General features: G+C 34.0%; 14 protein-coding genes, 1 long non-coding RNA gene and 6 pseudogenes across 17 annotated transcripts; 16 read left to right on the forward strand and 5 right to left on the reverse strand.

Annotated features, from left to right (window-relative positions):
- The first annotated feature begins 5,521 nt into the window (after positions 1-5,521).
- Positions 5,522-6,718, forward strand: LOC120205064. The gene is made up of 2 exons (XM_039205007.1): positions 5,522-5,764; positions 6,185-6,718. Exons 1-2 carry the CDS (start codon positions 5,522-5,524, stop codon positions 6,716-6,718), a joined length of 777 nt encoding a protein of 258 aa, XP_039060938.1.
- A 7-nt stretch (positions 6,719-6,725) lies between these two features.
- On the forward strand, positions 6,726-10,901 carry LOC120205065. Its single transcript, XM_039205008.1, has 3 exons — positions 6,726-7,506; positions 9,958-10,001; positions 10,725-10,901. The coding sequence occupies exons 1-3, from the start codon at positions 6,726-6,728 to the stop codon at positions 10,899-10,901; spliced, it is 1,002 nt and encodes a 333-aa protein (XP_039060939.1).
- A 10,676-nt stretch (positions 10,902-21,577) lies between these two features.
- On the forward strand, positions 21,578-22,160 carry LOC120205111. The gene is made up of 3 exons (XR_005524005.1): positions 21,578-21,587; positions 21,714-21,880; positions 22,095-22,160. It is a non-coding gene; the product is annotated as an uncharacterized LOC120205111 (long non-coding RNA).
- Positions 22,161-30,464: 8,304 nt separating this feature from the next.
- LOC120205104 lies at positions 30,465-31,737 on the forward strand. The gene is made up of 3 exons (XM_039205041.1): positions 30,465-30,677; positions 31,159-31,443; positions 31,603-31,737. Exons 1-2 carry the CDS (start codon positions 30,468-30,470, stop codon positions 31,393-31,395), a joined length of 447 nt encoding a protein of 148 aa, XP_039060972.1. The 5' UTR covers positions 30,465-30,467; the 3' UTR covers positions 31,396-31,443; positions 31,603-31,737.
- An 817-nt stretch (positions 31,738-32,554) lies between these two features.
- On the forward strand, positions 32,555-34,348 carry LOC120205067. The gene is made up of 2 exons (XM_039205009.1): positions 32,555-32,818; positions 33,284-34,348. The coding sequence occupies exons 1-2, from the start codon at positions 32,555-32,557 to the stop codon at positions 34,346-34,348; spliced, it is 1,329 nt and encodes a 442-aa protein (XP_039060940.1).
- A 24,664-nt stretch (positions 34,349-59,012) lies between these two features.
- Positions 59,013-61,043, forward strand: LOC120205068. The gene is made up of 2 exons (XM_039205010.1): positions 59,013-59,314; positions 59,855-61,043. The coding sequence occupies exons 1-2, from the start codon at positions 59,013-59,015 to the stop codon at positions 61,041-61,043; spliced, it is 1,491 nt and encodes a 496-aa protein (XP_039060941.1).
- Positions 61,044-66,911: 5,868 nt separating this feature from the next.
- On the forward strand, positions 66,912-69,245 carry LOC120205039 (annotated as a pseudogene).
- A 4,498-nt stretch (positions 69,246-73,743) lies between these two features.
- Positions 73,744-74,964, forward strand: LOC120205113 (probable carboxylesterase 15). Its single transcript, XM_039205043.1, has one exon. It carries the CDS (start codon positions 73,836-73,838, stop codon positions 74,847-74,849), a length of 1,014 nt encoding a protein of 337 aa, XP_039060974.1. The 5' UTR covers positions 73,744-73,835; the 3' UTR covers positions 74,850-74,964.
- A 6,737-nt stretch (positions 74,965-81,701) lies between these two features.
- On the forward strand, positions 81,702-85,664 carry LOC120205112 (cytochrome P450 709B1-like). The gene is made up of 7 exons (XM_039205042.1): positions 81,702-82,078; positions 82,318-82,517; positions 82,953-83,477; positions 83,681-83,831; positions 84,221-84,400; positions 84,680-84,849; positions 85,092-85,664. Exons 1-7 carry the CDS (start codon positions 81,811-81,813, stop codon positions 85,194-85,196), a joined length of 1,599 nt encoding a protein of 532 aa, XP_039060973.1. The 5' UTR covers positions 81,702-81,810; the 3' UTR covers positions 85,197-85,664.
- A 622-nt stretch (positions 85,665-86,286) lies between these two features.
- Positions 86,287-89,675, reverse strand: LOC120205040 (dr1-associated corepressor-like). Of its 2 annotated transcripts, none has more exons than XM_039204988.1 (6): positions 89,543-89,675; positions 88,271-88,343; positions 88,090-88,183; positions 87,416-87,541; positions 87,265-87,322; positions 86,287-86,877 (listed from the first exon to the last, which is right to left on the reverse strand). In XM_039204988.1, the coding sequence occupies exons 1-6, from the start codon at positions 89,573-89,575 to the stop codon at positions 86,362-86,364; spliced, it is 900 nt and encodes a 299-aa protein (XP_039060919.1). In that variant the 5' UTR covers positions 89,576-89,675; the 3' UTR covers positions 86,287-86,361. The 2 variants fall into 2 exon arrangements, with proteins under 2 accessions (XP_039060919.1, XP_039060918.1); XM_039204987.1 differs by having other exon boundaries at positions 86,287-86,880; positions 89,543-89,673.
- A 2,818-nt stretch (positions 89,676-92,493) lies between these two features.
- Positions 92,494-94,073, forward strand: LOC120205114 (protein ELC-like). The gene has a single exon (XM_039205044.1). It carries the CDS (start codon positions 92,581-92,583, stop codon positions 93,838-93,840), a length of 1,260 nt encoding a protein of 419 aa, XP_039060975.1. The 5' UTR covers positions 92,494-92,580; the 3' UTR covers positions 93,841-94,073.
- Positions 94,074-96,651: 2,578 nt separating this feature from the next.
- Positions 96,652-98,670, forward strand: LOC120205069. Its single transcript, XM_039205011.1, has one exon. The coding sequence runs from the start codon at positions 96,652-96,654 to the stop codon at positions 98,668-98,670; it is 2,019 nt and encodes a 672-aa protein (XP_039060942.1).
- A 4,477-nt stretch (positions 98,671-103,147) lies between these two features.
- On the forward strand, positions 103,148-104,815 carry LOC120205115 (annotated as a pseudogene).
- A 310-nt stretch (positions 104,816-105,125) lies between these two features.
- Positions 105,126-107,432, reverse strand: LOC120205070 (annotated as a pseudogene).
- Positions 107,433-113,233: 5,801 nt separating this feature from the next.
- On the forward strand, positions 113,234-115,519 carry LOC120205041 (metacaspase-9-like). Its single transcript, XM_039204989.1, has 2 exons — positions 113,234-113,652; positions 114,848-115,519. The coding sequence occupies exons 1-2, from the start codon at positions 113,292-113,294 to the stop codon at positions 115,381-115,383; spliced, it is 897 nt and encodes a 298-aa protein (XP_039060920.1). The 5' UTR covers positions 113,234-113,291; the 3' UTR covers positions 115,384-115,519.
- Positions 115,520-119,953: 4,434 nt separating this feature from the next.
- LOC120205116 (dnaJ homolog subfamily C member 2-like) lies at positions 119,954-123,838 on the forward strand. Of its 2 annotated transcripts, XM_039205046.1 has the most exons (3): positions 119,954-120,023; positions 121,503-122,887; positions 122,918-123,838. In XM_039205046.1, the coding sequence occupies exons 2-3, from the start codon at positions 121,610-121,612 to the stop codon at positions 123,575-123,577; spliced, it is 1,938 nt and encodes a 645-aa protein (XP_039060977.1). In that variant the 5' UTR covers positions 119,954-120,023; positions 121,503-121,609; the 3' UTR covers positions 123,578-123,838. The 2 variants fall into 2 exon arrangements, with proteins under 2 accessions (XP_039060977.1, XP_039060976.1); XM_039205045.1 differs by having other exon boundaries at positions 121,503-123,838.
- An 854-nt stretch (positions 123,839-124,692) lies between these two features.
- LOC120205117 lies at positions 124,693-128,347 on the reverse strand (annotated as a pseudogene).
- Positions 128,348-129,452: 1,105 nt separating this feature from the next.
- LOC120205071 lies at positions 129,453-130,274 on the forward strand. The gene is made up of 3 exons (XM_039205012.1): positions 129,453-129,817; positions 129,922-130,018; positions 130,194-130,274. The coding sequence occupies exons 1-3, from the start codon at positions 129,453-129,455 to the stop codon at positions 130,272-130,274; spliced, it is 543 nt and encodes a 180-aa protein (XP_039060943.1).
- A 1,978-nt stretch (positions 130,275-132,252) lies between these two features.
- LOC120205042 lies at positions 132,253-135,419 on the forward strand. Its single transcript, XM_039204990.1, has 8 exons — positions 132,253-132,336; positions 133,225-133,347; positions 133,452-133,531; positions 133,618-133,688; positions 134,334-134,404; positions 134,495-134,576; positions 134,855-134,904; positions 135,291-135,419. Exons 2-8 carry the CDS (start codon positions 133,237-133,239, stop codon positions 135,354-135,356), a joined length of 531 nt encoding a protein of 176 aa, XP_039060921.1. The 5' UTR covers positions 132,253-132,336; positions 133,225-133,236; the 3' UTR covers positions 135,357-135,419.
- Positions 135,420-135,668: 249 nt separating this feature from the next.
- On the reverse strand, positions 135,669-139,533 carry LOC120205072 (annotated as a pseudogene).
- A 2,838-nt stretch (positions 139,534-142,371) lies between these two features.
- LOC120205118 overlaps positions 142,372-143,721 on the reverse strand; it is a 3,130-nt pseudogene continuing 1,780 nt past the window's right edge.

Genomic DNA, 143,721 nt, shown 5'->3' on the forward strand with positions numbered 1-143,721 from the left:
TTCATTTTCATCCCTAAATTGTGATATTCATTCCAAATTAGTCCCCAACCTTTTTGAATATTTCAATTTTATCCTCAATTATATATATACTAATCACATCTCTTGTTAATAAAATCATTAAACCAAGTTATATTATTATATGATTGGGGGGGAAATTAGGTTAAACTATGGTTTAAATGGATTACATATTTGGATGAATTTGGGGATGAAATTGTAATATCTAAAAGTCTAGGGACCAATTTAGAATGAGATTCATATTTTGGGGATGAAATTGGAATGTTCAAAATTTTAAGGACTAATTTAAAATGAGAGTCATAGTTTGAGGACTTAATTGGAATTTTAAAAGTTTAAGGACTAATTTCAAATGATGGTCATAGTTTGGGGATACATGATGCAATTAGCTCTTAAAAGTTTTAATAATCCAGTGCCTAAAATGAAAGGGTCCCTATACTTCAACGACTAATGTGTAGTTTAACCTATATAAAAATATATGTTACATATTTTGCAGATTCTATAATTAATTAAGTACAAAAATAAATAAATAAATTTGATTATTTATCACTTTAGACACTCCTGGTTCTCGTCGCCATTAACGAAGCAACGATGAGTTCATCTTCTTCACTAACGATTCTCAATCCTTTTCCTCCTAAATCCTCCAAGATTCATTCAAACACGTCGTTATCTCCGCCGTCTTACCGCCGTCTCGTCCGCCGTGGTCGATCCTTTCCGGGCGCTGCTGCTGCTTCCACCGATTTCGACTTCGCCTTGCAAGATGCCCTTGAATCTTCTGGAATCGATACCTCTCACGCTAGAGTACTCCTCCTCCTCCTTTTCTACTGTAAAGAGGAAACTATTGTATGCATTTCGGAATGTAGTTGGATAAATGCTAGAATTAGTTTAATCTAATGGATTTTGAGTAGTTTTCCATGGAAATTTCTTTTTAAAACTCAGTTGATTGCTTCTAATCAATGTTACATGAACTTTATTCATCCTCTATGTCATTGTTTTGGTTTTTTTTATCATCTGCCAAGAGTTGATAAAGTTATGGCTGACTCTCAATTTGATTAGGAATGGAAACTCTCGATTTGAATGTTATAGTTTTAATTCTTGTGGAGGATAGAGGTTTTGATTTAGGTCTTTATGCCCCACTTAGTCACACATATACGAGAACGAACAACATGATAGGTTAAGCTCAATGATGTTTGAATGATATATCAAGTTTGATATAGTTAGTTGTTTAAAGTTTATATCTAAAATGTTTTCTTCTGAATGATCTTTGAGCAGGAGGCCACGAAGGGTTTCGTTTCACAAATTAAAGAATTATCCAATATGGAGAGGGAAACAAGTATTAGTATAAATAGAGGCGTTGATCTCTGGAAAACTGCTCTTTACATAGCAGCGGAGGATGATTCTCTCGTTTCGCATTCTTCCGTTCCTTTGCCGGTGGATGCTTTTCTTGAAAGATTGGACGATCTTTCCATGGGCTACTGCTTTCACTATAATTTGTCATGCAGGTCGTAATGGGAGAATATTTTTGGAGAGCATAGAGAAATATTTGTACGTCAGAAAGGTGTTTGTAAGATTTTTTTATTTGCTCATAACTTAATGTCTTACCAAATGGTAAATGCCATTTTCAAGTCTATTGAGCATATAAAGTTGTTTATTTCTTAACTGTTCATGTGACCGTCTGTTTTTCTAACTGGTTAATCCAAACTTCTTCGCAGGGCTTTTGGAGATCTATGACCAAGAACCAAGCAGAGCCACGAGCCCTCTATCTTCACTCTGTATGAAGGACAGCCTTTCTATCTTATCATTTTTTATTTACTTCTGAATGACATACCCTTTTATGGGGAATTTTTTCTGTTAGTTAATCTTTACGGTTTGAGAAGATTTTGATGCATCGTTCAGGTTCTGCTTTAATGCTATCGCTCATACACAGTGAGATCCTGAAAATGTTTCAAATGTGGGGCCTTTTGGATTTTGATGTAGAGATTTTCTTTCCTCGTGATCATGATGGTCTTCCGAGAGCCTATGATAAGCAAAAGAGCAAAGATCTGATCAGCCCCACATATTGACAGTACAAATGTTATTGGAAGAGGTGATTTTTATACTCTTGCCCTTTGATTTCTTACATTTTTATACATTAAATCTTATCTAAGTGAAGTTAAAGAAAAACTTACACTTGATGCTTACAATAACTTATGACCATTTCTCTGTTTTTCGTTCTTTTTGCTTTTTTTAATTTACTCTCATGCTGGGACAAGTGGAACATGAGTTGAAAACAAGAAACTGATCACCTAAAATGACTGCTAATTGTTTGATTAATTATAACCTCTCTTTTGCTGTTCGTTTTCTCCTGTCTCATGAGAAGCTAATGATGATATTTTAGATTCCAACTACATTCAAGTGATGCCATAAAGGTTTTAAGTTTTGCCATGTTGCTTCGAGTTTTCATGTTCCATAAAATATCCGTGTCCAATACTTGTATCCACACATTTGCATATGGATATGATGATATGTTTCCCCAAATATTGTTTTTATCTGTACTTTTGAAGTCTTTGGTTGTATTTTCACATTCGATTTCTTGTAGTGCCTATCAGCTTGCATCCGCAAAGGCTGCTCAACATAGGCTAGAGTGGGATGTTTGGACCAGAGTACGTTTTGGGGATATGAGACGTGCTTTGTCTGGTAATATACATTAAAGCATGATTGTCTAGAGGTGGGAAAAGTTAACCTGATTTTGATCCGAAGGAAATGAGAGATTACAGCATTCTCCTCTACCATTGTGGATTGTATGATCAATCTCTGAAATACCTCAAGTTGTACCAAGACGCAAAGGTAAGTTTCAGAGTGTGATGTAAATATCCGTCTTTGATTCGAACTTTTACAGACTATGATAGAGAAGTTTTATAAACTATTGCAGAGCTCTTCCCCGCAAAGACGGTCCACAAACTCAATTAGCATCCTGGAAGAGGAGGCCGTTCAGAAATTACTCGTGCGTCTGAATCTCATTACAATGGAGAATGGTTGGTCCCAACGTCATGTCCGGAATTTTCTTGGCAACAGCTCCGAGCCATGGTAACGCATTAATACTTGCTTTTCCGTTTGTGTCCGAAAGTTTAACTTATATCTTGTACGAGTTGAATGAGGGACACTATGTTCACCAATCCAGAAAGGAGTGTGATAGATCTCTAAACCGATCCTATCACAAGGCTAAACTCAGGGATTTAAATAACGGCCGTAGTTATGTGACATTATCGACTTTCTCGGTCTTGGATAGTCACCGCAATTGACCACGATTTGTTACATCTATATGATGAATCTGGTATTACAGAATTAACATATGTATGCCATTGGAAAAAATTAGTTTGAGAGTATTGTATTACCTTATTTGTTTTTTTAGCAAGAATATAAAATTACAATATTTGGTTAGAGGAATATAAAGATTACTTGAATGCATATTTTTCTTAATTATCTTTGTGATATATGTTTTTTTATAAAAAAAAAGTTAAATTTTAATATTAAATTGTAAATATTTGAATGAAAATTTATAGAAATATTTTAATCATTACATTATTTGAGAAAAAAGCCTTTAATATATAATTAGTATATTAAACTTATATTTTTAAATAATTTTTATAAATATCATATTTATTTATGTAAAATATAAAATAATATGAAAATGAATAAATTTTCAATTTATAAGATCTACTTTTTAGTAACTTAAAGTAAGATATTATTTTAAATAATTACATTTTTACAATAATATTATTTTCTTCTCATAAAATTAAAAATGATTAATATATTGAATAATAAAAATAAAATAATTCTAAATAATCAAATTTATTAATATTTTACTAATTAAACTCTTAGTATATTATTATTATGTTTATAATTTTTCGTAAATTACAAAAAATAAGAATCGAGTATGATCACTATAAAAAGAATTTATTATAGGGGTGTTATTGTCCAAAGTTGTTGGAATTGTCTAATATCTAAGAATTTTGAGGTAATGACATCCCCACCATTTTAAATAATTTTTTTATTGAATCATTAGTTAACACACGATTAACGCTCCAAAATATAAGTTTTTTAACCTAAAATGGTCATTTTGATCTATTTTTTCATTTTGACCCTCAACATTTCTCTTTGGGACAAAAATAAATGAAAATCATTAGTTAACACATGATTAACGGTCCAAAATATGAGATTTTTTAACCTAAAATTAAATGATGAGGTCGAAAATGCCTCGAAAAAAAGAATAAGTAACAAAATGATTATTCTATCAAATGTTAGGAGCCTTTTTATTCTAAAATGAAACGTTGAGAGCAAAAAAGGCTAAAAAATGACCATTTTGATAAATGTTGGGGGCTAATTTTGATACTAATAAAAAAGGCTAATTTTATTTATTTATTTAAACATGCATTGTATTTTATCTTTATTTTTTTATTATTTTATTATTTATTTTTTTTTACTGCCGGAGGTCTTCCACGGAAGCTGCTCTCAACTTGGCGTTGGGGGACAGCCTACTACCCTACCTCCCCCTTACCTCATTGCATATGGGAATAGGGTTTTGTTGTTGTTGTTGTGATTTGTACCTATACTACATGAGATTTGAGGATAAAATCCCACATTCTTTTGTCTATTTGTTGTTTGTTTGTGTTTGCTTATCATTTTAGCGAACGACACGAACAACTACATTTTTTAACAAATGAACACGAACAATAAATTTGTTCATTTAGTACTTTGTGCTCGTCGATTAAAGTTAAAGGAATGAACATGAATATATACCCGTTCGTGTTTGTTTACAGACCTACTTAGTTTTCTCATCGGTTAATCTTTAAAATATTTATAATAATTATTCATATATAAAAAATATATTTTATAAATTTTAAAAATAATAAAAGGGAGTTCACTCCTTCAAAAATCTTAGCAAAAGCAAAAGTAAGAATAAAAGTGATTAATTACTTTACCCTTACATTTTAGGAAAGCACAATACTTCAATAAAGAAATTATTTTTTAATAATTTATCATATCAAGATTTTAATTTTTTATTTTAATTTTTGCATATATACCTTATTTTCCAGGAATTTTGGTAAGATAGCTTCCTCTTAATCTTGTCATTTTTCACTTAAATATTATAACCTTGTAATTTATTTTCTAAAATCATATAATTGTGATTATATTTATTACTATTTTTTTGTTAATTACTCATCAAGATATTCGTAATTATAATTTATATGTATAAAATTATGGAGAAGCCATTGAATTTTTTTAAAAGTGTTATGAATTCTAGCAAAAGGTTTTAGGGTTGTTCTTGCAAATAAGCAAAGCACAATGCTTTAACCAAAGAGAAGAGTGAATCTTTAGGATACTTTAGCTTTCAATTCAAGTCACTCTTGTTTGTACCTTACTTGCCAAGATTAATGTTAAAATACTTTTTTTTAAAGAAATTCCTATTTATTGTTTGAAAAACTAGTCATCATTCACTGCCATCTTATTCATTACTCAGCGAACACAAATGGAGATGCATCTTTTTCACGAGCATCCCTTGGTGTTTGTGGAAGATCAAAGCAATGAAGGTGAGAAAGCTTACTGCTCAGCCTGTGGGGATGTGATTTCAGATCCATGCTTTAGTTGTGCATTCTACAATTATCACCTTCATAACAACTGTGCCCTCGCACCCCATACAATTTCCAGTCACCCTCTCCATCCCCAGCACTCTGGCTTTTTCCTTCGAGAAAGGCCACGTCCTGGTAATCGGGTATATGGTTGTGCATTATGCAAGGAGAAACGCAACATGTTCTTTTATGAATGTAATGGTTGTTACTTTTCCCTTGACATCAAATGTGCTAATTTGTCTTCTTCATTTAGTAAGGTCAACCAAGAGCCCAAACATGACTTCCACCCACATCCATTGACCTTCATTCAAAGTCCCAAAGATAAACTCAAAAGCTTGTATTGCTCTTGCTGCCATGAACCCTTAGTTGGTCCATTATATAGTTGTGATTATTGTCCTCTCATCTTTCATAAGACATGCATTGATGGATCCAATAAATTTAAACACCCTTCCCATCGCATACACCCTCTTTTTCTCGAGTCTAAAGAGGGTTTTCTCTTTTGCAAACTATGCCGAAACGAACATTTTGGATTCTTTTATTGTTGTTCTCTTTGCGATTTTAAGATCAATATTTTTTGTGCTCGGCCTAAGCTCATTGTTGAAGATAAAAGCCGCCATCAGCACCCATTTACCTTATATTGGAGACAAGGCTCATTCATTTGTGATGCATGTGACACTGAGGGGAACTATATGTCTTATATATGTTCGACATGCAGCATAACAGTCCATAAAGATTGCATTTCACTCCCACGCATTATCAAATTTTCACGACATGATCACTGCCTTTTTCACAAATATTTTCTTGAAATTCAAGAGCTTACAAGAAAAGATTGTAAGATTTGTTTCAATGAAGTGAATCTTGAGCGTGGGAGTTACTCTTGTATGAAGTCCGGTTGCAATTACATTGTTCACGTGAATTGTGCCTTGGAGGATGAAAGATTTTACGTGGTGGTTGAGCGAGAAAGCCAATGCGAGGAGCTCTATGGAAGTTCAGCTGAGTCTACGCAGTCTTCCATCACTCGCGTTGTTGAGGTGAGTGAAGATGGGAAGCCACAAAGATTGAACATTTCAGCCATGAAGGTCATTGCTTGGTGTTAGCAGACAGATGGAGGAGGAAACTGATAGAAGATGTGATGGGTGCATGCTACCTGTCTCAACTCTGTTTTATTATTGCTCTGAATCAGAATGCCATTTCTATCTCCACAAACACTGTGCTGAGCTGCCAAGAGTAAAGCGTCATTGGTTTCGTCAATCTCCTGCCAATCTCGACTCCAGAAGCTTCACGTACTGTGACTTGTGCCTTCGATATTGTAGCGGTTTCTTCTACGAAATTAGAGGACTGGACGTTTGCTTAAGGTGTGCTGAAGTACGTGACGTGATTGAATTTCAAGGACACGAGCACTTGCTGTTTTATGATTTCAAATGCAGGGAGCGATGCAATGGTTGTGGCGCTGACCCAGGTCCATATGGTGCATTCAGATGTGGAAAGTGCAGTTTTACTTTGGATTTCAAATGCTTATCATTACCACAATCAGTTGTTCACAAAATTGATCAACATCAGCTAAACCTCACCTATCACGATGATAATGATTATTCAAAGCATCTTCATTGTGATATATGTGAAGTAAAAAGAGACCGGAGCCTCTGGTATTATTGTTGTTCGATCTGTGATACCTCTGCTCATCCCGATTGTATTCTTGGAGAATTTCCGTTTCTCAAGTATGGGATCACATTGTCTCCTCGTTATTGGCACACACATCGTCATGATGTTCAGTTTCATAGGAAGGCTGAGGGCTACCCTAACTGCTTGTTTTGCGGTCAGCGTTGCCGAAGAGAAATTGTCAAGTGTGCGGAGTCTACGTGCAACTATATTGCTCACTTCGAATGTTGGTGGCATAGACTCTAAAATGTTGGGAGCGTAAGTTGTTCAGGTAATCATAGAGCCATTGTTATGGTTGATTGCTGAGATGGCGTTATCTTATTTGCATCCATTGACATTAACTTCAATGGTGTTTATGATTGTAGATGTGTCAAAGGATTTCGCATTGGAAAACTTTGAGTGAGCTTTATCTACGAGTGTTATTAGTGTGTGATTAATGGATTTGTGTGATTATGTTTGAATGTAATGATTCCCAGTGTTATTATTGTGTGATTATGTTTCAATGTAATGATTCCCAATGTTATTATTGTGTGATTATGTTTGAATGTCAATTTAAGAATATTTCTTACACAGTTTTTATTACACTTTCAACCAACAAAGTAATTTATAAATGAATGTTAATGATGGGCACAACATACTAAAGGGTAAATTACACATTTAGTACTATACTAAAGGATAAATTACACATTTAGTACTTAAACTATCAATTTTAGTTTGTTTTAGGATATAAACTTATTTTTTTAAAATTATACCTAACGTTTAATTTTTGTTTCATTTTAGTATCCCACTGTTAAAAACTTAACTCGTTTAGTACCCAAACTATCAAATTTACTCCGTTTTAGTACCTAAACTATTAATTTTTTTTTCAAAAGTTAACGTTAAATTTTAAATGTGATATTAAAATGAAACAAAAACCTAAACTTTAGGTATGGTTTCAAGAAATTAAAATTTTAGGTACTTAAAAAAACTAAAATTGATCTTTTAAATACTAAACGTGTAATCTACACATATTTAAAATATATGGATCAAATAATAAACATATATGTATATATCTATAACTCGAATAGAAAGTAGGGTTGAGCAAAACTTGACTCGACTCAAAAAATCAAATTTCTTTTTTTAATTTTGAGTTATTCAAGTCAACTCGAATTATCAATTCGGTTTTCGAGTTCAAGTTGATTTGAAATTTTGAAATTCCGATTTATTCAAAAACTTGAATTAGTATTTTGACTGTTTTACGATTTAGTCCTTGATATCATTATTCATTCAATTCCTCATTCATTTTAAGTTCATTTTTTGTCAAATTTGAACCACGTGCTCCTAAATCATCTCATAATACATATGCATTTTCAATGTTTTTCTTTAAAAATTGTACAGATACCATGTGATAACGTTGTATCATGACACCATGTATTGTAAATAAAAAAAATCATTAATACTGAACAATCAAATAATCAAAATAATACTTAATTAGCATTTTTAATTGAAAACAATTGAATTTTCTAAACTAATTTGAAGACTTATTGTACCTTGTGGCTTCTACCTTAGAAAAAACTCATAATAAGGTGGGTAATATTTTTAATTTTAATGCTAATGGGAAGAATCTTGTAAAGCAAAATTTCCATTCAAAAGGAAATGAATATTGTACTTTGAATTGAACTTAATTTCCAATAGATTCACTTTATTCTTTTCTTTTTCGATTAAACTTAGGGTAAATTACAAATTTGATATCTAAATTTTACTGTCTCTCTTATTTCACTTATTGTACTTTAATTTATTTTTAATTTCTTCACTGAACTTAATATATTGGGTTTCTTTGGCCACTTACTCACTCAGTCATTTTATTACTAACGACGTTATAAATAGGTTTTTATGTAGATACAAAACGATGTCATTTTTGTGAAAATTTTATTTTCTTAAAAAAGTATCGTTTTGACGCTGTTAACTGTTTAATGATGGATGACTAAAAAATTCAATATATTAAGTTTAGTGAAAAATTAAAACTTTTAAAATTCAGTGAGTAAAATAAACGATAGTATGAAATTTGTAAGTTATCCTCAAAGTTAAACCCTACCATTGACATTGACTAGCTCCTCCATTAATTATAAATTTAAAACCCAAGTTTCAGGCACAGAGACTTCAATCAATCCCACCCTTTACTGCTGTAAGTTTCTCTCTCTAAGCAGCATATGGTGTAATTAAAAACTTGGGGTTTTTTTTTAAGTTTTCCCCCCATGTTTTATGGCTTATGCCATGCAAATGTCATTAAAGTATGAGCATGGGGTTTTCGAGCTCATAAGCTTTAAAATACTGCATATTCACTTCCCAAGTTGTTATCTTAAATCTGGGCTTTTCTTATTTACCCTGTTTGTGTGTTGAAAATCATTGCCTTGTTGTCAAAGTTTGACTTTTTCTCTATTTTCAATCAGAATTCTTGAAAATTTCATTTTTTTAATCGTTTGAATCGTGCTTAGTAGGCCCTTTAAATTGTAATCACTAGTGGCAAGCCTTTGTCTATTTTTTATTCACTTGTTTTCTGACAAAGTTGCCTGTAAGTGGGCTCTTTCAGCTCAATTTTGCCTGTTGTGTCCTATTTTTGACTTTCTGGTTTGGTTCTTGTTTGATCCTGGTATGTCTCCGACGGTTGCTTGATCTCATGTTTCGATTTCTTTTTCAGGTTCGATCCTTGTAGAAACAGTGCTTAATTTGCCAATTGCATTGGTCTTTTTTGACTGATTTTGATGAATTTGAATGATTTTTGTTTGTTTGTATGGAAATAAGGATCCCCTTTTGTTGTTTTTCGATTTACATTTCGACTAGTCCTGAATTCGATCTTGAATTTTGTTATGCCTGTGAGCCTTTGATTCAGTTTTTCATCTCAGTAATTGATGTCAAAGTAGTAGTTCATATTCTTATTGATTGAAACTTCTTGCTTGATTTTGATTTCTGGTGCATTAGTTATCGGGTTTTCTTTCGAGTGTGAGTACATTTTGTCTCTGTAAGTTTTTCAGCTTTTTATCTTATGATTCGATTTGTTTTTCCGATTAAATTCCGTTTCTGACGTAATTTCTATTGCATTGTATCCGAGATATTTTGGGGCGTCGAATTTATGTTCGAGAGCGATCGAAAGGAGTCTAAATGGTCGATCGGTGTTTGATCGGTGATAGATATTATTTTAAATAATCATATTTTTACAATAATATTATTTTTTCACCTCATAAAATCATAAATAATTAATATATTGAATATTAAAAATATAAAATAATTTTAAATACTCAAACTTATTAATATTTTACTAAATTAAACTCTTTGTATGTTATTATCATGTTTATAATTTTGAGTAAAGTATAAAATATAAGAATAAAAAATGATCATTATAAAAAGAATTCATTAGTTTAAGGGTATTATTGTTCAAAGTGGTGAGAATTATTGTCATGGTGGAAGGAGAAGGGGAGAGAACGCGAGGAAGAATTGGGGGAAGAATTGGGGGAAGAATTGCGAATGTTAGGGATTGAGCAAGAGAAATTAAGGATTAAAGCACGTGAGAAAGGGGCTAAGGATTTACCTGAAGTGGAGCAGGCTGATTCATATCAGATGATGGAGCCGACCCAAGAAGAATGAAGACAGCCCAAGTCAGCTAGTCCAGTATCTGCAGAAGAAGACAAAGCATTAGGGGTTGTTATATTTTGTTAGAAAGGACAGCCAGCTGGCAATCCTTCTGTTAGCATTGTAACTAAATAAATTGGCTGAGTGAATATTTTCCGGAATGTCATGAATGAACAATCATTTTCTTCTCTGAATTCTCTCTAATTTCTCTATTCCTATTACCTATTTCTCACTTTCTCTTCTAAATCATCTAAAACCATAACAATTGGTATCGAGAGCCTCGATTCTGGCAAGTAAATCAGGAGCATGACAAAGAAAAATCAGAGTATGGAAGCTGATTTATCTGGGTTGCAGAAGCAGATGGAGGAACTAACAGCCTTGGTGAAACAAGGCCGCGATGAGACTAATCCACCGAAATGGTGGGAGACTCAGGAAAACAGGATTGCTGCACTAGAAGCAAGAATGTCCACTAATCAAGGTTATGTGGAGGAACTGTTGAAGATTTTAACGGGCAGAAATGGTGAGCAAGAGCAGTCTTCAGGTGATCAGGTAAACTCTCCTAATAACTCTAAAGATGGAGAAAAAAATCCTGTTTTGATCACTGTAGTGAAGGATAAATCAAGATTCACCTATAAAACTGATGAACCATGGATATTGAAAGATAAGCCTGATGCTTGTTTAGCCCTTAAGAACGATTCTAGGCATGAAAATCAAATGGGTGAAAACAGTAACAGTAGACCTATTATGCTGGGATGGGAAGCTGAAAACAGGGGACCAGGGGGTTCTTTGTGGCATAGACCTAAAGTTGAGCTGCCATTTTTTGAAGGGATAAATCCTAGGGGGTGGCTTCAGAAGTGTTTGAAGTATTTTTCTTTATGCAATGTTCATAGGGATCAAAGGGTGGAAGTGGCTACTATGTATCTTCAAGGAAAAGCAGAAATATGGTTTGATGGCTATATTATGCAGAAGCATCATGTAACTTGGCATGAGTTTGAAGCTGACTTGTGTCATAGATTTAGTGATAGGTCTTTTTCTGACATTGTGGAGGAATTCACTAAGCTTACTCAGAAAGGATCTGTTGAAGACTATCAAGAAAGGTTTGAGGAGCTACAACCACACATGTTATTACAGAATCCTACTTTGAGTGAGGATTTCTTTGTGTCACTTTTTATAAGTGGACTTAGGGAAGACATCAAACATAGAGTAAAAGCTTTAGATCCTAAAAATTTGTTTGAGGCATGCAAACAAGCTAAGCTCTATGAGTTATCAGTGGAGTTTGAAAACAGAAGGTTGAGACCTTCCTTTAAGGTCCCACCCTACCCAAACCCCATTACTAATTCCAAGACAAATTCAATGCCATTACCTATTAAATACACACCAATTTCTAATCCTAAACAGAATCTCATTGATTACAGAAGGCAAAATAACCTTTGTTTTAAGTGTGGTGACAAATTTCAGCCTGGCCATCAGTGTAAGACAAGAAATTTGAATATGATTATTGAAGAGGAGAATATTATTCCTACAGATTCTGTTCCTACTGACTCAGAACAGCAGACAATGCAAGAAGAGGAAAGTTTAGAAATATCAATGAATGCAATTACTGGTTGTATTAGCCATAATACATTGAGAATTCAAGGAACAATTCAGGGCAGACCTTTGAACATTCTGATTGACAGTGGGAGTACACACAGTTTTTTGACACCTGAATGGGCTGATGCTGGAATTCAAGTTCTAACTCCCTACCCTTTAGCTATCACAGTAGCTAATGGCCAACAGCTCTATAGTTCAGCTAGATGCAACAAAGTGCAGTGGCAGATGCAAGGACACTCATTCATACATGACTTTAGACTCCTTAAATTAGGAGGAAGTGATATGGTTTTAGGGGTGGATTGGATGAGATTATATAGTCCAATTTTGATGGATTTCAATAAAATGACAATGAGTTTTGACCATCAAGGTGCAAATATTGTTATACAAGGACAGCAACCTTCACTACTGTTGCAGCAGATTTCAGGTGCTACTTTATTAAAAATGACAGCATCTAATGCTGCTATATTGGGGCATGTGATTCTGTTGAGTATGAATGAAACTCCTAAATAAATTCCTGCAGCTCTCAAACCTCTTTTAAAGAGGTATACCTCTGTTTTTGCTGAACTTACAGGGTTACCTCCTACAAGGACTCATGATCATGTTATTCCTCTCAAACCTGGTTCTAGTCCTATTAATCTCAGACCCTACAGATTTCCTCATAACCAGAAGACAGAAGTAGAACAGCAGATTGCTAAAATGTTAGACTCCTCTATTATTCAACCTAGCAAGAGTCCCTTTGCTTCACCATGCCTCTTAATTAAGAAAAAGGATGGGACTTGGAGGTTTTGTGTTGATTACAGACAATTAAACAATCTGACAGTAAAGGACAAGTTTCCTATTCCTGTGGTGGAAGATCTATTAGATGAGTTATATGGTGCAGTTTATTTTTCCAAAATTGACTTAAGGTCAGGCTATTGGCAAATCAGAATTAAAGAGGAGGATATCTACAAAACAGCATTTAGAACTCATCAAGGGCATTATGAATTCAAGGTAATGCCATTTGGTCTTACTAATGCCCCTGCTACATTTCAAGCATTAATGAATGATTTGTTTAAATCATTTATTAGAAAGTTTGTTTTGGTGTTTTTTGATGATATATTAGTCTACAGTAATTCCATGGCAGAACATATTACTCATTTGCAATTGGTTTTGGAGGTTTTGAAAGCAAATCAGTTATTTGCAAAACTGTCCAAGTGTTTTTTTGGACAGACCCAAGTGGAGTACTTGGGGCATATTATTTCAGCAGCAGGTGTGGCAACAGATCCTACTAAGATAGAAGCTATGAAGAATTGGCCTCTTCCTAAATCTTTAAAGTCTCTGCGTGGATTTTTGGGTTTGACTGGTTACTATAGGAGGTTTATTAAACATTATGGTTCCATAAGTAAGCCCTTGACTCAGATGCTTACTAAGGACAGTTTTCAATGGTCTTCTGCAGCTTTGACTGCTTTTGAAAACTTAAAACAGGCCATGTGTATTGCTCCTGTGTTAGCTTTACCTGATTTCACTAAGAGTTTCTATTTAGAAACTGATGCTAGTTCAGGGGGTATTGGTGCTGTGTTATCTCAGGAAGGCAGACCTATTGCTTATCTAAGTAAGGCTCTCAGTCCTAGACATGTTGATCTCTCCATTTATGAAAAGGAGTATCTTGCTATATTATTAGCAGTTTCTAAATGGAGGCATTATTTGGAGAGTAAGCCATTTATTATTAAAACTGATCATGAGCCTCTAAAGTATTTATTGGAGCAGAAATTGACCACCACAATTCAGAAGAAGGGGCTGACTAAATTATTGGGGCTTGATTACTCTATTCAATACAGAAAGGGTAAGTCAAATATTGTGGCAGATGCTTTGTCTAGGCAATGGGAAGATCATAGTCAACTGTGGGCTATGGGGACTACTCTGATCATTCCTAGTTGGGTGACAGAAGTTGAAGGCAGTTATAAGGATGACAAATTGGCTGCTGATTGGATCAATATATTAATTGTGAATGCTACTGCTGATCCTAATTGGAAATTTTCCAAAGGAATACTACGATTTAAAGGCAGAGTTTATATTGGTCCTACTGGGTCTTTGAGGCTTCAAATTCTGCAAACATTACATGATTCCCCTCATGGGGGCCATTCAGGAATTCAAGCTACTTACCAGAGGATAAGATCATATTTTTATTGGCCTGGACTTAAAACTATGGTAGCCACTTATGTCAGATGTTGTAAAGTTTGTCAACAAACTAAGGTAGAACATGTGCCTAAACCAGGTTTGCTACAGCCTTTACCTATTCCTCACCAGGCTTGGGAGGTGGTTACTATGGATTTTATTGATGGCTTACCTACTTCATTGAAGAAAAACTGTATATTGGTGGTGGTGGATAAGTTTACAAAATACAGTCATTTTATGGCATTGTCCCACCCTTACACTGTGGTTGAGGTAGCTAAGTTGTACTTAAATAATGTCTACAAGCTACATGGTCAGCCTAAACTAGCTATTTCAGATAGGGACAAGACATTCACTAGCCTCTTTTGGAGAGAACTAATGAAGCAGCTTGGCACTACTACACTATTCAGCACAGCTTACCATCCTGAGACTAATGGTCAAACAGAAAGGGTGAATCAATGCCTTGAACAGTATTTAAGAGGGCTATGTTTTTTTTCGACCAAAGCAATGGGCTAAATGGTTGCCACATGCTGAATGGTGGTACAATACTACTTATCATACAGCACTAAACCTAACACCCTTTCAAGCTCTATATGGCTATAAACCTCCTACAATGGTTTGGCAGACTGAAACAACGATACAATCTGTTAGGGAACTAATGAGGAGCAGGGAAGAGATCAGGCAAATTGTGAAACAACAACTAGAAAATGCTGCAAACAGAATGAAACAGCAGGCAGATAAAAAGCGTTCTGAACGAAATTTTGCAATAGGGGATTGGGTTTACCTCAAACTGCAGCCGTATCGTCAAACATCCCTTGCACTGAGGAGGAATCTGAAATTAGCAGCCACATTTTACGGGCCTTACAAAATCTTAGAGAAAATTGGAGAAGTGGCATATAAACTTGACTTACCAGAAGCGTCTCGATTACACCCTGTCTTCCATGTCAGTTTGTTGAAGAAGCATATTGGCTCTACAGTAACAGCCTTGACAGATCCTCCTGTGATAGATGAAGAGGGTCAGTTTCGCATAGAGCCAAGTAAAATCTTGGGAAGAAGAATCGTCAATCGTAATAATCGACCAGTTACTCAGTTGTTAGTGAGATGGACTAACCTCGACGAGTCGATCGATACTTGGGAGGATTACTCTGTTCTCCGCGGACAGTTTCCTTCTTTTGATCCTTGGGGACAAGGATCATCTCGAGGGGTGGGTATTGTCATGGTGGAAGGAGAAGGGAGAGAACGCGAGGAAGAATTGGGGGAAGAATTGGGGGAAGAATTGCGAATGTTAGGGATTGAGCAAGAGAAATTAAGGATTAAAGCACGTGAGAAAGGGGCTAAGGATTTACCTGAAGTGGAGCAGGCTGATTCATATCAGATGATGGAGCCGGCCCAAGAAGAATGAAGACAGCCCAAGTCAGCTAGTCCAGTATCTGCAGAAGAAGACAAAGCATTAGGGGTTGTTATATTTTGTTAGAAAGGACAGCCAGCTGGCAATCCTTCTGTTAGCATTGTAACTAAATAAATTGGCTGAGTGAATATTTTCCAGAATGTCATGAATGAACAATCATTTTCTTCTCTGAATTCTCTCTAATTTCTCTATTCCTATTACCTATTTCTCACTTTCTCTTCTACATCATCTAAAACCATAACAATTATCTAATACCTAAGCATTTGAAAGTAGACATTCCCACCATTTTAAACCAAAAAGTGCAACTATTGGGAATAGATTGTTTCATGATAATAATCTTTTTCATGAATCAAACGTGAGAATGCAATTCCGTAAAAAGATTATTTCCCTTAGTAATGATCTTTTCCTTGAATCAAATGCCCCTTAAGGTATAGTTGATTTGTGCCTATATTGCATGAGATTTGAGGATTAAATCCTGCTTTTTTTTTTACATTTTCTAATAAATATTTAATAAATATTTAATTTAATGTGAAGTGTCAACATTTTATTGGTCGAAAAATATTTTTTTGAAAATAATAGGACTTTAAATGATTAAATATAATAGTTTAAAGACCTAGTTTGACCAAAAAATAGTTTAAGTACTTAAGCAAAAAGAATGCATAGTTTGAGTACTTATTTTTTTATTTTAGGATTAATACAAAAATAAATGTCTAAACTATAACCTATATTAACTTTTGGCGTCTAAAATTTTTTTCGTTAAAAATAGATATCTAGCGTTTCCAATATTACACTTTTAGATGTATGATCTCGCCGACCATCGTGAAAATCACCGCAAAGGGTTGTCGGTTTTTTGGGTTCCCTTTTTTTTGGCAATTACGAAGGCTCTAGTTTTCATGCTTTACATGACCGCACCATTGAGTTCCTCACCCTGCTTCGATCAAAACCCAACAGGTGGTAACCTTTCGCCATCAAAGGTGGGGGAATGGGAGAGAGGGGGATGACGCGGGAGGTTCGATTTTTTAAATTTTTTTTAGCAAAATCAAATTTTTATTTAAAAAATAATAAATAAATATAACGGTAAGCTTCTAAAAGGGTAACAAAGAAAACATTATACATCTATTTTTAACGAAAAAAATTTTAGACACTAAAAGTCAATTTGGGATATAATTTAGGCACTTATTTTTGTATCAAAAGGACTAACTTTTGATAGGTGAATGGTTCAACAAACAACACTATATAGTGTGAAGACCTTTTTGTAACTTCTAATAGTCGAGAGATATAATAAAGTAGTACCCTATAATCAAAGACATTTGTAAAGTACAAATGGTCAAAAACAGTGTGGGATTCTATCCTCAAATCTCATGCAGTATGCCAATTGAAGGCTTAACCCAACTATACCAGAGGGAGATTCGTTTCTGCTTTAAAAGAGTAATGTCACCTTCTGTGCTTCAAGATTGTCACAACGATATGAATGATGTGTGCAGGCCAGTGCCACCTCTCCAGCGCCAAGTTTTGTTTCCTCTACCCAATACTATCAATTCTGCCCACAATGTCACTTGGGGATCTTTGGCTTCTGCCCAGTGGGGATGGAGTAATTGCCAATTAGTATGGCAACGGATAAGGAAATAATCGTGTAGTTTTAATCAGCGATTTAAATTATAGTTGCGATTGTATTTTCGATCGGGTTGCTTTTTGTAAGCATTTCTGGTACTAGTCTTCTCTCTAGTGGGTTTGTGCCTAGTGCGAGTCGAAAATTAATACGATAACGAATAAACAAGTCCTCATTAACTTGAAATGTTCGCGTTATGTGAACAGGCTTTCCAAAGCATTGTATGGAATGAAAGTCTGTGGAAGTTCTTGATCCAAATGGGGTTCATGAGGGTAATGGTGACAAAATCTTATTTACTATCAGTGACAGATGCGGAATTTTATATTAACGGGCGAATTTAAACTTTTAAAATTTAGGGGACGAAATTGGATTTTAAAAATAAGGGGACTAGTACGAGAAAAACATATATAATCTTTTATTCAACGTGTTAATGTTTTGACCTTTGTGTCGATATTGCTTATATTTATAAACTTATCTTTGTCGTGCCAAAAAATTCTTTCATTCAACGTGCTAAAAACTACACGATTACGACACATGATAATACATAATACAGATCATGGAATATCGGATGTTGTCGAAAATATTCCCTTATTCAAAACATTACTAAAGGTGAATATTCGATTGAGTGCAATCGAGTCGAGTCAATATATATTTAAGTTAGTCGAGTTGACAAATCTTATTTTGTGATTCAAACTTTATTTGAATATTTTTTCCGAGTCAAATTTAGTTTATAAAATTCGAGTCGAGTCAAGTTATTCGATTTTTTATTTAAATTTAATTGTAAATATTTATATTGTTATGATACTAATTGATTTAAATTTAAACGGCTTTAAATAACCATATATGATATATGATATATATATATATATATATTCCTTCATATTTTTTTCATATGTGATATATATATATAACCTGCAAAATCAAGAGACTCGAAAGATATTCTTTTTATTTTTTTATTATAGAGTTTTTAAACCCTTTTTTCCCTCATCAGACGCTCCTCAAATATTTATAATAATTATTTATTTATTAAAATATGTTTTATATATTTTGAAGGGAAAAACAAGAGAATGGTTATTTAAAGATCTTCGGTCATAGCAAAAGCAAAAGCAAAAGCTAAAGAGATTACCTTACCCTTACAATTAAGTAAAGCACATGACTTTAACAAAGAAAATATTCTTCAAGTAATTTAGCATACCAACCTTTCAATTTTCCTTTTCTTATAGTCCTTACTTGTTATGAAATTTGGTGAGACTTATTAACCACATATCAAATCTTATAACTAATCACTTACATCCCATCAAAAAAAGTTAACTGTATTATGTGTCTCCAAAACTATAACTTTCATTTTAAATTGATCCTTAAACTTTAAAATATTCTAATTTCATCCCTAAACTATGACTCTCATTCTAAATTAGTCCTTACACTTTTGAACGTTCTAATTTCATCTATTATTCTCCTTCTAAATTAAGTTTGAGGACTAATTTAGAACGATAATCATAGTTTAGTGATAAAATTAGAACATTTAAAATTTTAGGGACGAGTTTAAAATATGATCCTTTGAGTATATGCGATGCAATTAACTCAAAAAATATTCAATCACTTCTACGTTACAATCTCGTAATTTATTTTAAAACAAACATTTTTATTTTAAAATTTTAATTTTTTAACTTCTTAAATCTCTAATTATATTTCAAAAAAAGTCTTAATACTAAAATAAGTGTTTAAACTATACCGCTTTTCAAGAATAGGTGCCTAGACTATTTTTCGATACATCCAGATGTTTAACTTTATAAATGCTACTATTTTAGGCCCGCCGACTATAACGGCCGTTCTAAAACCCCATTAAGTGACACATGTCACAATTTTAAAATTTTATTTTTCTTAAAAAATAAAAATAATGTTAAAAATTAAAAAAAAAACCCGCGTGCGATCCCCTTGCTGGTTGGAGTAAATGGGACTAAAATAACAAATTTTAAGAGTTTGAGTTTTTTTTGCTATTTTAGGAAAAATTTGAGGCTTTTTCAGAAATTAAATATTTTTTAATATTTTTTAATTTTTTTTAAAATTACTAGATTGTGACAATTGTCACTTAACGAGCTTTTTTAACGGCTTTTAGAACCGATACACCTAAGGTGGCAACGTTTGTAATGTTAGACACTTGGATAAGTCGAAAAATAAATTAACCACCTATTCGGGAGAAGCGCATATGAAGACTGCATATGAGAACTGTTTAACTATGTATTTATTTATTTATTTATACATGCATTGCATTGCATTTCATCTTTATTTTTAATTTTCTAAATGCCGGAAGTCTTCCACGGAAGCTGCTCTCAACCTGACGTTGAGGGCAGCCTACTACCCTACCTCCCCCTAACCCCCATTGCATATGGGAATAGGGTTTTGTTGTTGTTGTTGTAATTTTTTTTTATATATAATTTTTTTTAAAAAAACTTAATATCAATTGTTTTTTTTTGGTATAATACCTTCAAAAAAATGGAGTAAATAAATTAAATAGATATTTTTATTTTTTTACTAAGGGTTTTTAAACCCTTAAACCTTGCAAATAAGCAAAGAACAATGCTTTAACCAAAGAGAGGAGTGAACTTTTAAGATGCTTTAACCAATGTTTATCTTTCAGTTCAAGTCACTCTGGTTTGTACCTTACTTGCTAGCATTAATGTTAAAATGCTTTATTCTTTCTTTCTTTTCTTTAATTGCTTTTTTGCAAGAAATTCTTAGTTTTAATGTTAAAATGATTGCTAATTGTTTGATTTATTAAAACCTTTCTCTTTTGCTATCCTTTTTATCCTATGTCTCATGAGAAGCTAATGATGATATTTTAGATCCCAACTACATTCATGTGATGCCATAACTGTCATAAGTTTTGCCATTTTGCTTCATGTTCCATGCAATATCATTGTCCAATACTTTTCCAACACATAGATCCCTGTATGAGCTACCCTCTTTTAACCCAAACATTACCATTTTAACCCAAACATTACCATTAGACTATTTGATTTCTCGAAGTCTCCGTGTCATATACCTTTGTTCGACATATCTAGACATGATCTTAAGCCATGTCACGTCTCAATTATTTCAGAATCGGTTCGAATAATCTGTCTTCTCTATTTACGAGATTCGAAACCGAGACCTTGCTTAATTAGCACAAAGTTTCTTACTAAACTATGCTTAATGGATGGTATGGCTTGTAAAATGGAATCATAACATTAGTGGCGTTATTAAGGGATTATTCTTATAATTATTCCTTTTTATTTTGGGAAAATTAAAGTAAAACAAAACAAAAATAAAAAAAACAATATTATTTCATGAATTTGATTTATATTTGAATTAAGAATTATTAATAAAAAATATATTTTATACAGTACTAAAATTATCACTTTTGTTCTATTTTAGTACCTAAACTTTCAATTTTTTCAAAATCATACCTAACGTTTACTTTTTGTTTTATTTTAGTACCCCGCCGTTAAAAATTTAGGTACTAAAATGAAACAAAAAAAGTAACAGCGGGGTATTAAAATGAAACAAAACGTTAACGACGGGTACTAAAATAAAACAAAAAGTAAACATTAGGTATGGTTTTGAAAAAGTTGAAAGTTTAGGTACTAAACCGGAATAAAAGTGATAGTTTAGGTACTAAACATGTAGTTTACCCTAAAAAATTGATAGCCTGCCCATATAAAACTTGGGTTGGGAAAAGTCAACTAAAAGGGTAATATTGCCATTTTCTTCCACATCCCAACTCCCATGCAAGCAACAAACGGTAAACGTGTTATCTATCTGTACGCCCATATTTAAATGACATCACCAAACAGAGCAAAAACCGGTGAAAAACAAAGAAGAAGCATGAATCTTCCCATTGTCATTTCAGCTTCGATTGCCATTCTCCTTTCCATCGTCTTCTTCCCTCTGCCAAGCTCCAATTGTAACTAAAAACCCAACCTTTTTCCCTTCTTTTTTCTGATTCTTCTCATTTCCCACTTCCTTTTTTACCATTCATCAACGGGTTACTCCTTAAAATCCTGATGCATAACCTTCTTTTTTCCCGCAGATTGGCTGCAATGGAGAGCTTCTCTGATTCCATCGACTAAACTAGGTGCTGATTTGATAGTTAAAAAAGGGGTCATTTTCACCAGCGACCCTTCTTTTCCTTTTGCCGATTCCATGGCCATTCGTGACGGTAGAATCCTTCGTGTTGGAAACTATTCCTCACTTCAGGTTGTTTATCTTTCTTTTTCCTTTTTCCCATTTAAACCCCATTTATGTATTTGTGTTTTGGATGTGGTTTTTTCTTTGGCTACTGCGGTTATGCTTTCTTCTTTAACAAAATGAGAATTCATTGTATTATTCTTTGCCGTTATGGCGACTTGAATTCTATTAATGGAGTTTTATTTTGTTTTATTTTATTTCACGTATTAAGCTTTGAATGCAGGATTTGTCAGGATATGGCACTAAAGAGCTGAATCTTAAAGGAAAGAACGTGGTGCCCGGATTTATTGATTCTCACGTGCACTTGATCTCTGCAGGACTTCAGATTTTGAAATTTCACCTACTGATATTCTTTTCTTTGTGCCATTTCTTTTTCAAATGGCTTCACCTTCACTGAGCTGATATTGTGCACAGTAGAGACTAGAGATCATTCTTGACTGTTTTTAAATCCCGGTTGTAAATGAAGCACGGACACTTGGTATTGGGGGTTGTCCAAGTGTTGGACATGTGCTCACACAGGCACTTCTCCGGCACGGCATTTGCGACGGCTGTCGAAAACTAAATGATTGTGGGTGAATTCCTTATCCTTATAGCCAGCATGCAAGCTCGTAGTCGTGCATCACTTTTTTGTAGCCAGTTGCTACTAGATAGAACAGATATCCTGGACAGAAACTTTGCTCGATCTTCATACATGGTAGGGTATGGCAACATGGGATGATAATCAGTCAGTTGAGAACCCTTTAGTTTTATCATAGGTGTCGTTATTACTTATTAGCATGCTGGTGTTAAAACTATGGCAGACTAAGATTTCAGTATTCTTACATGGCATTCCCTATAAGTTTCTTTATGAATGCCTATCTTTCACAAGCATTAACCATAGATAAAAGAAAAGGAATCTCATGCGATATCCCTTTCGTTGTCAAACATATCAATCATCTAGAAGTTTTCCCAAAACATGCCTATATTTTTTACTTTTGAGAGGTAGTTTTTTTGCTTTCAACGTCCTACACTACAGCAAAATTGGCTTGTTGCGGCGTTTTTTTTACCTATAGCGGCATTTTTACGCGTCGCTAAAAACACATGCGGCGTTTTTACAAACGCCGCTAAAAGCGCCACTGAAAATAGCGTCGCTAAAGTTTGCGGCGTTTTTCAAGAAAAAACGCCGCAATAGGTGTTGTTATTTAGCGGCGTTTGATAGACAAATGCCACAATAGATGTTGATATTTAGCGGCGTTTGGAAGACAAACGCCGCAATAGATGTTGATATTTAGCGGCATTTGGAAGACAAACGCCACAGTAGGTTTCGATTTATAGCCAATGACTAACAACATATCCCTCTTATTGTCGCCAAGTAAGGATCATAATCCATGAATCGTAATCCAACCCTATCATAAGCTCAAATGGACTCTATGTCATGCCAATTTATCCAAACTAACTTAACATCCAAGGACATATTCTTTTTAAACTTGTCACATACGAATTTTATCTTGGCGTACCAAGTAACATAGTTGAGCCTTAGCTCTTTATCATTCACATGGTTTCTTATCTTGGCTTACCTAGTAACATAGTTGAGCATTAACTCCTTATCATTCACATAGTTTTTATTCATGGATTTTCAGCACAATTTACCTTATTTTCAAAGAACATGTCATAAAATGTATTTTCACCACTGAAATTAACACATATTATGTTATTTTCATTCTTACGACTAACATAACATTAAAGCTTCACATAATGCATGCTTGCGTAGTACACATTATGAACACATAGAATTTATTATAACATATTTTATTTCATACTACATACGAAATTTATTTATTTCAAGATTTCATATCACACACATCATAGTCACATACTCATGAAACATAATATAATGTTCTATGGCGATAAAGAAGACCATCAGTTTCCTTTTCACCCCAGTGTTCACTTGATTTAAAGGATAAAGAGGAACGAAGGCAAGTAAGTACCTTAGCTGCTCTTCCAAGGTTTAAGGACTCCAACAACTATAACAGCAACTATGATTAGGAGAATCAAAATGGCGATGCACATCCTCTTTCGTGTACTCTTCTGTCGATTCTTTGCTTTTTGAAGGACAACCGTCCCTGACTGGACATTACTGACTGTAGTTGAAACCTGAACAAGATTTCATTAACGCACAATGCCAAGCAAAAACACACCACTCGACCTAATATGCATACTAATAATACTTGGTAAACCACCCATTCTAAGAGATTTGAGAATATGAACAAACCTGACTATCGATGTTGTCTAAAATTTCTCCTTCTGCTTCAACAAGAACTGCAAAATCAAGGTAAATCTGACAATAGCAACCCCATTAGAAAAGTTAACTCGGTTTAGTCCATAATACATGCTAATGCGCATCTCACGTTGAATCAACTACTAAGAGAAAGAAAGCCTAACCTGGGTATCGCGAAAAGCTTCTCATTTTCGTCGCGTAATTTTTGTTCCGAGTCTGAAATCAGAGAGAAATCGAAGGGAAACAAGGGAAGAAGGGTTAAGAAATGCTGGGTTGGATTTGGGATTTTACTTATCGACCGAAGAATGGTGTACTACTTGCGACGACGTTGGAGGCGAAGGAAGCTGGGCGCAGTGAAGGAGATGGCTTCTGTAATTGGCGTGAGGAACGGATAATAGTGATGGAAAGAGGGCTAGGGCTAGAGGAGAATTAAAACGGACTTTGCGGCGTTTAAATATACAAACGCCACTGAAGGGTAACCAATTGCGGCGTTTTTAATTAAAAACGCAACTAAAGTACGCATCATTTGCGGCGTTTGTTAGAAAAACGCTGCTAAATTACTAATACTTTGCGGCGTTTCTACGAAAACGCCACTAAAGTACGAGGCTATAGCGGCGTTTTCATACGAACGCCACTAAAGTAGGAAAGGACGTAGCGGCGTTTTCATACAAACGCCACTAAAATATAAATATTTTGCGGCGTTTTTTTATAAAAACGCCACTATATAATACACCTATTGCAGCGTTTGTAAAAAGCCGCCGCTATTGTAATAATCATTAGCGGCGTTTATATCTAAAAACGCCGCAAAATGTTTAATATATAGCGGCGGTTTTGGATACAAACGCCGCTAAATACCTTTATTTATATTAGATTAACATATTTTAAATATTTCATTTCTTCTATACATAACCTAAAGTTACAACCATACATTTTAATTAAAACAGAAGTACTTATGCATAAAACTACTTAACAACAAAATACATTATAATTTAGAAACATTAAAGTACTTATGCATAAAACTACTTAACAACAAAATACATTATAATTTAGAAACATTAAAGTACTTATGCATAAAACTACTTAAAAACAAAATACATTATAATTTAGAAACATTAAAGTACTTATGCATAAACAGTCTTCACCATATTGTTCAGTACAATTTAGTCTTCATTGCTCTTTCGTGGGAAAAGGACGTAGGAAAGCTGTTTTCCTTGTTTGACGACGCATCGTTAAGTTTTTCCTCCGTGTAAATTCTATATGGAGAAACTCTTCATCCATTTCACCAAATAAATCTCCTACCTCCGGTTCACCAAGAAGACTCCTTGCGCGCTTCAGTGCTTCACTTGAAACAGATAACGACCCTCCACCTACAGTATAAAACTTGATTGGAGGTGCTTGGGAATTGAATCAAACATTAAAATATATTTAAATAGATGATATAAATGTTTACTTGGAGTAACAGTAGAGGCAACATCGTCTTCATTGAGGATCGATACTGCTTTTGCAATTGAAGATTCTTTCAACGCCACAGAGTTACCAAATTCGGTTCTAAACATAGGGTATTTTTCCATTTCTCTATCATCATTCTCAATACCCTTCGAAGATCCTACATGCGTACGATCTATGAAATTTGAGTGACCGTACAAAAAAGGAAATATAGCGGCATAAAGATTCATAGAATTTTACCTTCAAGTAGGAGATCGGCCATGGAAGGGTATGGAGCAATATGAGTTCTTGTCGAGTCATCATCGAGTTTCGACGGCGAAACCGGACCGATAGCCTCCCAGCGATAATTTGATCCATCGTCAGAGCAAAGACGCCACGTAGACATTCCGACGATAATTTCTCTTACTCAAGGCAAGACCTGCTCTTTTTTTCTCAAATATGTTAGCTTTCTGGGTTTTCCCCATTTTTAGAATACCAACCAAAACAAAATTGAAAAAGATCAGGAGCTAAGATAAGAGGGATCAAACCGTGGAATTGTGTTATAGTTCGTCGGTGAGAGGGCCGATTTGGTCGCCGGGATAGACAAAAGACGACGTCGCTTGGAATCGTGTGAGGGTTGTTGTTGTACCAGAGAAGAAACTGTGAGGGAAGAAGAGTTGAAATGATTTTAGGGTTTGGGTGGGAGAAAATGGAGGATAATATATTTAACATTTTGCGGCGTTTTTACAAAACGCCACTATATCACATATTTTTGCGGCGTTTATACAATAAGCGTCGCTATATTACACTATATTGCGGCATTTTTAGCTAAAACGCCGCTAAATGTCTACTATATTGCGGCGTTTTACTATAAACGCCATTATTGTTTAACCTTTCTGTGGCGTTTGTCTAAAAACGACGTAAAAACTATTATTAATTGCGGCGTTTGTTGAAAAAACGCCACTATATACCATCCTATGGCGGCGTTTTTCACAAAAACCCGTTATATTTATACTATTTTGCAGCGTTTTCACAAAAAACGCCGCTAAAGTCTCAATTTGTGGCGTTTGAAATGAAAACGCTGCTATATGTAATACTTTTGTGGCGTTTTATCATAATACTTAGTTTATAGGTGCGGAGGGTTAGGTGTTGTCCCTATTTGTTCATTGCTATCCATGACCATGGTCTATGTTGCAACTCTATGTTTTTGTTGAAGTGTCGTGTCTGAAACTCATGTCCAATACATGAAAATAGGGATATGACCACCAAAGATCAGAGGTGAAATTATGCACACAGTCCCTTTAAAAATTAGAAGTTAGTGGTCAAAAACATTTTGCCCCCCCTTAAAATGATAAAATTATGATTTAGTCCAAAAAGTTGTAAAGGTAGAAGCCAATACAGTGGTAAAATCTGACGATGCCGGTGTAGTTATGTAATTGAATAAAGTTACTTCCCGTGTTTTTGCTTCTTACATGCTTTTGTCAATATCGTGTAACTTTCTCAATTGCCTTGTTCTTCTGAATAAGTGTAGATGCCAAAAGGGGTTCATGGATACTGGGTGGTTGATGGAACAATGATCTTTGGGGAGGGGAACTGCCAGTGGCATCTTGGATAGACGAGGTCACAGCTGATAATCCTATAAGAAGCTGGAATTTGACTGAGAATATCTATTTATGTCAACATGAGGGTAATTTATATCGAGCATGGTAATGATATCTTATTTTGCAGGTTTGGCTGACAAGGATGGATGGTCATATGGGCTTGGCTAATTCGGTGGCGCTAAAGTTGGCTGGAGTCACTAATTTATCAAAAGATCCGAATGGTGGTACAATTATGAGTACAGCTAATGGAGGTATGTGTATTTAGTTGCTTCTGGTTTCAGGGTTGATATTTCTTGGTGGAAGAAATACAACCGTTCCATAGCTAAACAAAAATTGAAAATATAGTCTAAATCTATGTTGCTCTTACTCTTCAATTTTCTCTAAATAAATGAGCTTGACCGGGTTTTCTCCTTTTTGATTATGATTTCAGAATGAGCATGCCCAGCATTTGACCCCGGGCACAGCGGCTAGATTGTTGCATCAGTACAGGTTTTAATTCTTTTTGGCACTCCGTTTATATTTTCGTGATTCATGCTAAGACACTGCTAATAAAATGTGAACGTATCTTTGTCCGGATTTTTAACTCCAGGGGTGAATTCATGTCTGAACCATGAATTCGGAATTCCATCTCCTCTTTTGCATTCTGTTCTATCGTTTACTAAAAACTTGAAATTATCGTTGCATCCAATGTGATGGTGATCTTAGTTACTTAGATACTCTTATATTATTCTACTGGAAATGATTTCAGTTTGATGATACTTGGATGTTGTTATTGCCAACAGCCCGATCACTTGCTCGATGATGAAGATGCGGCGATCAGAAAGCTTGGGGTGGATAGGGCTCAAAAGGGATCTTATCGTTTCCGCTCACTTCTATCAAGCAATGCATTGTTGGCTCTAGGTTCTGACTGGCCTGTGAGCATCATCTTCTGGTTAATATTTGTTTCTCGTCTTTACTTGTGTTACTTGGACTCTTCATTTCCCTAAAGTCTCTGGTTAACTTAACATCTATGTCCGAAACATATTCGGACATGTGTAAAGCGGATGAGATTCTTTAAACATATGGAAAAACCTCAAAACAATCGAGCAGGCCCATGTCGGACACATATATCGACAATCATCCAAACTCCGAGTAACATATTTTTCTACGCCTTCTCGAGACCTCATTTATTGTTGTTACTCCAGGTTACAAGTGCTTATCCTTTGCGTGCCATAAGAACAGCAATGAAAAGAATTCCTCCTGGCTGGGGAAATGCTTGGATTCCGTCCGAACGCCTTTCACTGAACGACGCCTTAATCGGGTAAGCAACATTGGAACTACATTTTCTCCGAGTCTTCGATGCGTACTTATTCGTTCTCGACATATAAACGCTTGCTGCATGCTGCTTGTACCATAATCTCTAGGAAGTAACCATACATTCCTTGATAAAAAAAATCATTTGAGCTTTCGAATTGAACTGTTAAAAACTTAAAATCATTGTTCTCAATAGCATTCCTATGCTTCTCTTCGGATTTTGCATCGGCTTTTCATCGAAGCACGTTTACTTTATCATGATTTGCTTCTATCTGCACTGGCTTTAAATTTCTATACCTGGAATTGGTGTTGGATATATATGGATATATGATTGTCACAAGTATGCTTGATTTTTTTCCTATATTTGAGGATCATACCTCCATATCCATGTCCGAAATGTACCGAACACTGACGTGGGTATCGGACATGGGTGCTTTTGAGAAAACGAAATCCCCCGGTCTTCGTTCCAATGCTTTTAGCAGATGCTTTTCCTGGTTTCATCCTAACAGGCACCTGATTTCAGCTGCTCGAGCATGCTTTCTCGAGAACGAAATGGGATCTCTATCGACCGGAAAATTCTCTGATTTCGTCGTACTGTCAACCGATTCGTGGGACGACTTTGCTACCGAAGGATCTGCATCGGTTAATGCAACATATCTTGGTGGTGTCCAAGCCTATCCATGAAAGCTTTTGATCTTAAAACTGTCGGGCTATTTCCCAGACGGTTCATGTTGTGGACTCTTGGAATAGAAGTTATGTTTGCTTTTCTAATAAAAAGTTTTGGGTAAATTATACGTTTAGTACTATCAGTTTTGGCCCGTTTTAGTGCATAAACTTTTATTTTTGTCAAAATCATATATAACTTTTAGTTTTTATTTTATTTTAGTATCCTACTGTTAAAAACTTAATGCGTGTAGTATCTAAACTATCAATTTTGATCCGTTTTAGTACTTAAACTTTTAATTTTTTTCAAAACTTACGTTAAATCTTGAACATGAGTACTAAAATGAAACAAAAACTTTTAACAAAAACTATTAACGGTATGGTATTAAAATAAAACAAAAACTAATCTTAGGTATGATTTTGAAAAAATTGAAAGTTTAAGTATTAAAATAGACTAAAAATAATAGTTTAGGTACTCAACGAGTAATTTACCCAAAAGTTTTTTTATTACAAATAAAGGCTTAATGCCTAAAATGACCCCTATAGTTTAGTGAAATTCTTTGATAAAAAAGATAAGATGAAAAAAATGTTACGTTAAATAAAAAAAATAAAAAATACTTTTTGATTTTGAAATCAATAATATATATATATATATATATATATATATAATGATTAATACATTTACAAAAGACGAAATTAAAAAAATGATCAAATTAAAATTTGAATTAATTGCATTATACTCCTCAATCTATGACCCTTATTTTAAATTGGTCTCTAAACTTTTAAACATTTCAATTTCATCGTTAAAATATGGCTATCATTTTAAATTAGTTCTTAAACTTTTAAACATTTCATTTTCATCCCCAAATTGTGATCTTCATTCTAAATTAGTCCTCAAGCTTTTTGAATATTTCAATTTTATCCTAAATTATATGTATATACTAATCACATCTTTTGTTAATAAAATCATTAGACCAAGTTATATTATTATATGCTTGGAAAAAATTTAGTTTAAACTATGATTGAAATGGATTATATATTTGGATGAATTTGGGGATGAAATTGGAAGATCTAAAAGTATAGGGACTAATTTAGAATGATTCATAGTTTGGGGATAAAATTGGAATGTTAAAAAATTTAAGGACTAATTTAGAATGAGAGTCATAGTTTAAGGATGTAATTGGAATGTTTAAAAGTTTAAGGACTAATTTGAAATGAGAGTCATAGTTTGGGGATATATGATGCAATTAACTCTTACATGTTTTAATAATCAAGTGCCTAAAATGAAAGGGTCCCTATATCTTTTAATTAAGTACAAAAAATAAATAAATAAGTTTGATTCACTAACGAAGCATCGATGAGTTCATCTTCTTCACTAACGATTCTCAATCCTTTTCCTCCTAAATCCTCCAAGATTCATTCAAACACGTCGTTATCTCCGCCGTCTTACCTCTGTCTCGTCCGCTGTGGTCGATCCTTTCCGGGCGCTGCTTCTGCTTCCACCGATTTCGACTTCGCCTTGCAAGATGCCCTTGAATCTTCTGGAATCGATACCTCTCACGCTAGAGTACTCCTCCTCCTCCCCCTTCTCCTTTTCTACTGTAAAGAGGAAACTATTTTATGCATTTCGGAATGTAGTTGGAGAAATGTTAGAATTAGTTTAATCTAATGGATTTTGAGTAGTTTTCCATGGAAATTTCTTTCTAAAACTCAGTTGATTGCTTCTAATCAATGTTAAACGAACTTTATTCATCTTCTATGTCATTGTTTTGGTTTTTTTATCATCTGCCAAGAATTGATAAAGTTATGGCTGACTCTCAATTTGATTGGGAATGGAAACTCTCGATTTGAATGTTATAGTTTTGATTCTTGTGGAGGATAGAGGTTTTGACTTAGGTCTTTATGCCCCACTTAGAGTCACATATATACGAGAACGAACAACATGATAGGTTAAGCTCAATGATGTTTGAATGATATATCAAGTTTGATATAGTTAGTTGTTTAAAGTTTATATCTAAAATGTTTTCTTCTGCATGATCTTTGAGCAGGAGGCCAGGAAGGGTTTCGTTTCACAAATTAAAGAATTATCCAATATCAAGAGGGAAACAAGTATTAGTATAAATAGAGGCGTTGATCTCTGGAAAACTGCTCTTTACATAGCAGCAGAGGATGACTCTCTCGTTTCGCATTCTTCCTTTCCTTTGCCGGTGGATGCTTTTCTCGAAAGATTGGACGATCTTTCCATGGGCTACTGCTCTCACTATAATTCGTCATGCAGGTCGTAACGGGAGAATTTTTTGGAGAGCATAGAGAAGTATTTGTATGTCAGAAAGGTATTTGTAAGATTTTTTTGTTTGCTCATAACTTAATGTCTTACCAAATGGTAAATGCCATTTTCAAGTCTATTGAGCATATAAAGAAGTTGTTTATTTCTTAACTGTTAATGTGACCATCTGTTTTTCTAGCTGGTTAATCCAATAACTTCTTCGTAGGGCTTTCGGAGATCTATGACCAAGAACCAAGCAGAGCCACGAGCCCTCTATCTTCACTCTGTATGAAAGGAAGCCTTTCTATCTTATCATTTTGTATGTACTTCTGAATGACATACCCTTTTATGCGGGATTTTTTCTGTTAGTTAATCTTTACGGTTTGAGCAGGTTTTGACGCATCGTTCAGGTTCTGCTTTAATGCTTTCGCTCATACACAGTGAGATCCTGAAAATTTAAACAAGGCTTAAACCAAAAAATTACTTAAATTATGTCATTTTTTTTTGCTTTAACTACCTAAACTTTTTTTTGGTCAAACTAAGTCTTTAATTATTATGGGGGTGCTTGGTCCATGAAATATAAGATTATCTTTGGAAATAACATTACGTAAAATTAGTATGAGAATATTGTATTACCTTGTTTGCTTTGTTTAGCATATTAAACTTTAATATTAAATTGTAAATATTTGAATGAAAATTCATAGAAATATTTTAATCATTATACTATTTGAGGAAAAAAAACAGTTTGATGCAAAGCTTTTAATTTTAGCATATCAAGCTTTTAATTTTTTTAATTTTTATTTTTGCATATATACCTTATTTTCACTTATATATTATTGTAATTTATTACTAAATTTTTTGTTAATTACTCTTCAAGATATTCGTAATTATAATTTATACGTATAAAATTATGGAGAAGCTATTGAAAATTTTTAATTGTTATGAGTTCTAGCAAAAGGAAAAGGGTTGTTCTTGCAAATAAGCAAAGCACAATGCTTTGACCAAAGAGAAGAGTGAGTCTTTAGGATACTTTAGCTTTCAATTCAAGTCACTCTTGTTTGTACCTTACTTGCCAAGATTAATGTTAGAAATACTTTTTTTTTTAAGAAATTCCTATTTATTGTTAGAACAAGAAGTCATCATTCACTGCCATCTCATTCATTACTCACAGAACACAAATGGAGATGGAGAAGAAGAGAGATATTAAGCATCCTTTTCATGAGCATCCCTTGGTGTTTGTGGAAGATCAAAGCACTGAAGGTGAGAAAGCTTACTGCTCAGCCTGTGGGGATGTGATTTCAGATCCATACTTTAGTTGTCCACCCTGCAATTATCACCTTCATCACAACTGTGCCCTCGCACCCGAGAGAATTTCCAGTCACCCTCTCCATCCCAAGCACTCTGATTTTTTTCTTCGAGAAAGGCCATATCCTGGTGATGAGGTATATGGTTGTGAATTATGCAAGGAGAAACGCAACATGTTCTTTTATGAATGTCGTAATTGTTACTTTTCCCTTGACATCAAATGCTCTGATTTGTCTTCTTCATTTAGTAAAGTCAACCAAGAGTCCAAACATGACTTCCACCCACATCCATTGACCTTCATTCCAAGTCCCATGGATGAATTCAAAAGATTCAACTGCTTTTGGTGTCATCAACCATTAATAGATGCTTTTTACTTTTGTTTTCAATGCCCATCGTTTGTTTTCCATAAAAATGCTTTGATGAGTTACCTGCTAAAATTCATCACCCTTCCCATCTAATACACTCTCTTTTTCTTGACTCTAATGTGACTGATTCCTTTTGCAAGCTATGCCAAAAGCAACATCCTGGATATTTTTATTATTGTTCTCTTTGTAATTTTAATATCAATATTATATGTGTTTGGCCGAGATCCATTGTTGAAGTTAAAAGCCACCATCAACACTCATTCACATTATTGGAGAAGAAGTCCATTCATTTGTGATGCATGTAGTACTGAGGGGAACTATATGTCTTATACATGTTCTACATGCAGCATCACAGTCCACAAAGATTGCATTTCACTCCCACGTATTATCAAATTTTCACGACATGATCATTGTCTTTCTCACAAATATTTTCTTGAAACACAAGATCTTACAAAGCAAGATTGTAAGATTTGCTTCAATGAAGTGAAGCTTGACCGTGGGAGTTACTCTTGTGTGAAGTCTGGTTGCAAGTACATTGTTCACGTTAATTGTGCCTTGGAGGATGACAGATTTTACGAGGTGGTTGAGCGAGAAAGCCAATGCGAGGAGCTCTATGGAAGTTCAGCTGAGTCTACGCAGTCTTCCATCACTCGCGTTGTTGAGGTGAGCGAAGATGGGGAAGCCACAAAGATTGAACATTTCAGCCATGAAGGTCATTGCTTGGTGTTAGCAGAGAAGATGGAGGAGGAAACTGATAGAAGATGTGATGGGTGCATGCTACCTGTCTCAACTCTGTTTTATTATTGTTCTGAATCAGAATGCCATTTCTATCTCCACAAAAACTGTGCCGAGCTGCCAAGAGTAAAGCGTCATTGGTTTCGTCGATCTTCTGCCACTCTCGACTCCACAAGCTTCGGGCGGTGTGACTTGTGCAAACGACCTTGTAGCGGTTTCTTCTACGTTATCAGAGGATTCTACATTTGTTTAAGGTGTGCTGAAGTACCTGACGTGATTGAATTTCAAGGACACGAGCACTTGTTGTTTTATGATTTCAAATGCAGGGAGCGATGCAATGGTTGTGGCGCTGACCCAGGTGAAGAAGGTGCATTCAGATGTGGAAAGTGCAGTTTTGCTTTGGATTTCAAATGCTTATCATTACCACAATCAGCTGTTCACAAAATTGATCAACACCAGCTGAACCTCACCTATCACGATGATAATGATTATTCAAAGCATCTTCATTGTGATATATGTGAAGTAAAAAGAGACCCGAGCCTGGTATTATTGTTGTTCCATCTGTGATACTTCTGCTCATCCCGATTGTATTCTTGGAGAATTTCCATTTCTCAAGGATGGGATCACATTGCCTTATTCTTTTCACGGACATCATCATGATGTTCAGTTTCATAGGAAGGCTGAGGACTACCCTAACTGCTCCTCATGCGGTCAGCGTTGCCGAAGAGAAATTCTCAAGTGTACTGAGTCTACGTGCAACTATATTGCTCACTTCGAATTTCATTGGCCTATACTCATCTAAAATGTTCGGGTAAGTTGTTCAGGTAATCATAGAGCCATTGTTATGGTTGATTGCTGAGATGGCATTGTCTTATTTGCATCCATTGACATTAACTTCAATGGTGTTGATGATTGTAGATGTGTTTGGCTCAAAATGGAAGGTTTAGAGGAATTCAAAGGATTTCGCATTTCGTTCCTACTGCTTCGAGGGCTGGAAAACTTTGAGTGAGCTTTATCTATGAGTGTTATTAGTGTGTGATTAATGGATTTGTGTGATTATGTTTCAATATCAATTTATTTGGATTTGTATGATTTGATTTGAATGCCAATTTAAGAATATTTCTTACACAGTTTTTATTACACATTCAACCCGCAAAGTAATTTATAAATGAATGTTAATGTTGGGCACAACATACTTAAGGGTAAATTATGTATTTAATACCTAAACTATCAATTTTAGTTTGTTTTAGTATCTAAACTTATTTGTTTTAAATCATACCTAACGTTGAATTTTTGTTTCATTTTAGTATCTCACTGTTAAAAACTTAACGTGTTTAGTACCCAAATTATAAAATTTACTCCGTTTAGTATTTAAACTTTTAATTTTTATAAAATATATGGATCAAATAATAAACATATATGTATATATCTATAACTCGAATAGAAAGTAGGGGTGAGCAAAACTTGACTCGACTCAAAAATCAAATTTCTTTTTATAATTTTGAGTTATTCGAGTCAACTCGAATTATCAATTCAGTTTTCGAGTTCAAGTTGATTTGAAATTTTGAAATTCCGATTTATTCAAAAACTTGAATTAGTATTTTGACTGTTTTACGATTTAGTCCTTGATATCATTATTCATTCAATTCCTCATTAATTTTAAGTTCATTTTTTGTCAAATTTGAACCACGTGCTCCTAAATCATCTCATAATACATATGCATTTTCAATGTTTTTCTTTAAAAATTGTACAGATACCATGTGATAACGTTGTATCATGACACCATGTATTGTAAATAAAAAAAATCATTAATACTGAACAATCAAATAATCAAAATAATACTTAATTAGCATTTTTAATTGAAAACAATTGATATTTCTAAACTAATTTGAAGACTTATTGTACCTTGTGGCTTCTACCTTAGAAAAAACTCATAATAAGGTGGGTAATATTTTTAATTTTAATGCTAATGGGAAGAATCTTGTAAAGCAAAATTTCCATTCAAAAAAGGAAAATGAATATTGTACTTTAAATTGAACTTAATTTCCAATAGATTCACTTTATTCTTTTCTTTTTCGATTAAACTTAGGGTAAATTACAAATTTGATATCTAAATTTTACTGTCTCTCCTATTTCACGTATTGTACTTTAAATTTTTTTAATTTCTTCACTGAATTTAATATATTGGGTTTCTTTGGCCACTTACTCACTAAGTCATTTTCTTACTAACGACGTTATAAATAAGTTTTTATGTAGATACAAAACGATGCCACTTTTGTGAAAATTTTATTTTCTTAAAAAAATATCGTTTTGACGCTGTTAACTGTTTAATGATGGGTGACTAAAAAATTCAGTATATTAAGTTTAGTAAAAAATTAAAACTTTTAAAGTTCAGTGAGTAAAATAAGATATAGTAAAATTTAGTGATGAAATTTGTAAGTTATCCTCAAAGTTAAACCCCACCATTGACATTGACTAGCTCCTCCATTAATTATAAATTTAAAACCCAAGTTTCAGGCACAGAGACTTCAATCAATCCCACCCTTTACTGCTGTAAGTTTCTCTCTCTAAGCAGCATATGGTGTAATTAAAAACTTGGGGTTTTTTTTAAGTTTTTCCCCCATGTTTTATGGCTTATGCCATGCAAATGTCATTAAAGTATGAGCATGGGGTTTTCGAGCTCATAAGCTTTAAAATACTGCATATTCACTTCCCAAGTTGTTATCTTAAATCTGGGCTTTTCTTATTTACCCTGTTTGTGTGTTGAAAATCATTGCTTTGCTGTCAAAGTTTGACTTTTTCTGTATTTTTAATCAGAATTCTTGAAATTTTCATTTTTTTTGAATCGTTTGAATCGTGCTTAGTAAGCCCTTTAAATTGTAATCACTAGTGGCAAGCCTTTTGTCTATTTTTTATTCACTTGTTTTCTGACAAAGTTGCCTGTAAGTGGGCTCTTTCAGCTCAATTTTGCCTGTTGTGTCCTGTTTTTGACTTTCTGGTTTGGTTCTTGTTTGATCCTGGTATGTCTCCGACGTTTGCTTGATCTCAGGTTTCGATTCCTTTTTTCAGGTTCGATCCTTGTAGAAACAGTGCTTAATTTGCCAATTGCATTGGTCTTTTTTGATTGATTTTGAATGATTTTTTGTTTGTTTGTATGGAAATAAGGATCCCCTTTTGTTGTTTTTCGATTTACATTTCGACAAGTCTCGAATTCGATCTTGAATTTTGTTATGCCTGTGAGCCTTTGATTCAGTTTTTCATCTCAGTAATTGATGTCAAAGTAGTAGTTCATATTCTGATTGATTAAAACTTCTTGCTTGATTTTGATTTCTGGTGCATTAGTTATCGGGTTTTCTTTCGAGTGTGAGTACATTTTGTCTCTGTAAGTTTTCCCACGTATTTGGTGCTCATCGTCAGTTAATGTCTCCTTATCTATGTGTCGGACATCAATACTTTGAGAAAAACGAACGTAGGAGCAATATTGGTATTTCACTAAATTTGAACCAGCTAAACTGTTTTTCAACTTTTTATCTTATGATTCGATTTGTTTTTCCGATTAAATTCCGTTTCTGACGTAATTTCTGTTGCATTGTATCCGAGATATTTTGGGGCGTCGAATTCATGTTCGAGAGAAATCAAAAGGAGTCTAAATGGTCGATCGGTGTTTGATCGGTGATAGATATTATTTTAAATAATTATATTTTTACAATAATATTATTTTTTTCACCTCATAAAATCATAAATAATTAATATATTGAATATTAAAAATATAAAATAATTTTAAATACTCAAATTTATTAATATTTTACTAAATTAAACTCTTTGTATGTTATTATCATGTTTATAATTTTGAGTAAAGTACAAAATATAAGAATCAAGAATGACCATTATAAAAAGAATTCATTAGTTAGAGGTATTATTATTCAAAGTGGTGAGAATTGTCTAATACCTAAGAATTTGAAAGTATGACATTCCCACCATTTTAAACCAAAAAGTGCAACTATTGAGAATAGATTATTCCATGATAATAATCTTTTTCATGAATCAAACGTGAGAATGCAATTCCGTAAAAAGATTATTTCCCTTAGTAATGATCTTTTCCTTAAATCAAATGCCCCTTAAGGTATAGTTGATTTGTGCCTATATTGCATGAGATTTGAGGATTAAATCCCGCTTTTTTTTTACATTTTCTAATAAATATTTAATTTAATGTGAAGTGTCAACATTTTATTGGTCGAAAAATATTTTTTTGAAAATAATAGGACTTTAAATGGTTAAATATAATAGTTTAAAGACCTAGTTTGACCAAAAAATAGTTTAAGTGCTTAAGCAAAAAGAATGCATAGTTTGAGTACTTATTTTTTACTTTAGGATTAATACAAAAATAAATGTCTAAACTATAACCTATATTGACTTTTGGCGTCTAAAATTTTTTTTTGTTAAAAATAGATATCTAGCGTTTCCAATATTACACTTTTAGATGTATGATCTCGCCGACCATCGTGAAAATCACCGCAAAGGGTCGTCGGTTTTTTGGGTTCCCTTTTTTTTGGCAATTACGAAGGCTCTAGTTTTCATGCTTTACACGACCGCACCATTGAGTTCCTCACCCTGCTTCGATCAAAACCCAACAGGTAGTAACCTTTCGCCATCAAAGGTGGGGGAATAGGAGAGAGGGGGATGACGCGGGAGGTTCGATTTTTTAAATTTTTTTTAGCAAAATCAAATTTTTATTTAAAAAATAAAAAATAAATATAACGGTAAGCTTCTAAAAGGGTAACAAAAGAAAACATTATACATCTATTTTTAACGAAAAAAATTTTAGACACTAAAAGTCAATTTGGGATATAATTTAGGCACTTATTTTTGTATCAAAAGGACTAACTTTTGATAGTCGAATGGTTCAACAAAAACACTATATAGTGCGAAGACCTTTTTGTAACTTCTAATAGTCGAGAGATATAATAAAGTAGTACCCTATAATCAAAGACATTTGTAAAGTACAAATGGTCAAAAACAGTGTGGGATTCTATCCTCAAATCTCATGCAGTATGCCAATTGAAGGTTCAACCCAACTATACCTGAGGGAGATTCGTTTCTGCTTTAGAAGAGTAATGTCACCTTCTGTGCTTCAAGATTGTCCTAACGATATGGATGAAGTGTGCAGGTCAGTGCCACCTCTCCAGCGCCAAGTTATGTTTCCTCTACCCATTACTACCAATTCTGCCCACAATGTCACTTGGGGATCTTTGGCTTCTGCCCAGTGGGGATGGAGTAATTGCCAATTAGTATGGCAACGGATAAGGAAATAATCGTGTAGTTTTAATCAGCGATTTAAATTATAGTTGCGATTGTATTTTCGATCGCGTTGCTTTTATGTAAGCATTTCTGATACTAATCTTCTCTCTAATGGGTTTGTTCCTAGTGTGAGTCAAAAAATTAATACGATAACGAATAAACAAGTCCTCATTAACTTGAAATGTTCGCGTTATGTGAACAGTCTTTCCAAAGCATTGTATGGAATGAAAGTCTGTGGAAGTTCTTGATCCAAATAGGGTTCATGAGGGCAATGGTGACAAAATCTTATTTACTATCAGTGACAGATGCGGAATTTTATATTAACGGGCGAATTTAAACTTGTTAGGTATGGCTCATAAATATACCAGTAAAGAGGATAGGAGATGGAGCGGAGTGAGCGAAGCGAACATCAACTGTTCCTATTATAAATAGAGATGTAACCTAGACCTAAAATCATTGAATAAAACTTCTAGCGCCGCCTAGGCACCGAGGACGTAAGCACATTGTCGAACCTCGTAAAATTCTCGTGTTCTTTCGATTTCTTTACCCGTTTTCGTCAACAATTGGTATCAGATGTCAGCAGCAAAATTCGAAGTCGCGAAATTCGATGGTCAGGGTAACTTCGGATTATGGCAAACGAGGGTGAATGATCTATTGGCGCAGCAATGGATATTGAAGGCTTTGCGACCTACAAAGCCGGCGTCGATGGATGAGGAAGATTGGGAAGAATTGCAGCAGCGAGCGGCATGAACCATACGATTATGCTTGGCGGACGAGGTCATGTATCACGTCATGCATCTATCGTCTCTAGACGAAATTTGGAGGAAGTTGGAAAGTCAGTTTATGTCCACATCCTTAACGACAAAACTGTATCTGAAGCAGCGGCTGTATGGGCTGAAGATGCAGGGCGATCACGATTTGGCGCAACACGTGAATGTCTTCAATCAAATCTTTTCTGATCTGGCTCGGCTTGATGTGAAAATTGAGGATGAAGACAGAGCGATGATTCTGTTGTGTTCGTTGCCTCCCTCTTACGAACACATGGTGACTACTCTTACATATGGGAAAGAGACTATCAACGTTAAGGAGATTACTGCAGCCTTGTTGGCTCACAACCAGCGGAAGCAGAATGCAGGGGAAAGCTCTCAAGCCGATAGCTTATATGTCAAGGGTAATCGAGATCATGGACGGAAGCCAGAGAAGGCAGGGTCTGGGAAGCGGAATTCCAGATCCAAATCCAGGGATAAGAAGACGATTCACTGTTACAAGTGCAAGGAGGCGGGACATATGAAGTGAGACTGTCCGAAGTTGAAAAAGCAGACTGATGAGAAGCGTGATGGCTCATCCAAGTCTGTGAACGTGGTCGAGGATGATACTTCTGATTGCAGTGAGGGTGATATGCTTTCTATTTCAACGACACAATTGACGGATGCTTGGATTCTTGATTCTGGATGTTCTTATCACATCACGCCAAATAGGGAATGGTTTTCGACATACAGGCCGGTTAATTCTGGTTCGGTTTATTTGGGTGATGATCGATGTTGCAATATTATTGGTATTGGTGATGTCAGAATTAAGATGCACGATGGCTCCGTTCGGACGTTGAGTGGTGTTCGACATATCCCAGACTTGAAGAAGAATTTGAATTCCTTGGGCACTTTGCACAAGAATGGTTTTATCCCTAAGGCTGACGAGGATAGGGAAACCATTCGGATTGTTAAATGAGCATTGACTGTGATGAAAGGCAAGATGACTGCAGGGAATATCTACAGATTGTTAGGGAGTACCGTTGCAGGTGGAGTTTACTCTGTTGAGTCCTGTGATGATACGACAAAATTGTGGCATATGCGCCTTGCTCATCTTAGTGAACGTGGTATGGCAGAATTACACAAGAGAAACTTGTTACATGGTGTCAAAAGCTGTAAGCTCGATTTTTGCAAGTATTGTGTTCTTAGTAACAGACTAAAGTCCGTTTCAAGACTGCGAAGCATACAACTCAAGGGATTCTTTATTATGTGCATTCTGATGTATGGGGGCCTTCCACGACATCGTCTTTGGGTGGATCTAGGTACTATGTTACTTTTATTGATGATTTTTCACAGAAAGTTTGGGTGTATTTTTTGAAACAGAAATCTGAAGTTTTTGAGAAGTTCAAGCTGTGGAAAGCTGAGGTAGAAAACCAAACAGGACGAAAAATCAAGTGTTTGCGGTCTGACAATGGTACGGAGTACACAGATTCACAGTTCCTACAATTCTGTAAGGAGCATGGGATTCAGAGGCATTTTACAGTGCGCAAGACACCACAACAGAATGGTGTTGCGGAACGAATGAACATGTCGTTGAATGAAAGAGCCAGATGTTTGCGGTTGAATGCGGGGCTTCCCAAACACTTCTAGGCTGAGGCTGTTAACATGGCGTGTTACCTTATCAACAGATCGCCAAGGGCATCGCTGGCTGGGAAAGTTGCAGAAGAGGTATGGACTGGTCATGATGTTAGTTTTGATAACTTACGGATTTTGGTTGTCCTGCTTATGTGCATGTACCAGCTGATGAGAGATCCAAACTTGATGCAAAATCGAATGAGTGCATTTTTCTGGGTTACAAGAAAGGTGTCAAAGGATTCAAGTTCTGGGATCCAGTTGCAAAGAAAGTTGTGATTAGTAGAGATGTCGTTTTTTATGAACAATCCATGTTGCACCAGAAGCAAGACATGACAGTGGTAGATTTCGAGCAGTTTCCAGTTGAGAAACTAGAAACTTCTCAACCGACTTCTGGTGGTTCCACTACGGATGATTTGCAGGATTATAGTCTCGCCAGAGAAAGGGTGGGACGGACGAATATAAAGCCTCCGAACAGATTGGGTTTTGAAGACTTGGTATCTTTTGCACTTACTGTTAGCAGTGATGATCCAGTTACTTTTCATGATGCCGTTACTAGTCAGGAAAACGACAAGTGGATGGCAGCCATGGTTGAGGAGATGGAGTCTTTGAATCACAATCGCACATGGGAGTTAGTTCCCCTTCCTGAGGGTAAGAAGCCGATTGGTTGCAAATGGGTGTATAAGAAGAAACCAGCAGTAACAGAAAAAGAGGGGGAGAAGTTCAAGGCTCGTTTGGCAGCGAAGGGTTTTTCACAGCAGAAAGGAGTGATTATGATGAAATCTTTTCTCCTGTGGTCAGACATACTTCAATCCGAGCAGTACTTGCATTGGTGGCTAGTTGGGATTTGCATTTAGAGCAGATAGATGTTAAAACTACTTTTTGCATGGTGATTTAGAGGAGCAGATCTACATGCGGCAACCTGAAGGTTTCACTCAACCTGGAAACGAGCATTTAGTTTGCAGATTGAAGAAATCTTTGTACGGGTTGAAACAGTCTCCGAGACAGTGGTATAAACGGTTTGACTCCTATATGATCAAGATTGGCTACAACCGATGTGAGTATGATTGTTGTGTCTATGTTAAGAGCCTTGATGATGGTTCTTTTATTTTTCTATTACTGTATGTTGATGATATGTTGATTGCTGCGAAGAACATGGATGATGTTTTTGGTTTGAAAACTTTATTGAGTCAGGAATTTGATATGAAAGATTTAGGTGCTGCAAAGAAAATTCTTGGAATGGAAATTTATAGGGACATAGACTCAAGGAAACTGCGGCTATCTCAACGGGGTTATGTTGAGAAAATGCTAGAAAGGTTTGCGATGAACAGCGCGAAACCAGTTAGCACTCCATTGGCGAATCACTTTAAGCTCTCATCAGAACATTGCCCTAAGACAGATAAGGAAGCTGAAGATATGGCAAAGGTTCCGTATTCTAATGCTGTTGGCTGCTTGATGTATGCGATGGTATGTACTCGTCCTGATTTAACTCATGTTGTTAGTCAAGTTTGTAAGTACATGTCTAAAACTGGTAAGCAACATTGGGAAGCAGTCAAGTGAATCTTTCGATACTTAAGGGTACTGTGGGACATGGAATTATTTTTGGCAGTCAGCGGGATAATCCTTTGGTTGTAGGATATGTGGATTCAAATTATGCAGGTGACTTAGATAATAGAAGATCTACGACATGGTATGTGTACTCTTGGTGGAGGGCCTATTTGTTGGAAGTCTACTGTTCAATCTATCGTGGCACTATCTACAACTGAAGCTGAATACATGGCAGCGGCTGAAGATGCAAAAGAAGCTTTATGGTTTACTGGTTTAGTGAAGGAGTTGGGTGTTCAACAAGGTGGAGTTCAGTTGCTTTGTGATAATCAAAGTGCTATTCACTTGGCTAAGAATCAGGTGTATCGTGCTAGAACTAAACATATTGATGTAAGGTTCCACAATATCAGAGAGTTGGTTGCATATGGAGAGGTTTTGTTTCAGAAGGTACATACTGATGAGAATGCCGCTGATATGTTCACCAAGCCAGTTACGACAGACAAGTTCAAGCATTGCTTGGACTTGTTGAATGTTTCGAGTTGTTAAAGAAGCAAGGTAACCCAACCCACATTGAAGTTTCCAAGGGGCAGGATATTCGCCAAGGTGGAGATTGTTAGGCATGACTCATAAATATACCAGTAAAGAGGACAGGAGATGGAGTGGAGTGAGCGAAGCGAACATCAACTGTCCTTACAAAGAAAGTCTCGTTGTGGGTTACGAATTATGTGTTGGGGGTATGGGGGCGCAGCCCCCGCGGTACGGTACAGGGTTGATTTTGTAATTATGTACCAGGGTTTTCTATTATAAATAGAGATGTAACCTAGACCTAAATAATTGAATAAAACTTCTAGCGCCGCCTAGGCACCGAGGACGTAAGCACATTGTCGAACCTCGTAAAATTCTCGTGTTCTTTCGTTTTCTTTACCCGTTTCGTCAACAAAACTTTTAAAATTTAGGGGACAAATTGAATTTAAAAATGAGGGGATAGTACGAGAAAAACATATATAATCTTTTATTCAACGTGTTAATGTTTTGACCTTTGTGTCGATCAGGGCGGACCTCCATGGACTCGGGGTATCCCGGGCAACCCCTCATCCATGGGTGAACCTCCATAGTGCCCGGGGTATCCCAAGCAACCCCTCCACAAGTGTCACCCCTCAAAAGTCACCCATGGGGCTCTTGCAAACCCTGACGAAGGCTCTTGGGTCCGCCTCTGGTGTCGATATTGCTTATATTATAAACTTATCTTTGTCGTGCCAAAAAATTCTTTCATTCAACGTGCTAAAAACTACACGATTACGACACATGATAATACATAATACAAATCTGGAATATCGGATGTTGTCGAAAATATTCCCTTATTCAAAACATTACTAAAGGTGAATATTCGATTGAGTGCAATCGAGTCGAGTCAATATATATTTAAGTTAGTCGAGTTGACAAATCTTATTTTATGATTCAAACTTTATTTGAATATTTTTCCGAGTCAAATTTAGTTTATAAAATTCGAGTCGAGTCAAGTTATTCGATTTTTTATTTAAATTTAATTATAATATTTATATTGTTATGATACTAATTGATTAAATTTAAACGGCTTTAAATAACCATATATGATATGTGATATATATATATATTCCTTCATATTTTTCATATGTGATATATATAACCTGCAAAATCAAGAGACTCGAAAGATATTCTTTTTATTTTTTTTATTATAGAGTTTTTAAACCCTTTTTTTCCTCATCAGACGCTCCTCAAATATTTATAATAATTATTTATTTATTAAAATATGTTTTTATATTTTGAAGGGAAAAACAAGAGAATGGTTATTTAAAGATCTTCGGTCATAGCAAAAGCAAAAGGAAAAGCTAAAGAGATTACCTTACCCTTACAATTAAGTAAAGCACATGACTTTAACAAAGAAAATATTCTTCAAGTAATTTAGCATACCAACCTTTCAATTTCCTTTTATAGTCCTTACTTGTTATGAATTGGTGAGACTTATTAACCACATATCAATCTTATAAACTAATCACTTACACCCATCAAAAAAGAGTTAACTGTATTATGTGTCTCCAAACTATAACTTTCATTTTAAATTGATCCTTAAACTTTAAAATATTCCAATTTCATCCCTAAACTATGACTCTCATTCTAAATTAGTCCTTACACTTTTGAATGTTCTAATTTCATCTATTATTCTCCTTCTAAATTAAGTTTGAGGACTAATTTAGAACGATAGTCATAGTTTAGTGATAAATTTAGAACATTTAAAAGTTAGGGAGAGTTTAAAATAAGGGTTATGCTTTGAGTGTATGTGATGCAATTAACTCAAAAAATATTCAATCATTACGTTACAATCTCGTAATTTATTTTTTTAAATATTTTATTTTAAAATTTTAATTTGTTAACTTCTTAAATCTTTAATTATATTTCAAAAAATACTTAATACGAAAATAAGTGTTCAAACTATACCACTTTTCAAGAATAGGTGCCTAGACTATTTTTCGATACATCCAGGTGTTTAACTTTATAAATGCTACTATTTTAGGCCCCTCGACTATAACGGCCGTTATAAAACGACACATGTCACAATTTTAAAATTTTATTTTTCTTTAAAAATAAAAATATTGTTAAAAATTTAAAAAGAACAACCCGCGTGCAATCCCCTTGATGGTTGGAGTAAATGAGACTAAAATAACAAATTTTAAGAGTTTGGGTTTTTTGGTATTTTAGGAGAAAAAAAATGAGGCTTTTCAGAAATAAAATATTTTTATTTTTTTAAAATTAAATTTAAAATTATTAGATTGTGACATTTGTCACTTAACGGACTTTTTAATGGCCGTTATAACAGATACACCTAAAGTGGTAACTTTTGTAATGTTAGACACTTAGATGAGTCGAAAAATAAATTAATCACCTATTCGTGAAAAGCGGTATAGTTTGGGAACTTATTTTAGTATTAAGCCTTCAAAAAATGGTAGTAAATATTTGTAAAAAAAACTAATTTAATAAACAATTTTTTATATATCAATTGTTTTTTATATATAATTTTTTTTAAAAACTTAATATCAATTTTTTTTGGTATAAAACCTTCAAAATTGCTGTCCCTTTTTTCCCATATGTATGGGGTAAGGGGATGTAAGATAGTAGACTGTCCCCAACACCAGGTTGAGAGCAGCTTCTGTAGGAGACCTCCGAATTATGAAATGCCCTCCGTGAGACTCGATTCTACGACCTCAAGATTAAGAACCTTGTGCTCTAAAACCTTCAAAAAAATGATAGTAAATAAATTAAATAGATATTTTTTTATTTTTTACTAAGGGTTTTTCAAACCCTTAAATCTAATTCTTTAAAAAACGATTGGATTGTTTGAAGTGTCCAAAGTTCTAGCAAAAGGAAAAGGGTTAACCTTGCAAATAAGCAAAGCACAATGCTTTAACCAAAAGAGATGAGTGAATTTTTAAGATGTTTAACCAAAGTTTATCTTTCAGTTCAAGTTACTATTGTTTGTACCTTACTTGTATTAATGTTAAAATGCTTTATTCTTTCTTTCTTTTCTTTAATTGCTTTTTGCAAGAAATTCTTAGTTATTGTTAGAACAACTAGTCATCATCACTGCTTTATCTTCATTCGGTATGAAAGACAACCTTTCTGTCTTATCATTGTATTTACTTCTGAATGACATACCCTTTTATGGGGAATTTTTTCTGTTTGTTAATCCTTTCGGTTTGAGCAGGTCTTGACGCATCGTTCAGGTCTTGTTTTAGTGCTTTCGCTCATACACAGTGTGATGCCATAACTGTCATAAGTTTTACCATTTTGCTTCATGTTCCATGCAATATCATTGTCCAATACTTGTTTCCAACACATATATCCCTGTGAGCCCCTCTTTTAACCCAAACATTACCATTAGACTATTCGATTTCTCGAAGTCTTCGTGTCCTATACCTTTGTTCGAATCTAGACATGATCTTAAGCCATATCACGTCTCAATTATTTCAGATCGGATCGAATAATCTGTCTTCTCTGTTTACGAGATTCGAAACCGAGACCTTGCTTAATTAGCACAAAGTTTCTTACTAAACTATGCTTAATGGATGGTATGGCTTGTAAAATGAATCATAACATTAGTGGCGTTATTAAGGGATTATTCTTATAATTATTCCCTTTTATTTTGTGAAATTAAAGTAAAACAAAAAAAAATAAAAATAATAATATATTTCATGAATTTGATTTATATTTGAATTAAGAATTATTAATAAAAATATATTTTATACAGTACTTAAATTATCACTTTTGTTCTATTTAGTACTTAAACTTTCAATTTTTTTAAAAATACCTAACGTTTATTTTTGGTTTTATTTTTAGTACCTCACCGTTAAAAATTAGGTACTAAAATGAAAAAAAAAAGGTAACAGTGGGGTATTAAAATGAAACAAAAAGTTAACAATGGGTACTAAAATAAAATAAAAAGTAAACATTAGGTATTTTAAAAAAATTGAAAGTTTAGGTACTAAAACTGAATAAAAGTGATAGTTTAGGTACTAAACATGTAGTTTACCCTAAAAATGATAGCCTGCCCCCATATAAAACTGGGTGGGAAAAGTCAACTAAAGGGTAATATTGCCATTTTCTTCCATCTCCCATGCAGCACAAACGGTAAAAGTGTTGTCTATCTCTGTACGCCCTATTTAATGATATCACCAAACAGAGCAAAAACCGTGAAAAACAAAGAAGAAGCATGAATCTTCCCATGTCATTTCAGCTTCGATTGCCATTCTCCTTTCCATCGTCTTCTTCCTCTGCCAAGCTCCAATTGTAACTAAAAATCCAACTTTTCCCTTCTTTTTCTCATTCTTCTCATTTTCCACTTCCTTTTTTACCATTCATCAACTGGTTACTCCTTAAAATCCTGATGCATAACCTTCTTTTTTCTTTTTTTCCCGCAGATTGGCTGCAATGGAGAGCTTCTCTGATTCCATCGACTAAACTAGGTGCTGATTTGATAGTTAAAAATGGGTCATTTTCACCAGCGACCCTTCTTTTCCTTTTGCCGATTCCATGGCCATTCGTGACGGTAGAATCCTTCGTGTTGGAAGCTATTCCTCTTCAGGTTGTTTATCTTTCTTTTCCTTTTTCCATTTAAACCCCATTTATGTATTTGTGTTTTGGATGTGGTTTTTTCTTTGGCTACTGCGGTTATGCTTTCTTCTTTAAAAATGAGAATTCATTGTGTTATTCTTTGCCGTTATGGCGACTTGAATTCTATTAATGGAATTTATTTTGTTTTATTTTTTCAGGTATTAAGCTTTGAATGCAGTATTTGTCAGGATATGGCACTAAAGAGCTGAATCTTGAAGGAAAGATCGTGGTGCTCGGATTTATTGATTCTCACGTGCACTTGATCTCTCTGCAGGACTTCAGATTTTGAAATTTCACCTACTGATATTCTTTCTTTGTGCCATTCTTTTTCAAATGGCTTCACCTTCACTGAGCTGATATTGTGCACAGTAGAGACTAGAGATCATTCTTGACTGTTTTTAAATCCCGGTGTAAATGAAGCACGGACACTTGGTATGGGGGTTGTCCAAGTGTTGGACATGTGCTCAACACAGGCACTTCTCCGGCACGGCATTTGCGAGGGCTGTTGAAAACTAAATGATTGGGGTGAATTCCTATCCTTACAGCCAACATGCAAGCTCGTAGTCGTGCATCACTATTTGTAGCCAGTTGCTACAAGATAGAACAGATATCCTGGACAGAAACTTGCTCGATCTTCATACATGGTAGGGTTATGGCAACATGGGATGATAATCAGTCAGTTGCTTTAGTTTTATCATAGGTGTCGTTATTACTTATTAGCATGCTGGTATTAAAACTATGGCAGACTAAGAGTTCAGTATTCTTACATGGCATGCCCCTCTAAGTTTCTTCTTTCTCAGACATTAACCATATATAAAAGAAAAGGGATCTCATACGATATCCCTTTCGTTGTCAAACATATCATCATCTAGATGTTTTCCCCAAAACATGCCTATATTTTTTTACTTTTGAGAGGTGTTTTTGCTTTTAACGTCCTAGTGAGAGTTTCTGCTTTAGTTTCCTGTTGCAGTTGATATACTTGAGCAAATTGAGATTTCTTGTGTAGGACAGATGGAAGGTGTACAGCTCGAAGGTGTAAATCAGAAAAACGAAGTCGTGAGAAGAGTGAAAGAAGCAGCACGAAGTATCTTCTTTCTCTTCAATTTATGTTTTTTTTTATGTTTCAATTGTTTCTGGTTAACCGCAAATATTTGTTTTTTGTTCCATTTAATCTGCATTAATGCCAAAAGTAAGCACTTAACCAAATTTCTGAATAGTTTTATGTTTATGCTTTACTAGTTTATAGGTGCAGAGAGTTAAGTTGTCCCTATTTGTTCATTGCTATCCATGACCATGGTCTAGTTGCAACTCTATGTTTTGTTGAAGTGTCGTGTCTGAAACATGTTGCAACTCTATGTGCTATCCATTGCTTCTTCTTTCTCTTCAATTTATGTTTTTTTTTATGTTTCAATTGTTTCTGGTTAACCGCAAATATTTGTTTTTTGTTCCATTTAATCTGCATTAATGCCAAAAGTAAGCACTTAACCAAATTTCTGAATAGTTTTATGTTTATGCTTTACTTAGTTTATAGGTGCAGAGAGTTAAGAGTTGTCCCTATTTGTTCATTGCTATCCATGACCATGGTCTATGTTGCAACTCTATGTTTTTGTTGAAGTGTCGTGTCTGAAACTCATGTTGCAACTCTATGTTGCTATCCATTGCTATCCATGACCATGGTCTATGTTGCAACTCTATGTTGCTATCCATGACCATTGCATATGGGAATATGGTTTTGTTGTTGTTGTTGTAATTGTTTTTTATATATAATTTTTTTTTAAAAAACTTAATATCAATTGTTTTTTTTTGGTATAAAACCTTCAAAAAAATGGAGTAAATAAATTAAATAGATATTTTTATTTTTTTATAAGGGTTTTTTAAACCCTTAAACCTTGCAAATAAGCAAAGAACAATGCTTTAACCAAAGAGAGGAGTGAACTTTTAAGATGCTTTAACCAATGTTTATCTTTCAGTTCAAGTCACTCTGGTTTGTACCTTACTTGCTAGCATTAATGTTAAAATGCTATTCTTTCTTTCTTTTTTCTTTCATTGCTTTTTTGCAAGAAATTCTTAGTTTTAATGTTAAAATGATTGCTAATTGTTTGATTTATTAAAACCTTTCTCTTTTGCTATCCTTTTTATCCTATGTCTCATGAGAAGCTAATGATGATATTTTAGATCCCAACTACATTCATGTGATGCCATAACTGTCATAAGTTTTGCCATTTTGCTTCATGTCCCATGCAATATCATTGTCCAATACTTTTCCAACACATAGATCCCTGTATGAGCTACCCTCTTTTAACCCAAACATTACCATTAGACTATTTGATTTCTCGAAGTCTCCGTGTCCTATACCTTTGTTCGACATATCTAGATATGATCTTAAGCCATGTGATCTTAAGCCATGTCACGTCTCAATTATTTCATAATCGGATCGAATAATCTGTCTTCTCTGTTTACGAGATTCGAAACCGAGACCTTGCTTAATTAGCACAAGGTTTCTTACTAAACTATGCTTAATGGCTTGTAAAACGGAATCATAACATTAGTGGCGTTATTAAGGGATTATTCTTATAATTATTCCTTTTTATTTTGTGAAAATTAAAGTAAAACGAAAAACAAATAAAAACAATATTATTTCATGAATTTGATTTATATTTGAATTAAGAATTATTATTAAAAAAAATTATTTTATACAGTACTTAAATTATCACTTTTGTTCTTTTTTAGTACCTAAACTTTCAATTTTTCAAAATCATACCTAATGTTTATTTTTGGTTTTATTTTTGGTTTTATTTTAGATCCCTGCCATTAAAATTTTAGGTACTAAAATGAAACAAAAAAAGTAACAACGGGGTATTAAAATGAAACAAAAAGTCAACGACGGTACTAAAATGAAACAAAAAGTAAACATTAGGTATGTTTTGAAAATTTGAAAGTTTAGGTACTAAAACGGAACAAAAGTTATAGTTTAGGTACTAAACATGTAGTTTACCCTAAAAAATTGATAGCCTGCCCCCATATAAAACTGGGGTTGGAAAAAAGTCAACTAAAAGGGTAATATTGCCATTTTCTTCCACCTCCCATGCATGCAACAAACGGTAAACGTGTTATCTATCTGTACGCCCATATTTAAATGATATCACCAAACAGACAAAAACCGGTGAAAAACAGAGAAGAAGAAGCATGAATCTTCCCATTGGCTTCGATTGCCATTCTCCTTTCCATCGTCTTCTTCCCTCTTCCAAGCTCCAATTGTAACTAAAAACCCAACCTTTTTCCCTTCTTTTTTCTGATTCTTCTCATTTCCCACTTCCTTTTTTACCATTCATCAACGGGTTACTCCTTAAAATCCTGATGCATAACCTTCTTTTTTTCCCGCAGATTGGCTGCAATGGAGAGCTTCTCTGATTCCATCGACTAAACTAGGTGCTGATTTGATAGTTAAAAAAGGGGTCATTTTCACCAGCGACCCTTCTTTTCCTTTTGCCGATTCCATGGCCATTCGTGACGGTAGAATCCTTCGTGTTGGAAACTATTCCTCACTTCAGGTTGTTTATCTTTCTTTTTCCTTTTTCCCATTTAAACCCCATTTATGTATTTGTGTTTTGGATGTGGTTTTTTCTTTGGCTACTGCGGTTATGCTTTCTTCTTTAACAAAATGAGAATTCATTGTATTATTCTTTGCCGTTATGGCGACTTGAATTCTATTAATGGAGTTTATTTTGTTTTATTTTATTTCACGTATAAGCTTTGAATGCAGGATTTGTCAGGATATGGCACTAAAAGCTGAATCTTAAAGGAAAGAACGTGGTGCCCGGATTTATTGATTCTCACGTGCACTTGATCTCTGCAGGACTTCAGATTTTGAAATTTCACCTACTGATATTCTTTTCTTTGTGCCATTTCTTTTTCAAATGGCTTCACCTTCACTGAGCTGATATTGTGCACAGTAGAGACTAGAGATCATTCTTGACTGTTTTTAAATCCCGGTTGTAAATGAAGCACGGACACTTGGTATGGGGGTTGTCCAAGTGTTGGACATGTGCTCAACACAGGCACTTCTCCGGCACGGCATTTGCGACGGCTGTCGAAAACTAAATGATTGTGGGTGAATTCCTTATCCTTATAGCCAGCATGCAAGCTCGTAGTCGTGCATCACTTTTTTGTAGCCAGTTGCTACTAATAGAACAGATATCCTGGACAGAAACTTTGCTCGATCTTCATACATGGTAGGGTATGGCAACTGGGATGATAATCAGTCAGTTGAGAACCCTTTAGTTTTATCATAGGTGTCGTTATTACTTATAGCATGCTGGTGTTAAAACTATGGCAGACTAAGATTTCAGTATTCTTACATGGCATTCCCTATAAGTTTCTTTATGAATGCCTATCTTTCACAAGCATTAACCATAGATAAAAGAAAAGGAATCTCATGCGATATCCCTTTCGTTGTCAAACATATCATCATCTAGAAGTTTTCCCCAAACATGCCTATATTTTTTTACTTTTGAGAGGTAGTTTTTTTGCTTTTAACGTCCTAGTAAGGTAGTTTATGTTTATGCTTACTTAGTTATAGGTGCGGAGGGTTAGGTGTTGTCCCTATTTGTTCATTGCTATCCTGACCATGGTCTATGTTGCAACTCTATGTTTTTGTTGAAGTGTCGTGTCTGAAACTCATGTCCATACATGATGAAAATAGGGATATGACCACCAAAGATCAGAGGTGAAATTATGCACACAGTCCCTTTAAAAATTAGAAGTTAGTGGTCAAAAACATTTTGCCCCCCCTTAAAATGATAAAATTATGATTTAGTCCAAAAAGTTGTAAAGGTAGAAGCCAATACAGTGGTAAAATCTGACGATACCGGTGTAGTTATGTAATTGAATAAAGTTACTTCCCGTGTTTTTGCTTCTTACATGCTTTTGTCAATATCGTGTAACTTTCTCAATTGCCTTGTTCTTCTGAATAATTGTAGATGCCAAAAGGGGTTCATGGATACTGGGTGGTTGATGGAACAATGATCTTTGGGGAGGGGAACTGCCAGTGGCATCTTGGATAGACGAGGTCCAGCTGATAATCCTGTAAGAAGCTGGAATTTGACTGAGAATATTTATGTCGACATGAGGGTAATTTATATATCGAGCATGGTAATGATATCTTATTTTGCAGGTTTGACTGACAAGGATGGATGGTCATATGGGCTTGGCTAATTCGGTGGCGCTAAAGAACAGCAATGAAAAGAATTCCTCATTTATCGACAATCATCCAAACTCCGGGTAACATATTTTTCTACGCCTTCTCGAGACCTCATTTATTGTTGTTACTCCAGGTTACAAGTGCTTATCCTTTGCGTGCCATAAGAACAGCAATGAAAAGAATTCCTCCTGGCTGGGGAAATGCTTGGATTCCGTCCGAACGCCTTTCACTGAACGACGCCTTAATCGGGTAAGCAACATTAGAACTACATTTTCTCCGAGTCTTCGATGCGTACTTATTCGTTCTCGACATATAAACGCTTGCTGCATGCTGCTTGTACCATAATCTCTAGGAAGTAACCATACATTCCTTGATAAAAAAAAATCATTTGAGCTTTCGAATTGAACTGTTAAAAACTTAAAATCATTGTTCTCAATAGCATTCCTATGCTTCTCTTCGGATTTTGCATCGGCTTTTCATCGAAGCACGTTTACTTTATCATGATTTGCTTTTATCTGCACTGGCTTTAAATTTCTATACCTGGAATTGGTGTTGGATATATATGGATATATGATTGTCACAAGTATGCTTGATTTTTTTCCTATATTTGAGGATCATACCTCCATATCCATGTCCGAAATGTACCGAACACTGACGCGGGTATCAGACATGGGTGCTTTTGAGAAAACGAAATCCCCCGGTCTTCGTTCCAATGCTTTTAGCAGATGCTTTTCCTGGTTTCATCATGACAGGCACACGATTTCAGCTGCTCGAGCATGCTTTCTCGAGAACGAAATGGGATCTCTATAGAACGGAAAATTCTCTGATTTCGTCGTACTGTCAACCGATTCGTGGGACGACTTTGCTACCGAAGGATCTGCATCGGTAATGCAACATATCTTGGTGGTGTCCAAGCCTATCCATGAAAGCTTTTGATCTTAAAACTGTCGGACTATCCCAGAAAGTTCATGTTGTGGACTCTTGGAATAGAAGTCATGTTAGCTTTTCTGATAAAAAGTTTTGGGTAAATTATACGTTCATAGTTTGGGGATGAAATTACAATGTTCAAATATTTAAGGATTAATTTAAAATGAGAGTCATAGTTTGAGGATTTAATTGGAATTTTAAAAGTTTAAGGACTAATTTCAAATTATGGTCATAGTTTGGGGATACATGATGCAATTAGCTCTTAAAAGTTTTAATAATCCAGTGCCTAAAATGAAAGGGTCCCTATACTTCAACGACTAATGTGTAGTTTAACCTATATAAAAATATATGTTACATATTTTGCAGATTCTATAATTAATTAAGTACAAAAATAAATAAATAAATTTGATTATTTATCACTTTAGACACTCCTGGTTCTCGTCGCCATTAACGAAGCAACGATGAGTTCATCTTGTTCACTAACGATTCTCAATCCTTTTCCTCCCAAATCCTCCAAGATTCATTGAATCGCGTCATTATCTCCGCCGTCTTACCTCCGTCTCGTCCGCTGTGGTCGATCCTTTCCGGGCTCTGCTGCTGCTTCCACCGATTTCGACTTCGCCTTGCAAGATGCCCTTGAATCTTCTGGAATCGATACCTCTCACGCTAGAGTACTCCTCCTCCTCCTCCTTTTCTACTGTAAAGAGGAAACTATTGTTTGCATTTCGGAATGAGTTGGAGAAATGTTAGAATTAGTTTAATGTAATGGATTTTGAGTAGTTTCCCATGGAAATTTCTTTTTAAAACTCAGTTGATTGCTTCTAATCAATGTTAAATGAACTTTATTCATCCTCTATGTCATTGTTTTGGTTTTTTTATCATCTGCCAAGAATTGATAAAGTTACGGCTGACTCTCAATTTGATTAGGAATGGAAACTCTTGTGGAGGATAGAGGTTTTGATTTAGGTCTTTATGCCCCACTTAGAGTCACACATATACGAGAACGAACAACATGATAGGTTAAGCTCAATGATGTTTGAATGATATATCAAGTTTGATATAGTTAATTGTTTAAAGTTTATATCTAAAATGTTTTCTTCTGAATGATCTTTGAGCAGGAAGGGCTTCATTTAACAAATTAAAGAATTATCCAATATCGAGAGGGAAACAAGTATTAGTATAAATAGAGGCGTTGATCTCTGGAAAACTGCTCTTTACATAGCAGCGGAGGATGTTCTCTCGTTTCGCGTTCTTCTATTCCTTTGCCGGTGGATGCTTTTCTCGAAAGATTGGACGATCTTTCCATGGGCTACTGCTCTCACTATAATTCGTTATACAGGTCGTAACGGGAGAATTTTTTGGAGAGCATAGAGAAATATTTGTATGTCAGAAAGGTATTTGTAAGATTTTTTTGGTTTGCTCATAACTTAATGTCTTACCAATGGTAAATGCCATTTTCAAGTCTATGGAGCATATAAAGAAAAAATGGATGTCCTTTGTTCCCATATGTAATGAGCTAAGGGGAGGTAAGATAGTAGGCTGCCCCTAACACTAGGTTAAGAGCAGCTTTCGTAAAAGACCTCTGAATTATAAAATGCCCTCCGCGGGACTTGATCCCACGACCTCAAAATTAAGAACATTATGCTCTACCAACTGAGCTGGATTTTATTTATTAACTGTTCATGTGACCGTCTGTTTTTCTAACTGGTTAATCCAATAACTTCTTCGCAGGGCTTTTGGAGATCTATGACCAAGAACCAAGCAGAGCCACGAGCCCTATCTTCACTCTGTATGAAGGACATCCTTTCTATCTTATCATTTTTTATTTACTCTGAATGACATACCCTTTTATGTTGAATTTTTTCAGTTAGTTAATCTTTACAGTTTGAGCAGGTTTTGATGCATCGTTCAGGTTCTGCTTTAATGCTTTCGCTCATACACAGTGAGATCCTGAAAATGTTTCAAATGTGGGGCCTTTGGTTTTGATATAGAGATTTCCTTTCCTCGTGATCATGATGGTCTTCCGAGAGCCTATGATAAGTAAAAGAGCAAAGAATCTGATCAGCCCCACATATTGACAGTACAAATGTTATCGGAAGAGGTGATGTTTATACTCTTGACCCTTGATTTCTTACATTTTTTACATTAAATCTTATCTAAGTGAACTTAAAGAAAAACGGACACTTGATGCTTACAATAAGTTATGACCGTTCTCTGTTTTTCGTTCTTTTCGCTTCTTTTAATTACTCTCATGCTGGGACAAGTGGAACATGAGTTGAAAACAGAAACTAATCACCTAAAATGATTGCTAATTGTTTGATTAATTATAACCGTTCTCTTTTGCTGTCTTTTTCTCCTGTCTCATGAGAAGCTAATGATGCTATTTTAGATTCCAACTACATTCATGTGATGCTATAACGGTTGTAAGTTTGCCATGTTGCTTCGAGTTTTCATGTTCCATAAAAATCCGTGTCCAATACTTGTATCCAACACATTTGGATATGGATATGATGATATGTTTCCCCAAATATATTTAAAAACTTGGGGAAAAAAACTGAGTATAACTATCTCAGACTTAAACCTGTATCTGACACTTACCCCGAGTACAGGAAATGTAAGTAGTTTGGCTTAACCTCCTCCGGTTTATGTTCTTTACAAGAATACATTGCATTTTCTATGTTCCCCCCCCCCGGGTTTTTCTCAAATACTTCCATGATTGCAGGTTTTTGAGTAATTTGAAGGCTGCTTTCTGGCCATTTCAACAAGATCATGCTGATAGTTTATTTTTAAGGGCAGCAGATGCAGCTAACTGTGTAGACAGCTTTAATTGAGTTATTTAGTTTGTGAAGTAGCTAATTGAGTTGAGAAAGTCTTCTTTACCTCTATAGTATCTAATTCGGATTAGCGATATATTAAATACCGATGGTAATACTAAAAGAACTAAACTAAATAAAATCTCAGTTTTTTGAGTTTGACAAATTAAATTTTCATAATTTTAATTTTTCAAAAATTGATTAAACAAGGCTTAAACCAAAAAACTACTTAAATTATGTCATTTTTTTGCTTTAAGTACCTAAACTATTTTTTGGTCAAACTAAGTTTTTAAACTATTATGAGGGTATTTGGTCCACGAAATGTAAGATTATCTTTGGAAATAATATCACTGAAACGTAAAATTAGTATGAGAATATAAAATTATAATGTTTGGTTAGAAGAATATAAAGATTATTTGAATGCATATTTTTCTTAATTATCTTTGTGATATATGTTTTTTTTGGAACATTTTGGCCCTCAACATTTCACTTTGGGACAAAAAAAAATGAAAATCATCAGTTAATACACGATTAACGCTCCAAAATATGAGCTTTTTAACCTAAAATTAAACGTTGAGGGCGAAAATGTCTCGGATAAAAAAATAATAAGTAACAAAGTGATTATTCTATCAGATGGTAGGAGTCTTTTTGCCCTAAAATAAACGTTGAGGGCCAAAAATACTACAAAATGACCATTTTGATAAAAGTTAGGGGCTAATTTTGATATTATGCCTTCTCGAAAAAATTATTTTTGTTGGTAATGATCATAAAGAACCAAACGCCCTTTAAGTTATAGTTGGTTTGTGCCTATACTACATGAGATTTGAGGATAAAATCCCACATTCTTTTGCCTATTTGTTTGTTTGTGTTTGCTTATCATTTTAACGAACGAACACGAACAAGTTACATTCTTCAACAAATGAACACGAACAATAAATTTTGTCCATTTAATACTTTGTGTTCATTCGATTAAAGTTAAAGGAATGAACATGAATACATCCTCGTTCGTGTTTGTTTACAGACCTACTTATTTTTTCATCGGGATCTTTAAAATATTTATAATAATTATACATATATAAAAAATATTTTATAAATTTTAAAAAATAATAAAAGGAGTCTGCTTCTTCAAAAATCTAAGCAAAAGCAAAAGTAAAAGTGAGAATAAAAGTGATTAATTACCTTACTCTTACATTTTAGGAAAGAACAATACTTCAATAAAGAAAGTATTTTTAAATAATTTAGCATATCAAGCTTTAATTTTTTTAATTTTTATTTTTGCATATATACCTTATTTTCCAAAAAATTTGGTAAGATAGCTTCCCCTTAATCTTGTCATTTTTCACTTATATATTATTGTAATTTATTTTCTAAAATCATATAATTGTGATTATATTTATTACTAAATTTTTTGTTAACTATTCTTCAAGATATTCATAATTATAATTTATGTATAAAATTATGGAGAAGCCATTGAATTTTTTAAAAGTGTTATGAGTTCTAGCAAAAGGAAAAGGGTTATTCTTGCAAATAAGCAAAGCACAATGCTTTAACCAAAGAGAAGCCATTGAAATTTATATATATTATTGTAATTTAGTTTCTAAAATCATAAATAATTTAGTTTCTAAAATCATATATAATTTATATGTATACAATTATGGAGAAGCCATTGAAATTTTTTAAAGTGTTATGAGTTCTAGCAAAAGGAAAAGGGTTGTTCTTGCAAATAAGCAAAGCATAATGCTTTAACCAAAGAGAAGAGTGAATCTTATATCAAAGTTTAGCTTTCAATTCAAGTCACTCTTGTTTGTACCTTACTTGCCAAGATTAATGTTAGAAATACATTTTTTTATAAAAAAAAACCTATTTATTGTTAGAACAAGAAGTCATCATACACTGCCATCTCATTCATTACTCACAGAACACAAATGGAGATGGAGAAGAAGAGAGACATTAAGCATCGTTTTCATGAGCATCCCTTGGTGTTTGTGGAAGATCAAAGCAATGAAGGTCAGAAATCTTACTGCTCTGCTTGTGGGGATGTGATTTCAGATCCATGCTTTAGTTGTCCACCCTGCAATTATCACCTTCATCACAATTGTGCCCTCGCACCCCAGAGAATTTCCAGTCACCCTCTCCATCCCCAGCACTATGGTTTTTTTCTTCGACATTGGCCACGTCCTGATAATCGGGTATATGGTTGTGCATTATGCAAGGAGAAACGCAACATGTTCTTTTATGAATGTTGTGTTTGTTACTTTTCCCTTGACATCAAATGCGCTGATTTGTCTTCTTTATGTAGTAAGGTCAACCAAGAGTCCAAACATGACTTCCACCCACATCCATTGACCTTCATTCCAAGTCCCACGGATGAATTCAAAAGATTCAACTGCTTTTGGTGTCATCAACCATTAATAGATGCTTTTTACTTTTGTTTTCAATGCCTATCGTTTGTTTTCCATAAGAAATGCCTTGATGAGTTACCCACTAAAATTCATCACCCTTCCCATCTAATACACTCTCTTTTTCTTGACTCGAATGTGACTGATTCCTTTTGCAAGCTATGCCAAAAGCAACATCCTGGATATTTTTATTATTGTTCTCTTTGTAATTTTAATATCAATATTATATGTGCTTGGCCGAGATCCATTGTTGAAGATAAAAGCCACCATCAACACTCATTCACATTATTTTGGAGAAGAAGTTCATTCATTTGTGATGCATGTAGTACCGAGGGAAACTATATGTCTTACACATGTTCTACATGCAGCATCACAGTCCATAAAGATTGCATTTCACTCCCACGCATTATCAAATTTTCACGACATGATCATTGTCTTTCTCACAAATATTTTCTTGAAACACAAGATCTTACAAAGCAAGATTGTAAGATATGCTTCAATGAAGTGAAGCTTGACCGTGGGAGTTACTCTTGTGTGAAGTCTGGTTGCAAGTACATTGTTCACGTGAATTGTGCCTTGGAGGATGACAGATTTTACGAGGTGGTTGAGCGAGAAAGCCAATGCGAGGAGCTCTATGGAAGTTCAGCTGAGTCTACGCAGTCTTCCATCACTCGCGTTGTTGAGGTGAGTGAAGATGGGGAAGCCACAAAGATTGAACATTTCAGTCATGAAGGTCATTGCTTGGTGTTAGCAGACAAGATGGAGGAGGAAACTGATAGAAGATGTGATGGGTGCATGCTACCTGTCTCAACTCTGTTTTATTATTGTTCTGAATCAGAATGCCATTTCTATCTCCACAAATACTGTGCCGAGCTGCCAAGTGTAAAGCATCATTGGTTTCGTCGATCTACTGCCGATCTGGACTCCAGAAGCTTCATGTGGTGTGACTTGTGCAAACGACCTTGTAGCGGTTTCTTCTACGAAATGGGAGGATTAGGCGTTTGCTTAAGGTGTGCTGAAGTACCTGACGTGATTGAATTTCAAGGACACGAGCACTTGCTGTTTTATGATTTCAAATGCAGGGAGCGATGCAATGGTTGTGGCGCTGACCCAGGTGAAGAAGGTGCATTCAGATGTGGAAAGTGCAGTTTTACTTTGGATTTCAAATGCTTATCGTTACCACAATCAGTTGTTCACAAAATTGATCAACATCAGCTAAACCTCACCTATCACGATGATAATGATTATTCAAAGCATCTTCATTGTGATATATGTGAAGTAAAAAGAGACCGGAGCCTCTGGTATTATTGTTGTTCGATCTGTGATACTTCTGCTCATCCCGATTGTATTCTTGGAGAATTTCCATTTCTCAAGGATGGGATCACATTGCCTCGTTATTGGCACACACATCGTCATGATGTTCAGTTTCATAGGAAGGCTGAGGACTACCCTAACTGCTCGTATTGCGGTCAGCGTTGCCGAAGAGAAATTCTCAAGTGTACTGAGTCTGCGTGCAACTATATTGTTCACTTCAGATGTCGGCGGCGTAGACTCTAAAATGTTGGCGGCGTAAGTTCTTCAGGTAATCATAGAGCCATTGTTATGGTTGATTGCTGAGATGGTGTTGTCTTATTTGCATCCATTGACATTAACTTCAATGGTGTTGATGATTGTAGATGTGTTTGGCTCAAAATGGAAGGTTTAGAGGAATTAAAAGGATTTCGCATTTCGTTCCTACTGCTTCGAGGGCTGGAAAACTTTGAGTGAGCTTTATCTATGAGTGTTATTAGTGTGTGATTAATGGATTTGTGTGATTATGATTCCGAGTGTTATTATTGTGTGATTATGTTTCAATGTAATGATTCCCAGTGTTATTATTGTGTGATTATGTTTCAATGTAATGATTCCCAGTGTTATTATTGTGTGATTATGTTTGAATGTCAATTTAAGAATATTTCTTACACAGTTTTTATTACACTTTCAACCCGAACATCAAAGTAATTTATAAATGAATGTTAATGATGGGCACAACATACTTAAGGGTAAATTACGTATTTAGTACCTAAACTATTAATTTTAGTTTGTTTTAGTATCTAAACTTATTTTTTTAAATCATACCTAACGTTTAATTTTTGTTTCATTTTAGTATCTCACTATTAAAAACTTAACGTGTTACCCAAACTATAAAATTTACTCCGTTTTAGTATCTAAAATTTTAATTTTTATAAAATATATGGATCAAATAATAAACATACATGTATATATCTATAACTCGAATAGAAAGTAGGGGTGAGCCGCGAGCAAATCTTGACTCGACTCGAAAAATCGAATTTCTTTTTTTTTTTAATTTTGAGTTATTCGAGTTAACTCGATTTATCAATTCGGTTTTCGAGTTTGAGTCGATTTGAAATTTGAAATTTCGAGTTACTCAAAAACTGAAAAATTGAATTAGTATTTGATTGTTTTACGATTTAATCCTTGATTTCATTATTCCTTCAATTCCTCCTTCATTTTAAGTTCATTTTTCATCAAATTTGAACCATGTGGTCTTAAACTATCATAGAATACATATGCATTTTCAATTCATCTTTTATATATATATAACAAATTATTTTTTTTCAATTTAGTCTCTCAATTTTTCATGATTTCATTTTTTCTTCAGTTCATCATTTATTTTAAGTATATTTTTACCAAATTTAAACAACATGCTCATATACCACAATAAAATACATATATAACTTCAGTTCTCACTTTTTTTACTAAAAATGTTCTCTCTCTTTTTATTTAGTCCCTTAACTTTACATTTTACTCAATTTGGTCTTTTCACTACAATTGTTCGCAAATTCTTTATTCCCATCAATTCATTGACTCCTATACTCTCATCAATATTTTTCCCTCAAAATACTTTCTTTTAAATATCATGGAATATCGGACGTAGCCAGAATTATTTCCTTATTCGATAAGACACTAATTTTCCAAGTACACCCCCACTAGGACGAAGCCAATAGTTCCCAAGAATCGGTCTTAATTGGTGAAGGACATGTAACATCCCAAACTAGGGGTTAGTGGCTAAATTGTAAAGCTTAAGAATTTGATGAATTAAGTAGAAGAATGTAATAATTCAATGATTTATTTGGAAATAATTCCTAAAAGTTGTTAGTAATTATTAAATTAGATGAAGGGCAAAATGGTCATTGAACAAAGATAATATTAAATATTAATAAATGGGTATTATAATATATGAGAGGTATGATTGAAGAGATAAGTTTTAGACTTATCTTCTTCATCTTCATCTTCTCTCAACGTGAAGAGCCAGCTTGCAAAGGTGAGTTTCTTTGTTAGTTGGTTATTTGCTAAATTTATGGTTGGGTTTTGATCATTAGGTAATAACTAAGCTTAAGGAAAGCTTAGGTTATCTTAAGATTGAAAGATAAAGAAGTTATGAAAGATTAAAGAAAATAGGTTTTTAAAGGAAATTTTGGAAAAGAGTTAATAAGAGATTTTTAAGATGGAATTTGACTTGTCATCAATAAGAATAAGAGATTTATGAAGTTAGAAAGGATTTATAACAAATTTGAAAGTTTAGTAAGATTCTTAATTTTAAGAATCTTGATGAAATATGGAAGATAAATATGATTTATATGGTTATAAGTTGGTTCAAGTCATAGTAGTTAAGTTTAATGTCATAATAGGGGATTAGAATAGAAGAATTAAGGGAAGAGTTGAGGATTTACGTGCTAAAATGTCAGTTCTGGGCAATGTGCATCGATGCACATTCATTGTGCACCGATGCATCGATGATAAATACTAGAAATTGTTTAAGGTGCATCGATGCACATGCAGTGCATCGATGCATGACTTTTAAATAGAAAACATCGAATAGGATTTATGCATCGATGCATAATGAGTGCATCGATGCATCCCCATTAAATAAAAACATCGAATGCATTTTATGCACCGATGCACAAGTAGTGCATCGATGCATACCTTCATTGAAAGAGGAAATTGGCTTTTCTCTTAGCCTAAGAAGTGACAGTTTAGAATATATCAATTGGAATATTGATATGGATATGTGTATTGTTATGTAGAGATAGAAAGTGATCCGTTTCGGGACGATTGAGGAATTAGAATCGAATCAAAGCAAAGCTAAGGTGAGTGCAATTTATTTTGTACTTATTTTATTGAATTAACATTGGCTTGTGATGAGCCAGTGATGGAGTTACTATGGTAAGAAGTAACTTCTAAATTGTTATGGGATTACCAGGTATGCATTAATACATAGAAATAGATGGATGCTATGTTATATGATTTATCTGCTTAAGTGAAAAAGCAACATATGATATATGTTATTTGACATGACATGCATGGTTACATGAAAGAAAGCTATGTGACTACATGTATATGTGAAAGAAGCTATAAGCTTATATGCACATGTGATATATGTGATATGAATTACATGAAATGATTTACATGAATACATGTATATATATATATATAATACATGTGATATGATATGAGGTATATGGTTACACATACATGTGGTATGTGACAGAAGAGAAAGAACAAGTGATATGAAATGTATAAAATAAATGCCCATAGTATATGATACGAGAGCTATAGGTATAGTTGGCATGCCAAGAGTCGAGGGTTTTACCTATGTCTTTCGAGACATATGGACAGTATACCTATGTTCTAAGGAACATATGGACAGTTTACCTAGGTTCTTTGGGACCTATGGACAGTTACCGGGGTCTGTGTGACCTCTGGATATGCCGAGGTTCTTTATGACCTCTGGATAGTTACCGGGGTCTGTGTGACCTCTGGATAGGTCCTTCGGGACATTTATACGAGCTGTGGTGACAGCATTAGTGCACAACCTCAATGTACTCACATACCTCTATTCTCAATAATATACATGGGCAATGAAATTGAAAGACAAATGAAAGTGAAAGTGATAAAAGAAGGTAAGTTGCATGTGTGCATGACCTGATTGTATATTGTTATCATACCATAGATTCATGCATATTGATAGGTAGTGATTCAATGATATGAATGCACATACATGAATTATATGTGTTATATGATGAGTATGTGGTAAGTGGAAAGGATTATTGATAGTGTTTTCATATGTATGTCTTTTATTTATATAAAATGATATATGGTTATATATATTTATATGTCTCACTAAGTCTATGACTTAGCGTGTAAGTGATTTACACATAGGTACCAAGAACGAGAAGTGAAAGAATAGAAGTGGCAAAGACAGTATCACTACTGAAAGATCAGATCAGAAGTATTTGACAAAGTATGTATTTGGTTATGTATAAAGTGTTGGCATGTAATAAGTCATTAAGTACGAGTACTCTGATCAAGTCTGTATTTTGTTTTAAATAAAGTTTTAAATTTCCCGGGATTTTTCTTAAGAGTCAAGATTTGAAAAGTCAATGTGACACGTCGGACTCGTATCCGGGTCGGGTACGGGTTGGGGGTGTTACAGGACACATGATGGTGCGTTGGGCTGGTGGCACTGACCTACACAAATTATCCATATCGTCGGGGCAATTTTGAAGCTGAGAAGGTGGCAATGGCATTGTTGTTTTAAAGCAGAAACGAATCTCCTTGAGGTATAGCTGCTTTATGCCTCTAATTGGCAGTAATGCCTCTAATTGGCATACTGCATGAGATTTGAGGATAGAATCCCACTTTCCTTTTCACATTTTGTATTAAAGTGTCCATGTCATGTGCAGTATCTGATGGTTTTACTCCCAAAACTGCATGTTCAACAATGAAAACAAGGGTAAAATATAAGAAATACATGGAATTTTTTTATTTAAGTCCCTAAACTATTAATGGTTAAATAAATACTTAATTTTATATGACGTGTCAACGTCTTATTGATCAAAAAAAATTCTAAATGAAAAACAATAGGACTTAAAATGATTAAATATAATAGTTTAAAGGCTTAATTTGACCAAAAAAATAGTTTTAAGTACTTAAAGCAATATATATATATATATATATATAATTTGAGTACTTATTTTTACTTTAGGCTTAATACAAAAATGAGTGTCTAAACTATACCCCAAATTGAATTTTCTAAACTAATTTGAAGACTTATTGTACCTTGTGGCTTCTACCTTAGAAAAAATCCATAAAAAGGTGGGTAATATTTTTAATTTTAATGCTAACGAGAACAATCTTGTAAAGCAAAATTTCCATTCAAAAGAGGAAAACGAATATTGTACTTTAAATTGAACTTAATTTCCAACATATTCACTTTGGTATTCATGGAATTCCATTCCATTTTTTATTATTTTATGATCCATCTTTATTCTTTTCTTTTTCAATTAAACTTTGGGTAAATTACAAATATTTTTAATTTATTCATTGAACTTAATATATTGGGTTTCTTTGGTCACTCACTTACTAAGTCTCACTAATGACGTTATAAATAGGTTTTTATATAAATACAAATTGATGTCATTTTTTAAAAATTTTATTTTCTTAAAAAATCATTTTGATGCTGTTATCTATTTAATGATGGGTGATTAAAAAATTAAGTATATTAAGTTTAGTAAAAAAAAAATTATATTTTCAGTAAATAAAATAAGAGAGAATGTAAAATTTAGTGATTAGTTATCATTAACGTTAAACCCCACCATTGACATTGACTAGCTCCTCCATTAATTATAAATTTAAAACCCAAGTTTCAGGCACAGAGACTTCAATCAATCGCTTCCTTTACTGCTGTAAGTTTCTCTCTCTAAGCAGCATATGGTGTAATTAAAAACTTGGGTTTTTTTTAAAGTTTTCCCCCCATGTTTTATGGCTTATGCCATGCAAATGTCATTAAAGTATGAGCATGGGGTTTTCGAGCTCATAAGCTTTAAAATACTGCATATTCACTTCCCAAGTTGTTATCTTAAATCTGGGTTTTTCTTATTTACCCTGTTTGTGTGTTGAAAATCATTGCTTTGTTGTCAAAGTTTGACTTTTTCTCTATTTTTAATCAGAATTCTTGAAAATTTCTTTTTTTTTAATCGTTTGAATCGTGCTTAGTAATCCCTTTAAATTGTAATCACTAGTGGCAAGCCTTTGTCTATTTTTTATTCATTTGTTTTCTGACAAAGTTGCCTGTAAGTGGGCTCTTTCAGCTCAATTTTGCCTGTTGTGTCCTGTTTTTGACTTTCTGGTTTGGTTCTTGTTTGATCCTGGTATGTCTCCGACGTTTGCTTGATCTCAGGTTTCGATTTCTTTTTTCAGGTTCGATCCTTGTAGAAACAGTGCTTAATTTGCCAATTGCATTGGTCTTTTTTGACTGATTTTGATGAATTTGAATGATTTTTGTTTGTTTGTATGGAAATAAGGATCCCCTTTTGTTCTTTTTCGATGTACATTTCGACTAGTCCCGAATTCGATCTTGAATTTTGTTATGCCTGTGAGCCTTTGATTCAGTTTTTCATCTCAGTAATTGATGTCAAAGTAGTAGTTCATGTTCTGATTGATTAAAACTTCTTGCTTGATTTTGATTTCTGGTGGATTACTCTTAATAGTTAACTTTGTTCGATTCTTGATCCGTGTCTAATTGGTTTGCTGTAATTCTTCTGAAGCCGGTTTTCGAGTTTGCCTTGTCCTGTAAGTCAACCGTAGCTTCGATCATTAACTGGTTCGAACTTTTGGGCGTATAGAACTCGTTCTAAAGCGGTTTCGAGGATCAGAGTCCTCGTTTAAGTTTAATTACAACCATCGATGATACTGCAAAAGAACATGGGAAGTCCTTCCCCTCTCCTTCTTATTGCATTAGTTCTCGGATTTTCCTTCGCCACTTACAATCTGGTAACAATGGCAATGCACAATATATCTCCTTCGTAACCGATTGTTGGCGACTCCAATGGTGGGATATTTTTTGATCTGTCATCGAGATGCCCGAGAGTGTAAAGAAATCGAAGAGTGCCAAACTGCCTTTTCATGATGCCTTAACAGCTACTGATGCTCCGTACAGCAAGTGGCAGTGTCGGATCATGTACTATTGGTATAAGAAGCGGAAGGACTAGCCCAGGTCGGAGATGGGGGAGGGTTCACCCGTATTTTACACTCCGGAAGTCCTGACAACTTGATGGATGAGATTCCTACCGTTATAGTTGATCCTCTTCCAGCAGGGCTCGATCCGGTACATATTTCACATCACTATGTTCTTGGTTGGGGCTAGTTGTTCTTTTTTGTGTGTTTAAATGCTTAGAATAGTCTTGGACTTTAGTTTTATTAGTTTGAGTCATCGATCTAGACGAAGTGAACTATTCGAATGGTTGAGTTTAGAATTCTTGTTTAGTAATTTCGGATATTCCATTGATCGTCGTCTCATTTCTCAGGGATACATCGTCTTAAATCGACCATGGGCCTTTGTGCAGTGGCTTGAAAAGGCTACAATTGAAGAAGAGTGAGTGCTTGCTTTTACAGATCATGATTTTGTTATCCGTTTCATGGTACCTTAATCCGGCTTTACTTATGTTACTCGGATTCGAGTGTGCGTGCATTTTGTCTCTCTAAGTTTTCCCATGCATTTGGTGCTCCTCGGAAGTTAATGTCTTCGTATCTATGTGTCGGACATCAGTTTTTTGAGAAAAACGAAAGTCGGAGCAATATTGATATTTAAAGCATGCTGGCTGTTTTTCTTGATGCAGCTATATATTGATGGCAGAGCCTGACCACATTTTTGTCACTCCCCTACCTAATCCGGCACACGGAGGATACCCGGCTGCGTTTCCTTTCTTCTACATTAAGCCCGACGAGAACGAAAATTTGTTAAGAAAATTTCTTCTACATTATGGTATAGTTTTCATCGACGAGCCTCACGGCGTTTTGCTATCTGTTCGTATTTCAGCCGCCATGGGATCTGGAAATAGGGAAAAAGATCTTAATTCATTACACCTATGGATGTGAGTACAACATGAAGGTAAACCATTTTTACGCGTTTAGCCGTTTTATTATCCGTTCTTGCTATTCCGAATATGATTACAGACTTCATCTGTTTTATAACTTTAACTTGTAGTTTAACAATCAGGGCGAGTTAACGTATGGTAAAATTGGTGAGTGGTGATTCGACAAACGATCACATCTACGAGGACCACCACGACGAAATCTCCCCTTGCCTCCTCCGGGGGTCTCGGAAAGTGTGCTATGTATTCATGAATAGCAGTATATAGAAATGCAACGGACCGATATTGTGATTTAGGGTGCTATACTGCTATCATTTACCAGTACCTTCATGGATTGTGTTTTTCTGTTATGTTCATGACAACGGTCTTTGTTTTCTTGGCGACTACGGTTCTTAAACCCGAGGCAACTCATACCGCATTCTTTTCGAGCTTGACTCGGCCAAACTAAATTGAAGACCAGTCTGGTCGAAACGTAGTAAATTCGAGTTTTGTTCGAGCTGAACTTTGGATTCTTAACCAAAGGAAACAATTAGATAATTCAAAGTCCGGGTTAGGGTGGCTTGAGTACAAAATTTGAGGTGATTCTTGTTGTTGAATATGTTGTTCATTTTAGTTGATAACTGATGCATACTTCATGCGATTCATAATTCGATTGTGATGCGGTTTCATGTATTCGAATTGTCGTGTCTGCAGGTGACCCTTGTGAAGATGGTGAACGAAGCGACGGCTAACATTCCGAACTGGGACGCGGAGTAATCGTCTGGTAACACAGCTTATGGAAGTTCTATTTACGGTTAAAGGAATTTTTTTTATCGAATCGATATCGAGGATCTACAAAATCGATTTACGAATACCTTAGCTCAAATTGAAACATGAGACACTTTGAACTGTTCTCGAATCGAGCTCGAACTTTAAAAATAAAATTCGATCGAGTTCGAGCCCCTCTTATACTACTCTTCGGACTTTCAAAATTTAGTCTCTTTGCTTTTTAATCTCGGATATTGTCATGTGTACTTTATGTTTCTATCAAACAAAGATAAAATGGGAAACATTCAACGCTAGAAAGAGTGCTTGAAACTCCGATCTTGTAGTTAACAGCCACAGGCTCTAACCAACTGAGCTTTTCCAGCTTGTTGATTTGCCTTTAAACAAAACTATATTTAATACTAAAGCAAACTAAACTACACATTTAGTACTTAAACTATCATTTTTGGTCAATTTTAATACCTAAACTTTTAATTTTTTTCAAAATCATGCCTAACGTTTAGTTTTTATTTTGGTTTAGTACCCCACCGTTAAAAACTTAACGTGTTTAGTATATAAACTATCAATTTTTGTCCGTTTTAGTATCTAAACTTTCAATTTTTTTCAAAACTTAACGTTAAATTTTGAGCGGTGTCCTAAAATAAAACAAAAACTAAAGTTTTAAATAGCATGTACTAAAATGAAAGAAAAATTAAACTTTAGGTATGGTTTTAAAAATTGAAAAATTTAGTTACTAAAACGGATCGGAACTGATAGTTTAACACATAATTTATCCTATTTATTTTTGGGTCAACATCCACTTACACAATGTAAAACTTTTTTAGTTTTACATAGATTTAGGACCGTTTGATGAGATGAAATAAATGTCTAACATTTACTCCTTATTTTTTCTAGTAAATTCATTCGCATTTCTTGTTGTTAATCTAAATCGTTTATTTCATCTCATCAACAATCGCAAATATATAAAAAAAATTACACTATGTAATTGGATCATATCCCTTTATTTTCTTCCATAAAAATAACATGATATACATTATTGTGTTAATTGATAAAAAATTGATCAAATTTGATTCAACCCTTAAGTATTAAAGTTTATGCCTAACTTATCTTTGTACATTTTAGCTCAAATTTGCATTTTAAAAGCCTTATATATATATATCAAAACTTTATCAAATATCAAAAAAAAAAATCTTAATTCAACAATTATCAAATAATTTAATGAGATTAGGCGTTAGGTAACTTAACTAAGGCATAGAATTACCCCAGCCATTGCAGAAATGATCAATTTGCACTCTCTTTTTGGAACATTTTAGTTTAATGTTTTATTTTGGAGCAAAATGTCCCTTGTTGGATGAAAATTTTTAGTTGACTAACAATCAATGATTTCTATTGATATGACGGGTCCACATGTGATGTCACGTCATCAATAAATTATTTTTATAAGCGTATATGTAATTAATTACAATTACAATTTATTTTTAAAATATTTTTTGTTGACGTGGCATCACATATGAACCTATCATGTCAATAGGAAGCATTGATCACTAGCTAATTAACGATTTTCATTCAATCAATTGGCATTTGCTTTAAAAATAAAACGTTAGATGCTAAAATGATCCAAAAATAAAGAGTAAAGTGATTATTTATACAAACGTTCGGGAATAATTTTTTTACTATTCCTTCCAATAAATATGAAAGGGACTCAACAAGAAAAAAAAAGACCCACTTTAGTATTAGTGTGAAGCACTTTCCCATCTAATTTCTACAAGACTATAAGGTCATCTCTAATGATTATCTCTACTCTAGCGTATCTCTATCTCTACTCTAGAGATGAAACAATAATTCATCTTCAACGCTATCTTTACATTACTACTAACTTTACTTTATTCACAATATTTAATTATTATAATATTGATTTTACAAATATAAAATAAAACATATACATTTCTAATAAATATCTATTTGAATTTTAAAAAATCAGAAAAAATACAAAAAAAATAGAATAATTACAAAAAAAATTAGTATGTTTATTTATCTAATTACCCCATATTTTTATATATCTTGCAAATTAATCTATTTGAATTTAAAAAATACAAAAAAAATCAGAAAAAAATACAAAAAATCAGAAAATTTACAAAAAAAATAATATGTTTATATATCTAATTTTAATGTATTTTTATCTATCTTTTAATTTAATCTATTTGAATTAAAAGAAATTGTTTCGCATGTTATAATACCGTGCTAGATATGACGCGGACTGTAACGTTTCTCTAGTGTAGAGATGAGTCTAGCGATGGGCTGGATGAAGTTTTTTCTCCACAGTGGAGATATTCTCCGATTGTGGAGAAGCATTGTCTACAACTACATAGTAGATATCTTTACGATATCGCTTATTTTAATACTTATTTAAAAAGAAGAAAAAAGGAATATTTCTATCTATTAATCGATATTAAACTGAATAAACAATTATTCTTAATTTATTCAACATTAGACCACAAACGTGGATATATTATATTTATATAATGGCACAATAACAAAAATACCCCTAAGGTTTGAAGAAACAACCACTTTGATTCATATTATTTTTTAGAGTATTTTAGTCCTCACGTTTCATTTTACGGTTAAAATATCCTTTTATAAATGAAAATTGTTAGTTAACAAACGATCAACACTTCAAAATATGAGTCTTTTACCCTGAAATGAAACGTTAAGTGGGCAAAATAATTAAAAAAATAAACGTTAAAGTGATTGTTTAGTCAAACATTAAGAATTTTTTATCTTAAAATAAAAAATCAGGGTGTAAAAATACTCATAATAAAAAGTATATATGAAACCGACTATTTAATCAAATATCAGAAGAATCTTTGACATTATACCAAATAATATCATATGAATAGATATAAACAAATCTAAATCTTTAAGAAAAATAAGAGTTTGTTCAAAGATCGTATTCGTGAGATTTATTATGACCTAAATCTCATCTCAATATTTTTTTACTAAAACACTAATTATCTCAAATTAATACAAATTAAAATTATTTAACTTCGGAATATAAATTTAATATTAAACCAAAATGGTCAGCTTTGTGTGGCCTGCACATTAATTAGAGGTGTTCATTCGGTTAAAATGATGACCGATCGAATCGAAATACCCTTAACCGAATTAATCGATTTTTTTTTTCTTTAATCGTTAACCGAATCAAACTTATTTTTTAAAGTACTAACTGAACCGAATAAATTTCGATCAATTTTCGAATTAACCGATTTTTTTTAGAATTTTAGAATTCAATATTTTTTAAATTAAAAAAACAATTTACAATTAATTTAAATAATATCTAATTATAAATAATATCTAATTAATCTGATTCAAACATTTTACATTTAGTTTTGATATTATTTTAATTAATTAATATTGATTTGAGTTTAAAATGGGTTTTAAATGGATTGGGTATCTTAATATAATTATATTTAAAGGTTAATTCGGTTAATTAACCGTTTTCGAATCGAATTAACCGTTAATCGAATTTTAAAAAATCCTTAACTGTTTTCCGACCGAATTAATTCGATAACCGACTAAATTAACTAAATTAATTCAGTAATAGACCGAATTAACCGAATTAATTCAATTCAATCAGTTAATTGGATTAAAATCAAATTTTGAACGCGGTAACATTAATAGTCATATGAGCCTATAATAATTCCAATACATCTAAAAGGAGGCGATCACATTCTACACGCCTTTTGACCCCACCACCGTGGAATATGTAACGTGGACTTGAGAATTCTTGGGGAGACTCTACTTTTTTATAATAAAAAAAATAATTTTAAGTTCAAAATTAATTTGACAACATATACTCAAATATCATGTAATATGTGGTATTCGAACTTGATATCTCTATAAATAATAACTATTTATTTAACTGTTTAAGTAGTTTGGTTCATGTTATATTTAACAGAATTGGATTCAGTAACGTTTTTCTTATTCTTTTGTTACTCTTTCAGTTCTAAGGCTTTACCTTAATTAATTCGGACAGACCGGAGTCGCACACCCGACTTTGATTGATAAGTCTTTTAAAGTAAATTTTCTATATATACAAAGACTCAAACCCAAAATTTTATTTAAATAATATCAAATTATTTACCACTTGAATCAATTAATAAAATTTCTTCATACTTCCAAGAAAAAAAAGCATAAAAGGCTGTCGGTCATAAAAATATATGTAACGTACGTTGGTGAAAACTTCCGCTAAAGGTATGTCAGTTCCACCCAAATTCCTATACTTATATAACACGTTTCAGTCATAAAGCATAACATTCTAAAGCTTGGAATGGCCAAAAAGCAGGTCAACTATATATATATATATAATACGAATTTAAGAAATTATATTCAAATTATTATATATATATAATGTGAATTTAAAAAATTATATTAAAATTGTTAATATTTAAATTTTTAAGAAAGCGTGAACGTTCTCAGCATTTCTTGGATCCATTCTTACCTATATAATATTGTATATATTATTAGATTTATAAATAACGTGGAAATTTCTTGTTTCCATCTATATATAAAGGGCACCCAAGTTCATCCTGACTCAACACTTTCGAGTCTTCAACTCGGTTTCTTAAACAACAACCCCAACCCAAGAACCATGGTTCAAGAGAAGAAGCTAGTCGATGAAGTATCCGGTTGGCTAAGAGTCTATGACGATGGCTCGGTCGATCGGACCTGGACAGGTCCGCCTGAGGTAAAGTTCATGGCCGAACCAGTTCCACCCCATGAACATTTCATCGACGGTGTAGCCACGCGAGATGTGACCATTGATCCCGGATCAAACCTCAGGGTTCGAATCTACTTGCCGGAGGAAAAGGAAAATCCCACGCCGGAAACCAAGTTGCCGGTCATACTTCACTTCCACGGCGGTGGCTTTTGCATCAGCCAAGCCGATTGGCTCATGTACTATGAGGTGTACACCAGGCTGGTCAAATCGGTTAAAGCCATCGTCGTCTCGATCTACCTCAGACTCGCACCGGAGAACAAGCTCCCGTCCGCTTGTGACGACGGCTACACCGCCCTCCTCTGGCTCCAATCGTTGGCTAAAGGTGAGTCAAGCGAACCCTGGCTCAACAACCATGGTGATTTTACCCGAGTCTTCCTCATTGGTGATAGCTCAGGAGGGAACATAGTGCATCAAGTAGCTGCGCGTGGTGGATCCATCGACTTGACCCCGTTGAGCCTATCCGGTGCGATCCCGATCCACCCGGGGTTCGCTCGGGCTCAACGGAGCAAGTCGGAGCTAGAGCAACCGGAGTCACCATTCTTGACCCTGGACATGGCGGACAAGTTCTTAGCCCTAGCATTGCCCGATGGGTGCACCAAGGACCATCCAATAAGTTGTCCCATGGGGTCGGGTGCCCCACCCATTGAGACCCTAAATTTGCCACCGATGCTATTTTGTGTAGCCGAGAAAGACCTAATGATAGACTCCGAGATGGAGTACTACGAATGCTTGAAAAAAGCTAACAAAGATGTGGAGTTATTCATTAGCCCTGAAATGAGTCATAGTTTCTACCTCAACAAGATCGCCGTCGATCAGGATCCTGTCACCGGTGCAAGAACTAGTGAGCTTATTGATGGAATCAAAGAGTTCATCAATAAGCATTGAAAAACCTAGTTTATCTTATCCAAAGTACTACGGTTGTTGATCATATTAAAATCTGAATTTTCTCACGTTAATTATATATTTTACTAAATTGAAAATGTCCTCTATGAACCTTTAATCGTGCTCACCCACATCAAATTTTAATCAAAGTCCGACTAAATATGCTGATAAATGTGTGTACCTTAAAAATATTTATGAATCTGTTCATTGAGATTAATCAACGAAAAATACATGTTTAATTTATAGTGAGTAAGTGTCTATCTTGAAATATGAATTTCTTTAGATTAATTATTATTTGTTGTTATCCCCTGAAATATCGAATTGAGATACCGCATATGTTAAGAATATATACGTTCATTATCAAATAATTAAAAAATATTATCTTATATTCATCTCATATTTATAAAAAAATATACAACTCCTAAAAAATATTACTGAAGTTACATAATACGTAATGATTGTTAATGATATTTTTCTTTAATCTATATAGATTAGGCATTATCTCAAAAAACTATATGTTAAAATTTATTATGTCGTGCAATTATTAAATCACAAAAAGATAAAGATGAGGCTGTTGATATAGTGAAAAGCTCAATTATAGCGTCCTATTTTGTTGTATGTGTGTACACACACATCAAAATGGAGCAATAGTTCATGTCCTTGTATATATATATATATAGGTGGGGGTCTCATGTAATTAGAAAAATGGAGCAATAGTTCATGTCCTTATTTGTATATCATGGTGGGGTCTCATATAATTAGGGCTGGTAACGGATCGAGTTTTTTTTAAACTTGATCTGACTCAAAAAATATATATCATCTATTCGAATTCAAATTGATCCTAAATTATATATCTTCCACTTGACCTAGCCTAACCTAAATTTTTATAATATAAATTTGATCTGATATAAAATTAAAGACTTAATTAAAAATAATAATTTTTTTAAAGGAGATTACATTATTATCATTGGCTCAGGTCAAGTCAGAGTTTTTTCACACGCTACCCTATCCTGACCAAATCAACCTCACTCTTTTAAAAATTCGACTTGACCTGAACCCGATTTTTTTTTTAAAAATTGAACCTATCAAATTAGGTCGGATTAAAATTTGTCGATTTCATATTAAATTGTAATCCCTACATATAATTGTAAGTTTGTTCCATTGTTTAAAATGGATAGTTTACAAAATGCGAGGTTCTAATCATAGAGGAGTTACCAATGTTTTACTCAGGAATTTTAAAGCAGTGAGAGAATCAGAAATTTAAAATGAGATCAAATTTTTAATATTTTTAGTAAAATAAACATATAATTTTTTTATTTTTTCTTTAACTTAAGAAATTCATTTAAATTTAATAATTTACCTACAAAAATAAGACAGATATATAAGAACCACTAAGTCCTAAATTTAACACGTGATCTATTCCTCATGCATAGGTATGAACTAGTGACACGGACGTACGATTTTATGTTGGACTGGATTTAAACTTAAGGGTGCGAACTAAAATTTTAGAGGGCGAAACAAATTTTTAATAGAAAAATATATAAATTTTTTAAAATATATGATAATTTTAAATTTTCAAGGGACGATTACCTCCACCCGTCCCCCTCAATCCTTGGTATGGACTACAATATTAAAGGTAAAATTAAGACATATATTATCGAGAGAGTCGCATCAATGAATGATAATAATTCTTCTCGTGCAAAATTAATAATGATATGAACCTAGATTTTTTGTTATCTAATTTCATATTTAAAGTGTAGTTTGTTGTAATTCGTCTTATGCTTAAATGTAATATGATTGATATGGATGTTGTGTTTAATGCATGATGATGATGTTTGAAGTGTAATGATCATAGAAGCATGTTAGCATATCTTGTTTGAGTGAAAATGATTGGATGAACTAGTAGTCTTATAGCACAAAGAAACATGTCAAATTAAAATGAGTGCATTAATCCATGCATGTGTGCGACATTTCATGTTTATAATATGCCTACACATAGTATGGGTAGAGATAGCAACATATTAGATTGGGTTGGGTTTTTGTCAATCTGATCTGACTTAATAAATTTGTATTCTCCACCTGAACTCTACCCAACCCGAAAATTATATATCATCCATCCGATCCGATCCAAAAAATATGTACCATTCACAAGATTGGGTCGGGTCGCCATTTTTTACCCTATACCTGAACCTGACCTGACTCAAGCCGAATCTTAATTTTTCTTTTTAAAAAATCTGACCATATCAAATAAAATCGGGTTGAAACCGTCGATTTTGAATTAAATTATCATCCCTAAATATGAGGCATGCTCGTAGGGCTTGTGACAATTTGGTGAGAAATAAATTGTAATTAGAGAGTTTAAAACTTCGTTTTTGAGTTGCTCGGTGCATGAATGTATATTTTGGGCTCTGGAAATCAATACTATTCAAGGGCATTGAATAAAGATGAAAATAGATCGGAATCATTTGATATGAATCGACTCGAGTCTAGAGAGATTTTACTCGATCTAAAATCTTATCCAATTTTTAGGGTAGAAACTCGCACTCAGTCTAATCCGTATAAGGATCTAATCGAAAGATGAATATCGTTGTAATTATCCTTAAATATATTAGGGAAAACTATACTATTATCTTGATCAAGCTTGAGATTTGCATCCTAAACCCGATCAACCCGACTTTATACTTTTAAAAAATCTGATTCAATTCAAATTAAATTTTCAACAACAAAAATAATTTTATAATGTCGAGTCAGATTGAATCCCATCGGATTTAGATCCTATCCCTATCTCAATATTAATATAATGTAATTATTTGATAATTTTCAAAACATCAAAAGAAATTTTAATGTCTATATATGAAATTTCATATCGATATTGTAGACATATTTTTTAGTATTTTCAAAACTTCAAATTAATTTTAGGTATTGATACCTTATATATATTTTTCAGAATTTATGTTTTTGCGTCCAATAGTTTTTCAAGTTTGCAAAAAGATCCCTATTGACCAAAATAACGAATTCTTACGTTGATCTAAATTGAATGATCACCCGATTGCTTTTATGATAATTCCAACTACACCCTTATTATTTCCAAAAATATCCAATTTTACCAATTTACAAATCAAGCGCCAAACTTTCAATTATTTGCAAATTAATCCATTTAGACAATTTAGCACACCCTTTTTTGCTTTCATGGTCTTGCTTGAGTTATTTTCTTCTTTCATGACACATGATGACTATTGTCGATGTAAATGTTATCTTTTGTTATATTTTAAATTAATCATATTTTGATTTGATTTTCGAGTGTAACTAGGAATGGAAACAGATCGGGTTTTTGGTCAACCCAACTCGATACAAAAATATGTATCCTCCACCTGAACTCAACCTAACCCAAAAAATATACATCATCCACTCGACTATGATCTTAATCGAATTTTTAGTGTATAAATTTAACCTAACCCGACCCGATCTAATATAAAATAAAGATTTAATTAAAAAATAGTATTTTTTAAGAAATTACATTATTATTCCCGATCGGTCGAGTCAGAGTTTTTCATTCTCTACCTGGACCCAACCTGACCTGACTTCACCTCTTAAAAATTTGATCGGACCCAATCCAAACTATATTTTTTAAAATTTGACTCTATCAGACCGGTATTGTTAATACAGTCAGGGTTAAATCTTCATCCTTAAGGTGTGTTTGGTTTACGGAATGTAAGATTACCAGTAAGAATGCAAGATTACCGGGGAATAAGATTATTGGGAATGTTGTATTTTGTGTTAAGATTACCGTATTTGGTTAAAGGAATAAAAGATTATTGGAATGTATATTTGACCAAATTGTCTTTATTATATATTTGTATAATATTACAAGTTGGAAAATATTTATATATTTTCTTTAAAAAAAATTAAATTCATAATATTTATATATTTTTTTTTACAAAATTAAAAATATAAAAAAGGTTTAATGAAAGGGAAAATTTTACTTTAACCCCTGAACTTCATATAAAATTTTAATTATAGACTTTTTTTTTGTAAATCTAAAATAATTTAATGATAAATTTGTAATTTAACCTTCGTAGAATTTTTATTATTCAATAACAGAAGAATAATATTTTTGAAAAAAAAAATTAAGGGCATTTTAGTCCAAAACAATGGTAATCCAACAATACCTAAGGAAAGGGAGATAATAACATTCCCGGTAATATACCCCAAAAAATCCACTATTAGTAATCTTTCATTACCGGGAATGGGATTCCCGGCCTAACCAAACGGGAGAATGTGGATTCCATTTCCATGGGAATCTCACATTCCCCCATCCAAACACCCCTAAGTGTAACTCTCTATGTCTGTGTATGATTATTAAAAGAGAAAATAACTTCAGTGACCGAAAATGCCTTATAATATACGATTTTAACCAACTTTTTTTTGGATTTGCGAAAATGACCAACAAATTCGCAACGCGAACTCCAATTTCGCAACACAGGTTCCAAAATCGCAACGCGATTTTCCAAATTCGCAACGCGAATAGTTAAATCGCAACGATAATATATAAATCGCAAAACGAATTCTCCAAATTCGCAACTCGAATTTCGCAACGCTAATTACCGATATAGGTAATTAGCGTTGCGAAAACGAAATTCGCATTGCGATTTTGGAGAATAGCGTTGCGAATTTCGTTTTCGCAACTCGAATTTCGCAACGCTATAGGTAATTAGCGTTGCGAAAATGAAATTCGCGTTGTGAATTACCTATATAGGTAATTAGCGTTGCGAAAATGAAATTCGTAACTCGAAAATGAAATTCGCAACGCTAATTACCTATATAGGTAATTAGCGTTGCGAAATTCAAGATGCGAATTTGGAGAATTCGCGTTGCGATTTACATATTATCGTTGCGATTTACCTATTCGCGTTGAGAATTACATATTATCGTTGCGATTTAACTATTCGCGTTGCGAATTTGACTTTCGCGTTGCGAATTTGGAAAATCGCAACGCGAATTTCATTTTCGCAACGCTAATCACCTATATAGGTAATTAACTATTCGCGTTGCGAATTTGACTTTCGCGTTGCAAATTTTATTTTCGCAACGCTAATTACCTATTTAGGTAATTCGCAAACCGAATTTCATTTTCACAACGCTAATTACCTATATAGGTAATTAACTATTCGCGTTACGAATTTGACTTTCGCGTTGCGATTTTGGAACCTCTGTTGCGAAATTGGAGTTCGCGTTACGAATTTATTGGTCATTTTCGCAAATCCAAAAAAATTGATTAAAATTATATATTATAAAGCATTTTCGGTTACTGAAATTATTCTCTTATTAAAATAGCATACTAGATGTTACATTCTGTCTCTGATAATAATTCTATAATATCTGATATATTTTAAATGCTATTATTTTAAACATTTTTATTCTCATTTTTAATATATTGTATCCAATACGGGAAAGAAAGAATAGTGTTATTAATTTAAAAATCAATCTTTAAATCAAATAAATAGAGAATCTAAATTCTTTAAATCATAAGTAGAGATACTAATGATTTTTTATATATTTTTATATATGTAACTAAATAATAAAGTATAGAATTATCGAATATAATTTAAAAATAAATTAAAATAATTAAATATTTTATTATTTATAACATTAAATAAAGTTTCGTACAAAACTTGTGAAGTGTTCCAATAAGGGCAGCATTTTTGGTCAAATTTTTGCAAGTGGCTTAGAGATAAAGACAAACAAGCGGACCACAAAATGGACATCTTTGTTTGGTATTGGGATTTATGAAATAGGACAAGAAATTGAAAGTATTTACATTTTTCTCGAATGATTACGATACTATTATATGTTCATAATTTTTCTTAATTATTGATAAATTACATATATTTTAAATGTAATTATTCGAATTTAAGACATCAAAAAATATAATATTTTTTTATCATCGAAACTACTTAATGAATTTCTAAACATATTTTACTAAGTTTAATCTCGACTTAACTTTGAAATTTTAAGAAAAAATCATCTAGTGTTTAATGTTACAAACATTATTACTTTTTGTGCCCGAGTTGTAACTGTCGTTGAATTTTACCGTTAAAGGACACATTTCAAGTTTTGGTAATTTTAAAAAAACATTTAAAATTAAAAAAAATAAATTTATATTTAAAAACAAAAATTCTGAAATACTTTTAGAAAGCCCCAAAATTTTTAAAATCTTCATTTCAACCACTAAACTCACGTCGACCGTCGGCATTTACCGTCTACAAAGCTCCATCTGACTCTACTTCCACCCGATGATCGATAATCCTATGAAATCGCGATGAATTGACAACCAATCGACGTTTGTACCGATAAACCCTACTCTACAAATCGTAACTCCATGCAATCTCGATTGCCAATCGACAACAAGCATGACGACATATGATTAAGAAGATGATAAGGACGACATCAGTAGATTAAGGTTAGAAATTTTTAAAGATTTGAAATTTTTTAATTTAAGAGAAATTAAGATTTTTTTTATAAATCAAATAATATTTTTAAAATTACTAAAATATGACATGAAAAAAATTTAATGACAATTATAGTTCAGACAGATAAAGTGATATTATTTATAATGTATTAATGTTCGACACTTTGATGATTAAAAACAATTGAATATTTATCTGTACAGTTTGGAAGGTCGAAAAAGAAAATATGAAACAGCTAACTTATGGTGTAATGTTGACATGTTGTTGGATCCACGTCCACCCAAGTGGCACATGGGATGCCATATTTTCCCATCAAACAAACACGGACTCTCCCTTCCAAAGTCAAATAAACACAGCCAAAAAGCTTCAATCTTTTATAATTTCCTCTCCATGAACTGAAAGCACACATCCCATCCGATTCCTTCAAACAAAAAATCCCATAAAAAACCACTTTTTCCCCTACTTATGAAACAAACAGTGTAAAGAAGAAGAAGAAAATGAACTCTTTCATTTGTTTTGTTTTACAAGCTTGGAATCCGACAAGTTCCTGTGAATTTTCCCGGGAAACTTCTCGTTTTCTCAGAGACTATGCTGTTTGGGAAATCAACGCTTTTCTATGGATTTCTCTTATATCCATCACTTATTTCCTCACTCACAGGCTGTTTAAGCTCTTTGAGTTGTGGAATCAGGGTTCTAAAATCCCAGGCCCTCCTTCTCCTTCCTTTTATGGCCATTTCACTACTCTCTCCAAACAAAATCTCACAGGTAGTAAAACTATTTTCTTTTCTTTTTCGTGATTTTTAATGCAAAAGATGAATCTGTGGGTCTTTTGGAACCTGGGTTGTTCTTGTATTTGCCAGGATCAGTGTTTTGACTTAACCGTGAAGCTTCAATCTTTTTATGAAGAAGAATGATCAGTACCTGAATTTTTAGAATCTGGGTTTTGCTTTGGTTGTTTAAAAATGTTATTTTTTCTTGGTATTTATGTATATATATTTGTGCAGAGGTATTGTCAGATTCACATGGGGAATATGGTTCAATCGTGAAGCTATGGTTGAGTCCAAATCAGCTTTTGGTTTCAATAAAAGAACCAAAAGTCATCAAAGAGATGTTGTGGAAGGCTAAGGATAAACTTCCCTTGACAGGAAAGGCTTTTAATTTGGCATTTGGACAGTCCGCCCTCTTTGCTTCCTCTTTTGATAAGGTACTTCTGAACTACAAGCTCTTTTAGATGATATTGCTACCGAGTCGATAGGAGCGTAATTGAACAGAGCGGTCTCAATATGTAAGATCTTTGAGTTCGAGTTCCGTGTTGAAGTCTGAGGGTCAAAGTTCAATTTGAGTTCTTGTGGTATTGGTTGCCTAGTCAAAACCAATCAAATCTATGGAACTTTAGGGTTTAAATGATTATTGAAATAAAATTAGGCAATGATATTATGGTTTAAGGGCCTTTTGAGTCTTTGAAATTAGATATGAACTATTAGCTGAAACTTTTGATAATTTTGGTATGGATAATATGTTGTGTTTGATCTTCGAATTGTTCCAACAAAATGTTTTCTTGCTTTTTCAATTATACTTCGATGGCATGACCGAACAACCTTCCGATATTCTGCGGATTTTTCCACTTTATCATCTGCAGGTAGAAAAGAGAAGAGAGTCATTGGCATCTGAATTGAATGTAAAGTTGCTTGATAGAGCAAATTTAATCCCGACCAGGGCTGTTGATCGTATCATGGCTGAATTACACCAGAACATGGCCAAAGGACATGTTGATTGTAAAATGGCTTCTCAGCATATGGCTTTCACTTTGCTTGGCGCTACAATCTTTGGTGACACGTTTTTGGCTTGGTCAAAGGCTACTATATACGAGGAGCTCTTGATGATGGTTTCTAAAGATGCATGCTTTTGGGCCTCGTATAGTGTTACTCCCTTCTGGGAACGAGGGTTTTGGAGGTATCGGCAATTATGTACAGAGTTGAAATGCCAAACTAGAGACCTTATTCAAGAGTGCAGTAGAAATTACAAGTTCAATGGCCATCTTAATGTAAGAGATGAACCTTATGGAAATATTATGGGCATGCTGATTCATGGATGCTTAACGATGGGAGGTTTGATCAGTAATATGTTGATGAGGCTTGTTACACATCCTGAAATACAGCAGAAGGTATGCTTCCTCTTTTCCGGTTTCTTTCTTTTCCGAGTCATCAATTACTTTACTAGTCTTAGGAAGTACTAGAGACTTTCTTCTGAACTTAAATGACCCTTCATCACTCGGCATATATATGTGTAAGTGTTTATACATTTGAGTTTGGAGTTGAAGGTCCCAGATTGCAGTTGATATATGTTTTTGGAATTGAACTTCTGCAGATCCGCTCCGAGATAATAATGGCACGGAAAGGTTCAGAGGAAAAAGATCTACTTATTGTAGAGAAGATGCCTTTATTGTTGGCAACTATCTATGAGTCTGCTCGTGTTATGCCAGCCGGACCTTTGCTACAGAGGTGTTCCCTGCAACACGGTGAGCAATTTTTGAAGTTTGAAATTGAAAAATTTTGACATTCGACGTTCTTTTTCATGTCTTCCTTGATCATTAAACAAATCGTCATCTAACTTTCAAAAAATACGTTTCAGCACTCAAGTATTCTGAGTTTCATGACAAAACCTTCAGCACTTGAGTATTCTGTGTTTCATGTCAAAACCTTGAATTTTTATACATGTTGGACCATTCAGGGTCTGCTAACCACCTTAGTTTTCTGACAAAAGGTTTTATTTCTGATTTGAAAATGTATTATCTTTTTGAGGTTTAGAACTAGAGTCCCGTGATGGTTGCGGACTTGCTGTTTTATAAGTTATAACACTAATTGTAATGTCACTGATACAAATGTTTTCCATCTCCGTGTTTTGAAGATTTGAGGCTCAAATCTGGTGTAATTGTACCGGTGGGAGCAATAGTTGTTGTACCTGTGCAGTTGGTGCAAATGGATGATTCTAGTTGGGGAAATGATGCCGATAAATTTAATCCGTATCGTTTTCTGTGTAAGACGGACGAAACATCCCCTTCACTGAATATGGATAAATCCATTGCAGGTTTCTCTCTTTTCCCAAAACTTCTATTAATTTGGATTTGCTTATGCTTGGTAAAACTTTCCAATTTAGCACAAAGCTATGACACTTCTTGTTTTCGTTGTTCCCTGTCGTATTCACTGTCGTGCTTTGAATTATGCTTGTTAGTTCATTACTACACAGCGCATCATGATCATGTTGGTTCTTCCGGATTTGGGTTTAACCTTCTTTTGGATTTAGTTTGCATTCAGTGTCACAGGGTGCTAATATAGATTTTTATCCAATTGCTTTTCTTCGCTTCAGGACATGCTGAAGAACTGAAGGATCAAAGGAAGAGTTCTTTCGTTTTGAATGATCCGAATGAGAACACAGCTTTTCTTCCCTTCGGTTCCGGTACACGATCCTGTGTTTACCAGAAATTTGTCATTCAAGGTATCGCAACATTGTTTGCCTCCTTGCTCGAACAGTACGAGGTTTGTCCTACTTACCAGTAATTTGTACAGTTTTAGTTTCAACTTAGTTTCTACAAGCAAGCAGCCTGGCATATTTTGAGCATACGAACACGAAATAAAATCGTATTACGCACATCCGAGTCTAAGTAACATAACTACTACGTACTAGATATTTAAGAGATTGTTTTCTCTTCATGAAATTCTTATTTCTGATGCACTGAAAGTTTGACGCATGATTCTTTTTTCTTGAATCTATATGACAGGTGAGGCTTAATCCAGGATCGAAGACAAATTCAAAACCGTCGTCAACCGACTCGATTTCTCAAGATTTTCTGGGTTACAAACTAGTTTTTGCTAGGAATAATTGAAAGTCACAACATATGCTTACATACATACATACAATCATCCTTTGTTATGTTTCCAGTTATGTTTTTCATCATACAGCTTTTTGATGGAGAAGACATCCAGATTCTCGTCGCCTTTTTCCTCCGAAATGATCGGAGAAGCTCATTTCACTGCTTCGGAAACCCCGGGATAAACCTCACATGAGTATATTTCAGAACTCATGTTTTTTTCATTTTTTTTAAGAACAAGAAAATCCTCAATGGTTTCAAATTTTCTCAAAAGTGCAGTGTCTGATTCCAAGCAGTTTAGTATTTGTTTTTGGAGCAGTTAGAGATGCTGTTTGCAGTGAAAAGACTCTACCTCTTGTCTTCCCCATCTCTTAAACTTTGGTCATTTTCTGTGTTTTTCCTCCTCAATGGAGTTTGTGCTGTACTGAATGTTATAATGATTTGGAAACTTGTAATGATATATATGAAATAAATGAAACTTTTAAGTTATAATTATATCAACTATGTTCATGTTGATGGACAGTGGGAGAGATGGTGGGTAAAGGTGGTCGGACAGGTCAAAGATGGTGGTAGGTTGATCGGTGGTATCTGTGACATGTTTGATTCGCGAAAAAGATTATCATAATTCACATGCATGAAAATAGAACTTGAAATGCATCCGTACATCTTTCACCAAGAAGTTTTGAAGATAACCCGATTTTAGGTCCGGCAACGGGGAGCGATCGAAATCAATCTGTCCTGCAACATGTTCTTCAATCCGTCCAGTAACATGTTCTTCGCATTGCATTACTTGAAGAAATGGGCAAGGGTAATTAATTCGACGATCATGAAACTAAAATTAGAGCCAAGTCAAAACTGAGCATGCAATAAGATCATAGTTACACTAGGAGCCACAATTTTCTTGATGCATAACAAGCTGGTTCCCGGACTAGTGTCTTTCGGTTGTGAGAATCTACCATTTTCAAAGTTATGTTAGTGAATGCTGTAACAGAAAGTGAACGATGATGGATAAAAAAAGACACAAGTGAGATGCATTTGAGCCCCCTTGACATCTGCATAGGATATTTTACCATACTCCAATGAGATCATCTTGACTATTTTTGCATTTTCTTTATCCGCTTGGGGTGCTAAACTTATCTTGACTGCTAACGTTTTTCTAGGAGTCCAGCTTCGTAGATACTCACCCTTCCTCGTCGTAATCTTCTTCATCCTCGTCTAACCTTCCACCAAGTTCAGCAAGTTGAAGAGGATCGATAGCCATTTTTTCCATTTCTGAAAGAGACCAGCCAGGGTATTCTTCATGTTTAGCCTCTGTTGTAGGCCCTGGCAAAGAAGGCTGAGCTGCTGCCACTGCCGCACCAGCAGCACTGGCTGAGGCTTCAGGTTCAGCAACTTTAGCAGCAGATGCAGCGTCCTTTGTATCCACATTCTCATCTACCTCAGCATTCAGATCGAAATTCCGATTGGCATCATCACCGGTTGTGTTCTCTTTCACAATATCCTTCAACTCGGAACCATCATCTATTGCCATTCCCGTGGTTGAATGACTTTTGTTGTTTTGTTGATGTGTTGAGCAATGTTCTGGTTCTATTTCACGATGAGCATCTCTTTCCACATGTCGAGCTCCTCTCCCACGGCCCCTGCCTCGTCCACGGCCTCTCCCTCGGCCACTGGTGCCAGCATGACCCACATCGTGCTGCTGAACACATGTAAGAAAGAAGTCAGTCAGCCCAAGTAGTTAAACTCTCATACACATATAAATGGCATGCTCTGAATAGTGACATTCGAGTGAAAACTTAAACAAACAATGGATTTGAGTTAAATTTATTATTCATGTAAAACAACATGCACAACAATGAATAAACCCAGTAATTCTTATACTGAAGTTTCTGAAACAGTACACCAAAATTCACAAATTAAACAGTACAGTAAAGTTTAGCATCATTCATTCCTATAGAGTTGTGCACACGCTCATACCATGTTCTATATGCTTATAGCACGCATGCGTGCACACGTGTATATATATATATATACACACGCGTATATGTAAAGGCAGGTACAAGTTGAATCAAAACCATCTTACCATTCTGCTTCTCTTAGATTCTTCATCACTGTCATTGGCGTCATCTCCGGCAGCTTTTCTGGCAGAATGATATGGGAAAATATCACCAAATAAGTGTCTCATTTACAAATTCAAAAGTAAGAAACAAGGGGGAAGCCAGGGTTTCTCTAACCTTCTCCGGGAAATAGTTCGATCATCAGTAGCGGCAGCCTCAGAATGGCCATGACCATAGTCGGGAACCCGGCTAACAATGTCTCTCAGAAAGTCAAATACATTGTAGCTCTGTACACAATGCTTTCTGCTATTTAGTTAGATGCTTTTGTTAGAACAATGCACAACACAGAAAAAACACAACACTAAGGGTAACAAAGAACGAGATCCAAAGACACATAATTAGATACCATGCTGATCACAAGGCTAAGGCTTGTTAATCTAAAAATGTAGCATGCATGATCCATCTATCTATCTATCTACGCTATCTTTTCCCCTTCTCGCCTTTTCTTGTTTATATTTTTTTATTTCCACTTTGACGCCAAATCTATTAACAGGGAACCTTTTATTAAAGCCAAAGAAAGTAAACGAAATTGAGAAAAGTTAAAAAAAATTAAAAAAACTACGATACTAAACTACTACCAAACCTTTAAAGTAAAACTCCAAAACCTTCCAAAGCATTTGACGTGGGAGACATTTATATTGTAGATATCTACATTATTAACGCACATGCACATGATCAAGAAAAGTGAAACAAAAAGAAACATTTATGTGTACGAGTACATGTATAAATGCAGAAAAGAACGTCAAATCCTAAAGCAGACGACAGATATCGCATGCTAATTCTTCACTTACAAATGCAATGAATTCATGGTCTTTGCTCCTCTTTGAAGAGTAATCTCATACGTACGGTCACAAAGGTCTTGGAGAAACAATTCCAATGCTTTCGCTGAAAAGTATACAAAGTAGCATGAGCAAGTACTATACACTCATGGAGGAATTATTTCAGTCAATCATGAAAGTTATAGCCACTCACAAACTAAAACAGGCACTGCTCCTGCAATCTTCCCGACATCTTCATCTGCTTGCATAATCTTTTTGATGCGAGCCTGAAAAACAAATATTCTCTACAGTTTCAGCATTAATCATGGCTAAGATCAGTCAAAATTATAAGAAAACAATTGTCAAGGGAATATCATTCCAAGAAGATGAACTCATAGACAAGCATGACAATGCAACTCAAGGTTCTAAAGCATATACAAAACATCAGGAAAACATTCGTATGTTCTTCAGGCAGAAACATCAAATGGAGTTGCGGGACCACAAACCAGTATATCTCAATTATAAGAGATTAACAATTACCTACTAATATCAGGATATCCTAATATAAAACAGTAACCCCCCAAATCAGTAACAAGCAAGACACAGATTGTTAACTGCATACAGAATATCAGGACAACAAGATAGGATCTTCGAATGCATAGATGTCCTTATAGTTCCATCAAGTGAGAGCATCATCAAACAGGCGTACTTATAAGTTGCCGGTTTATAATCGTCAACGGAGCAACATAACACAATTCCCTAAGTGTGGTGTGAGAAGATAGGACACAGCTAACTTATGTTACTCAAAACTTAGGTGTGAGTGTCGAATAGGGGTAGCGTTTGACATAGGTATGTTGAACTTTTTCTAAGTCTTTTCCTTGTCTAAGGACGTTGGCAGGTCGGAGGAGGGTACTTCAAAAAAAAAATGAGTCGGAGTAACACAAATGTCAATGATGTCAAGACCAAATTAGGATATGATGATTAACAAGAAACTAAAGTTGTACAACTCAGTCAGCTAAACATTCTGCAGACCAAGAATCATCAAACAATATTTGGGATAAACCTCCATATCTCTGAAATATCGAAGAAACAATCAAAAACATTATCAAACCAACATGAGATTTCATAGGACATCAAAAAACAAAGAATCCTTCCTAAAAGAACTTTGAAAAACACAAATCCAACAACACAGTCCATGAAATTCCATATAATTGAAACAATATAAACTAATTCCAAAAACTCTAAACATTGAACACATAGTCAACTAATATATAGAAAAATAATGATGACCCAGGTCACGAAAACTATCTTATAAATCGGAATCGCAGCAACAAAAACAATCACATTATTAAAAACTATAATAAACCCAGATTTCATTTTCCATCAAATCAAACACCCAAATCAAACAAACATCTGATTAAAAAGGGGGGGAACAAATTCAGAGAAAAGTAAAAGGGAAAAAAATAAGAAAAAGATAGAAGCTTACAGCTGGGAAACGGGTATCGAGCTTCTTTCTCATGATTTGGGTGTCAGATTTGGATCATTAATTATTAAAAATAAAAAACCTAAACGAAATCGAAATATATATAATTAAATAAAATCTAAACCCAAAAAGAAAACATTTTCAGATCCGCAGACTGGCTATGAATCTTCTTCAGTTCTAAAAGAACCAAAACATAAACAAAGAAGGCTTTGTTTGAACATACGTTTCGAGTTGGACAAAAATTAAAATTAAAATTAAAGAAGAAGAAGAAGAAACAAAAGAAAAATACAATAAAGTAAAGTAAATTTCATCCCCAAACTTTGAATGTCATTTTATTTTGGTCCCTAAAAGTTAGCATCTTTTAATTTTATCCCCAAATTCATCCAAATATATAATCCATTTCAAACATAGTTTAACCTAAACTTTATTTTTTTTCAAACATATAATAATATAAATTGGTCTAACAATTTTATTAACAAGGGATGTGCTTGGTATATACTTATAAATTAGGATTAAATTGAAATGTTTAAAAAGTTTGGGGACCAATTTAGAATAAAGAGCATAGTTTAGGGATGTTACTGGAATTTTAAAAGTTTGGGAACTAATTTAGAATAATAGTCATAGTTTAAGGATGAAAATGATATGTTTAAAAGTTTAGAGGCCAATTTAAAATTAAGTTCATAGATTAGGGACTATGATGCAATTAACTCTAAATAATATTAAAAATGATAAATATGAAAGTGATTTTATATATATTTCATCACTCAACTTCAATTTTATTCTTATTTTAGTCATTACACTTTAATAATTTCGAATTTGATCATTATATTATTGAATTATTCTTGTTTTGCTTACTATGTAATGAAGGTATGATTGAACATCTATCTTTTAGAAGTTATGAAATGGTTCTATATTTTTTTGTTATTTTAGAAAAAAATATTTTTAATCCTATTTGATTTTCATGAGATATAGTATCTTCTTCAAAATCCTAATAATGGTGTAACACCCCAAATTCTAGACTAGTAGTTTTGAGTTTACCCGAGAGGTAGGTGAACCCTGTACATTTCCTAATTTAAGTCGTTGGTCTGAGTTGGGTTTAATTGGGTTGGACTTGAGCCCAATTAGCCATGAAAAGAGGGTTTTTGAATAGTGGAGAGATGATAATGGATCAAAAGCATAATTTCCCCATTTTTAAAAAGATTAGAGCTTTTACTCTTTTCATCTTCTTCTCCTCTCCATTTCTTCTTTTTCCTCTTCAAAGGCCAAAGTTAATTCCTTTGAGCCATTTCTTACTTCTTTTAAGCTTCATTTTCGTCCTAAATCAAACCAGCAATTTTGGTTTGATGATTCAAGTCTTGGGTTCTTTATAGCTAAAGAGAAACCGGGGGGGTTTTCATCCAAATCTTCGAGGAAATGAGTGTGGATAAGCAATAAGCTTCATTTCAGGGCTCCTAACATCAAGATAGTGTATTTCTAATCTTTTGGAGTGTTAAGGCTTTGTAAATATAAGGTTTTGTTAAGATTTGAGTATTTAAGCATTTTAAGGTTTGTGTTTGATTTCATGATTAGATGACGAATTTGATGTAAAGCATGTGTTTTTATAACCCTAAGTAACTCCTTCAAGCTTTAGCACATGATTAGGAACAAAAGTAAGACTTTTAGGATGATTTTTGGATGTTTCCCGAGCCTAAACAAGATATTTATGAGTTCAAGTATCGATATTGGATGAATCGGAACCTAATTTGGGGGGTTTCCGACTAGGAGTATCGATAATACTAGGAATAATATCGATATTGCCCCTACGGTATCGATACTCACGGTGTACAATATTGATACTGGTCCTATTTTTCAGTAATAGAATGCATTTTTGGTACTGATACTCATAGGCGTATCGATACTTGACCCTAAGGTATCGATACTACAAGCAGAGTATCGATACTACAAGCAGAGTATCGATACTACTCACTTTTGGATGGTTAGATTTGACATGTTTAAGGCCCATAAGAGCTAATGATGATTCGTAATAGTAGAACTTAGTTTGTGGGGGACATAAATGACCAATTATTCGTATGAGCGTGTTACATGTAATACCCCAAAATTTGGCTAGTGACTAAAATCTAATTTTTGAAAGTTAAATGACTAAAGTATAAACTTTGAAAAGTTTAGATACTAAAAATATAATTTTGAAAAGTTATATTTTAGCTCGTAAATGAATAGTTTTGGCTAAAACAAGGATTTTCATGGTAATCAATTTTTCGGTTCGAGATTTATGTTAAAAACTATAAAGTGTTAAAGTTTAGTATATAAATCGGATAATCGAATCGAACCAGAATTTTACGAAAATTTGAAGGAGGTTAGAGGATGGTTGGAAATATTATTTCCATATTTTAGATCATATAAATTTGGCTCAAATCAGTGTAATTTTTTAGATTTGGTTGAAAAGTGAAAATTTTAGTGACTAAAATATAATTTTTAAAAATTGCATTACCAAAGTATAAAGTCAAAGTCAAGTTTGTTCATATTTGACTAAGAAATATTTTAATAGAAGATAATTCAATGACAATCGAAAATTTTTAAGATTATTAATGGTATTTTTAGAATTTCTCATTAATTAAATTTTAAATTAAATTATATTATTAAAGTGTCATGTGTTAAGGCTAATTTATACTAGAATAATCAAGAAATTTAGCACAATTTCATCCATCTCCAAGCTCAAGGCCGAAACTACCATTGCTTCTAGGTAAGTATTTTATTTTTTATTTTTTATTTTTAAGCTTACATGGTTGATTTTTGGATTAAGTTGTGAAATATAAAATTTATTAGTATATATTTACGAGTTATTTTATTACTTTTTAATATATAAATATATTATTTATTAATTAAATAATATTATATTATATTATTTACAATAATTTCAAATAAATTCTCTATAAAAATACAAGTGATTCATTCTTAAGGAAGAAGAAAAAGGTCTCCCCATTGCTGAGCTAAAAGCAAATCTCAAAATACAATCTCTCCTCCTCCACCGCCCACCTCCACTAATGGTTCCACCGTCGTCAAATCCGCCGTCAAACCCCCAACAAACCCAACAATTCCTGTCCTCCGTCCTCTCCCAACGCGGCCCTTCCTCCCTCCCTTACACCGAAGACACCAAATGGCTCATCCGTCAACACCTCCTTTCTCTCGTCTCCAACTACCCTTCCCTCGAACCCAAAACCGCCACCTTCACTCACAACGACGGCCGATCCGTCAACCTCCTCCAAGCCGACGGCACCATCCCCATGCCTTTCCAAGGCGTCACTTACAACATCCCCGTCATCATCTGGCTCATGGAATCTTACCCGCGTTACGCTCCCGCCGTCTACGTCAATCCCACGCGCGAGATGATCATCAAACGACCCCACCCCCACGTTTCTCCTTCTGGGTTAGTTTCGATCCCTTATTTGCATAATTGGATTTACCCAAGCTCTAATCTTGTCGATTTGGTCGTTAATTTGAGCTCCGCTTTTTCGCGTGATCCGCCTCTTTATTCGCAACGTCGTCCCAATCCTAACCCTAATCCTAGTCCCAGCCCTAGTCCCAGCCCGTCTATTAATACCTCCATGTCGCCTAGTTACGGGCACCATCCGCCGCCGCCAGGGCCTAGGGTGGCTCACACAGCGGCGGGGGTGTATCCTCCGTCTCCGTATGGGAGGGTACATCCTCCACAGCACTCACAACCTCGTCCGACTTCGATGGATGATGCCGCCGAGGTGTATAAGAGGAACGCGATGAATAAGCTGGTGGAAATGGTTCATGGCGATATAATCGGGATGCGAAAAGCTAGGGAAGTCGGAATGGAAGGGTTGTTTTCGGCTCAAGCTGTGTTGAGAAGAAGAGAGGAGGAGATTAATAAAGGGTTTAAAGAGATGCAAGAGGAAAAGGAAGCTTTAGAGCAGCAATTACAGGTTGTTTTGATGAATACAGATGTTTTGGATAGTTGGATTAGAGATAACGAAGGGAAAACAAAGGACTTAGGGAAGAACAATGTGAATGTCGACGAGGCAATTCGTTGTGTCGATGTTCTCTCTAAGCAAATGTTGGATTGCACGGCTGCTGATTTAGCTATCGAGGACGTGGTTTATTCCTTGGATAAGGCGGTGCAAGACGGAGCTGTGTCGTTCGATCAGTACCTGAGGAATGTGAGGCTGTTGTCAAGGGAGCAGTTCTTTCATAGGGCTACTGCTGCGAAAGTTAAGGAAGCTCAAATGCAGGCTCAGGTGGCAAACATGGCTGCTAGACTGTCACATTTTGTCTCGTGACTGGTTATCGTTTTGTACCAGATTTGTCCATACAACGGATCGTGTTATTCGAGGTTAGATTCTTGTCAACATTTGATATTAATAATATGATATAGCATCATTACATTTAGTTTTATCCATATGCATCATTCATATATGTAATTTGTATGTCGACACTCATTTTTTGCGTTTTCTCTTGTTGCGATGAACTTGGCATTTGTGAGAAACTGAAATGGAGTTAGCTATTGTACGAGTATCTGTGTTGGTATTGTTTTATCTGCTTCATTTATGTTCGAGCTATCGAATATAAATCCGGGCTAGCCTGTCTATGCTTACTGCTCTAATGCATTGTAAAAATTGCAAGGCTTTCCTCTTGATAGATGGTGGTCAAATAACACTTCCCTTCTCTTTGTTTCTCAATTCAAAAGTCTCTTTTATATCTAATTGGGTTCAATTCTCATCCAATCGAACTCGAACTTGGTCCAACAAACTCAAATGTTCTAGTTATCTGATTCATCCTTAGTTTCCTCACATATTGATTTGGAAATTTGAATCATTATAAAGAAAGTATGTGTTTGATTTATTATCGGAGTCGGAAAATTAGGTGCTTAACTATGTAGTATTCTAATGTCTCGGTTTACAATTAACTAAAGAAGGTGAATTATTTGCATATCTTGAGAGGTACATATGATTTATTGGAAAATTGAATTATTTTACTGTGACATATTCTAATATTGTTTAGGGTAAATTATGTGTTTAGTACTTAAATTGTCTGTTTAATTCGTTTTTGTACCTAAACTTTCAATTTTTATCAAAACCATACCTAAAGTTTAGTATTTGTTTTATTTTAGTATCATGTTCAAAACTTAACGTTAAATTTTGAAAAAAATTGAAAGTTTAGTTACTAAAACGGACCAAAACCGATAGTTTAGGTACTAAACGCGTTAAGTTTTTAACGGTGGGTACTAAAATGAAACAAAAATTAAACATTAAATATGGTTTTGAAAAAATAGAAAATTTAGATGTTAAAATAGACCAAAATTGGGATATAATAGTCGTTTGAGATTATAGGATCATATTTTATCATATCACGTTCAACAGGTTAATGTTTAGTTCAGAATACCATCAATTTTTAATAGAAAATGACGAGTTTCATAATGAATAGTCGGGTAACTATTTTGTAACTTTTAATAGCCGATGGACTCAACAAAATAACACTTTATAGTCAAATGATCATTTTTTAACTTTTAATAGTTGGGGAACTATTTGTGTGCGCTTTACCCATAAAGATGTGGAGTTTTATGAAATTTAATGATACACATTTATTTATTTATTTATTTATAGAAGCTATTAATTTTATTCAAAATAAAAAATATCTCAAATTACAATGATGATTTACAATCATAATCGTAAATTAAGTATATAATTAGGATGATTTCCTATAATCATTGGAAAAAAAACTAGTAACTTAAGATCATATAAGAACCATACAAGGAAAGATTAAAACCTACCCAAGAAACTCGAACAAAGATATATAAAAATAGATTTGATCACATCGGTAAACGAACCACAAAAAGAAATTAAACAATTGAAATACAACTGACAAACCGCAAATCAGATTCGAGTGACGTGAAAAGCTATTTACGAATTCATAATGGGTATCCAAATCCAATCCGACGGTCCAACGTAAGGAAGATCAACAATATAACATATAAGTGTCATTCTTAATCAGTCGTGGAGATGTTAAATCAACCTTTAAAAAAGATAAGTGAAAACAACGTTTAAATGACCAAAAAATGCCAAAATACATGAGAAAATGTGTCATAAAGGTAGATGAAAACGTCTCATACAGGTAGATTTATTGAAAATGAAAAATAAAAGAAAATAAATATGTGATATATGAAAATAAAACGATAATAAAGAAAATTAACAATCGACAATTAATATTAAAATTAGTGTCGTTACCAATGAAAGAAAACTAAAAACAATGATTAATGATACCCATTTATATTGTACAAAATTGACAATACTAATATTACTCGGAATCATACTAACAGCTATGTATCATGTTTGTTATACACATAATAAGGGTTACCATGTCTTGTACACTTATTGTATCATATATGCATCATAATAATAGTAATAATTGGGTGTATTTTTTTATGAAGACTCGATATATTTTTTTGTTTTCCTATTAAAAACATTTTTGAACCCTTATTTTCTCATCGGTTTCTCTTCAAAAACATTTATAATTATTATTTAAATATCGATAATATATTTTATAAAATTTAAAAAATAATAAGAGAGTTTACTTCTTTAAAAATCTTGGTCAAAAAGAGCAAAGTAAAAGTGATTGATTACCTTACCCTTACAATTAAACACAGCACAATACTTTAATAAATAAAGTATTCTAAATATATTTTAACATATTTTGCATATATACCTTACTTGTCAAGAAATTTGGTAAGACGGCTTCTTCATAATCTTTTAGTTAATCACTTATACATCATAATCTCGTAATTATTTTTAAAAATCATATAATTATGATTATATTTAAAATGCTTTAACCAAAGAGAAGAGTGAATCTTTAGGATACATTAGCTTTCAATTCAAGTCATTTTGTTTGTACCTTACTTGCCAAGATTAATGTTAAAATACCTTTTTTAAAGAAATTCCTATTTATTGTTAGAAAGAAGCCATTCAAGTCATTCTTGTTTGTACCTTACTTGCCAAGATTAATGTTAAAATACCTTTTTTAAAGAAATTCCTATTTATTGTTAGAACAAGAAGTCATCATTCACTGCCATCTCATTCATTACTCATAGAACACAAATGGAGATGGAGAAGAAGAGAGAGATTAAGCACCGTTTTCATGAGCACCCCTTGGTGTTTGTGGAAGATCAAAGCAATGAAGGTGAGAAAGCTTACTGCTCAGCCTGTGGGGATGTGATTTCAGATCCATGCTTTAGTTGTCCACCCTGCAATTATCACCTTCATCACAACTGTGCCCTCGCACCCGAGAGAATTTCCAGTCACCCTCTCCATCCCCAACACTCTGGTTTTTTCCTTCGAAAAAGGCCACATCCTGGTATTCAGGTATATGGTTGTGCATTATGCAAGGAGAAACGCAACATGTTCTTTTATGAATGTAATGTTTGTTACTTTTCCCTTGACATCAAATGCGCTGATTTGTCTTCTTCATGTAGTAAGGTCAACCAAGAGTCCAAACATGACTTCCACCCACATCCATTGACCTTCATTCCAAGTCCCTTGAATGAACACAAAAACCTGTATTGCTCTTGTTGCCATGAACCCTTAGTTGGTGCATTATATATTTGTGTTGATTGTCCTCTCATCTTTCATAAGACATGCATTGATGAATCCAATAAATTTAAACACCCTTCCCATCGCATACACCCTCTTTTTCTTGATCGCAACAAGAATTCTCTCTTTTGCAAACTATGTCAAAAACAACATTATGGATTCTTTTACTGTTGTTCTGTTTGCGATTTTAAGATCAATATTCTCTGTGCTTGGTCGATGCCCTTTGTTGAAGATAAAAGTCGCCATCAGCACCCATTTACCTTACACTGGAGACGAGGCTCATTCATTTGTGATGCATGTGGTACTCAGGGAAACTATATGTCTTATACATGTTCGACATGCAACATCACAGTCCATAAAGACTGCACAAAACTCCCACGCATTATCAAATTTTCACGACATGATCACTGTCTTTTTCACAAATATTTTATTGAAACTCAAGAGCTTACAACAAAGGATTGTAAGATTTGTTTCAATGAAGTGAATCTTGAGTGTGGGAGTTACTCTTGTGTGAAGTCCGGTTGCAATTACATCGTTCACGTGAATTGTGCCTTGGAGGATGACAGATTTTACGAGGTGGTTGAGCGAGAAAGCCAATGCGAGGAGCTCTATGGAAGTTCAGCTAAGTCTACGCAATCTTCCATCACTCGCGTTGTTGAGGTGAGTGAAGATGGGGAAGCCACAAAGATTGAACATTTCAGCCATGAAGGTCATTGCTTGGTGTTAGCAGACAAGATGGAGGAGGAAACTGATAGAAGATGTGATGGGTGCATGCTACCTGTGTCAACTCTGTTTTATTATTGTTCTGAATCAGAATGCCATTTCTATCTCCACAAAAACTGTTCTGAGCTGCCAAGAGTAAAGCGTCATTGGTTTCGTCGATCTACTGCCAATCTGGACTCCAGAAGCTTCATGAGGTGTTACTTATGTCGTCGATATTGTAGCGGTTTCTTCTACGAAATGGGAGGACCGGACGTTTGCTTAAGGTGTGCTGAAGTACGTGACGTGATTGAATTTCAAGGACACGAGCACTTGCTGTTTTATGATTTAAAATGCAGGGAGCGATGCAATGGTTGTGGCGCTGACCCAGGTCCATATGGTGCATTCAAATGTGGAAAGTGCAGTTTTGCTTTGGATTTCAAATGCTTATCATTACCACAATCAGCTGTTCACAAAATTGATCAACACCAGCTGAACCTCACCTATCACGATGATAATGATTATTCAAAGCATCTTCATTGTGATATATGTGAAGTAAAAAGAGACCCGAGCCTCTGGTATTATTGTTGTTCGATCTGTGATACTTCTGCTCATCCCGATTGTATTCTTGGAGAATTTCCATTTCTCAAGGATGGGATCACATTTTCTCAATATCATTACGGACATCGTCATGATGTTCAGTTTCATAGGAAGGCTGAGGACTACCCTAACTGCCGGTTATGCGGTCAGCGTTGCCGAAGAGAAATTCTCAAGTGTACTGAGTCTACGTGCAACTATATTGCTCACTTCAAATGTTGGTGGCTTTGAGTCTAAAATGTCTGCAGCGTAAGTTGTTCAGATAATTATAGAGCCATTGCTATGGTTGATTGCTGAGATGGTGTTGTCTTATTTGCATCCATTGACATTAACTTCAATGGTGTTGATGATTGTAGATGTGTTTGGCTCAAAATGGAAGGTTTAGAGGAATTCAAAGGATTTCGCATTGGAAAACTTTGAGTGAGCTTTATCTATGAGTGTTATTAGTGTGTGATTAATGGATTTGTGTGATTATGTTTCAATGTAATGATTCCCAGTGTTATTATTGTGTGATTATGTTTCAATGTAATGATTCCCAGTGTTATTATTGTGTGATTATGTTTGAATGTCAATTTAAGAATATTTCTTACACAGTTTTTATTACACATTCAATCCGCAAAGGTTACACAGCAAAGTAATTTATAAATGAAGGTTAATTAATGATGGCACAACATACTTAAGGGTAAATTATGCATTTAGTACATAAACCATTAATTTAGTTTGTTTTAGTATCTAAACTTTATTTTTTTTAAAAACCATAGCTTTAATTTTTGTTTCATTTTAGTATCCAAGTATTAAAAACCGTACCTTTATGTACCCAAACTATCAAATTTACTCCTTTTAGTACCTAAACTATCAAATTTACTCAATTTTAGTACCTAAACTTTTAATTTTTATAAAATATATGGATCAAATAATAAACATATATGTATATATCTATAACTCGAATAGAAAGCAGGGGTGAGCCGTGGGCAAATCTTGACTCGACTCGAAAAATCGAATTTCTTTTTTTTTAATTTTTAGTTATTCAAGTTAACTCAAATTATCAATTCGGTTTTCGAGTTTGAGTCGATTTGAAATTTTGAAATTTCGAGTTACTAAAAAAACTGAAAATTTGAATTAGTATTTTGATTGATTTACGATTTAATCCTTGATTTCATTATTCCTTCAATTCCTCCTTCATTTTAAGTTCATTTTTTCATCAAATTTGAACCACATGCTCCTAAACCACATAGAATGCATATGCACTTTCAATTCATCTTTTTTTATATAAAAAATTATCTATTTTTCAATTTACTCCTTCAATTTTTCATGATTTCGTTATTTCTTCAGTTCATCATTTATTTCAAGTATGTTTTTACCAAATTTAAACCACATGCTCATATACCACAATAAAATACATATGTAACTTCAGTTCTCACTTTTTTACTAAAAATGTTCTCTCTCTTTGTATTTAGTCCCTTAACTTTACATTTTACTCAATTTGGTCTTTTGACTACAATTGTTTGCAAATTCTTCATTCCCATCAATTCTTTGACTCCTATACTCTTATCAATATTTTTCCTCGAAATACTTCTTTTAAATATCATGGAATATCGGATGTAGCCGGAATTATTTCCTTATTCGATACGATACTAATTTTCCAAGTACACCCCACTAGGACGAAGCCAATAGTTCCCAAGAATTGGTCTTAATTGGTGAAGGACACATGATGGTGCGTTGGGCTGGTGGCACTGACCTACACAAATTATCCATATCGTCGGGGCAATTTTGAAGCTGAGAAGGGGCAATGGCATTGTTGTTTTAAAGCAGAAACGAATCTCCTTGAGGCATAGCTGCTTTATGCCTTTATGCTGCATGAGATTTGAGGATAAAATCCCAATGGCATGCTGCATGAGATTTGAGGATAAATCCCAATTTCCTTTTCACATTACAAGGAATTTTTTTTTTTAAGTCCCTAAACTATTTATTGGTTAAAATAAATACTTAGTGTAGTATCTAATGTCTCAGTTTACAATTAACTAAAGAAGGGATATTTGCATATCTTGAGAGGTACATATGCTTTATTGGAAAATTGAATTATTTTACTGTGACATTTTCCAATATTATTTAGGGTAAATTATGTGTAGTACTTAAATTGTCAATTTAATCCATTTTGGTACCTAAACTTTCAATTTTTATCAAAACCATACCTAAACGTATTTGTTTTATTTTAGTACCCCGTTCAAAATTTAACGTTAGATTTTGAAAAAAATTAAAAAGTTAGTTACTAAAACGAGCCAAAATGATAGTTTAGGTACTAAACACTTTAAGTTTTTTACGGTGGGTATTAAAATATGGTTTTGAAAAAATTGAAAGTTTAGGTACCAAAACGGATAGTTTAGGTATTAAACGCGTAGTTTATACTATTATTTATCTGATAAGTGTGTTAATCTAATACATGTCATCACCAATTCGACATTTGAACAAGTTTTGTACTATTTAAAAAGTGTTCAGACATTAAAATTTACATGGCAATCATGTGTGATAATGATTTTCTATATTTGTATTGAGCATAATGTATGGAAGATAAGAGATTTGCTTTATAATATTGTTTTTTAGGGGAAATTTGATTTCATTGAAGATTAAGAAACATAATGTGGTCTTATGAATTGGTACAAAAGTTGAATGTAGAACTATGATCAAGTTGATGTGGAAAATTATATTGGTATATTAACTCCTCAATGAAATGGGAATTAAAATTTCAAAACCTGTAAATTATGATACGATGTGATAATTAAGTTGCTCTTAGGGATGGGCATGGGACCCGAACCTGACCCGACTTGATAGGGTCGGTTTTTAAAAAAAATGGGTTTGGTTAGGATTAGGGTTTAGGGTGAAAATACCCGACCCGACCCGAAAAAATATATAGTTTTACCTTATATATTTATGATTAATTACAATATATGTTTTATCATTCACAAAGAATCGAAATATATTAAAGTCGATTGTTAATTCATTTGTGAGATAAACATATCAAAGTTGATTGTCATTTCATTTATGAAATAACTCAATAACGCATGATTACTTGATTATGTGAAATCTGAAGAACAATTAGGAGATTTCCAATTAAACTTTTGAAGAGGTTCAATTGATTATCTATATAAATTGAACATAATTAAATTTATGTGCTCTAATTTGCGGGGAGGTTTTGTCACATATTTATAAACTAAGGGGTTGTTTGTTTACCTCTTAATGGAATCATTCAGCGTTGAATGTTGAACCGTTCAACATTCAGCGCGTTTGTTTCGCACCTTTGAATGATTCAGCACAAAAGTACATTCTGAATGATTCAGAGCCAGTAAACAAACATCATGTCACATTCAGAGCTAATCCATCCAGAGCCTCTGAATCATTCAGCATTTGAATTATTCAGAACTTAATCACTCTGAAGTAAACAAACAACCCCTAAGAATGCTTTTCAAATGGGCTTTTTCAACGAATTTTCAAACGTAAAGTATCGTTTTTTCACTTTCTTGATTTGAGTCAATAATCACTTTTTAAATATGAATTTTTGTCTAAAAATGAAGTGTTGGAGTTTGTTTTTACGTTTCAAACGGATTTTTGGACCAAAAATATTTTCATAAACATTCTCAAACGGTATTATGATCGGCATATATAGTATTTAATGTGATTTTACATAGTTAATGTAGAATATTATTTTGTATATTATATGATATTTATACTTACATATATTCACATAATGTTATTGAATAAAATATGAGAAAACATTCTGTCTTAAAATTCAACTATTATAATTATAATTTTTTTAAAAAAAATAGGGTACGTTACGCAATTAGTATCTAAATTATCAATTTTAGTTCAATTTAGTATCTAAACTTTCATTTTTTTTGAAAAACATATCTAGCGCTTAGTTTTCATTTTATTTTAGTATCTGCAGTTAAAAACTTAACATGTTTAGTATCTAAACTATCAATTTTGGTTCGTTTTAGTACCTAAACTTTTAATTTTTCTCAAACTTAACGTTAAATTTTGAACGGAATACTAAAATGAAACAAACTAAAATTTTAACGACATATATTAAAATGAAATAAAAACTAAACTTTAAGTATGATTTTAAAAAATTATAAGTTTAAATACTAAAACAAATCAAAATTGATAGTTTAGAATTTACCCTAAAAACTAATGGGCTAAGTTATGATTTATAAATATAGATTAGCTTAGCAACGCCAACTACCACCCAAGTCTCAATGTGATTGGAATCTTTGAAATCTATGCATAAAGAAACTTAAAAATGTTTTCCCTTGAATTCAAGTGTCAATCTCTAGATATTCCATCAAGTTAAAATTTGCATATGAACTGTTCGGTAAAATGCTCTATAAATTTGGGTCGGCTCAAATTTATATTTTAAAATTTCGGATCGAATTGGAGTCCGATGGATAATACATATTATTTTTTGAGTTAAATATCAAATAAAAAATATATAATTTATAATTCGATTCAGATAAAATATACATATTTTTCGTTTCAGGTCGAGTCGACAAAATCCGACTAGTTGTCATCCCTGATTCAAGTGGTAGACACTTCACCAAGTTAAAATTTGCATATGAAGTGTTCGGTAAAATGCTCAACAGAAATGAAACAACCGTGTACCAGCAGTGTACAAGTCGATGGTTTCGGAGAAGTTTATTTAAACCCAAAGCGTTAACTTCCAAGCTAAAAGGCCGTAGTGATTTTCTTAAAGGGGATCTTACCTCTAATCATTGGATTTATATGAGCTTCGATGGCTGACCAAATTCCCAACCCAAAGATTCCCGGCCGCCGCGTAAAGCTCAACGTCGGCGGCAGGTTTTTCGAGACCACCGTCTCCACCCTCCACTCCGCCGGTACTGATTCCCTCCTCGCTGCTCTCTCCAACCGTCCTTCTCTTCCCCGTTCTAACCCCATCTTCATCGACCGCGACCCAGAAATCTTCTCTGTTCTTCTCTCTCTGCTTCGTTCTAACCGCCTCCCTTCCACCGCCTTCCGCCGGTTTTCTATCCAGGAACTCGCCGAGGAGGCTCTTTATTACGGTGTCGAATCTCGGCTCCGCTCTGCCTCTTTGCCATCGTTGCTCCGGGGGATAGACGCCTCCGTTGTCGATACTATACGCCCGGCTTCGGACGCTGTTCCTTCCACTTTCTCCGCCCGGAGAAGATGGTTCGCTCTGGATCGCTCACGGTGGTCAGATTTCAATATACGATCCCTACTTATCGTACATCGCCGCCGTGCGCACGCATCTCGATGATATCACCTCGATTTGCCGGGTATGGCCCGAGATAGCCGCTGTCGGATCCGAATCCACATCGGGTCTCCATTTCTACGACCTCTCCAGTGGGCACTATACCGGTTCAGTCCATTGGACTGACCAGGACGATCCACGGATATACAAGGCTCGAGTCAGCGCCATCGCTAACTCACCTGACTCGATCTTCGTATCATTCGATTGTCCCCATAGAGAAAACAGCGTCCTCGTGATCGATAAATCAACGCTCCGGGCTTCGTCGGAGTTGACTCGCCAATCGGGAAGCGCCGCCAAGAACATGGTATGGAAAGTGTCATGGCTGCCGGAAACTGGTTGATTATCGGAAGTGCCGTCACTTGTGGAGCATTTGGTTACTCCGGTTACATTAGGATATGGGACCCGAGAAGCAAGGAGGTGGTTTGGGAAACGAACGAGCCTGGTTCGGGCAGGAGCAGTAGGTTTGGAGACTCGTTCGCCGACATCGTTGTTGACACCGATGATTCGATCCTCTTCAAGATATGCTCGAAATCCGGGGACTTGGCAATGGCAGATGTTCGAAAATTAGGGGATGATCCCTGGGTGTATATGGAAGATACAGATCCTAGCATGAGAGAAACCAGCTAGGTGAATGATGTCCATTTGCACTGCTATAAGAGGCAGGTTTTCGTGGGGAAGGATGGAGGACTCGAGGTTTGGTCGAGACAGAACGGACCGTATGAAACGGTTACGCCTCTGGAAATATCCGATACCGAAGACCGAAGACCCCGAGTGAGCTTCAAGAGGAATTATGTTGATAAAGCAGAGGATGCTGAAAGAGGGATGATAAAGAGAATTGAAGGAGGGGAGAGAGATTGTTTGTGAGTAGAGAAAATGTGGAAGGGATTGAGGTTTGGGAGAGCTCCAATCATTCCGGAATCATTCCTGTGTCTCCCTGAACACAAAAGTCGAGATTGATCGACATCAAAGCAGTCGATTCTGTGGATATGCTTCAGTTCGTTTGTACGAAAATTGATCTTGGTTATCCTTGTTCTTGTAATGAGCTTAGTTTGAAAATCATATTCAGCAATAATATCCCATGTTTTACCGGTTAAAGGTTATAACAATGATCACGGCACAGACGCAGATGCGAGTACAATCTCAGCATACACAATCTACTGTTTGCGAGTGTCTTGTACGAGTACCTGTAAACATAATTGATAAATAGATTACGATCGCCAAAAATTCTTCGGGTGCAAACATAATCGATACTTCCATAGTCGAATCGAAATCCTAAAATAATGATCGTAACAAACACGGATAGTAATCAAAATCATAAAATAATGTTCGTGACAAACACGGATAGTCGAATCGAAATCATAAAATAAGATAGTAACAAACACGGATAGAATCAAATTATAAAACCGAGATCATTCTTGTAAGAGAATGTACTCCCAAACACGGTTTTAATAGTACAACAGTAACAGGAAAATAGTAAAGATAACATCGGTAAAATAAATAAGGGATATCTGACCTGAGCCAGACAACTCTCAGAAAACTAATAACAGATGATTAGGTGCAAGTTCCATTATAGCAGAAACAATGTCACCGTCAGCAGCCTTGAGTGCCTTGACAGCCTTTGCCCTGGAAATCCTGCTTGTGTCATGACCAATTCGATGTTGGGCTCGACACCGTCTCATCGACTTCTTCGTCGTCCTGAACATTGGTCGATGTCTCAGGCTTTGATATCTCATTGCTTAGATCCGGAGCCTTGAACTGCTCGGCAGCTTGAGTCTGGAGTTGTGAGCTTAAGTCCCAATCTTCACCTCCCCGAATACTACGTACGTAGATGCTGGGCTCTTGAACACATCTGGTTTTAGATGACGAATAAGATCTGAATTCATCAAGGAAAATTAGTTGTCAAATTTAACCCAAAAACAAAATAGAATCCAGAGATCAGTTTTGTTCAAATTTAGAATTCGGATCACAATGACTAAGCCCCTTTGCATCAAAAGAATTCCGATTGTGATTGTGTTTCATGTATAGTGATTGCAGATACAATGAATACTACTATTATGATTAGACTAGACAGTGGAAAGAATCAAAATCGCAAAACATGAACCTAATGCCATACGAGGATAGCCATTTAAAATCTACGTGAAAAGGGGACTTACATTCGTGCTCTTCTTGACAGTAACCGACTAACACCAGGAATAGGTTTCATCCCAAGCTTCAACATAGCTTTGCGACTCTTCTCTCACTTCTGCTTTGCTTTGACAGACCAGCTCCATCACCTTCCCTCATGATGTCCTAGACATAACACAAAAAAATTTATACCTTTGCGGATAACTCATTGACATGTTATTTTCCCCAAATCTGAAATTCTAAACACGGTGATCCATAGATACATCTAGTGCAACTTCAGTGTGGTTTTTGCAAGGCGCAGGACAAAAAGAAACTCATATGATTGTAGTTTACATATAAACTTTTGCAAGGCAATATCAAACACTCAAACCTTTCGTATTCGAGTATTCAACGAGAAACTTGAACAATATGGACACATGGAAATGACGCATGTTGGCTATATATAAAAATTTACACAAATTAACTTCTCAGCATTGAGTAAAATTTGTCTCACGAGCTACTTGGGTCAAGGGATTAAAATACTCAAACTCAACTCAACAATATGAGCAATTTTGAACCTGAATGGCTTGATTACGCACAAGTACTACAAAACACACAGCTCAAAAGTAAGACATTTTCGGTACGATCGAAATTGCCAGGGTAATCTCGAGACTAGGAGTCCAACATTCTACCAACAAAACCATGGCCGTTGGCTTAGAAGTAACACATATAGGAGCAAAACCGAGTCGATCCAAGTCAAAAGTGTACAAAGCTTGCTTTTGAAGATCAACATAAGCATTCAAGGTTCAACAAGCTCAAATTGATGTATTCTGCTAGATCAACTGGTCACACTACTCAAAGTAAGACATTTCTGGTTCTATGAAATCGCCAGGGTATAATTCGGGACTAGGAGTCCAACATTCTACCGACAAATCACAAGGTGGTTGGCTCAGAAGCCATGTAGGAGCAAATTGAGTTGATCCAAATCCAACGGGTACAGAGCTTGCTCTTTGAAGATCAAACATATCTATTCAAGGTTTCAACAAACTCGAATCGACGTGTATTCGGCTAGATCGACTAGTTTAACAATTTGAGCTCGAGTTACTTGATATGACGAGTTGGAGACTTGGGGCGTATCCAGAAATCAAACTCAAACAAGTGAACTTAATAGAGGATTAAGGATATTCCTATATAAACCGAAGACCAATTAAAATCCACGAACTAATATTCAGTATCGTTCATATATTTTAACCCAAATTTCTCATAAAAGTTCAAAAACCGATTAAGAAAATCATGACAGTGGATAATCACCCTCGGCATCATCTTCATCGTCTTCTTCGTCGTCGTCCTCGTCGTCGTCTTCAACAACAGGTTGTTCAGGTTGCTCCGACTGTAAATCAGAAAATAATAATAAAAATACAAAAAAAATCAATAGAAAAGAAGGTCATAGTTTAGGGATAAAATTGAAATATTGAAAAACGTAATGACTAATTTAGAAAGATAATTATAGTTTAAGGATGAAATTAGAATATTTAAAAGTTTAAAAATCAATTCAAAATGAAGATTATAGTTTGGGAACTATGATTCAATTAACTCACTCTATATACATATGGTTAATTTCAACAAACATGTCAAGTTATATAGCCCTAAACTTTAACTGATTTATAATTTTGTTTAAAAATCAATTCAAAATGAAGATTATAGTTTGGGAACATATGATTCAATTAACTCACTCTATATAACATATGGTTAATTTCAACAAACATGTCCAAGTTATATAGCCCTAAACTTTAACTTGATTTATAATTTTAAGATCGTATTAATTAAAAACTCATTTAAATGTCTCAATAATTAAAGGGAGTGTTATTTGTATTTGAAGTCTAAGGTTTGAATAGTTCTGTCGGTAAGGTATGTATATTTAGGGATGGATATGGGTTGGGTTTCGGCCAACCCGACCCGAACCAAAATTTTATATCCTTCACTCGACCCGACCCAATTTTTTGAGAGAAAATATGACCCAACCCGAAATAAAAAAAAATATTATTATTGTAATCATTCCTAAATATATAAGGTAAAATTATTAACTTTTTTGGATTGGGTCGGATATTTTTTACCCGAACCCGACCCAAACATCACTTTAAAAAATCCAATCCGACCCGACCCGAACTCTAAATTTTTAAAAAAGTCTGACCCGGTCGGATAATATACTTTAAGTTTATTGATAAAATTTTATTATCGTCAATGACTAAAAGCATCATGAAAAAAATATTATCTTATAGTCACTTATAATTATTTTAAAAAATCGTATTAATTAATTAATTTTATTATTTTAACATTAATTTATATTTTAAATATTAATTTAAGTATAATTTGTAATATACTTTAAGTTTATTGATAAAACTTTAAAGATTTTATTATAAAATAATTTATAAATATTTTTAAAATAATATTTATTTAATAATGAGCATATGATAATTAATATAATATAATTACGTGTAATTATATAAATTAGATGTATTACCCTAAGAAATAAACTAAACCCATGAAAACAATCCCATGAGCGTAAATTTCTTGAAATAAACAATTCAATCGTGTACGAATAGAAAGGAATTATTTCCCAAATATTTAAATTTTATAATTTAAATATTTTATGTGTCTTATATCAACCATTTATTTTTATTTTCTAAAATTTTATTTTTTTAATATATAAAATTTTACATTTATTACTGAATTTAATATCAACCACTTGGGTAGTTTAGTTGATCGAGTTAGGAGTGAGTAAAATTTTACTTGAATCGAAAAATTAATTTTTTTACTTGACACGACTCGAATTAATTTCGAGTTGTAATTTCATAAACTTAATTCGAAAAAAATTCAAGTTTAAATCAAATTGTAAAATACAACTCGAATAACTTAAATAACTCGAATTTTTTAATAATTAGTAGATTGATTTTTAAATTAGAGTATAATCCATCGAATCTGTATGATATATGTATACCACATATAAAAAATATGAAGAAATATATATGTGTTTTATGTAGTTATAAAAAATCATTTAAATTGTAATCAAATAATATCCTAATTTTATTAGATATTTACAATTAAGTTTAATCAGAAACTCGAATTTGACTCGACTCGAATTAAAAGAATTTTCAAGTAAACTTTAAATTGTAAAACATGATTTATCAATTTGATCTCAAAATTTATTGATTCGGCTCGACTAATCGAACGTTCACCCCTAAATCAAGCCATCGTTCAGAACACTCTGACTCAATAAAATTAGGGCTAGATAAACCTTGAATTCCAGCTTAAAGGACAAGAACCCTAGAATCATCTCTCACCTTAGGGCTAAAGCTTTGACTTTTGTGAACCAAATTTAGCTGCCCAAATTTTTTTCTTAAAAATTTAAAATTATTATATATTTTAAATTTTTTAATTTAATATTCTTTCCGTCCCATTTGTATTGTTCATTGTTAACTTTTCATGTAGTTTTAGGAACAAAAAGTTTGTCTCAGAACTATGTTAACATTTTTATATATTGAAATTTCTGAAAAAAATTATTCTACTTTTGGAATTTTTAAGAGTCTCTGGAGTTTCATATCAACTCGTCTACGTGATTTATCAGAACCAAATTACTATCTGACAATCATATCTATTTGCTCTGTTTGTCTATGGATGGATACTCATCATGATGTTAACCTGACACCACACTATATTTTTTTATTAATAACACTAACACTAAGAGTCAATATATAAATCACTATGTATGGTGGAAAAAGAGATCCCTATCTCCCTTTCTCTCCCTCGATCTCTCTCTCTCTCCACTTCATATATCACCTTCTGTAGTTCACCACTACTGTCCGTCGTGATTTTTCGTCCAAATCAGAAGAATGGACCGTTAAAAACTGCTACAATCATAATTTTGATATCACACTATATAACCTTTAACACGGTCTAATCGAAAACTTATTTAAAAAATTAAGTGATTATTTAAGCAGTGTATCCTAAAAATATCAGTTTAATAATATATTAAAAAAAATTCTTTTAATCAGTTCAAAAGCATATCAAGACTTGTATTTTTTATATTATAAATTATAGATACATTAATTAGGAAACAAACAATAGTACATTAGTAATTATTGATTTGTCATTGTATTTGGGCTTAATAAAAAAAAGTTAAACTATATCCAAAATTATCTTTAATTTTTGTTAAGGTGTTTACCATTAAAAAAAATCGATAATTGACAAGTGTCACATTTTAATTTTTTAATTTTAGAAAATAAAATAATATTTAAAATATTTTAAAAAATCTAAACGTTACACTGTCACTTAACGATTTTTTTAAGGTAGATACTTAAAAGTGCAATAGAGAAAATATTAGACACATATTTTTTAACAAAAAATTCTTTATGCACCAAAAATTAATTTTTTATATAATTTAAACTCTTCTTTTTATATTAAGTCTTGTATCCATTTTTTTTCAATTTATTATTTGTATACATGTGAAAATATTTTAAATATTATTATAATTTGATGAACCGTTGACTAGAATAAAATTTTACATACGACATTACGATTATTTTTTTATTTGTTCACACTTAAGACTCTTCATACTTTTTTTATTTTATTTTAGAAGAATTTTATTAATAAATATGAATCGGAGTTGATATGATTTTATTATTGATCTGACTTTTACATATTCTAGTTAGGGGTGCTCAAAATTCGATTTTAACCGAATTAACCGATCGAACCGAACTAATTCGGTTAATTCGGTCGGTCACCGAATTAGTTCGGTCGGGGAACGGTTAAAGTTTTTTTAGATATTCGGTTAACGGTTAATTCGGTTCGAAATCGTTAATTACCGAATTAACCGAATTACCGAAATAAAATTTTAAATTTTAAATATATTATATCTAACATATGGGCTCAGCCCAAACCATTTAAAATCCAATTAATAATTTAAGATCCAATAACTTTTAAACCTAAATCAATATTAATTAATTAAAAAAATTATATAAAATTTTTATTTTATAATTATATATTATTTAAATTATTTGTAAACTGTTTTTTTTGAATTAAAAAATATTAAATATATTATATAACATATGGGCTCAGCCCAAACCATTTAAAATCTAATTAATAATTTAAGATTCAATAACTTTTAAACCTAAATCAATATTAATTAATTAAAAAATTTATATAATTTTTTTATTTTATAATTATATATTATTTAAATTAATTATAAACTGTTTTTTTGAATTATAAAATATTTAATAAAAGAAAATTTTAAAAAATTTCGGTTAATTCGAAAATTAACCGAATTAACCGAAATTTATTCGGTTCGGTTAATATTTTCGAAAAAAAGTTCGGTTCGGTTAACGGTTAAAGAAAAAAAAAAGTTCGGTTAATTCGAAAATGGTAATTCGATCGGTTCGGCCACCGAATTAACCGAATGAACACCCCTAATTCTAGTGATCTTACAAAACTATTTTTAAGGTAAAGTATTTATTTTTGAGAATTTCGTACCTACCAATGAGTTGTCATAAATTTTAAGGTAAAATATACAAATAGTCCTCATACTCTTATTTATTTTATTTGATTGAGAAGAAATTTATTAATAAAATATGAATCGGAGTAGATAAGATTTTATTATTGATCTGACTTTTACATATAAAATTTGGGCTCCTTCCTTAAACTTGCCGTTTTATTTATTATAGTCATTTATATATAAAATTTTATTTCAGTCCATGTACATTTAATTTCCTTTTAATTTGGTCTTGGAAATGCAAAAAAAAAAAAAGAAAGAAGATCAAAGTAAGTTTGAGCTGCCATCGTGTAGCCCCTTAATCCGATTTAGAAGAAAAGGATTGAATCCAGAGAGTCCAATTGAAATCCCTTTTCCCAAGTTCAATACTTCATAATTTTATCAAAATAATATAACCGAGAAAAATCTAAAAATAAATAATAAGTATTCCCAAATCATATAAAAATAGTCCAAAAATAATTGTAATATCCCAAGTCCCAAATTACATAAATATAATATTAAACCTCAAATAATAATACGAAATAAAATTCAATATCTTAAGAAATTAGAATAGAATCTCATATTGTATGTAATAACTTTATCAGAAAATAAAGTGTCTCTCCAAACATTGGGTTGCCTAAATACAAGTATCTGAAAAAGAAATTACGAAGGTGTAAGCTATTAAGTTTAACGTGTCTCTAAAGTGCAGTCAGACATACAAGTTTCAAATCACATTATACAATCACTGTCCGAATCAAAATTATTCATGGCACGATTAATATGCAAGTGTAAATGCACCATACACCTTACACCTTTTGAAGAGTACGTTCCCTAGAACCATTCTCTATTAACACTATTTGAAGTGGGAGTTCGTACCGAAGGAATGAGCAACTAAGAATCCAAAGCGAGATTCACCATGTCGTGTGCATTCACTGAACTTCCCTGATCACAATCACAATCACAACCGGGTATGACATGCTATCATATTTTATTCGAATTTCAATATGATCTGAATGTAAAAGATATATATTCATGTAATATGAATGCATAGCATAAATTCAAAACCTGACAGATCAACATGCATTACAAAACACTTTTTTTGCATTGCATAACATACAATCAATTTCATTATATAGACATACTCTCAAATCATCAGTGAATATGACATTCAATCAGACAACCACATAAATAATTTATAGTATTAGACAAAACAAACCTCATCAAAATACTCTAACGACAAACGTAACGTTTTCATGATCAGCTCGAATTGTGGATCGGATCGTATAAACTCCTACAGATTAATTAGTAATAATTTAATTATTATTTGGTTCTATCGCGATTGTGAATCGCTATTTAAATATTAGGGATAAAGTACACAAATGTTCCTCTGAATATAGAATCTATTTTATTGATGTCATTGACTATTAAAAGTTACAAAACGGTCCTTTGAGTATCGAGAGGTGCTTTGTTGAGTCCCTCAACTATTAAAAGTTACAAAATGGTCACTCAACTTTTGATTATGTTCTAAACTCCCTTTTTCATTAAAAATTAACAATCGTCTGAGCTGGATGTTAACATGTTAACTGAGATATGATAGTTGTTTAAGGTTATGAGATCAGATTTTATCATATCTAAGCCAGCAGGTTAACGTACAACTCATATTGCTATCAATTTTTTAACGAAAAAGGACGAGTTTGGAACATAATGAATGATCGAGTGACCATTTTATAACTTTAATAATTAGTTGACTAAAAAATAACTCTATATAATCAAAGGACCATTTTATAATTTTTAATTGTCTAAGGACTTAATAAAATAATATTATTAATTGATCCGACAACAACAAATACCTGCATTAGGGGGGAAAAACATTTATGAGCCAAGCACAGCAAATATTAAGGTATTGGCTTCTTCATATCCTTAGAATTGAAGAACTTAAAATCAATGGCGAGAGTGACGAAGAGAGCTGTTCTTGTGGGTTGCACCTACAACAAGACCCGATTCAGCTTGTACGGATGCATAAACGATGTGAGGAAAATGAATGACTTGATCGTCAACCGTCTTGGTTTTCGTAAAGAGAATGTCAAGGTCCTGACCGATGAGCCGTTACCGGAGCTTACATCGGCTGTTCCTACGGCCGCCGACATCAGGGATGCGCTTTCCGAAATGGTGGAAACTGCTGGAGCAGGAGATGTGCTGTTTTTCTATTTCAGCGGCCATGGAACTGCGATTCCGGTCTATGTTCCCGGCCGGCCTTACCGGGAAGAGAAAGCCATCGTGTCTTGTGATTTGGATCTCATCACCGGTAATAGCTTCTCCTTCTCAGCTTTGTCTTTTGGGTAAATTACGTGTTTAGTACCTGAACTATCTGTTTTAATCCGTTTTAGTATTTAAACTTTTATTTTTTTTTACAATCATACCTAAAGTTTAGTTTTTGTTTCATTTTAGTACACCTGTTTAAAATTTAACGTTAAATTTTAGAAAACAATGAAAGTTTAGTACTAGAATGGACCAAAAATGATAGTTTATGTACTAATCGCGTTAATTTTTAATGGTAGGACACTAAAATAAAACAAAGACTAAATGTTATATATATTTAAAAAAATATAAAGTTTAAGTATTAAGACGGACCGAAACTGATAGTCTAGGTTTTAAATGTGTAATTTACTCTTATTTTTTTGGTTGATAGATTATAATAGGTAAATTACGAATTTCATCAATCAAATTTCTTTTCACTCTTAACTTGGTCAATAAAAGTTGGGAACTTTCAATTTACTCATTAAATTTTTTATTTGCTCCTGTTTCTAATGTTAAGTCATATATGAAGATGAAACATGACAACTATGTGTTAGTGTTGATTGTGTTTTTACTGACTTGGAATTCATGTGTCATTTTAGTCATTCTCTCTTTTATTTTTTTCCTCCAAAGATGAAAATTTTACAATTTCATCCTTATTTCACATAGGTACTACAATTACCATTCTCCGACATCTTATTCAGTCAATTAAAATATTGATTAAAACATTTTATTGTCTCCTACCAATCTATTAGTTTAGATTTGACCTAAATCATTTTAAAATTCATAAAATTCAATCGTAAACCCAAAAGTCATGAAAACCAAACCATTCTGAACTGCAATATCTATCATTTGATTAGTGTGAAATCAAGATATACAGTTCGATTCCTACCTTTCCACCTCTCCAGTATTAATATTTTGAAGAAGATACTTTATTGTCGAGAAATTAAAGGGAATTCGAAAGTAGGACATTTTTCAAAAAATGACAAGTTTTTGGTCCATTTCATATATATTTTTTAAAATGTCTGGCCATAATGAGGTTAAGTATTTAATGATAGAATGACTAAAATAGAAATAAATTGAAAGTTTAGTCAGTAGATTGAAAATTTTTAGATGTTAATGATCAAACTAAGAGTGAAAAGAAAATTGAGTGATAAGATTTATAATTTATCCTAATGAATTAAACATGGGTCATGGGTGTACAGGAATTGAGTTGAGGCGTCTAGTTGACAAACTAACGGGTGGTGCGACGTTGACAATGGCGATAGATTCCAGCTACAGCGGCGGTCTCATCGCCGGAGGGAAAGAACAAGTCGGATCCAACACAATGATTCCATTTCCTACATCATATGCGAGACTGATCAGGAAGAGCATCGATTATAACGCCATTCGTGATATCAGAAGCAAAGCATCATATCCGTTTTCGTTTCCGTGGCCGACCGACCAAGAGACAGATTCGAGTCCGCCGCAAGACGGTGGGATTTTGCTCAGCGGGTGTGATGCGAACGAGACATCATTCGACTTGGTCGGAGGAGGAGAAGCGTATGGGGCGTTCACCAATACGGTGTTGACAGTGATCGGAAAACGTCGGGATTGTCCGGCGAATGCAAGGCTTGTGTATGAAGCTAGAGAGAAATTAAAGGAGGATGGGATTGGAGTTGAGCAGAACCCTTGCCTTTACTGCAGCAACGCCAATGTAAATGCACCTTTCTTGGGTGGCTTTGTTAATATTGAATTGTGATTGCGGTCACATTGGGCTATTCAAATTACAGTTGCAGTCGTATTTTCGATTTCGTCACATTTATCATGATTCCAGATATAACGAGCACTCTTGATTTTATATGTTCACATGAATAAAAACATGTTCTATATGTTCATTTCTGCGCACTTGTATTAGGTATAAAAGTCGGGAGTTAAATTAAGGATGGTTATTTGATTCGAATTTGGCTTTTGATTTTATTCAATTAGATTTTTTAGATCTTACTCGATATAATATTAAAATTATTTATCATATGCATAGCCATACGTATATAGAAATACATAATGGCATAAGTTTGAAGGCATTATCCTCAACATAACAACACACAAACACACTATATAAGGACGTACATGGATAAACAGCCATGTTAGAAATCAAACTTGATTTCTTAGATTTGAATGTCGGAAAAGCCATGCATGGTTAATAAAGTAACTCATGGATTGCTATTATTATTATGTTGACGGACTCCATCACGATCGTGGATTGCTATTTAATTCGATTATAGTATCGTGATTGTGAATATTACAAATATTATAAAATGATTTATTTCTTACAAATATTTGAGTTTTGGGTGACTGTAGTATCGATCGTCGGTAGAATATTAAAGTTCCTCCAATTTCAATAGATAATTAAAATAACATAGGTTCGTCGGAAAGCGAATGGTGTAGCTGATGCTCGAGGTCTCTTGAATAAGAAGAGTCCTCTAAAGAGTATCCGTTGTTGATCATGGACTTTGGAGTCTCATACTTTATGACCTTATCTTCTTTGATATGACATTTAATATGATTACTAACAAATCTACGTGATATATTAAAATTGAAAATAAATAATATGTTTAATATCTAAACTATCAGTTTTAGTTCATTTTAATATCTAATTTTTTAATTTTTTCAAAACCGTACCTAACGTTTAATTTTTGTTTCATTTTAATGCCTCGCCATTAAAAATTTAACGACACCACATTTTTATGGGTAAATTGCATTATCCATCCTCACCTATCTTCTCACTCCTATTTTGTTACTAAAGTTTGACAATTTTCAATTTAACTACTCAACTTTCAAATTACTCATATTTTAATCATTCTAATTTATTTTATTAATAATTTTTGTGACATGATATTTTTTTATTATTTTATGAATATATAATTAAAAAAATAAATTTAACAGTTAGACTTAGAGTGATTAAATTAGGAGTAATTTAAAAGTTAGTAATAAAATTAAAAAAATAAACTTTATTGATCAAAATAGGAGTAAGAAGATAGTTTACTGATGAATGATGCAATTTATCCATAAAAAGGTGTCACGTGCAAATCACATGTTAAGTTTTTAACGGTGATGTATTAAAATGAAACAAAAACCAACCGATACGTATAGTTTTCAAAAAATTAGAAGTTTAAATACTAAAACGGAACAAAACTGATAGTTTAAATACTAAACGTATAATTTAAACTAAAATTAAATCTATTGTTAGACAGACATATATGTCCATTCTATATGTCGGCCTACGGGTGATTATTACTATAAATCTAACACTTGCATCAAATATATATGTGTAATTAATGAAGAAACATAAAATATTAAGGTGATGTTTGTTTTTACTGTTCTACCTCTTTAAACCTCTTATGTCTGCGCCGCACAGACCACGCGCAGACATTAGGCTTCGCAGACCGTTTATTTTTTAGAAGATAAAAGTTCTTCTAACGTCTGCACGTGGTCTGCGCAGCGCAGACGTGGCCTTATGTCTGCAGACGTCTTTTAACCACTTCAAAGAGGTTTTATATTTAATTTTATATTATAGATATTAATTTTAATATTAATTTTTTAAATAAATTAAATATTAATTTTTTAATATTATATTATAGATATTAATTTTAATATTAATTTTTAAATAAATTAAATATTAATTTTTAATATTATATTATAGATATTTAATTTTATATCATATAAATTATTTATATTTATTAAAATTTTATATTTATTTTAATTATTTTTTATTTAAGTTTAAATATAATATTTTTTGGATTTGTTATTTTTAAATTATATTTAAACTTTTTATACGAAATGTAAGTATTTAAACCACATTGCTTAATAAAAAATGATTTCATTGTTTGATAATTAAGATTTTAAAATATAAAAAATTATAAATTATGTTTTTAAAATTTTAAAATTTTAAAATATGATCACAATTAAATAAAAAATAATCATAAAATAATTTGATAAATTAAAAAATATTTTCTAAAAAATCATATAATTATAAAAATAAATTATGAATATATATTTAAAAAAATTAAAAGTATTACATAATTGCATATTTAATAATAGTTTAATGATAATTAATGTTTAAAAAAAGAGAGGTGTATGATTTATTGATTAATAATAGTTTAATGATAATTAATGTTGCTGTGACATATGATAATAAAATTCAAAATTTAATATTATTATATAACTTTAGATAATTTAATGTTTAAAAAAATCATATAATTTAATGATCATTTATAAATTTTATTCTATAAAACTTATAAAACTAATAATACATGTGATTATGTGAGACTTATAATAGAATTAATAAGGTGGTGTTTGTTTTTCTAAAAAAATTATTATTGTAGTTGTATGAATTATTTAAATTTCAGTATTGTAAAACTAAAATTATTTAAATCTCACTATTGCAAAACTCTTTTAAGTTTAAAAAACCAGTTTATTTATATTTCAGTTTATGTTAGCAGTCTGCAGACGTTAAAAAACAAACAGTCTTCTTCTTGCAGACCGCAGACTTTTGGTCTACCTCTTCTGCTGCAGATGTGGTCCGCAGACTGCAGAACTTTTACCTCTGCAAAAACAAACACCACCTAAGAATGACTTAAACTTTTAATTCTTTTCCAAATTATACATAAAATTTATTTATTTTATTTCATTTTAGTACCCAACTTTAAAAACATTAGTTTTTATCTCATTTTAGTACCCCTTTCAAAATTTAACATTAAGTTTTGAAACAAATGAAAATTTAGGTACTAAAACAGAACAAAATTGATAGTTTAGATAATAAACGTGTTAAGTTTTTAAAGGTGGGGTACTAAAATGAAATAAAAACTAAATGTTAGATATGATTTTGAAAAAATTGAAAGTTTAGGTACTAAAACATATCAAAACTAATAGTTTAGATGCTGAATGTGTAGCTTACCCAAAAAATTAATATGGAAATGATGACATGACGATTAAACAACTTTATATAATTGAATATTTAGTTCTTATTATTTATGTATTCTATCAAATTAATCATAATTTTAATTTAATTAGATTATAAAAATTAAAATACCAAATTAAACCTTGAAACTAAGTTATGTACCTAATTGAACTAAAAATAGATATCAAAAAATTAACATTCATGTCAAATTTAGGTACCAAATATATATGTTTACCCTATCTAATAATAATAATAATAATAATAATAATAATAATAATAATAATAATAATAATAATAATAATAATAATAATAATAATAATGTTTAATACCAAAATAACTATCCAAACTATATTGCTCTTTCCAAATAGGTGCTTAAATTATTTTTGACTCTTTCAGGTGTCTAACATTATAAATGTTACCCATTTTGGTGTCTTGGCCATAAACGGCGTTAATTTCTCTGTTAAGTGACATGTGTCACAATCTGATGATTTTGAAATTTATTTTTTAAAAATATTCCCAAAATAGGTGCCTAAACAATACCGTTTTCCCAAATAGGTGCCTAAACTTTTCTTATATTATAAAACAACCCAAAAATCCCAAATCCTCACCTTAATCTACCGTCGTCGCCCTTTCCAGAAATGACCACCGTCACCGACTTAGTCCTTGCCATCCTCCTACTCATACGTTGTCGTATTTTCCGTCAATTGACCATCAAAATCGCGTGGGATCGTGATTTTCATCATAGAGTTCGCAGGATATAAAACGTTGATTTGTCGTCATTCGGTCACGATTTCATGGGGGTTTTAGTCGTCGGGTGGAGGGGAGGTCGGGTGGAGCTTCGTCAACGGCAAAAGGTAGCGATCTACGTGGGATTAGGGGTTAAAATGAAGGTTTTCAAAGTTCTGGGTTTATTTCAAAATTTATGTTTCTTATTTTTTAAAATAACTTTATTTTTTAATTTTAAATAAAAATTTTAAAATTATCAAATTGTGACATGTGTCACTTAACGGGAAGGAAAAATCAACACTGTTGATGGTCCGAGCACTTAAATGGGTAACATTTGTAATGTTAGGCACCTGGATGAATAAAAAAATAGTTTAAGCACCTATTTAGGAAAATATGTATAGTTTGGACACTTATTTTGGTATTAAAGCTAATAATAATAATAATAATAATAATAATAATAATAATACCGACAACAATAATAAAATGGACCATTAATTCTTTGCAATTAGGCTTAATACTTGAAGAAGGTAAAGTTTTGGGCTTTTCCCAGCTTCTCAACTGGGTGCCCTAGTTTTCGTACCGACTCGGGCGAGACTCGACTCGACTCATTTACATATATATATAATATACACACACACATAATACCCGAGTTTCATCAGATCAATAACCCCGCGTCGTGAAAACTACTCTGTGCCTCCACGCCACGCAAATCCAAGGTAACTCCCTTTTCCTTTAATTTTCCTTCGCTTTGTTTTTCTTTGGGTTGGTTTCCCCCCGATTGTGTTTGTGTTCAAACTCGAATGATGAAAGAAGATTTGTAATGGAACGAATTTTTTGAAATTCGAAGCTTAGATTGTGACGAACAGCAAAAGAATTGGTTTGATTATGGAAAATAATGAAAACGGGAGGTTAAGAGAAGTTATTTATAAATTTATTGAACGAGAATGGTGGGTTTGTTTGATTTGTGATTAGGTGTGAGATGTTGTTCTTATTTGGTTGAAATATTTTTCTTTCTCTTGTTTTGAAGGACGGAAAACTGGGTTTTTGAAGGGAAAGGGAATTGATTGTCTGTTTTGCCTTTTCCTAAGAGCTTATTCTCCATTTAATCTTGGCTTCTTTAATGAATTAGTTTTAAGATTATGTTTCCAATTTTCCATTATATTATTTCTTTTGAGTTGCTTAGCTAATTGTTTGAATTTAACCAATCAATGATTAAAACAAAGAAAGAATTATCCTTGTAATTCACCATGTCAAAACTTCTTACTTAATTGCAAACCTTTGATGACTAGTTGGATCCTTGTTCCTAAGTTATTAAAAGCCTTTTCTTTAACTTGTTTGGAAGAAAGAAAAAAAGGGGTCTTTGAGCGAAAAGGAGTGGTGGCCTGTTTCATTCATCCCCCATATGGGCATATTCATTGTTTAAACCTAGCTTCTTCGGCAAATCAATTTTAAGATTCTGTTCTAAACTTCTAATTCGTATCAGTCAACTTGCTAAGCTAATTGAACAAGTTGATAGATGAAAATAACCAATCAATAATAAAATTAAAAAAACTTGTAACCCATTAGGTAAAAATTTACCGAGTTGCAAACCTTCGATGCCTTGTTGTATCTTTGTTCATTATTGATTAAAAGCCTTTTATCTATCTTGTTTGGAAAATTGAGGGAAAAGTGTTTTGAAGGGAAAAGGAGTGATAGTCAGTTTCATTCCAATTTCCCGTAGCTATAGGCTTTGTGAGCTTATTCGCTGCTTAAACATGGCTTCTTTAGTAAATTAGTTTTAAGATTCTGTTTGAATTTGATTCTTGTGGCTTGCTAAGTTATTTTGAATTGTTTGATTCATGTGCTCTTATACAAGAATAATGAATCTAGTTTTGGGTGATTACTTTCATTGTAGAAAGGATTGAGCTTTCGGGGTTTGTGCTTGAAGATATAAATATTAAGAAAATCTAGCATATATGGGTTTAAATTACTTTTATCCAGTTTATTTATTTTATTCATACATTGCTAGCTCTAATGAAGCAGTTTGGTTTTTTTAGTCAACCATATATTCCCTAGTCACCCAGCTTATATCATGAAATTATCTGCTGGCTGCATCATTTTAGTGTGTGTGTGTGTGTGTGTGTGTGTGTGTGTGTGTATATATATATCTGTTGTGACCATTTTAACATGATCTGTACTGATTGCTACTTTTGCAGATTGTTTGGCAACTTGTTAAACTAGGTACTGACTAGACAAAAGCTATTCCTGGTTATCGGTTCTCATTTTTCATCCTGTTTGGTTTTGTGTACCCACCATATTTTTTATGGCGGTCCACACAAGCATTCAGCTTTTAACGTATTCTCAGGAGCTTGTGGAAGGACAGCCACTGTATGTCTCTTCAAATTGTCTTCCTGTTAAGGCTTCAAAATATGAACCTGCTGGACTTGCTTTTCATAATGTTGCTCTTAAACTCCTTGGTTGTGAAGAGGAGGATACTGAGGAAGTTGATGACCAGAAAGTTGGTAATGATAAGGAGAATGTATATATGCCATCATCTGATTCATATAGCAGCAAAGGGAAAAAGAAATCTGGTGCTGATGGCAAGCAGCAAGATCATTATGCGTTGCTTGGGTTGAGCCATTTGAGATATCTTGCCACTGAGGATCAGATAAGGAAAAGTTATCGTGAAGCTGCCTTGAGATATCATCCTGACAAACTCGCAAATCTTCTTCTTGCAGAGGAGACCGAGGCTGCAAAACAGGCGAAGAAGGATGAAATAGATAATCACTTCAAGTCCGTCCAAGAAGCATATGAGATTTTGATCGATCCTGTAAAGAGAAGAATCTATGACTCCACTGATGAGTTTGATGATGAAATTCCTACTGAATGTGCCCCACAAGACTTCTTCAAGGTGTTTGGTCCAGCGTTCATGAGGAATGGCCGATGGTCAGTGGCCCAACCTATCCCAACTTTGGGAGATGACAGTACTCCACTAAAAGATGTCGACAATTTCTATAATTTTTGGTATTATTTTAAAAGCTGGAGGGAATTCCCTCATGCAGATGAGTATGACCTTGAACAAGCTGAGTCTCGTGACCATAAAAGGTGGATGGAGAGGCAGAATGCAAAACTGTCTGAGAAGGCTAGGAAGGAGGAATATACTCGGATACGTGCACTTGTTGACAATGCCTTTAAGAGAGACCCGAGAATACTTAGGAGAAAGGAAGAAGTGAAAGCTGAGAAACAGAGGAAAAAAGAAGCTAAGGTTCGTGCAAAGCAGTTGCAGGAGGAAGAAGCTGCTAGGGCTGCTGAAGAGGAGAGACGCCGGAAAGAGGAGGAGGAGAAACGAGCGGCTGAAGCTTCTTTACAGCATAAGAAAATAAAGGAGAAAGAGAAGAAGCTTCTCCGCAAAGAAAGAACTCGCCTTCGAACACTTTCTGCACCTGCTTTATCACAACATTTGCTTGATCTTTCCGAGGATGATGTAGAAAGCCTATGTATGACCCTTGGCATTGAGCAGCTTAGAAGTTTATGTGATAAAATGGATAACAAAGAAGCACTAGAGCGGGCTAAAATAATTAAAGATGCTCGTGGATACAATAGGGAAGCGAATGAGAAAAAAATAGATGAAGCGAATGAGAAAAAAATAGATGAAACGAACAAGTCACAGCCGAATGGTTCTGTGGAGTCCAATGGAAATATCCTATCAAGCAGCTTTGAGAAGAAGGAGAAACCTTGGACCAAAGAAGAGATTGAGCTTTTGAGGAAAGGAACCCAGAAATATCCAAAAGGTACATCTCGGAGGTGGGAGGTTATTTCTGAGTTCATTGGTACAGGTAGATCTGTGGAAGAAATTCTGAAAGCCACCAAAACAGTCCTCCTTCAGAAGCCTGATGCTACCAAAGCATTCGATTCTTTTCTAGAAAAGAGGAAACCAGCAGTGTCTATTGCCTCTCCACTTTCTACTAGGGAGGAAGTACAAGGGGTTTCTACACCTTCAAAGACTGAAAACACGGCTGTCAAGACAAGCAGCCCCGGGGACTCTGGTAAAACTGCAAGTAGTCCTGTTGATGTGGCTTCCAGCAATGGTGTTTCATCAAGTTCAGAACAAGATGTATGGTCAGCTGTACAAGAAAGAGCACTGGTTCAGGCTCTGAAGACATTCCCAAAGGAAACCCCTCAGCGTTGGGAACGGGTGGCCACCGCTGTTCCAGGGAAGACTGTAAATCAATGCAAGAAAAAATTTGCATTATTGAGGGAAAACTTCAGAAGCAATAAAAGCACTGCTTAGTCACATGATTAACTCTGGCAGTGCCACGAAGCAATAAAATCTTCACTCGGAACTTGCTCGAGTACAACATATTTGTAGTGAAACCCACCTTTTTCCCTAGTTCCTATATTCCGGATTCTGTTATGCTATTGAGGTCCCGTAGCTGTATGTTTTCAGCAGGAAATAGCTTATTTATTGATATAAATATCCTACATTGCCATGGTTTTCTGTGTAGCAGTATTTTGCATGGATTCCAATAACAATGGCTACTTTTGTTTTAAAGCTGTATGGTTTCGATCATTGTTTTGATCAAATCATTAAATTTATCTTATACTACCGGATTATTATTCGTATATGCTGCCTTTTACATGTCGTGAGCATCATTATATTCACTGTATATATAGGAATGTATTTGGGTATGCAATTATATTTACAGGAGAATCAGAAAGATTCATCACTATCTGATGGCCAGACTTGGTCCGGTTTGATGAAGGACTAGGATTGGAGATGGCCACAGGTGAAGGGCTGGTATTACAAAATTAGGTTGTGGGGGACATTTATTAAAATTGTGGCCAGTTGATATAAATTATGGAATATGAGAATCTAAAATATTTATCGAGAAATATGAATCAAATTATCTCAGTGGTTAAAAGAATTATTGAAGTTCTTATGAATTGCGGGTTCGAGCACACCAGTGATTGCGAGAATGATTGAACATTCATTATCAAATGGTTAAGAGTACTTAAATTTTATAATCATCTTTAGTTTAATAAAAAAATATATTTATCGAGAAACTAGGATAACTGCAAGTTGTGTTAGAAATACTAATCAAAACAGCAACTGCTAGTCTGCTAGTACAGACAGGTACCAAATGATTGTCTGAATGAGAAGAGAGGAACTGAAGCAATAGTGTTCATCCAAAAGTGTCATATTATACAAATCATCATCAGCTAAGACACACTGTTCATCAAACAGCAAAATCATGGGACTAAAATTTTCCATGCTGAAATTGCACAATTATTCTAAAATTTCAACACCACCTTGAATGCATTTGTATACCTAAGAGTTCCGTATCGGCATACGCATTCACAGTTCAACAGGAAAAGAAACATCAAACACAACAAACCGGACATTCATGGCTCATACCATATTAGTCTCGCCCCAAATGAACTTTGTTGGATCAGGCCCGCTTGACTACACACATCAAACAAATCATTCGATGAATGAAACAAAGAGCAGAAGCTTCCAAGTTCATACAATTGAGATAGCGGGTCTCAAGGAAGTTCGGACATTTGACAGACAGCAGGCATACTATTCCATGCACAAGAATCAAGGCCCCATGCTTGACTTGAGATAGATGTTCCAGCTGCCATATTCTTGTCCTCACTACTCAAATCATCACCAAGAAGGGTTGCTATGGAATTGGTCATGACCGTTTGGTCCTTATCGTAACCACAACCCTGCTCAAGCCAACTAGAAGCAAGTAATGTATCATGGCAACAACTATCCAACCGAATAGGAGACTTGTTTTTTATCTCGGGGGTCAAAATATGATCAGCTGGTTCTGATTTCACATGCGACTCTGAAAAAAAAATCCAAAATCAACTTACTAAACACTAGGAAAACAATAGAGAGAAGTTGAGCATCAAAATTTCTCGACAATACACTTGGAATATTAGTAAAAAGTAGGGATGATAACGGATAGCTAAAAGTAGCCAAAATCCAATCCAGTTTTTGCGGATTCCATAGTTTTGATTAAAAAAATATTGAATATGTGAATCCACTTTACTTGATAGGAATATCATTCGATATCAAAGTATGATTTCCATTTACATTTTTGTAAAAATATGTAATCATGTGTAGCAAGTCCAGATTAGAGAGGTACTAACCAGTAAAGGTTTCAGCGGGTGGCTGTCCATCCAACGAACTACCGCTTGCACTGATACACTCACTTAAAAGAGTAGTTGCTGAAATACCCATTGGAGAAAGAGGTTCGCCACAGTTTTCCCATTCTGTCTGACAAATGTTGAAAGTGAAACTTTCAACAATATCACCGGGAGTTGTAGAGTTTGAACTCTTGTCAGATGCATGGGTTTTTGCCCTGCTTAGAGTTTTTGACTGATGAAGTAAATCATTTAGCAGGCCACTATTACGGGGTGAAAGGTTATCTGACTCTGCTCCGCTGGTTGGTGGTGGTGACTGGATAAAAGCATCAACAGACTCAAGTAATGGTGGCGGGCTAGAAAATGTGCCCCAGTTACCTAATTCCGTTTCTGGATATTGGAGTGAAGGGAGCTCCAACTTCACAGCCTCGAAAGCAGGCTCTGAAGCAGAGAAATTGCCATTTGAAAGGGCATGGCTACCCGGGAATACACCAAATTGAAAGGAGTTCTTTGTTGCAGGATCTGGTTCAAGCGGAAAAGGCAGCCCAAAGGATCGAGCAGCCTTGTCCGAGATATCATCCTGAAAATGCTCAAACAAGGGGAATTCATATTTAACGGCAGCAGTGTAACCGAAGGAAAAGGTTGTAGCTTCTCAAAGACGCTTCTGGCGATGGATTGTTGGTGGCATGAAACTACAATATTGAGAACCTAGACCCTTCATCAACATGCTGCTTGTAGACATATCAGGAAGTTCAGGAACATAAGGCAGGACATTTTGACTTGCCTTTAAACAGTCAAATATGACCTCAGGTATATCATAGCTGTTGTTCTGCAAGATATCATGAGGTCCTTTATCCCCTCCATTAAATGCACCGGTACTGTGACTCTCCTGCAACGCTTGCAAGCACACTTCAGGAGGGTAGAGAGGTAACCCAGAACGCTGACGTCTCTTAATCCGGGTATTCCAATAATTTTTTATCTCATTATCTGTACGACCATGTAACTGAAAATAAAAACAGCGCAAAGAAAAAGTTTCAGACACCTAAAAGACAGATGAATACAAATTTGGTAAGTGAAACTTTTTCAGGCTTTGCGCAAGTGTTTAGCATTTCCAAGGTGGAATAGTGGCCACAGAATTCTGGAAAACATAAATTGCTATGGATCAACTTCTATGACAAAATAATCATAATTCTAATGATGAGGTTTATCCATTTTAAGGCACGACTAAAACAAACTAGTAATCAATCAATTGTTCAAAGTCTTTGTCTTGTAAATGTAGTAATCTAACACTTTTTTTATGTTCAATAAATTAATGTATTTAATCAATCATTAAAACAAACTAGTACATTTACAGTAATTGAACACTTACATGTGCAGCCATCCGAGCCCATTTATTTCCCATCTTTGCATGGAGTTCAATGATCAGCTGCTCCTCTTCTTGAGTAAATGCCCCTTTCTTCAGGTTTGGCCTCAAGTGATTTGCCCATCGTAAGCGGCAACTTTTTCCACAACGAAATAGTCCAGAGTGCTTCTGAACAGCATTCCAGTTGCCTTCCCCATGCTTTTTCACATACTCGATCAAAATTGCATCTTCAGCAGTCGTCCATGGTCCTTTCTTCAGAACAACTCCGCCACCTGAGCCTCCTCCTCCACAGTTGCCATCATCAATCAACGACGATTCGGTCTGATCCTTATAGAAAATTCCATCTTCCCTCTCATTTTTTGTGCGACTCATCTCTTAGGAATCACAGACAAACCCCCTTTCAACAAGTGAGAACCATCCAAAACCTGAAACAAGATAAAAGATGGAAGGCACGCAAAATTAAAATATCGAAAACTGAAGGAAACAAAGCACCATTTCCACTCGCTTTTTCATTATTACACCCAAAACTCCCATATATGCATTTATATCTTTCTTTTGTTTCCCCAATAAACGCGCTTTATGCATCACAACAAGCTACAAGTGGATCAACCAGCACACTCCTTTATTCAAATATTAAAAGAAGAAATGATGAAAGCATATATGAACAATTTAAATCTATGAAAAGAAACAAAAGTCGTTGGGATAATGTATCCACATCTCTCAACTTATAATGGATTCGTAAACGACAGAAAAATTCATCCACTCTACAGATAACATATTCAGAAAAGACAGAAAAAGTCATGGAGTACAGCAAGGTTGGGAACAGTTGACATAGAACGAAATTATCCACAGGATCATAGGTGGACTCACAATAAAAATTTAAGAGTTGCAAGAGTAATAAGGGTGACACTTATATTAGGGTGACAGTTGTGGAGGAATTATTTAGAATACTTCGGGCACTACGAAGGTCTGTTCTGGATGAGGAGTTGCCTGAGATACTCCGAACACCATAGAGGTCCACCCTTACACAAGTTATAAAATGCAGCAAACATTGATGTATGTAAACCATGTATCAAAATTTAATTCTATTCCAGAAAAGGAAAATTCGTTTCAAACTAAACCCTATAACCTAATTTTGAAAGAAAATAACCTATACTTTAAAAAAAATTACAAATTAAAAACACCCATTTCCAGAAATGATGCATAAATAAGCTCAGATAAAAAGTAAAATCCAAGATACATTTATTGCACTATGATTCTGTCATAAATTTATTCCAATATTACATCATTAATAAACTACAAGCTGAAATAATTGCACCATCAGCTATTTATTTACATTAGATTAACCAAAATCAACCAGTTTCAATTAAAAAAATCTGAAAAAAAGGAACTACACGAAAAAGAACCCAATTACCTGCCTCACGAAGACGCAAAATTCTGGGAAGATTTTTCCAAAAACAGAAGTTCTTTGAATGAGCTCAATTATGGTTCCTGATTGAACTGATAGCTGAGATCATAGCGAGAATTGAAAAATCTGGAAAGCAACCCAAAAAGTTAATTAGGGGCTATTTGTTTGGTTCTGAATAAAATTATTCAGCGTTGAATGTTGAACCGTTTAATATTCAGTGCTTTTGTTTTGTACCTCTTAATGATTCAGTATTGACTGACTCAGCATCAAATTACATTCTGAATGATTCAACATTAAAGTACATTCTGAATGATTCAGATAGGGGCGGACTTCCATGAAACCCGGGGTATCCCGGGCAACCCTTCATCCAGGGGTGGACCTCCATGGTGCCCGGGGTATCCCAAGCAACCCCTTCACAAGTGTCATCCTTAATCCAAGTGTCACCCCTCAAAAGTGCCCCTGGGGCTCTTGCAACCTCTGACGAAGGCTCCTGGGTCCGTCTCTGGATTCAGAGTCATTATCAAATAGCATGTCACATTCAGAGCTAATTCATACAGAACCTCTGAATCATTCAATATTTAAATCATTCAGCGCTTAATCATTCTGATATAAACAAACATCCTCTAAAATTACAATAAATTGCTTGATCTACAATCATTAATAAACGGACATTAAAATTCTAACCGCAATTTTGAGATAGAAGAAAAAGGATCCGAGAATAGAAAGAACAAAACATCGACTTCAGCAAACAAACGATTGCAAGAAAAACAAATGGGGAATCTTTCTAATAAGTTCTCATCTTCTTCTCTAGAATTTTGCGGATTTGGGTTAGGGGAGAGAGAAAACAGAATGATAATTCTTCTAAAAACAATTAACAATAAAGAATAGTGAAGGAAATGAGGAGAAAGGGAAAGCTAACAGATCATAAGATAGAAATGGATGAGCAAATGAAGGAAATAAAATATTTTTGTATTGAGCTTAATTAATAATTTGGCTAAATTATAGTCATAATGCTCTTAGAAAAATTAGTGAAATTTGGTTGATTCATTTTCATTCAAGAATTTAATGTACTCTGTGTGATAAAATTTATGAGATTCCCGAGAAGTTTAGGGGCTGGATTGAGGCTTGTCTGACCACTTCCAGATTTTTTATTGTTATTAATTGCACTTTGGTTGGTTTTTTCAAAGGGGGTAGGGGATAAGGAAAGGGGAACCCTTGTCTCCTTACCTTTTTGTCTTGGCCATGAACGTTCTTTGTAAGCTTCTGGATTTAGATGATGCAAGGAACCTGTTTCAATTTCATCCCAAATATAAGAAAATTAGCTTAACTCATCTGAGTTTTGCTGATGATCTCCTTATCTCCTGTAAGGGTTCATTGGATTCGATTATTGGGGTTAAGTGCATTTTGGAGAAGTTTTATGTGTGGTCTAATTTGAAGCTTAATGCTGCTAAGAGTGAACTCTTTGCTTCTGGGGTCAATGTTAATTCTCTTGCTGCAATTCAGAGTCTCTCAAGGTTCAAGTTATATCATCTGTCTGTTCGTTACCTTGGGGTACATTTGGTAGCTAGGAACTCTCTGAAAAGGATTGTTACCCTCTTATTGAACAAGTTAATGCCAAGCTGGGGCATTGAAGTAATCGCAATCTTAGTTATGCTGGTCGTTTACAACTCATTTGAGTTGTGTTTTTTGATGTTGTGAACTTTTGGTGTAGGCAGCTCATTCTAGCTCAGTCCATCATTAAGCACATTGAGCAGCTTTGTGCTAGGTACCTTTGGAAGGGTTCAGACTCTCCTGCAACAGGTGTTAAGGTTAGTTGGGAGAGGATTTGCTCCTCCAAATCTGAAGGGGAGACTTAGTTTGGAGGATCTTAAAACCTGGAACAAGGCATGTCTTTTCTCTTGTGAAGGACATTTTCGCTGGCTAAGGTTCTCTCTAAGTCACTTGGTTTCACGCTTATATGTGAAAGGAGTTCGGTTCTGGCAGATTGTTCCCAAGCCCCATTTTAGTTGGTGCACAAAGAGGATGCTGAAAACTAGGGAAGAGTCTTTCATGGTGCTGGAGTGATTGCTGATTGTAGTGTGGTTACCACCTCCTAGATCTGGTCTGAGGTCCGTATTAAGAATGTTGTTGTGTCTTGGCATAGACTAGTGTGGTGTCCTCTCCAAGTCCCGAAGCATGCTTCTATTGCGCAACTTACAATCCTGGGGAGGCTCTATACAAAGAATCACCTTTTTCGTTGGGATGTTGTTGATTCACATTGTGTTTTCTAAGGTCATACTGAAACTCGAGACCATTTGTTCTTTGCTTGTTCTTTTCGGGTGAGGTTTGGAAAGGGGTGTTGCGGCTGTGCAATGTTTCTCGACATGTTATGGGACCAGTAGTTGGCTTGGGCGGTTTCCTGCATGAAGGATAAATCATTGACTGGTGGTATCCTTAGGGTGGCTTGGAGTGCTCATATTTACTTGGTATGGCCTGAGCGTAACTGCATGATTTTCAATGGGCGTGCCCGCCCGGTTGAGGTCATTGTTGATTTAATTAAGGAGGTGTGGCCCCGTTAAGATTTTATGTTATGAAAGTAGAGTTTTTTTTTAATAGAAGTAGTTAGTATTATTAAAAATTAAAAATATTCAAAATTATAATAAGAGTTTATAACTATCATCGTAAACTCAATATACAATTTAGAAATTTTCATATAACATTGAAACTAACCACTTTAGATCATAAAATGACTATACATGGAAAGGTTAAAAATTCAACCGAAAGACTCGAACAAAAATAGATTCAAGCAAATCTGATTACATCGACAAACGAACCACAAAATAGAATTAAGCTATTGAAAGACTACCGAGAACCGTAAATCAGAGTTGAGCGTCATGAGTAGTTACCCACGAACGCAAAATCACGCATCCAAATTTAATCTGAATGTCCATAACAAGGAAGATCAACAAGATTTCAAATAAGCACAATATTGATCGGTCATGACGTCGTCAAATCCAACAATGAGAAAACATAAATAAAAGAACAATTAAACGATTGGAAAAAAATGAAAAACGTATCACAAAAGTTTCATAAAAGAAAAATTATTCTTATTTAAAAACTAAAAAGAAATAGAAAAGAGAATAATCAGTCGAAAACCAACATCAAAATCGATCTCGTTATAAACTTATATTATAAATTTAGAATATATGAAATTATATTAATGGAGAATAGAAAAAATATACTTAAATTATAGGGTAAAATACCCAATTTCTCACTAAATTTTTCTTTTTTTACTATTTCACTCATTTTACTTTTAATTTTTTTCAATTTACACACCGAATATTCACACTCCTTGTATTCTTGGTACTCGAACTTGGAATCTCAAAGAATATCAACAATTCATTTACCATCGATATCATTAGATTCATGCAAATATAATCTTTTAAATACATACAAGAGAACATCTATATATATGTATACATTAATGTTGTTATCCCACCTAACTCGTACAGATACACGTCTTTAATTTTGCAAAAATTAATCTTTTTAGCTAATAAAGTTGAGGGTAAATAATGCTTTTAGTATCTAAATATTAGTTTTGATCCTTTTTAGCACCTAAACTTTTAATTTGTTAAAAATCAGACCTAAAGTTTAGTTTTTGTTTCATTTTAGTACCCATTTAATGTTAAGTTTTGAAAAAATTGAAAGTTTAGGTACTAAAATAGACCAAAACTGATAGTTTATGTACTAAAACCGTTAAGTTTTTAACGACGGATACTAAAATGAAATGAAAACTAGATGTTAGGTATAATTTTGAAAAAATCTAAAGTTTAAATACTAAAACAGATTAGAATTGATAGTTTAGGTATTAAAAATGTAATTTATTCTAATGATGGAAAGGATCAAAATAAAATGGTATTGATAATTTGAGGACTAATATATAATATTTTAAGATTTACGGATCAATTTAGAATAAGATCATAATTTGATTTGAAGTCCAATGACTAATTTAAAATAGAAAAATAGTTTAGGGGATCTATTTTGGAATTAACTCTCATATTAATTAAACTTTCTTTTGGCTTCCTTTGCACAAACGGAAATATCTGCGAGCTCTGCATTTTCATTTAGCAATCGGTTCTTCCTCGACGTAAGTTATAGATTTCTTCTCTCCATTTTGAAGAATACCCTTTAATCCGTGCTGTTTATGAATTATTTTTTTCATGATATTTCGGTGGCTTTTAGCAATTAGCGTTTGAATTTAATGCAATATCATAGGGAGCCATGGGAAAACTGCTGGAATTAGGTAATGCTGTTTCTTTTCACGGTGATTTCTGTGGTGATTTAGAAGAGATTAATGGGTGAAATTTTGGATAATTTTGCTTGCTTAGGGTTAGAATTCCTCTGTCTCTGACTGATTGATTTGTGAGAGTTATTAGATGCATGCTAGCAAGTTTTCATTACGGGAAATTAGGATTTCTCTTTAATTTCTATATATATATATATTGCTTCATTCCTAATTCCACATCCTATGAGCTTTGTTGTTCTTTGATGTTTCCCCCCCTTCTATTTTGAATTTTGGTGTTTTGATCTCCTAGTAATTAGGTTTGGCGATATCCATTAAGTGGTTATCACCATCTTCGTCTCTTTCTCCTTTCATGTGGAATTAATAGCTTCGAGTTAAAACGCTTTGACTTTCAGAGTACATAGTGTTCGTTTTTAATAACTTGAAAGATCTAGGAAAGACGAAAAATTATGGTTATTTGAAGTAAAGTTTGTGTAGGTATTCCAAGGAAGATTTCATCTACACCAAAATTGCTTTGGGGACTATTATAATTATTACAATTATGTTAGTCAAGCACATGCTTATCTAAACAGGAATAACAAAGGTTTGATTTTCCAATGGAACAATTATTTGTATAGGGTTTGAATAAGGTAGGTAAATTGTAATTTGGGGTGCTAAAGAGAGAGAAAAATTGTTTCCTGGATTTGTTTTCCTCGATAAATTTGTCCTTCCCTCAAAAGTTTCATGTAACAGCTGAAGAGAAATATGGGAGAAGGAGAAATCTTAGAACAAACAAGATCTTTGGCAGCTCCTTTTGTCTTCTTCATTGTCTTCGTATTTCAATTTGCCACCAAACGTCTCCAAGATTTAAAGAGGGTACCAAATTCTGCTTGATGTCATATATGGTTGTTTAACTTGAATGTTCTAAATTATCCTGTTATTTTTCACAATGTTGATTAGATTTGTGTTTTCATGGTTAGGGAGCATCGAAAACTGACAAGGAAATGCAGCTTCGTGGGGAGATTAAGCAGCTTCTGAAAGAGGCTGCCTCCTATTCACAGTAAGTAATTTAAATAGCGGTTAATTCCATTTAATCAACTTAGCAATCACATTTACAGGATAAAGAACATCTATTTTGCTTCATAGGCCATCTACCTTTGCACAAGCAGCCAAGCTTAGGAGGATGGCTGCTGCCAAGGAGAAGGAACTTGCAAATTGTGAGGCCACTTTTGTTTTTAGCCTTATGTTAATCACTTAATACTTTTTCCATTACATAATTATATGAATTTAATTTCTCAACAATCAAATATATTTGATTCAAGTTACTCTGACTCGGGTGTAGTATCAGACAAGTATGCATCCAACATGGGTATGGTCAATTTTTTTTTTAAGTTTTTCCTTGTATTTGGATAGCCATTGGAGTTGGTGTCCCCATATCTATTTGTTGGATACAAAAGTTGAACATGGATACTTTTAGGAAAATGGAGAGTCCGAGCAAACATATTTTTAATAGTGTCTAATTTGATGTAACACCTGGCTTGTAAACAATGTTAAGGGGAATCTGCTATATAAATACTGTTATGTTTAACAAGCGAGGAGAGTAAGGATTAATTTAATCCTGCGAGATGAATGGGATCAATTTAATTTTTGGTATGGAGTATACTAATTTTAAGTAGAGGAAAATTGTTGGCTTCAATTGAACTTTTATTAGATATTCTTTCTGTTTTCATCTATATTTCTTTTCTATTTCAAGAAAGAAAGCTTCATCTACAAACAGTCACTATAATCTAGTTGTTTCCTTTTAACCCTTGAGTTGTTTAATCATATCACCTGTACTTACAGAAGCAACATTTGATTTTCAGATCAGGCACATCTTACCCAGGAGGTGAAACAGTCGTATGATTTGTATTTGAAAGTTTTGTTCATCGCAAAGGTCTATCTCTATGTAACGAAGCTATCTAGAAGTTTGTATATTTTGTTGGTTTGATTGGTACCCTAAGAGATTTATGGTCTGCTCGTGCAGGTCTTTGTTCATATTGTGTTAGTCTTTTGGTTTTGGAGCTCTCCTGTTGCTTCTGTATCTCAGCATCTTGTGCAACCCTTTGGTAATGCACGATAATGATTTTTGTGAAATATTGTCTTAGGCCGTTAGCTTCTTTGACTGTTAATTACAATTTGCTTAAACATGCTTGCGTCGGTATACATGTTCATAATGACAACTCCGAAAAATAGTTAAAAGCTTGTCCCTTGGATGTCGAATGAATAAAAATAAATTGGAGCAGAAAGCGTTTGCATGAAAGCAAATGGTGGGGAAATATTAATGAAACAAAATAGTGAAAAATGGGTTGTTTTCCTATTGAATTACAAACATCTTATTTTGCAGGGAGATTGTTGTCCTGGAAGATTTGGGGTTCTTCAAGCAACTATGTCCAGGTAAGAATTCTTTTCAATATTTAGCAACTCTAACCTATTCCATAATTTCAATTTCTTCCTTCTATGATAGCAATAGGATTCGAATTCCGTCTCTGGTTTTCTGTTTGCCTATTCCAATTGTTTATAACAAGGCATATCTAAAAACTAGAAATCCATATTGAGGTGTGTGGTGCTATGAGCTCAAGTACTTTGCCCTGGTAGGACTTGCCCGTTTCTTGCCCGAATTGAAACTATGTTGTTATAGGGATGTGATCCTCCAAGAACCACCAAATATATATGAAAAATGTTCGATAAACTGAACATACACATGCCTATATCTAACAATTATCTAAGTTCAAGTTACACAGGAAGTTGATTGGTTTTGTTGTTAATCTCCTAAATTACAGGTTGGGATCATACCCTGGTTGGTATTGTGTTCTAGGGTTTGCAAGTTTGCTTGTCGAATCGCTTGAGTAGCACAAAGGATTTGATTAGCACTTAACAGCATGCTTTCGATCGATGCTTTCCATGTTCATATTCATGGACATCTGCTTAATTTTGAGAAATTCATGTGTTTTATTTATCAATAAATAAAACTAAGCAATTTTGTTTTGTTTGTCTTTGTTCATCTCCTTTCTTCTACCATTTGCTTAATATTGTTTGCTTAATTTCTATCTTATAATATCAATTACATATAATTTTGATGTCTTTTCTTGAACCCCAAATATGATACATTTGTTATATTTCTAAGCATGAAACTGGAACTTTTCTGCAATTATTCTTTATTATTGTTTATATTTAATTAAAGGTAATCTTTTCTTTGATCCATCTTCCATCGCTTCAAGGCTCACCGAAAATATAGAACAAACTGGCCGATGATCGGAAAACCTTAATTCCTTCCTTTCATACGAAAGCTGACGCATGCAGCTTCCGCTTCCGCGCCATAGTATTCTATCACACCTGAAAACTCAAAACCATTAGAATCTGCTATGAGAAAATCCAATCGATATGCTTGATCAAATCGGAACGTAAATTTTCATTAAACTGACCGGTCCAATCAGCTTGATCGATTACCTAGTTAATCGATCATACTGAAAACCTAAAATCTAACCTGTTGAAACTCATGTCCGATTTTTTTTTTCTGGTAATCTAATAATTGTGAATACATACCAGGCTGGAGTTCTCCTTTTGCTTTTGGTTTCAATTGTTTCTCCGGCATAAACGTCCGAGTTAAGAGAGTATTTGTAAGTTGGTGCAAAGTATATTTTTCCTTCTTTCCATCCGTTGAATACTCGACCCGCCTCCATTTCGTTCTTCAGCTGTGTATCCAAATGCAAAAAATATTTCTCGTATTAGCATACACATCAATGACTTATATCTGCCCGAGTATCGATGTCTATGTTACTGTATTCTGATGACAATGCCGGGTACATGCACACTAACACCGGAGTCCAAGTAACCGGTAGGCGGTAACATATGAAGTGACTCTACTAATCCTGGATTCAATTAGAAACAGATGATAAAACCTGTTTTACTTGGACTTGGATTGAGCATTGGATACGAATATGTATCTAGTTATTTAGAGGATCGTACCCTTATAGTCAGTCTGAATGCGTCGTATACGATACTTCAGAGAAAATAAAGAATCCATATATTGACATTTTCCACCATTTTCGGGTTTTATTTTCTACGGTATAAGGGATTACCTGATCATTGTCATACAGTGCATCCCAGGCTTCCTCTTTTAGTAGCTTTCGGGTATCAGAGTAGCTTAAAGCTATCCTGTAGTTCAAATCCCCTAGCCATATGACCCGACTGCGGAATTTTATCGACGAAAAAAATGTTAAAAAGCCAAAATTTCTGAAAACCTAGTCTGAAAACTAGATCGGGATTTGACAAAATTAAAAAAACATTGGTTCATAGCTTCGTAGATGCTTACTCGTGATCCACAATTTTTTCTGGCACCCTACTGTTCATCGTTTTGCAGATCCTCGGGAACTGCGTGTTCCGGAGTATCTCTGTGACATCTGAATTTCTCCGGCGTTCATCACCTTCTTTCTCTCCAGACGCCAAATGACTGCACAAGAAACAAAAGCTTGTCTTGTGGAAAAGCATACTCACCGAGATACAACCCTGCATTCGAAAATGTTCATTTGACATATGTATACAAGTAAACAATTCACCTCTCTAGCTGTTTCGGTTCTTGACTTACTTTGTTTCCAAGGCATCCGAGGATTCCGCAACCTACACAGGAAATCCGCATGTGGCTTACATATTGTACAAGCTCTTTCCTCATCCAAACCGTGAGAAAAATTCCAACCATTTGCTTGCTTGCTACAAGGCTATACTTCATGGAGTTTGCACCAGGTGTAGGCATTAAGTTGCTAGAGCCGTCTTCATCATCTTCAGACGAAATATCATTTTCATTCGTTTGAGATTGTGGACACCGGAAACAGAATTCTTTGCTGTTCTTCCTTTCCAAGTCCGTAGGGCAGTTGCAACTCTTCAGCCTTCGCTTACTCTCAGTCCTCAAAGCCTTGCTGGCCTTTCTAAGCGAAGTTTTCGGAAAAACCAGAGAACCCCCTGGAGAAGAGATGGATTTCGATCCTCTTAAAGGCACATAGTTCACCTTGTTGAGTGACTGGTTTATTAAGGCGAGCCATTTCACTGCGGGCTCGTTATCCTCACTAACTAGCACATTTCCAGCATTCAATGGAACACTTTCCTGAAAACTAACAACCCGAAAGAACTATTCAGAATAAAAGAATTTCATTTCCATGATAAAAGCATATCCAACAAAAATAAAATCTTGGAAGAAAAGCCTTCAAAACCGATCTTTTTCGTGTCAACTCAACCGGCTTATACTGCCTTTAGCACAAAGCTGTGTTGCTCCGACTCTTATACATGTACCCAACACCCGAATTCAAGCAATATAATCACAAATTTAAGAACTAGCACCCATTAGATTACGAGAAAGAAAGTTAACTTTCCTGCAAATCTCTCCGGTTTTTCTTTTGCGATCATGTTAACCAAGAAGAAAATTTTAGTTCGAGAACCCAAAACTGAACAACAATCCGGGAATCGCAAGGTAAAATACAAGAGAGATTGAGAAAATTTACCCTAACACATATATGTCTGATTCTTTACGAAGAAGAATATCATCGAGGTTGAGTTTGCTGTCCGGAGATTTGCCTCCTACATTCCATGTTGCGACGAAGACACTGACCCTAAACCAAACAAAACATGGGAAACAGTCTGGTTAAACAACTAAGCAAGCCTGTCGTCCTCGTCCCCAAGAGCTGGAGCCTGGAGATAAAGAAAAGAAAAATCTCATCTAATGACTACCGGAAGGACGGATTCTCATTAGCAGCTTTTGTGCTCTCGCCCCTCGAAAGCAATCCTTCTGTAAAAACAAACAAAAACCAACAAACAATTCGGGTAAGATTCAAAGATTAGACACAAGTTTTCCAGAATTCTTTACGATTTATAATATATAAAAGAACAAGAACTTTCTTTTTCGACGAAACATTGTCGCCCTGAAATCAAACACTCGATTTCCCATCGGATTCGAACCAAGAACAAGACTATATAAGAGGCAAAGAACGAGGAAAAAAGAAGACATCAAGAAAAGTGGTGGCGAAAGCTAAGCTATCATTCTTACTCTTTGGATTAAAGTTTCAGACAAGAATATATTCTCAACAAATTGCCATTTTTTGTTTTTTCCCTATGGAAATTGTCTGAGTTTATCTATACATATGACGACACCACTGATACGAATACATGCTTTTGTCATCACAGCAACTTGGATTAACCTCATCCTCTAATCCCGAAAGATAGAAAGATGGAGCTTTGGACATAACTCGTTCGTTCATGCAGCAACTCTTAAAAGGTGACATCCAGTAAAAATGAGCCTGGACTCCCGACATCCAAAACCCTCTCTAAGTCTCAAATCCGAATATCTTTTGTACCAATAAATAAAATAGATAAATAAAAAAAATAACTCTCTTGTTCCCATATGTCATATGTAATGGGGAAAGACAGATAAGATAGAAGGCTGCCCCCAACACCAGGATAAGAGCAACTTCTGTAGAATGCCTCCGAATTATGAAATACCCTCCGTGGGACTCGATCCCACGACCTCAAGATTAAGAACTTTGTGCTCTACCAACTAAGCTGAAATGTATCTTTGACAAAATAACAATGTACAAACATGGAATGGAATTTATCCTATGAAGAACAACATTTTTGGACCAAATAATTATATAATGGTATTTACACATGAGATATGATAAGGACACTTTATTTTCTTTTTCCTTTTATTTTGGTTCCAAATGCAAAGCTATCTTCTAAGAGAATAAAACTAAGATAATTGGTAAATTCTATGTATTTGATACTATAAGCACTCACCTGAGGAACCAAATCTAACTTCAATCTCTTTATTTCATTGATTTCTTCCCTTCACACTCAATACTTTACCAATCAAAGACTGAAAAATAAAACAAAGTATATATTAACAAAATAAATTGGAAGCATTTAACAAAGAAAATAAGTAAAAGAGGGGAAATTTACTGAAGCTTGCTGGTTTGTTCTGTCTTGATTCATCAGAGTCATGCCAGAAAATCCAACCCCAATCATCAGGAAAAAGAAAGAAACTTACCTGCAATAAATCAATACAGAAATAAGAAAGAACATAAAATTATGATTAAAAACATGAATTTAACAAGAAAATTATTGGCATTTTTTTTGGGTGGCGGGGTGGCGGTGGGGGTGTTCATTGATCAAATAAGAAAAATCCATACTTTCTTTTTAGAAACCAATCACAGAATGAAAGTTTAATACTTTGGATTTCAAGTTTATAAAAGGAAGGAAGTAGTCAGCTGATGCAAATATGAACACAAACACACACAGGGAGACACAGCCATATATTTATAATCATATGTAAATAATTGTTTTTTCCCTCATATTTTAAATGCTTATAGATGAAAATGAGAACTTAGTTAAAAGATGGGGTTGAAGGAGACTGAGAGGGTCAAAGTCTCAGAGAAAAAATATGTAAGGAAAAAAAAAACTAGGAAAATGTAAGAACGTTGAATGAATGTTTTTGTTTGGTTGAATTGAAAGCTGAATTCCAATGGCCAATTGAAAAACAAAAAGATGTCTGGCTTTATATTCATCGTTCAAACATACACAAACAAGATTAGGAATCCAAATTTGTTTTGTTTATTTGAAAGTTAATAAAATATAAACATAATGGTTTCTCCTTTTTGTCGTTTGTTTGGTCTGATTTTCTCGAGAAAACTTACCATTTTTTCCGTATGTAATAAGGTAAGGGAAGGTATGATAGTAGGCAGTCCCAACATATTGAGAACAACTTTCGTGGAAGACCTCCGAATTATGACATGTTTCATGTCATATGACATGCTTCATGCTTAGGCGGTCCACATCAGCTGTATAAGATTAAGAACCCAAATTTGTTTTGTTTATTTGGATGTTAATAAAATATAAACACAAGGGGTTCTCTTCTTGTAGTTCGTTTGGTCGGATTTTCTCGAGAAAATAAAATGAATATAAATACCCAGTAAAGAAGCTTTATTGTTCAGAGATAATATTAAGAACCCAAATTTGTTTTGTTTCGTTGAATATCTATAGAATATAAATATTGGGTTTTTCGTAGTTTGGTTCGTCGGATTTTGAGAGACGATTTTCTCGAGAAAATTAAATTAAAAAATAGAAGAAAAAAATCCCAAAAATCTGCACGGTCAAGGTGGGGGATCGGAATCTTAAATATCTCTTACATAAAACTCTTCTAATTATTTATTTTATTTGGGGTAAAGAATTTAAAATATGTTTTCGTTTGATTGTTATTGTTTTTGCTTTGATTTGATTCTTTCTTGGAAAATAATGAAATCTGGCTTTTTGCCTTCAGATTTGGTGTTTCTAAATAGCAAGTTCTGTAAAAAAACATATGGAGTATTAGGTTGAATCTACACTCCGGTACAAAATCCGATTCAAAACAATCAATTTATAGATTAAATATCTATGATTAAACTAAAAAAATCAATTTTGATCATTAAAAATTGAATAATCAATCAATTTTTCTAATAATTGATAAATTATTTTCAAAATAAAATCATTGAATCAATCAATTTATTTAAAAATGGATATATTATTTCAATTTAATAAGTTAATATAAAACAAACATTCTAATAAACATTCATTTTGATTATAAAAAGATATATAAATCGACCGATTAATCGAATTAATAAAAAAACAGATAATTTAATAAACATTGGTTTTGATTATAAAATGATAGTTAATCGGAAATAATGAGCTATAATAATGTAATTGGATCGATCCATTTAATTAATCGAAGTAAAAATGATCATACTGACCAGCTCGAACTATATGGAATCACTAATCAGATAATCATACATTTCTTTTTTTCATAATATGAGGTAAGTATAAGACAATATCCCTTCGAAGATAACTCTCAACCTTTCAACATTGAACGCTCGCACCCCTAGCATCTATGGTGCTCGAACCCGGATCCTCAGAATAACAATAATTTTTTACCACGGAATCCAACCAATAATACAATTACATATACAATTATACAAATATAGTACAACAGTATTTTTTAAAAAAACTCTCGAAACTTTGAAGAAACCTTTGTATCCAGTCCAACCAGCAAATAAATAGTCGGAGTTCGAATTCTAATATTGTAAATGCAGATAATCACTTCTATAATGGGTCTATGTAATGTACGATCCGACTAATGAGTCGGATTCCGGTGGTTATAAAAAAACAGCTATAACATTCAGCAACCCATTCATCCATAACTCATAAAAGCTTTGCATTATCCTTGCAAACTACTTGTATTCAGCTCGAACTCGGTGATTGTTGAGTTGGTTTCAAACTCTAGCAGCTCGAGATATCGGGCAAGCTTAATTCAAGTATTCTAATAAATCGAGCTTTAGTTCAATGTCGTTTTGTTACTAGTAAATAAGGCTAATTAAGAGATCTTAAATAGTTTGATTTTCATCTTGAAAATCGACCTTGAACTTTAAAAGTGAATCAATCTAGCTTGAACTAGATTTTCATCTAGAATTTCGAATCGAGTTCAAGCTTCTTACATCTCCCTAGTAACATTTTCCAAACAAAAGTGTTAAAAGAGATGGAAAAAGAAAAACTAAACATGATACAAGACAAGAAATAGCACAAATATGATATAAATAATCGAATGAGTTGAAATTTTTATAAATACATCACCCTTTAAACACGAGTACAACATAGACTCTGGAATATCGGACTATCACCTAGGAACGAAATTCTATTTTACTTTTCCTACCGAGAAACTAAAGTTCATCTAATTCTGGTTCATACAAATCAAATCATTGTTCTTAAGTCAAGCACAACCTAACTGGAAAGTGGAAGCATAAAAATAGATTCATACCCATTTGCTACCCAGAAGAAATTTTAACAGGATAAGGAATTTGTATCTAGTTAGTAGAATGACCCAAGTACTATTTCATTCAATGAAGATCGAAAATCAACAATTACCGAGAAGCGTGCAGATCACGAGTATGATATGGATCACGACTCCGTTTTCTCCACTGAAACATAATCTGGCTCGTGGCCGTGTACCCTCAGACGGTAAATGCAGGTATGTGAAGTTGTTCCATGGTTTGAAGAGAAGTCCAGCCTCACTGTGTCAACAATACCGATACCTGCTGTATCCAATACATCAAAGGTCTGAGCATTACTCTTTTCGAGGTCATACGTGAACTCTGCCAAGAGAAACCTCTTATTGGAATCAACAGAGGAATCAGGGTCACGTCCTTGCAGCCAGCCAGAGACTCGGCAGTCCTTGGGTGCACTTGATCTGTCGTATGCCACACTCTGTACACGGTACATGAACAACAGAATAAGCAATTATGACAAAGTCAATTGAGAATAAAAATCAGAAAGAGCACTCTTAAATCAGCCCTTGATTTATTTTTGCTGGCCATAGATCAAATGGAAGTTATTCGAAATTTGCAAGGCAAGATCCATTCATAAATGATAATAAATCCTAGATGCTAGATGTTGTAGTATTAAGAAAACAAAAGCCAAAGAAATAATTGATGGCATAAGTTGCTTCCTCTGGTGCGCCAGCAGAATGAAGGCACTGTAAAGAGCATATGAGTTGGACCAATCAGAACGAAGAATTGGTGTATCATAGATGAAAAGAGAAAGGATATTCATATAGTCATTATCGTATGTTTACCCCCATAATTATTTTCATGCAACCGATCTCAAATAAAACTAAAAGTTCTCCATAAGTAATCTACATAATAAAGCCTAAGTACCAACTTACTCAAACTCGTGTGAAGTGTTGAATAAGGATGTGTCCAACATGGGCATGTTCAAGTTTTTGTAAGTTCTTCCACATATTTAAAGGGCTTTTCAAAGGTAATAACTACACACTCATGTTTGAATGTGTCGGATATTGGTGTTGGACATGGGTACTTCATGTAAAATTAAAAATTAGAGCAACATTTCTACTGCTGCTTTAACCGTGAACAATTGTAGGTTCAAGTCACCTGATAGAATTTTTCAGTGCACCAACTTGATTGCTTTCCAAAGAGTTTTTGGGTACAAAACTATTGTTCTCTCCATTTTGCTTCAATCATAGTAGAAATTTCTCATTGCCTCTATGCGTCAAAATAAAACACATAACACCTAGTATTCTTCTGCTCTTATTTTTCACATATTATCTCTAGATACATAGTTGGTTGTTTTTTCTGTAAAATGTAATGGTTATATTTGCTTGTTTTGCTTGGTGTTTCCATATATACA

Source organism: Hibiscus syriacus, unplaced genomic scaffold, assembly GCF_006381635.1.
Source record: "Hibiscus syriacus cultivar Baekdansim isolate YM2019G1 unplaced genomic scaffold, ASM638163v2 tig00012104_pilon, whole genome shotgun sequence".
In the NCBI taxonomy this organism is placed as follows: Eukaryota; Viridiplantae; Streptophyta; class Magnoliopsida; order Malvales; family Malvaceae; genus Hibiscus; species Hibiscus syriacus.

What these genes read in the sequence shown, in the direction of transcription:
- LOC120205067 (XM_039205009.1), top strand. Translation starts at nt 32,555, where the DNA reads ATGGAGATGGAGAAGAAGAGAGATATTAAGCATCCTTTTCATGAGCAT. An exon ending in GGCCATATCCTGGTGATGAG is followed by an intron (nt 32,819 to 33,283) that starts GTATATGGTTGT and finishes CCATTGTTGAAG; the next exon opens with TTAAAAGCCACCATCAACAC.
- LOC120205068 (XM_039205010.1), top strand. Translation starts at nt 59,013, where the DNA reads ATGGAGATGGAGAAGAAGAGAGACATTAAGCATCGTTTTCATGAGCAT. An exon ending in TGCAAGGAGAAACGCAACAT is followed by an intron (nt 59,315 to 59,854) that starts GTTCTTTTATGA and finishes TTCTACATGCAG; the next exon opens with CATCACAGTCCATAAAGATT.
- LOC120205114 (XM_039205044.1), top strand. Translation starts at nt 92,581, where the DNA reads ATGGTTCCACCGTCGTCAAATCCGCCGTCAAACCCCCAACAAACCCAA.
- LOC120205116 (XM_039205045.1), top strand. Translation starts at nt 121,610, where the DNA reads ATGGCGGTCCACACAAGCATTCAGCTTTTAACGTATTCTCAGGAGCTT.
- LOC120205041 (XM_039204989.1), top strand. Translation starts at nt 113,292, where the DNA reads ATGGCGAGAGTGACGAAGAGAGCTGTTCTTGTGGGTTGCACCTACAAC. An exon ending in TGATTTGGATCTCATCACCG is followed by an intron (nt 113,653 to 114,847) that starts GTAATAGCTTCT and finishes ATGGGTGTACAG; the next exon opens with GAATTGAGTTGAGGCGTCTA.
- LOC120205065 (XM_039205008.1), top strand. Translation starts at nt 6,726, where the DNA reads ATGGAGGAGGAAACTGATAGAAGATGTGATGGGTGCATGCTACCTGTC. An exon ending in CTATATTGCTCACTTCGAAT is followed by an intron (nt 7,507 to 9,957) that starts GTTGGTGGCATA and finishes TTTCTTTTTCAG; the next exon opens with GTTCGATCCTTGTAGAAACA. An exon ending in TTAATTTGCCAATTGCATTG is followed by an intron (nt 10,002 to 10,724) that starts GTCTTTTTTGAC and finishes TCATGGTGGAAG; the next exon opens with GAGAAGGGGAGAGAACGCGA.
- LOC120205071 (XM_039205012.1), top strand. Translation starts at nt 129,453, where the DNA reads ATGAACGTTCTTTGTAAGCTTCTGGATTTAGATGATGCAAGGAACCTG. An exon ending in GTTACCCTCTTATTGAACAA is followed by an intron (nt 129,818 to 129,921) that starts GTTAATGCCAAG and finishes CTTTTGGTGTAG; the next exon opens with GCAGCTCATTCTAGCTCAGT. An exon ending in CTCCTGCAACAGGTGTTAAG is followed by an intron (nt 130,019 to 130,193) that starts GTTAGTTGGGAG and finishes CGGTTCTGGCAG; the next exon opens with ATTGTTCCCAAGCCCCATTT.
- LOC120205064 (XM_039205007.1), top strand. Translation starts at nt 5,522, where the DNA reads ATGGAGATGCATCTTTTTCACGAGCATCCCTTGGTGTTTGTGGAAGAT. An exon ending in GGCCACGTCCTGGTAATCGG is followed by an intron (nt 5,765 to 6,184) that starts GTATATGGTTGT and finishes TGCGATTTTAAG; the next exon opens with ATCAATATTTTTTGTGCTCG.
- LOC120205040 (XM_039204987.1), bottom strand. Translation starts at nt 89,575, where the DNA reads ATGAGAAAGAAGCTCGATACCCGTTTCCCAGCT. An exon ending in CGAACTATTTCCCGGAGAAG is followed by an intron (nt 87,323 to 87,415) that starts GTTAGAGAAACC and finishes TCATTCTGCCAG; the next exon opens with AAAAGCTGCCGGAGATGACG. An exon ending in AATCTAAGAGAAGCAGAATG is followed by an intron (nt 86,881 to 87,264) that starts GTAAGATGGTTT and finishes ACATGTGTTCAG; the next exon opens with CAGCACGATGTGGGTCATGC.
- LOC120205069 (XM_039205011.1), top strand. Translation starts at nt 96,652, where the DNA reads ATGGAGATGGAGAAGAAGAGAGAGATTAAGCACCGTTTTCATGAGCAC.
- LOC120205113 (XM_039205043.1), top strand. Translation starts at nt 73,836, where the DNA reads ATGGTTCAAGAGAAGAAGCTAGTCGATGAAGTATCCGGTTGGCTAAGA.
- LOC120205042 (XM_039204990.1), top strand. Translation starts at nt 133,237, where the DNA reads ATGGGAGAAGGAGAAATCTTAGAACAAACAAGATCTTTGGCAGCTCCT. An exon ending in GTCTCCAAGATTTAAAGAGG is followed by an intron (nt 133,348 to 133,451) that starts GTACCAAATTCT and finishes TTTCATGGTTAG; the next exon opens with GGAGCATCGAAAACTGACAA. An exon ending in GCATCTTGTGCAACCCTTTG is followed by an intron (nt 134,577 to 134,854) that starts GTAATGCACGAT and finishes CTTATTTTGCAG; the next exon opens with GGAGATTGTTGTCCTGGAAG.
- LOC120205112 (XM_039205042.1), top strand. Translation starts at nt 81,811, where the DNA reads ATGAACTCTTTCATTTGTTTTGTTTTACAAGCTTGGAATCCGACAAGT. An exon ending in CTCCAAACAAAATCTCACAG is followed by an intron (nt 82,079 to 82,317) that starts GTAGTAAAACTA and finishes ATATTTGTGCAG; the next exon opens with AGGTATTGTCAGATTCACAT. An exon ending in TTGCTTCCTCTTTTGATAAG is followed by an intron (nt 82,518 to 82,952) that starts GTACTTCTGAAC and finishes TATCATCTGCAG; the next exon opens with GTAGAAAAGAGAAGAGAGTC.
- LOC120205104 (XM_039205041.1), top strand. Translation starts at nt 30,468, where the DNA reads ATGAGTTCATCTTCTTCACTAACGATTCTCAATCCTTTTCCTCCTAAA. An exon ending in TCGATACCTCTCACGCTAGA is followed by an intron (nt 30,678 to 31,158) that starts GTACTCCTCCTC and finishes ATCTTTGAGCAG; the next exon opens with GAGGCCAGGAAGGGTTTCGT.